This window comes from Neofelis nebulosa, chromosome 11 (assembly GCF_028018385.1).
Source record: "Neofelis nebulosa isolate mNeoNeb1 chromosome 11, mNeoNeb1.pri, whole genome shotgun sequence".
Lineage (NCBI taxonomy): Eukaryota > Metazoa > Chordata > Mammalia > Carnivora > Felidae > Neofelis > Neofelis nebulosa.
In genome coordinates, this window is record NC_080792.1 from 78,264,520 (window position 1) to 78,385,744 (window position 121,225).

The 121,225-nt window shown below is 53.8% G+C and overlaps 1 protein-coding gene across 6 annotated transcripts; it reads right to left on the reverse strand.

Annotated features, from left to right (window-relative positions):
* Window positions 1-3,349: 3,349 nt before the first annotated feature.
* Window positions 3,350-119,766, reverse strand: WSCD2 (WSC domain containing 2). Of its 6 annotated transcripts, XM_058691068.1 has the most exons (10): window positions 119,489-119,766; window positions 63,932-64,085; window positions 57,729-58,637; window positions 46,367-46,481; window positions 41,724-41,908; window positions 27,533-27,654; window positions 24,892-25,066; window positions 18,638-18,802; window positions 11,544-11,744; window positions 3,350-5,420 (listed from the first exon to the last, which is right to left on the reverse strand). In XM_058691068.1, exons 3-10 carry the CDS (start codon window positions 58,105-58,107, stop codon window positions 5,068-5,070), a joined length of 1,695 nt encoding a protein of 564 aa, XP_058547051.1. In that variant the 5' UTR covers window positions 58,108-58,637; window positions 63,932-64,085; window positions 119,489-119,766; the 3' UTR covers window positions 3,350-5,067. The 6 variants fall into 6 exon arrangements, with proteins under 6 accessions (XP_058547051.1, XP_058547049.1, XP_058547050.1 ...); XM_058691066.1 differs by lacking the exon at window positions 63,932-64,085; XM_058691067.1 differs by lacking the exons at window positions 63,932-64,085; window positions 119,489-119,766 and adding an exon at window positions 117,492-117,612.
* Window positions 119,767-121,225: the final 1,459 nt, after the last annotated feature.

A 121,225-nucleotide genomic window follows, 5' to 3' on the forward strand; every position in this document is an offset into this window, starting at 1 on the left:
CTCAGGCCTGGGCATTCCGAGTTTGGGAAGCCCAGGTAACTGGTTAGAGGTTGGGCGCTAACTTGGGTCACAGAAGAGAATTTGGTCCCGGAATTGCCGCCCCACCCCCTCCCTGTTTAGAACACCCCCAAGTGTGGTCCCCACCAAGATGGACCTTCTCTCTCGCTTCCGGCCGACCGTTCGTTCCCCATAATTATTTAGCACATGACTCCAGAAGACCCCCCCGGAAATCATTTTGTTACACCACATTCCATTCTATAACGACTGTTCGTTTCAATTAGCCGTCAGAGGCCTGAGGCAGAGACGCTCGGCCCTGCTCGGATACATCACCACCTTTGTTTGAAATTGGATTTAAGGCAGCCGGGGCGTGGGGGGTGGAGTGGGGGGATAAATATTTTATCATTTCTTCCTCCCCGATGTTCTGCCGGTTCTCATTTCCATGTTTCTCCCCCTGCACGGCAGCAGATTGCCGACTATAAATTTGAAGGGAAATAGTAAACGTGCGAACATGATAAATAAACATGTTGCTTTTGCGGGGACGGATATTATCATCCAGATTTATGGCTCTCCTCGCCTGCCCGTTTTATTGCATTTGGGGAAAAGCCGAGCGAGGTTTCTGTGTTCCATTGATCAACTATCTGCCCTTTGCCCTCGTCACCCCCCACCCCCCACCCCCCCTGAGTCACTGAAATATCAACCTGGACCGGGGACACAATTTCTCTCCCAGGAAGTGAATGCATCTTGACAGGTGTTTCCTTTGGGGACAGATATTTATAGCTGCAACCACGACTGCACCGCTGGGCACTATTGTCTACACCCACCCTTTCCTCAGTTCTCAAAAATTGAACACATTTTTGTTCTCCTGGTGGGAAAAAGTGGCAAATCAATGATTTAAATCTCCGTTCCTCTGTTTCTCTCTTTCTGCCTCTTTCTCTGCCTCTCCCTAGTCTTCCACCTTCTGGACGGTCTCTGGATCATTCCCAGGTTCGAATCCCAGCGTTGCCCCCGATTTTTGTGTCACCCGAGCAAATGACTGACCTTCTCTGAGCCTCTCGCCCCCGGGGCCACGCCTTTTCTCTGGTGTTCCATTGGTGTCACCAATTTACAGGGAGAAATTCGGGAATTATTTCTATGCTCGTCTCCACCTTCCCTCCCCGGTCTCACCCAACTCGCTTGGGGACGAGGGGCTACGTCAGCTTGCCTTCTTTTCTCCCTCCCGCACTTGCTCCTCTGCCCCATGTTCTCCGTCTGTCACCGGACCTCCACCCAGGACCTGCCCCGGCAGAACCTTGGTGGCCCCTTTGCCTTCTTGGCTGCTGCCTCTCCCCACTTCCAGTCTGTCACCAAGTCCTGCGGATTCCTCCGTGTGCCTCTCTCTGCACCCCTCCCCAGCCCTCCACCTCTATTTTTGAGTATCCCCAAAGTGACAGGCATTGAGCGGGTCTGGACCACAGTCCCGTCTCAAGAGGATCACTCCAGCGGGGTCTCTGCCCCGCCCCCCTCTCCCGGCTTGCTGCGCCCCACCCCCACCCCGTACTTACTGTAACAGCTAAGGGACACCCCGTGGAACCCAGGCCTGCAGTTCTGTTGCTAAGGAAACCACTTCCTTGGTTACCGGCCTGGGTAGCATGTTGCCTCACTGTGTCTGCCTCCAGCAGCGTGGCCCCCTCTCTCCCCGGGAAGATGAGGAGGCGGCAGGAGAGGACAGCAGGGGTGGGGGGTGGTGAGCAAGAGACAGGCAGAGAGACAGAGATCGAGAGATGGAGAGATGCTTGCACAGAGCAGAAATCAAGAAGGCGCTCCGGAAGAAACGGAGGCGAGGCGAGGGGAGGGGAAGGGCGGTGAGGGCAAGACAAAAGAAGTTTAATGAGCAGCTGGAGGAAATAAAAGCACAAAGAGGAAAATGGAGCGCCGGAGGGCATGTAAAGACAAATAGCCAGAACGAAATCGATGCGAGAGCGAGAGCGATGGGGTCTGGGGCTCCCCTGGGGCTCCCCGTGGGCCCTGCCCCCCAGCATCCCCTCGGCCTCCCCATCCTTCTCCCCCTCCCACATTGTGCCCCAGAAGCACGTTTGCAGCCACCTCCTGGGTTACTGGAAAATTCGGGAAATCCCAGCCGTCAGCAGACGCCGGGTGCTGCCTGGTCTCTAGAGGTGACAGCAGGATGAGCCAGGGGTCCTGGCTTCCCGGCTGGGCATGCCCACTGCGCTGGGCATCCACTGGAACCCCCGGCTTTCCTTCCTCCGATGCGCTGGTGCCGTCACTCTGGATGTGGAGAGGGACTTTTCGGGGAAGGCCCTGACTGGCCAGTTTCTGCCATCACCTCTGTGGGACGTGGGCCAGTTCTGGCTAGTGACTGGGCATCAGCACGCAACGCCCCAGTCCACTGGGGTTGAGAATACCCTCCTGGGGTCAGTCACAAGCCACCTAGGGACTTTCCTTCTTTGCCCCATCCCCCTCCTTAAAAGCTTTCCGATTACTTACAAGTATCTGCTGGGTACTTGGTAAAATGTAAACTGCGGGGACCAGGATTTTTGTCTTTTTTGTCCCTTTTTAAGCCTCTAGAAGCTAGAGGAGTGCCTGGCCCACCGTAGATGCCCAGTAAAATATTTGTTGAAGAAACGAGGGAATGAGTGAATGTTGCCTTGGTTCCTTCTGGGTCTGACCTACAGATTTGATTCAAGAGGACTGCTGAAGTGTGATACAAATGGGCAGAAATTGGCCAGAGAGGAGGTTGCCTAACTGGCCATCTTGCCCCGGCCTAAAGGGGTGGGAAACCCCCTTGCCCCCTGCCCTGCAGTGATCTGTGGTGGGAGAATATGGCAGAGAATCTGTGAGATCTGAGGAGGAGAGTCCAGGAAAGCGTGGGGCTGCAGGTTCCATGGCTTCCCTCCCTTCTGGTCAGGGAGGAACAGATCATAGAAAGGGGAAAGGAGATTGGCATATGGCTTCAGGGCTCAGCTTGGGACCAGAGTCAAGGCTCTGTCTGAGGTCAGATGAGGGCCCAGCCAGCGTTCAAGGTCAGGGCCCAGAGTGACCAAGCAAAAGACCCACCCAGGACTAGGTCTGGGGCTCAGTCTGTGGCCACAATCAAAGCAGTGGGCAGATTCACGCTCGGTCTGGATATAACATCAGCACCCATTTTGGAGGCGGGCCAGGGTTTAGCCTATGACCCAGGTGGAGTGCTGTCGGTGACTTGGGTCAAGACTCCGTGGACACTTCTATCCCTCCCTCCCTCCCTCCCTCTCTCTCTCTCACTCACACACACACACACACACACACACACACACACACAAACACACGCCCATTTGTGAAATCGCCTTACACAACACTCCATGACAAGGTAGAATACTCAACAAAACTCGCTTTTTAATGATGGTGTTGACCTGAGGAATCTTCGGACTGAGGCTTGTGGCCTGAGTGGCCACCAGCAGAGCTGGCCCAGGTCTTGGACCAAGAGTCACCCCAGAGAGCGCTGATCTCTAAGTGGGAGGGGAGGCCACGCCCTCGACTGCTTCTCAAAAGACTAGAAATTAGCCTGGGTGGGGGGTGGGGGAAGAAACATGGTATAAAATACATTCAGGGCCCCCTGGCTGGGCCCTGCGGTGGCCCGAATCCCACAGCTGAGGGAATCAGGGAAGAGAAACACAGGCTCAATCCCTAAGCCCTTCTCTTCAAGTGGCCAAGTGCCAAGGGGCAGAACGTATTAGTTCTATTCCTCTTAAAAAAATATATCTCTTTACACGCTCCTTCTCCCTCGTCTCTTGGGTATTTGGGAACGAGCATTTTTACCTGTCCCGCGAGCCTTCGAAGGGGCTGACTGGGGGGGCTGCTCCAGACAGAATAGCAAAGATCTGTGACCTATGGCTTTTGCATCTACGTGGTAGGGAATGAGACAGGTGCACGGGTATGGGCTGGATGTGAAGCCACTGGTATCCGAGGCGGGGGAAAGATGGGTCCTGAATCGATGCTTTCAAAGACAGATAATTAGCAACCCAGGTCCTTGAGAAGAATCCTTTGGTTTGAGGTCTTAACCACCAAGGGGGCAGTGCTTGTATGGAAATGAAGAACCATTCCCATTCTGAGGGAGGCCAGCCCCATTGGACTATGACCAAGGGGAGGTCAATGGGCTGAGAAGGTAGTAGGGTCATGGTCCCACCTGATTTGGAGCACTTTGCTCTCTCATCTGGATAGCAAAGGACCCCCTGGTAGGGGTCAGAGGGCAGTGTAGGATCAATGTGTTGGGCGCCACAACAGAGAGCTGTGTTACTCAAGATTCTGCATGTGGCCATCCTGGTGGGGTGACTGTTGGCACCTGAGAACCCCCAGAAGGGAGATCAAAGATCCCAAGGTCACCTTCTGGCTACAGCAGGGGAAGAAAAGGGCAGAATTCCGGCCCTAGAGGTGGCCAACCAACCCGATGGCTTCTCAGGAGCACTGTGGCGAGAGGTGGGCTCATGACAACAGCAGCCCCACGCGGTGGTGCCCGTTAACGTCCTGTGAGCATCATGGCCTCCGCACCCCACCCGGGCTGTCTGAGACCCTTCTTCAAACAGAAGCGGCCTGGATAAGTGTTGGTGCCTGTGATTCCGGGGGTGGAGGGGAGAAGGTGGGGTGGAGGCCGTGAATGTTCAGCCCAGAAGGGAAGAGAGTCTGGGCCCACTTTCTCCTGCTACAGTCCCTTCCACTCTGGCATCGAGGTCCTTGACATCTGCAGTGGGACACCCATGTCCTGGGGCCACTGTGAGCCCTCCCTCCCACAGGTGGGGCCCAGAGTGGCGGGGGGGGGGAGGGGGCGGCAGGGGCAGAGGAGACAGAAAAGGGTCCACGTGGCTAGAACGTCTCCAAACCAGGGGCCCCCTGCGCCTCCAAGGGTGGGGAGCACCCAGTCTCTTCCCTCGAGCCTTCTTGGTCATGCAGGAACGTCACTGAAGGCCGACAGCGGCCAAGGGGATTGTCCCCAAGCCAGAGAGAGAGGACAGATGGGTTAGGGTGGGGGGGGGCGTCCCCAGGAGTCTCGAGACCCCTGCTCGGGCGGGACTCCCGGCCCCTTCCCCGCCTGATGCATCATCTGGGGTAGTAGTCGTCGGGAACGCCGGTGAGGTTCCTCCCCTTCAGGGCCGCGTCCACCATCTTGATGTAGGCAGAGATGACCTTCTGCATGTCGGCCGTGTAGGGGTCGTACTCGAGCTTCCGGAGCCCCGAGCGCTTGAAGTTGCCGTCCTTCTGGCTCTCCACGCACAGCAGCCGGTCCTCCCTGACGGCCACGCCCAGCAGGCTGACCATGCGGCCCAGCTGGACGAACAGGTCCCGCTTCAGGTCCTCGAAGTGCACCACCAGCACCTTCTTGCCGAACTTGAGCCAGTCCAGCGTGTGAGTGGCCCACCACGGGGCGTAGTTCCGCACAAACTCCGGCCACTCTGGAGAGAGGAGGCAGGGCCGGATCAGGGGGAGGAGGGGCTCTGGGGACAAGGGTCAGGTGGCAGCGGACGCAGTGACTGACAGCGACACCCTTACCCAGTCCTTTGGATCCCCAAACTGGCCTGATTCCTGCCCCCTCCGTGCCGCCGCTTCCGCCTGGAAGGTTCTTCACCTCGTCTTTGGGGATAACACCACCACTCGTTTGGTGCTCACTGTAGGCCCGGCACAGACTTATCCATAAATACGTGTATTTACTGTACCTTCTATATGCATTTGTATTCGTGTACAACAAGCGTATGAATAGAGCTACTCGTTCACTTATTCCTCACGATTCTGTGCGACAGGTACGCTCGTTTTCATTAAACAGGAAAAAAAAAAAAAAAGAGGCACAGAGAGGTTAAGTCAGGTGCTCTTGGACACACAGCTAATCATCGGTAGAGCCAGGATGGGACACCAGTCTGGCTTCAAAGTCTAGGCTTTTCACCATCAAGTTACCCTGTGTAGCAGCAATTCTCCTCTTTGGTAACGGTTATCTACTCCCAGGTCCTACGATAGTAGGACCTTTGTATACGCAAGCGGATTAAAGCATAGGAGGTTTTGAGCATGGGGGCCCCAGGCCCAGGAAGTGCTCAATAGATGTTGACTCAATACTCTTCCTGTCATTATCCTGAGATGAGATCTTGCCTTCCCCGGCTCTCCTGGCTCTGGGCTCTACAACCCCCTGTGAACCCCCCCCCCCCCCCCCCCCCCCCCCGCGTATGTGGTCTCTGATGGACTGGGCTGGGGGTAGAGTTGAAGTCAGATGCTCTATATCGGCATCTTTGCCTTCGTGTTGTTTCTCTACTTTTTATCATCCTACACTATGTTTTGTTTTGTGGTGTGTTACCTGGCCATGGGAAAATGGCAGGGCGGATTGTCACCAGCAACGGGAAGGTGTTTGGGGATGGTCTGACTCGAAAGGCAGGCTCCAGGAGAATGTGAGTGACGGCTTGGGGAAACCCTAGAGAGGACCTCAAGGAGACACCAGCCCGCCCTGGAACTGCTGAAACTGACAGGACGAGAATCTGGGTAACTGTGGAAGGAGATCACAGAGGACGCTGGGAGGGCAGAAGGGGATTCCAAACCCCCGCTAGGACAATCAGAGGGGGCAGGCGCCCCAAAACGCCGAAGCCAGACCCTCTGCTGCTCACAGAAGCACCACCGCCCTGCCCCCTCCAGAGGGATTTGTTTATTGAACGACAGTCTGGTGAGTTTTCCAAGCTGGCTTGGGGGAGCCCAACTGGTTCTTAATAACTAAATCCTCAACCTTTGCTGGGTGATGGGTGCCCATGATCTCATTTAATCCTAAAAACTACCCTGCAAGGAAAGGGCTACTGTTCACTTGTATCACCAGTGAGGAAACTGAGGCTCAGAGAGGGTAAGTGACTGGCCCGAGGTCACACAGCCCCAGGCAGCACCCTCCAGACCAGGCCTGTCTGATCCCAGGTCCTAATCCTTCCCAGGCACCAGGAGCCTCACCCCCACTGCCTTACACCCAGCAGGGGCTCAATAAATGCTTGTTGAACTAAATTGAAATTCCCAACCGCCAAACTGTGACGTGATAAAGGGCTCCTCTTTCTTTGCAGAACACATCAAGACCTGTGGAGAGGCTCCGGCTCTCCCAGTGGCCCCCCCGGAACACCACCGCTGCTTGGGAAGTCTGGATCCTGGTGACAAGGATATATTTTATCCTGACGATAAATTATTTACAATGTATCTGGCTAATTGGGCCTACACTGTTGTAATGGGTTAAGACCAGATGTATGAGTGATTAAAAGAACATATAGCATGTGTATAGTTTTTTGTTTTTTTTTTTTTCTTTTTAAGAATCTCTCCACTCCTGAGTCACCTCATGGCGTCCCGGATGGTTCAGGACACCTGCTGCTCTGATGGCAGAGGCCCAGGTGGACGGAGATGGTACTCAGTCACCTAGTAACACGCAGATCGGATTTCTAGGCTTGGCCGCTTCTGACCATCTCAAATATTTGCTGGAGGGGGTGCTGCATGGTGGTCGTCGAGGAGAAGGAAGGACCCGCCTGCACGGTGGTCAGAGTCCTGCAAATGGGGCGCCTGGCCTTCAATGCAGGTGGGCGGAGACAGCATGGCATCCTTGGAGATCACCGGGGGATGGGACCGTATGTTGCCTGAGCAGCTACTATGTGTCGGCCACCTCCCCTTTTCCCAAGAAGCCTGGAGAGTGAGACTTGGGCCCATTTTACACACAGGAAAAAGGAGGCTCAGAGACACGAAGCCAGTGGCTCAAGGCCACACAGTAATCACCCAAGACAGGATTTGAACCCTGACTGAGCCCGGTGCCTGCCCTCCTAGGAAACCCTTTGGGATCAGCTCCTAGTTTACCACGAATCACTTCACCTTCGGCTGTTGTTCTACGACTCGGGGTCTGTTCACGGACAACTTGGGAGTCAGACGGACAGCGTTCGCAACCCCTTTCCTCCCTAGAGTAGCTGAGGGGCTCGGTCGGTCTCCCGGTGGCTCAGTTTACCCATCGGCAGAACAACTGCGCAAAGACCTCTGTCCTGGGCATGCTGGGTGGAGGGAATGGAGTAAGCGCAGCAAAGACCCTGGCACCCGGCCTGGGATCCAGCAGGTGCTCCGTAAGTGCTGGCTACGGTCACGATCATCCTTGATGCTGGTGCCCCGGCGTCACTGAGGTGCCCCAGGTGCCCCACCTGTCGCATCAGAGCTTCCGGGCAACACCAGAGCTGCCTCAGCAACAGCTGTGTGCCTACCCCAAAGATGGCCATCCTGGCTGTTCCTAACCTACTTCATCAGAAAGAAGGATAAAAGGTGAAGACAGAAGCCCCGATTAGCACAGGATTCCCGGTAACTGATCGCTGCCTTCAAAGCGGGTAATAAAGGCAAGCCGAGCCACGGACCGTTGGTCACCAGTGCTGGTTCCACCGGAACGGTCCCACACGTGCGCCTGGCAGGGCCCCTCGGGCCCCTCTTTGCTCCCTCTTGTCGAGAAGAACCGGGGCCTGATTAATAGCTTAACTGCACTTAATTCCCCACGGAATCATCAAACACAGTCTGTTTCATTAGACAGATCAGGACGATTCACCTTGTGTAATCATATCACATAAAACTTTGCTTTGGACCCACTCCAGGGAGATTGTAAAATTAATGTTATGGAACCCAAAATGGGGGGGGGGGGCGCGGGGAGGGTTGCAAGGGCCTTGACCCAGCTCTAAAGGGGAAGGGGGCAGAGGCAGGGTGGGACAGATGTGCTCAGCAGCTAGGGGAGCTCTGCTCTTAGGGAGGTGACCGTCACCTGCGAGGGGAGGGCATTCTAAGCCAGGCGTTCTCAAACTTGCAAGTGCCTAGGAAGCTTCCCAGAGAATCTGGTTAAAATGCAGATTCCCATTCAGGGACCCTGGCAGGGGGTGGGGGAGGCCTGAGATGTGCTTTTTGAGAAAAGCTTTTTAGAAGCTTCCAGGTGATGGACACCACTGATCCACAGGCCACACTCTGAGCTGCAAGGTTTTTATGAAGGCAGTGGTTCTCACGTTGGGGCATCAATGTGTATCAAACATCTGGAGGGATGGGTAAGACCCAGATTTGCCAGGCGCCTGCCAGGAATGTGACTCCGCAGGTCTGTGGTGGGGGCCGCAGAATGTTTTTCTAACCAGTTCCCAAGTGATACTGATGTTGCTGATGCAGGGACCCTAAAAGCAAGGGTCTCAAGTCCCTCCAAGGGCCAGGCGTTAAAGCAGAGAGAGAAATGGTTCTTTGGGGGAAGGCTCTCAGAGCACTTAAGACCAGGGTCAGGCCTGCCTGGGAGGTGATGCAGTGGAGAAGCCCCCGGCTCCCATCCTGGACTCAGCTTGGGACCCCAGACCCCCAACAGGAGATAGATTTGCTGGAATCTCTTCTCTCCCATCCCCTGCAGCCTCGTGGTTGGGCCTGTCCTGACACCTCCCTTATCTTTGGTTTTCAAGCTCCCAGCTGCCTTGATCAGGAAAGAGGCAAGGGGCTCCTGGGAACTGGAACTGTCTGAATCCGAGACCAGGCGCTAAACCAGGAAAGAAGCAGTGAACTCATCAGGAGGTCAGAGACCCCTCAAGGTAAGAGAGCCCGGTAGCTAACGCCTGGGGTTGAACCCCAGCTCTGCCAAACCCTGGGGCCTTGGCCAGTGAGGTGAATAAGCCTTCCTGGGATGGTGTCCTCGCCTGTGCAATGGAATGCCACCTTGACCACAAAAGCCTTTCTTCCCTCTTCCGGGAATTAGAAGGGTTAAATGCCATGAAGCATGCAAAGTGCCTGGCCCCATGCGAGCCTCCCAAGTGAGTCCCCTCCCTTGTCCCTGGGGACATCAGGATACCTGGGAGCCAGAGAGCTGGATTCTACTCCTGCCCTAATGACCTTGGCAGGTCCCTGCCTCTCTCTGGGCCTCAGTTTCCCCATTAATAAATAGACAATCAGTGGTTCTCAGTCCTGCCTATATCCTGGACGCTTTAAAAAGTACCGATGCCTGGGATCCACCACAGCAATGGTCCGGGTGCAGTCTGGGCACTGGGACTTCCCCACACTCCTCCAGGGATGTTGACGTGCAGTGGGGGCCGGGGACCCCTGGGCTGGGTCAGCCCCAGGTCCTTTCCAGCTGGACCAGCAAAGTCTGTGCTCAGGACAGGCCCTCTGTCCTGGGCGCCTGCAGACTTCTCAGCCTGGCCCTGAGTGGTGTTCATTTTCGATTGTTCTGTAAGTAAATCGGAGGACCTTTCAGGGAACAAGGGCACAAATGTCACTGCCTACGCTTCCACCCTCTGGGGGGGGGGGGGGGGGTGGTGAGGCAAGGGAAGGCACAGAGGAACCCCTTGACTGAACTGGGAAGCCAGGGCACGGCTGGCCAGACAGGCACAAGAGTCTTAATGAACGAGGTCACTGCTGTGGGTCTAACTGCCGGATTGCTCAGTGCACACCATCCCGTCAAGTTCCGGTCCTCTCTGGGGAGGGGCCAGGGCTGGAGAGCAGTTTTGGGGAGTCGGCGGGGGGGGATGTGGAAAGCACCCCTCAGTGTTGAGGCTGGAGCAGGCTGGGTAAGGTAGAGAGAGCTCACATTTACAGAGCACCTACTGGCCTGCGAATCCCACCGTTCCATTGACATTTTGCCCCATCCGTTACCACTGTGGTGGTGAAGGGCCGGGGCTCAGGAGCAAGACTTTCTGGGGTCAAACCCCAGCCCTCCCGCATCCTGGAGAAGCCTCTTCACCTCCCTGAGCTTAGCTTGTCCCAGCTGTAAAAGCAGGGTTAAACGAATGGCGTTTCAAGACTCTCGTTACCGCGACGGCGATGCGGGTGGAAGCCGATAGGGGATTCTGAGAGCCAGAGGGATTAAAGATACTCAAGAGGACAGAGCTTGGGTCTGACGGTAAAGCTCTCTCCATTATCGTGGGCCACCTCCCTGTGAGACATTCATCCACACAGCTGTCATCTAAGTACCAGAGGTGAATGTCAAAGGCAGATCATATTAAGATTCACTGCTCGGGGGCGGGTAGGGGGGTCAACGCGGTCACCTCCCAGCTGTGTGACCGGGCACAGGTCACTTAACCTCTTGGAGCCTCACAACCCGGAGTTGTTAGGGGTGGTTCACCGCAGTGCTGCTCTGCGAGTCCTTAGGAGCTCATAAGTGACCTCATGGCCACCAGCCACCGACCCGGGGCTGAATTCAGGTCTCCTGACTCCCAGGGGAAAGGGCTCCTGAAACGGTTTCAATCCAACCCATATCAATCATGTGAGGGTTTCTATCTCCACAAGGAGTCACACTTACAGAGTGGTTTTAAAGGGTTAAATTCTTAGAGCCTCACGATGCTTACCCCTGTTTTATAGATGGGACAAACTTAAGTCCAGGGGAGGGAAGTGGCGGAGATGGGCATTGAACCCAGGGAGTTGCTCCTGGGCCCAAGCCGAGGCCCTTGCCCGCTGCCCTAGGGCATCACACTGGCTCTCAGCAGGGGACGCTGGGGGCGGGGGGAACGCGGCGGGGGGGGGGGGGCCTGCCCGGATCCCTCGCGCCGCTCACCCCAACCTGCCGCACCCCCGCCTCGCAACCCCTCCCCCCGTACCTTTGCCCTTCCAGTGGGCATGTGCAGCGAAGCCGATGTGGCCGCCGTACTTGCGATTGAACTCTGCCATGAGGGCCTTGTAGGGGTTACGGATGAGCAGGATGGCGGCATCGAAGGCCTCGATCTCCTTCTGGCCGCTCTCGTGCGTCTTGATGCAGATGGTCCTGCCGCTGCGCCAGTGGTCCCGCTCACCTTTGAACCCTTCCCACGGGCAGGGGAGGGGGGTACAGGGCCGTGAGCGGGGGAGGCGAGGCGTCCCGCCACACCCTGCCCACCCAGGCTGCCTCTGTTATCCTCCCACGTTCATTCATGCTCCCATTCCTTTCTTCCTGTATTTACTGAGCACCTACTACGTGCCAGGCATTGTGCTGGGAGGTGGGGATAGACTCTGCAAAAAGACCCATGCGTCTCGCTGTCGTTGGGAGCCGGATTCTGTAAACCGTGACCGAAATAAACGTGACGAACCACAGCGCTGCCGAAGAGGCATGGGATGCTCGCTGAGGCACGACAAGAGGCACCTGACGGTGACACACTGGGGGAGCCCTCTTTGGGTGGACTCCCCATCCCCAGGCATGGCCGGTGAGTCGCTCTGGCCGCTGGGATGAGGACAGAAGCGGGTCTCCGTCAAAGCTCCCAGGTGCCCCACATGCTTGTTTACTCTTCTATGCTCCTCCATCACTGCGAGAGGGACGTGCACTAGCAGGCTGTTGGTCCCAGATGGTGAGAGACTCAGGGAACAGACACGGATATAACCCACGGTCTGGAGCTGCGCAGCCCAGCCCGCCTAGCCAAGATCGCGGACCTAGTCAGGCGGCATCCGGCAAAGTTTCCTGGAGGAAGAGGTGCTTAGGCTGACATGTGAAAGCCAAGGAGGAATCTACTAGCCCGACAGAGGAAGGGAAAGGTGGTGGGAACAGCGGATGCAAAGGCCCGGGGGTGGGTCGGAAGGAAGGTGCCACATGAGTGACTGCTGAGAGCAGAAAGAGGGGAGTGCAAAGCCAGACAGGACGGTAGGGGCTGTGACCAAGAGTTCAGCACAAGACCACAAACATTAGGCAGCCCTTGAAAGGATTTAAGCAAAAGAGAAAGGGACATGATCAGATTTTCATTTCAAAAAATGGGGATGGGGCGCCTGGGTGGCTCAGCTGATGAAGCCTCTGACTCTTGATTTCAGCTCGGGTCACGATCTCGAAGTCTGCGAGTTCGACAGAGATGGGCGCCTGAAGGTACGGAGCCTGCTCGAGAGTCTCTCTCCCTCTTGCTACCCCTCCCCTGCTTTCTCTTAAAATAAACTTGGGGGGGGAAAAAGCTGGGGAAATGGGAGAGATTTTATAGATGAGGAAACAGGCAGAGAGAGAGATCAAAGAACGTGCTTTGGCTATACAGGCAGCGAGAGGCAGGGTCAACATTCAAACCCAACTCATCCAGGCTCCTGAGACCGAGTTCTCCAAGTCACTTAGATGACATCTTGCAAGCCGCATAGAAATGGTATCATACCGGCACCTTCAGGATACCGGCTGTGTTTCCAAACTCAATGTTATTTCTTTGGCCTCCGTGTCCTCATCCATAAAATGGCACCATGCACCTTTTCTTTCACAGGGCTGCTGTGAGAAACCACTGAGGCACACAGTTGTACGTGTTTCGATAAACAGCAGCTCAAAGAGAACAAGTCTAGGGGTGAAGTCACGGACTGAGGAGCCACCCTGCCTCCTCACACCTCAGAGTTCATTTTTTTCTCTCCTGGCCCACGCACGAAGGTTTCTGAGGCTCTGCCTTTGGCTTTTAAGGTGGATTAACATGAGGCCGGCATGGGACCTACTTCTGTTCCTGGAGATCAGGCTTCAGAAAGGTCTGGCACCCCCCCACCCCCACCCCGGGGTCACAAGGTAACAACGCCAGGAATGGAATGTCATGTCCTGAGCCAGATTCCGGCCTGGGACTTGCCCAGGGAAGCTGTAGGAATTAGTCCAGCCTTGCACATCGGCGCTGGCCCGTGCCCACAAGGAAACATGAACCCACAGCCTTTGAGGCCCACGGGCAGCACAGTGTCATGGGCCACTGAGGAATGGGGTCTGGGAGCTCGAGCACGAGCCCGGGACACAGGATTTCACGGCGTGCAGTCACACATGACATCGGTAAAGCCCCTCAGGACGCGGACGAGGGGCTACCCGACTATGATTTCATTCTCTCTCTGCCAAAATCTATGTCACCACCGGCACAGCAACACAAACACAGACGCAGGGGTTGCACAAGAGCGCATACGGGTTCTCAGAGAAGAAAAACTACAGCGTGGCAGAGGGCGGAGACTAGTTTAAATCAGCCCCCGGGGGTTGCTGGGACCCTCAGTCACATTTCACTTTGCTACGGGATGGAGTCAACCTGGCACAATATTTGTCAAGATACAAAAAAACTAAACACCAGAGAAGACCTGCTTTGGTCTCGGGTTGCCTGAGAAGTTAGGCTGCAGGGTACCCTGGAAAAGTAGGGAGGTGGAGAAAATTCCACTTAGCACAGTGCCTCCCAGAGAGAGGAGTTCTGCGTCTAGGAAGGTGCCTTTGAGAAGCCACATGGGATCCGCATGCCCGAGGACCTAGCTCAGCTGTCCGCCAGGGAGGGACCTGTAGGTAATGACAGAGCAATCACGCGTGCAAGCCTGGGGCCAGAGCGGAATTGCGGAACTCTACCACCAGGGGGCACCCTCTGGCGCCCTGTGGGACACAGGACCCAGCAATCCACTGCATCAGTGTGAAATACTATTACAGTTGTGGGTACATTTTGCAGTGAAGGAAACTGAGGCACAGAGAAGGGCAGAGACTCCACCCACATTCCTGCAGGCCCCGAAGTTTACTGGGGCAGGAAAGACCTACTCCTGGCTCTGGACACGGACACCCTGGAGGCTGGCAGTCCTCCAGGGATGATGGGGTTTATTTTGAGGCACTTCTCAGAAAACTGGTCCTGTGTCAGCAGGGCCAAGAGGCTGCCTCCCCAATGCCCTGCCCCACCTGTGGGCCCCCAGGGGCAGAGAAGGGCCCTGCCCAATCTGGGCAGTCACCCAGCCCCTCCCACCTCTAGGTTCTGACAGGCCACAGAGCAGGAGCCTGCACTTGGGGCTGTGGGGTCCCTGAGATAGGAAGGGGGACGGAAGCGGGGGGCGGAGAAGAAGGAGAGAAACAGACATCAAAATAAGGAGACAAAGATCAGAGGGAGACAAAGACCAAGCAAGAGAAGGACACAGAGAAAATCATAGTTTGCAAATGGCCAACCTCCCTGGGTAAGAGGAAGAGAAGGCAGAACTCAAGGAGTATAGACATGTGGATTCTGGGTGGGGAGAATCCATCTACCAGTCAGTCAGTCATTCTCTCCCTCCATCCCTCTTCTATTCAACAGTCCCTCGCGGGGGCAGACTGTTACCAGGATGAAGGAAGACGAGGTTGCCGAGAAAGTGAAGGACAGAGAAAATTCCAGGCAGCCCATCAGAAGTGGGAGGGCCCTGGGGGTCCCCCACCCCACACGAGTTTGTTCCAGAGGAGGAAATCGAAGGTTCAAGGGGGCAGGGGACAGACCCCCAGTTATCCAGCTAGTTAGAGGCAGGGAGGAAGGAGGAAACTCCAAAAGTTGCCAACCAGCAAGAGTCCGTGGAGGCTCCATTCGTCATACAGAAACCACCCACTCTGGGCCCATCCCTTCTAATCAACGGCCTCTTAAATGTCCCTTCCACTGTGCCCTTCTCCCCACCACTGTCTCTGCAGCCGAAACGTCCCATCCAAACTCTGTGGCCAGAGAGGTATTTCACACATGCACATCTTAGCACAGACCCCCCCTGCCCTAGAACCCCTCTTCACCCCACTCCCTGCATGAGCCTGTGGCCCCAGGATAATGTGCACTGTCCTCAGAGGGCTTGCACGGGCTTTGCCTGTCCGGTCCCGGCTGTCCTTCCTGCGCCCCCCCCCCCCCGACCCTCCCCCCTTCCAGCACCACCAGACTATTTGATTCACCAATCACACGGTCTCCTCTTCCGGCTGTTCCTCACATGTCCGCCCACCCCCGTGGCATCTGCCCAGGACTCCCTCCTCTCCTTTCAGGTGAGTCTTGTCCACCTTCTGCACATACAACCCCCCACCCAAGACTGAATCACAAACTCTGCAAGCACGCATCCCAGAGCCGGGCCCATAATGATCAGCATTATTAACAGTGACATGACATTTACAACAATAAGGGCCCCGCTACAAGGAAGGAGAGCGCTGGATACAAGGGAGAAAAGCAGGAAGACGGGAAGTCGGCCAGAGACGCTGCAAAGGGGGATGTGACCCGCAGCTTGGGGAGCAGGTTTCCAGGCAGAAGAGCTAGGAAGGGGGTGGGGCCCGAGGTCCCAGGGAGAGGAAACCCGCGTGCAAATGGCTGGTGTGTTTTCCACCTGCGAACTCATCATACCTGGGGTTGGACGTGTGAAAGGGGCAGCACACTGGCCCCCCAGTGGGGGCAAATCCACTCCCCCCCTCCTGCCCCCCCACTCCAGGACCCTCCAGCTCTGAGGACTTCCTTATGCTGTGGTGGTGGCAGGAACGTGGGGTTAGCAGAACCGACTGATGCTATGGGGGGGGGGGTCCTCTATGCACCTGCCCCCCACTGCCAGCCCCCAACTCCCAGGGCCAACTCACTGTTCCCTGCAAGGGCTCAGGATACAGGACGCATTTTGAAGCCCCTCACGAAAGGGGAGCTGCTCAAAAAGCTTCAGCTGCCCCTCTCAGAGGGACCTAAGGAAATGTGCACACGGTGTGAGCCTGAGGAACGGCCAGGGAGGATGTATGTTCTCCCTCTCTCTCTTTTCCTTTTTAAAATTTTAATACACACCTCGCCCCCTAATTACCAACTCTTGATATTCCCCCAAGACTCGAGTGTAAAATACACGGTATTTTTTTTAAGTTTATTTACTTATTTTGAGAGAGAATGAGAGAACAAATGGCAGGGGAGGGGAGGGGAGGGAACAGAGGATGTGAAGTGGGGTCTATGCTGACAGCAGACAGACCGAGGTGGGGCTTGAACTCATGAACCGACCTGAGCCGAAGTTGGATGCTTAACCGACTGAGCCACCCAAGTGCCCCTAAAATACACAGTATTTTTTGAATGCTGTGGGTTCAGAGGTGAGAATACTGGGCTCCCGGTCTAGGAGCCAGGGGCCTCACTTGGTGCCCGAATCACCTGGAGAGGTTTTAAAAAACTGACACCCTGTTCCCCTCGTAGGATCCTGATGGAAATGGTCTCAGGTGCAGCCTGGGCATCAAGACTTGAAAAGCTCCCCGGGTGATTCTCATGTGTCTTCAGAGGCCAAGCCCTTTCCTTTGCCTAATAGTTGACTGTCCCAGTTACAGGTCGCTTAAAAAATAATGTATACTTTACAACATAGCCTCACACACACGATCTCGTTATATTTCTTTCAAAACCGCTAGGAATTCAGTGTGGACATCCCTACAGTATAAATGAGGAGACTGAGGCTCAGAGAGGCAAAGAAATGTTGCCCAAGGTCTTGTACCTGGTAAGAGTTCGGTCTGAAAATTCAATCCCCTGACTCCATTTTAAGATTGTTTCCTGTGGTCCAAAGTTAGGTTGAATTAGACCAGAGGTGGTAAATACCTGGCAGGTGGCCACACTGTTCCCCCTCCTACACCGTCAACAGACATCACTACTAGATTAAGGCACTTTGGTTTCTGAAAGAGAACAGAACCTCAGAATCCTTCTTAACACACGGATTCACTGGAATGGACGCATGAGGTGATACCACTTTGCATCCCTGGACTAAATGCTCCTGAAGGACCCTTCTATCCGTAACGTTCTAGAATTCCAGAAATAGGCTTGCTGCTGCAGCCACAGGAAGGTTAGAATGTGAGTCAGCCACGGGATGCTTTCGGAGTCGGCTTTCCCCCTGCCGCTCCCCAGGGCAAACCGGAGAGAGTCCCGTCTGTCCCTGGGTTCCTCCCAGCAGCTCCCATAAAGGCAGCTCAACTTAGTGGTTAGGAGCAGAGATACTGTTGAAAGCCAGGCCTGGGTTCAAATCCTGGTATAAGCAAGCGAGACACCCAGCTTGGAGCCTCATACGTATTAAGTGCTCAATAAATGATCACTTATGCAAAACTAAAGCCTGATCGATATACAGAAAGTCGGGATTCTAAGGCCGACCCCCTACCTGCTGCTAAGCCCATCCTTCAACCCATCCCTTGTCATCCTTCTTGTCTTTCTTTCCTCCTGCTTCTTACCCTCAGACAGATGCCCCCTGGCTCTCCCGGAGCTGGGACTGAAGGATGGCTCTCTGTCAACACCAAGCTGCATCCGGCCAGTGCCTGGACCATAGTATTCACAGCCTCCATTTACTGAACACTTACTCTGTGCTAAGCCTGTTACACATACCAACTCACTAACCTTCACAATGACCTCACCAAGTACATACTGTTAGCTCTGATTTGCGCATGATGACACAGGACCAGAGAGGCACAGAAGCTGGCTCAAAGTCACACAGCCAGGAAGTGGTCTTCCTCTGGTTTACAGACATAAAGACCCACAGCCAAGGGCTGCCCCACATACGTCCCCTGATATTCCCCTGGCCATGTCTGGGAGGGGGCTTCACGACCCATGGGTATTTCATCCAAGACATTCAGTTCCCCAGTGCGAGCCCCCAGGGCTTTCTGGCCTATGACGGAGAGGTAAGGATGTGGGCTCTGAAATGCAGACAAGACGCCTGACCAACAGCAGGTGCTCCATAGGCACCCCCAGAACGAACCTAGTTTTGTACCTCTGTATACAGCACAGGACTGCTGGTCAATAAAGGTCTGTGGTGAGGAACCTGCACCTAGTAGGTGCTCAAGGAGTGTTTGTGGCGACCTCAACGGAGGGAAGGTACCACATGCGCGCAGTAGGTGCCTGATGGCACAGAAGCTGCTCAGGCGATGTCAGTGGGCTCTAAGCAAAGGGAGGGGGGGCCAAGTGCACAGTAGGTCTTGGCGAACGTGCCCGGGTGAGTGGAGTGGCGCACAGTAGGTGCTCAGGAAGGGTATTCCCATGCCCTCCCGGTGGGTCCTCTCTGCTCCCCTCTGCCTCCTCACCTTTGTTGTAGAGAGAGCCGTCAAAATAGTAGCTGCCCGTATAGAAGCCAGTGGCCAGCTCGATGAGGTGGCGAGCCCACGTGTTGCCAGCGCCTGGGAAGCTGGCCAGAGCGATGAGCTGCTTGGACTTGGCTGGGAGGAACCTTCTGTCCATGCAGCGGTTGTCTGCAAAAGGCAGGGCATGGTCAGGGGCGGACAGCGCCCGTCCGGAAGGGACCAGGGCCTTGAGCCCCATCCCGGCCCGCTTCCCAGCCATACGACCCAGTGCACAAGACAGAACTCCTTCTGGGCCTGCCTCCCCATCTTTAAAAGGAGAAAATGGTCCCTCATCACAGGATTGACGTGAGGGTTACATCAGCTCATGGATGAAAAGGGTTGATCACATAGCAGGGATTCAACGAACATCAGCTACAAGGAAGCGTCTTCTCTCCTGCCTCAGTTTCCCCCCGGAACAGCGAGTCGCTCTCTCACACCGCCCCCAACTCCACCGTCCTTCCCTCTAGATGCAAACCCTCATATGGCATCCACCTGCATGGGATCCAGTCCAAGGTTCTGATCTCGGCCTCCAAGTCCCGGGTGGCCTGGCTCCTTCGTCCTCCGGGGCTCATCCCACCCCCCCACCCCCGCCTGCCGGCCCTTGGGGTCTCCGCACTTCCTATCTGTGCCCTGCTCCTTCCTGACTCGGCACCTTGGGTGGGAGCCTTCGCTGCCCTCCCACCTGCCTTTGCCAGGCAGACTGCTGCTTTCCTTCCACTCCGCTGAATCAGCACCGCCTGCCTTCCCTACTCCCTGGGCTATCATTCTCAAACACTGTCCGTCTCCCCCATATGGCTCATCTCAACTGTTACTCGAACGACTATTTGTTTAGTTGGAGACCCTGCCTACATTGCTTTCTGCTGCCTCCCCAGCACTTTCCGTATCATTTGGCATAGAGTAGGGACGATACCATTGTCTTAAACGGATGGATGGACAGACACATAGATGGGCAGGTAGAAGGATGGATATCACGGCGGATGGATGGGTAACAATATTTACTTTGCAGGCATCTTGTACGGGCTGACATGATACATGTAATATGTTAACGCGCCAAAGTGCTCGAAGGGGGTAGTTGGTTTTTTTTAGCCTTCAGCTTCCTCATCTGTACATGGGTTGGGGCAGGTGGGTACCATTCTGATTCTCTGGCTTTCCAGAGTCCTCCCAACGCTCCTGTTGTCAGAGCCTCAACACCTCCCACTGCAGCCCGCCCCGGAGCTGAGAAGGCACCGCGGTGGTTTCTTTTGGCCCCTACGGATGTAAGGGAAGCTGAGGGAAGGCCAGCACAGGGGACCAGATCTGCAGTGGAAGGGGAGAGGAGAGAATCCTAGAGTTGGGGCTCCAGCCCTGCTCTGCACTCTGGGCCAACGACCTCAATCCTCAGTTCGGGTTGTGGACAACCCCCTCTCCCCTGCCCGAGCTCACCACACTGCTCCACATCCTACTCCTACCCTCTCATCCTTCCCTCCCACTCCTGGGGAGGGGCAGAGAGAGAGAGAGAGAGAGAGAGACCCAAGGAGGCTCCTCACCCAGGACTAAGCCCAGTGTGGGCCTCCATCCCACGACCACGAAGTCATGACCGGAGCCGAAATCAAGAATCAGACACCCAACCGACTGAGCCACCCAGGTGCCCCCAGATCACTCCAGGATTAAACACTTCTGTTTCGAGGAGCCACTCCCTGTCCTCACCCCGTTTCCACCCCACTGCTGGCAGACCTGTCCACACTCTCCAATCCACTTCCTCCTACTGTTCCCAGCAGCGCCATTCCGGGCTCCAACCCGCTGCTGCAGGGAGCCTGTCCCGCCCGAGGCACCGGTGACCCCCCCCCCCCCCTGCTCAGCATCTGATACCGCCCTCCATCCCGTCCTTCCCAGAATTCCTCCCGAGGTTCCACATGGTCTTTCCTGTTCTGCCAGACCTGCCATTACTGAAATCTATGAGCCACACTGATGTCTCGTAATGGCCCCTCGAGGGAAAAGTTTGAAGTCCTGAACTGAAATTCCAATTCCTCCAGCGACTTGCTGGGTGACCTGGGGAAAATGATGGATCTGAGCCTCAGTTTCGTCACCAATAAAATGGGACTATTGACAACCATGGTGTCCTCGGGCGGGTCAAATGAGGGTGTGTGCCGTTAGCACAGGGCTCTCCCACATAGGGGTACCAATCAACTGTGACTCCCACTAGTCCGAGGGCCGGCTCCCCTCCCCCACTGCCCAGGTTGAATCTGTGCAGAGCACAGCCGACTTTGGAAAAGAAGAATCCGGTCTTTGTTGAAGCCAAGGGGGTATCTGGGAATGGTTTTCGTGGAAACATACTGCAAAACAGCCTAGGTGTATAACTTTCCGGAGTATGGGAAGGCCTTCTATTTTGTTTTAATAAACATTTATTCATTTTTGAGAGACAGCGTGAGCTGGAGAGGGGCACCGAGGATCCAAAGTGGCCTCTGCACCAACAGCAGTGAGCCAGACGCGGGGCTCGAACCCACAAACTGTGAAATCATGACCCAAGCTGAGGTCACAGGCTCGAGTGACTGAGCCACCCAGGCGGCCCAGGTCTTGCGTTTTGAAAGGGGCGTGAATTATCCACTTGTCACTGAATAGCCCATTTAAAATGTGTGCATTCTACGCTATGCAAAGGTCACTTCAAAAACCGTAAGCAAATATTGAATTAAAATTAAGGATACGGACCCTGAAGTGTCACAGTGTTTGCAACTGAACAGCTGACCCTCAAACAGCATGGGTTTGACCTGTGAAGGTCCACTCACCTGCAGATTTTTTAATAAACACAATAGGCTACTGTAAATGTGTTTTCCTGAAGATTTTCTTAACGCTTTTTTTTCTCTAGCGTATTTACTGTGACACAGCATACGATACATGGAGCATTGAGGCTTGCAATCAAGAGCAAGCCGTTGGTAGTTAAGTTTTGGGGGGAGTCAGAAGTGACATGTGGATTTTCGGCTGTGCAGGGTGTCAGCACCACCCCAACCCCTGACTTGTTCAAGGGTCAACCGGACCTTGAAATGCATGACGAAGACAAGGACCAAGGATGGCAAAATGGGGGGTGGAGGATAAATGTAACAGAATGTTGACAAATGTGAAATCTATGGGACACATTATGGGTGTTTACGGTAGGATTCCTTTTTTTTTTTTTTTTTTTTTTTTTTTTTAAATTTCCTGGAGGCTGGACATTTTTCCATCATAAAATGCTGGGAGGGAGGAAAAAAAAAATCTGGCCCCTCAATTTCTCCAGAAAACAGAATGCTCCATTCATATACTTGAATGGGAGGCCAAGACCCTCCCTGAGGTATAAAGGCTGTTGTTTTCAGCCCTAAAAAGAAAGTTTGTTTGGTGCTTAAGCTCCGTCAATCAAACAAATGCTGGAGGCAATACTGTAGAGAACTCTGGAATCAGACAGACCTGGGCTTTAGTCTAGGGCTGGTAAGGGGGAGCTGTGTGATACTGAACGAGTCTCTTCCCCTCTCTGGGCCTGTTTCCTTACCTGTAAAATGCGGCTAGTCACCTTACAGGATTAAATGGATAAGATGTGTGAAGTATTTCCAATATATGCTGAGAAGCTGTGGTTAAGAGTGGAGCCTCAGGGGGCGCCCGGGTGGCTGTCGGTTAAGCGTCTGACTTCGGCTCAGGTCATGATCTCACGGTTTGTGAGTTCGAGCCCTGCGTCGGGCTGTGTGCTGACAGCTCACAACCTGGAGCCTGCTTCGGATTCTGTGTCTCCCTCTCTCTCCGCCCCTCCCCCACTAGTGCTCTGTCTCTGTCTCTCAAAATAAACAAATGTCAAAAATAAAAAATAAATTTAAAAGAAAACATTAAAAAAAAAAAAAGAGTGGAGCCTCAGGACCCAGACCGCCTGGGTTTGACTCCCAGCTCTGCCCTGTCCTAGCTGTGTGACTCTGGCCAAGCTACCCAACCTCTCTGTGCCAGGTTGCATCAACTGTAAAACAGTAATGATAGCAATGCCTCGGTCATTGGACTATTGTGGAGGATTAGAGGAGTTAATTCGGTGTAAGTGGCTTAGACCATATCTGGCACTCAGGTGTTCAGTGACCATCTAGTTCCTGGCAGGAACATGAGTGTTTAGCACATAGTAGATGCTCAATAAATGGCAGCCGAGCTGGACCAGGCTTTTGGCAGCCCTAATAAGCCACAGGCCTCTCAAACCTCGCCAGCGTGAGGAGCTGCAAGCCTGACGTGGAAAAACTGGAGACCAGTAATGGCCTGGGGACGCGGCACAGGGAAGGAGCAAAGTCATCAATGAGGGGCTCTTTATCTGCTATTGAAAAGGCTCCAGGGGTGCCTGGGTGGCTCAGTCGGTTGAGCGTCTGACTTCAGCTCAGGTCACGATCTCACGGTTCGTGAGTTCGAGTCCCACGTCGGGCTCTGGGCTGATGGCTCAGAGCCTGGAGCCTGTTTCAGATTCTGTGTCTCCCTCTCTCTCTGCCCCTCCCCCATTCATGCTCTGTCTCTCTCCGTCTCAAAAATAAACAAACATTAAAAAAAATTTTTTTTTAAAAAAAGAAAAGGCTCCAATGTCTGTTCCCCGTCCCCATCAAAGCCATTCGCGGTCATGGAATGATTAATCTATGTAGAACTCTCTGCTAGGCTAGGGGACACAGTTCTGCACAGACTGACAGACACTTCCTGCAGGCGAACAAAGGCTCGTCCCCCTCACGGGAGTGTAAACAAAGCCAAGAGCCACACTTGCTAAACTGATTCCCGCTCCCTGGGCTCTTAGCAGGACCTCAGGTGCCACGGAAGCAGCCACCGATGGCCACCCCTGGTAACCCCACGGGACCGAAAAGGGGACAAGATTTTGCTGGGGCTGCCACTAGCTTTTGGCACCTCTGTGCACATCAGGAAAAGGTGCTCTCTCCTTCCTCTGGGCAGAGAGAGGCACCTCCATCCAGAGGGCAGAGCACGGGCTGGTTTTCAGGCACCACCTTCCCTGTAGGTTGTGCCTGTGCAGTGCCCAACCTGCCCAACCATACGGGGTGGCCCGGTTCCGGGGAGATGAAGAGGAGTCTAGCCCAATGGTGTTCTATCGGGTCTCCAGGCTTCAGGGGGTATGGGGAGTGTTCTTTACACTGGGGCTAGGGCTTTCTAGCAGGGGCTCTGGAGTCAGAAACATGAAAACAAACCACTCTTGTAGATGTACAATTGTGGCCAGTTCTCACCTCCCAGGTCTTGCTTCTCCTACCTGGAAAATGGGGATGATATTGCCCTGGTCATAGACTCACTGCAGGCTTTACATCATGAAATGAGCTAAGGCTTCGCACAGGACCAGCGCATAGCAGGTGGTCGGCATATTCAGACATCGGGGTAACCCTTCACGGGGCTCCCTTGGGCCGAGTGTCCTGTCATGGCACCTCTCCAAGAGCCACCCACCTGTCGTGATGCCTCGGTCAGGGGGTATGGTTTTCATCTAGAAGTTTTCTCAGTGGCATGACCTCAGGCAAGGCCCTGAACTGTTCTGAGTCTCAGTTTCCCTACCGTCAAGGGGCGGTGATGATTATTCCCGCCTCCCAGGAGAGCTGAGGGGATTCAGAGAGAAAGCGTGAACTAAGGACTCAACACGGACTCTGGTGCAAAGAATGTCCCGGAGACGCGTCCTCAGCACCGCGGCCACGGGCTGGCAGCCACAAGGGGTGGAAGGGGAGCTGAACAGGAAGTGGGGGTCCCACCAGCAAAGGGAGGGAGGGGGGCAGAAGTGGAACGTGTGAGACGGAGAAAGAAGAATTTATACCTCAACAGACTCCTAGAATTCAAAGGGCTCTTGCAAGTCCACGTTCTATAACTTCATTTTACCGATGGGGAAACTGAGGCCCGGAAAGGGGAAGTGGCTTGCTCAGGATCCTTCGGCGGCTCTGTGTTGGTCCCCCAGGTCCCCCACGCCCAGCCCTGGGGACGTCACACTCAAGCTCACTGCCTCCACTGCAGGAGAAGAGCCACCAAAGCGGGGGGCTTCAGTATGCGGGACAGAGATGAGGGTCTGCAGACCGCCGCCCCCCCCCCCCTCACCTGAGGCCCTCCTTCCGTTGCCCGTCAGGGTCGCTAAAGCCAAGTTCCCCAGCCCCTCCCCCCCCCCCCCCCCCCCCCCCCGGTCTGAGCAGCACCAGCGGCATGAAAGGGGCTGACCGGGGCACCTCCGGGGAGGGAAGCCCCTGGACAGCATCCGGGGGTCAGCTGGCGGAGCCCAGGCTTACCTTGGACCTGCGTCTGGTACACGATGAAGTAACGGGGGGTCCCGCAGCTCTCGAACTCCTCCGCGCTGCACTTCTGGGCGCAGAGCTGCTCGTCCTCCCGCTCGTGAAGCGGGAAGCGCGTGGTGGGGAACCCGCAGTGGCAGGCGGTGCCCGCAAGGGCCGCCAGCGGGTACTCCTGGAGCGGGACACGGGGAGGAAGGTGGTCACCAAACCGCGGGACCGACCGGGCTCGCAATGCAGAGGAGGGCTGGCGTTCCCAGCGTCCCCTTCGCGGCCAACTTCACTCTTACAACTCTGCCCCGCCCTGCGCGCCTCCTACGCGGCTTTATTAAGGGGTAACTGACAAATAAAACCAGCACCGGCGTCCGCGTCCGCGTCCACGCCGTAGCTGCCAACACTAGAGAAGGAAAACCGTGTGATTCAATTGCATCGAGGCCCTGAGCCGGGTGGGCTCCGCTTTTCCTGCAAAGGCGGAGACTAGCGGAAGGCGGAAAGTACTGGAGACACCTGAGCTCCAAGAGGAAGCTTTCTCCGGGAGGACCGGAAGGAAAACTTACCAGGAAATGTTCTTCTCACCGTCGCCCGCCCTGCCACCGTTAAGTCCCCCGGGCCGAGGGGGGACACGAAGCCCACGCCTTGGGAGAGGCTGTGTGAGCCCGTTCTTTCACGACAAACAGGATACTGACAGCCACGTGCAGCCACGATTTCGTGGCGACAGCGGCTCCCAATTGCTTCATTTGTCCCGAGGAGCGGCAAAGCGGGGGAGGGGGGGGGAACTTGGATTCGGAGGGGACTGGGCTGCCCCTTGCCAGACTGGCCTCTGCTCCAGATCCGCAGCCCTGAATCCTCCCCGATAGCGGGTCCCAGGAATAATCTAGTAACAAACCAATTCAGCAAGCGTGGCACCATAGGATCGGTTTCTTTCTAACAGACATTGAATAGGGACTTCACCTCTTAGCAGAGACAGAGAGAAAGACAGGGAGGGAGAGACAAAGACGCTGGTACGCAGGTGGGTCTGCGTGGGCCGTGACTGATGGCATTTTCTAACAGGTGATACGCAGCGAGCCTCCCCCGATATCCTAGATCTCCTCCACCCGTGGCGCGGGCAGTGCTGTACCCTCAGTCACTTAATACCCGGGATTTTTTTTCCTGTGACCCCCTTAAGGAGATCAGAAGAAACTGGAAGAGGGAGGTTTGCAGGGGGGGGGCTTCCTATCCACCCACATACCCTCAATTCCCAATCCCACGTGCAGTCTGACCCTTTGTTACATGCTGCTTTGCCCTGGGACCTCATTGTCTCACTGTTGGTGTCCCACCTGCAGGCTCCAGGGCCCTCGGGGACCGAGGACTGTCCACCTGGAGGGGATGCCATGGAAGAGGGGCATCCATGCCCACCCGAGAGAGAGAAAGCTGGATCAAAAGCTGGTCAAACCTCCTAAGCCTATGAACTTGGCCCCTGATTTGCCAGGAAGTCTCTTAGGAGCAGAGCAAGCACTCAGGAAATGCTTGGTGACTTGAAGTTGCCTGCCTGGAGGTTCTGGAAGCCTCTCTGGGGAGGGGGAGGGGAGGTCTCTAGGGTAGCTCAGAAATTCAGAGCGTAGGTGTGGCAGGGGCCTTCCCCTGTGTGGGCCTTGGTTTTTGTCATCCGTGAAATGGGGGTGAAAATTCTCGAGTTTAAGCCTTGACGTGAGAGGTGAAGCGTGAGATCCGTGCTCGGTGAGTGGCAGCCCTCTGCGTTCCTTCGAGGTGTGCCTCATGGATTAGGGGGATTAGGGGCCCCCATGAGGGCTGGGCCAAGCAGGACAATTCAGTGCAGGTGGGGCGTTCGGGAGTTGGGGTCCAGGCTGGAGCACCCAGCAAGAGCCACGAGGCAGGCCCCCCCACAACCGCCAGCCGTCTTTGAGGACAGACACGCCATCTTGGTGACCGTGCATCCCCAGCACCGAGCACGGGGCCTGGCACAAAGTAGGTTCTCGGCATGGGCAACCACCTTTCTGTGGTGGGGGAGGGGCGCTTCTGCTCGTGCAATGAGCTCACCTTGAAAGAAGGACAGAGTTCCTCAGACATCACTGAGTGCCAGTGTTGTGCCCAGCTCTGCTCTGGGTATCGGGTGGGGGGGGCATCAGTGTTCAAGGCACAGCCCCTACCCTTGTGGAGTTCACTCTCTGGTCAGGGAGGGAGGATCTCGGGCTGAGAAAGGACCCACAGATCATCTAGTCCAACTTCAATCCAACGCCCAACGTTCTGGATGCCACACCTGCCCTGACTCGACGTGCTTGCCTCCGGTGATGGGGAGCTCACTCTGTCCCAGAGTGGGGCTGCCCTTGCCTTTCCCTGACAATCATCTACTCATGCCTGTAGGCCCAGTTAGGAGGTCAGCCTCAGGCCTGAGCACTCCCCATGATTAGAACAAACCCGCTTCCTCAGGGGGAAAGAAATCGACCTCCTGTAACTTCCACCCCTTAGATCCACAGGAAACTGTTGCATTTCTCTCCCGTGTCACACATCAGAGGGATGACCCCCTCATCCTGCCCGAGCTGCGGCTTCTCCAGCAAGAACCCCCTTTCCTCCAGCTGTTCCACACTGCCCCCCCCCCCGCACCCCACCCCCCAGAGCTTTGTGAACAGGACCCCGGGCTCACCTTCTCAGTGCAGAGATCCACGCACTTGTCCACGGACATGTTCGGCATGGCGGCTGTCACGGGCAAGGCCAGGGAGAGGTTGTCGGGCCTGCGGAAGCAGCCTCGGAAGACAGCGCTTCCATCTGGAGGGCCAGAGGGGAAAGCAGTGATCAGATCTCAGCTTGGCAAACCACTTTCTAAAGAAAAGTGCTTTTATGTATTTTTTAATGTTTTCTTATTTTGAGAGTGAGAGAGCATGTGCCTGTGAGCGAGGGAGGGGCACAGAGACAGGGAGAGAGAGAATCCCAAGCAGGCTCCGTGCTGTCAGCTCACAGTCCCAACTTGGGGCTCGAGCTCATGAACTGTGAGATCACGATGGAGCCCAGATCATGGGTCAGACACTTAACTGACTGAGCCAGCCAGGTGCCCCGAAAAGTGCTTTTAAATCGAAGCCCAGAGGAGGCAAGAGTCTTGCCCAAGGTCACACAGTGTACCAGAGCGGAGACGGATCGGCTACATAATTCAAAGTCTTCTCAACCCTGGCATCTTTGTCAACGGTCCCGCAATGTTCCTGTGGGGCCCTATTGTCCCCTTTTGTCAGCGTTCCTGTGCCTTATTCATCCTCCACAATGGTCACCCCCCCATTCAGGGGGATGATACACGCCATGGAGGATTTTCGTGATCCCCTCAGGAGACGGCTGCTCGAGGATCGAGGGAAGCAAAGTACCCAGGGCTGTCTTCTCCCTCGCATCATCCTCTGCCCACCCAGTGCTGAGCACCTACAGGTTACAAGGGACTGACCTGCTGGAGGGACCGCCTTTAAGATAACCTGATCAGGCACGTAACAAGAAGTTCGGAGGCCGCACAGTCACCCCAAAGCAACAGGCAGCGATGATGCCTGAGGCCCGGTTTGCCACGAGCAGGACCTGAGACAGTGTTTTCTTGAGGTGTGCTCTCAGGAGAGGGGGGCGGGGGAGAAGCAGGGCAGGAACCGAGCAAGGATGTCGCCTCGGCTGGGTCCCACCCAAGCACGGATGACAAGCCGTGCCACAGCCGGTCCCACTGCAAGGAAAGGGGCCCGGCCTTGGCCGTGTGTCCCCCCTTCCCCGCCGTGCGTCAGATATTGGCCGCAGGACACAACGTCCTGGGAGAGGCCGCTCCTCTGGGGCCAAGGTTTATTTTCGCACAAGTGGGCACCAGACGTGAACCACTGGCTGCTGGCAGTCACTGCAGGGAAAGGGGACGTGGGCGGGCCCCTGTGGCACCCACTGTGGGGGGCACACAGATGTATAAATAAGGACGTTCCCCACCGCACTCACTCGCATTAACACATGGAAGACTGGGAACAGCCGGGTGTCCAACGACGAAGCACGGGGCAATAAAATACAGACCACCACCACAATGGGACTCCATGCCCCCGCCAATAATGGCAACGGCATTCAAGGCTCCTTTAGAGAGCTAAAGATGCGTTCAAGATGCTAAATATAAGCAGAGACTATCAAGCTGCCCATATGACCAAATACCAATTTTGTACAAAAGTGATCTCTCAGGGGCGCCTGGGTGGCTCAGGCGGTTAAGCGTCTGGGTCTTGACTTCGGCTCAGCTCACGATCTCAAGATTCTGAGACTGAGCCCCACGTCGGGCTCTACCCTGACAGCACAGAGCCTGCTTGGGATTCTCTCGCTCTCTCAAAATAAACAAACATTTTAAAAAGGCTCATTTATTTATTTATTTTTAACGTTTATTTATGTTTGAGAGAGAGAGAGACAGTGCGGGAGGGGGAAAGAGACAGGGAGGGAGACACAGAGTCCGAAGCAGACTCCAGGCTCTGAGCTGTCAGCACAGAGCCCGACGCGGGGCTCGAACCCACAAACCATGAGACCATGACCTGAGCTGAAGTTGGAGGCTTAACCGACTGAGCCACCCAGGCACCCCCATAAAAAAAGGTGCTTTTTTTTAATAAAAAAATGAACCCTCAACATTAATCTCTAGAGGGACCTACGCAAACATGTTGACAGCCACAGTCATCTCTGAACGGCAAGCATGATGGTCGTTTTATGTCAACTTGGCGAGGCTATGACGCCCCAGTGTTTGATCAAACATACGTCCAGGTGCTGCTGGGAAGGTCCTTTGTAGATGTGGCTAACATTTATAACGAGTTCACTTTGGGAAGACTTACAGGAGAGTTTCCTTGAGCACAAGGGTGGGCCTCACCCAATCAGTTGAAGGCCTTAAAAGCAAAACCTGAGGTTTCCCAGAGAAGGAATTCTGCCTCAAGGCTGTGGCATTAACTGCTGAGTTTCCAGCCTGCTGGTCTGCCCTAAAAATGTCGGGCTTGCCAGCTTCCACAACTGCATGAGCCAATGCCTTAAATAAGTCTCCTAACGTATATACAAATAAAACTCCTACAGGTTCTGTTTCCCTGGAGAACGCTGACGAATGGAGTAGCAGCATAGGCAATTTTTATTTCCATCTTTTTAAAACCCTTTTCTTTTTCTACAGTGAATATGTATTTTTTCAATGTCATTAAGACAAATCTAAAAGTTTTTAAATGCCCCTGTCAAATTTCCCAAAAGGTTCATGATGCCCATTTAATTTTTTGCTGTTGTTTGTTTATTTTTGAGAGCGAGAGAGAGCGAACATGAGTTGAGGAGGGGGAGAGAGAGAGGGAGACACAGAATCCGAAGCAGGCTCCGGGCTCTGAGCTGTCAGCACACAGCCCGACCCGGGGCTCAAACCCACGGACCGTGAGATCATGACCTGGGCCGAAGTTGGACGCTTAACCGACTGAGCCACCCGGGCGCCCCCATGATGCCCATTTAAAATTGAGGTCAGCCGTGCTCATGTTTGAGTTATGTGAACCTTTCCAGAACACGGCTTTCACGTAAAACCAAGGACACCGTTCCCACAGTGCAGATCAAAACCAGGAGCTCAAAAATAGACGTCAGTTACCGAGTGCCTACCACGTGTGAGCTGCTGTGCTGGGAACTTCACAAACATCACCTCACTGCACCTTGGGGAAAACTCTGGAAGGCGGGGAGCAAACTCTCATTTTGCAGCTGACAGTGGCAGGACTTAGACCAAGAGGTCATGGGACCAACCTAAGGCCCCCACCGTTGGCAAAAACTTACTATGGATCGCCGTCAGCAACAAAATGTCAGCCCTTCGGAAAAAGGGAAGCAAGTTAAAGTTGCAAACACATATATGCCCCCACTCTATAGTCTGTCTCTGGGTCTCTCCGGGGTGTCAGCCCGCCCCGTTGGCATATAAACATCTATTCACGTTCACATGCAGGGAAAGGGCTACGGAATCGCTCCCCAGGCAGAAAGACGGTGGATGAGGGGGAGGGAGGGAGTTCAGGAATGATCGGCTTAAATGTCAGCTGTCACCCTAGTGATTCCTTCTACCACCTGGCACCCAGTAGCTCGAAGTCATTCCTCGCGGAGGCAAATCTAGCAAACGGAGAAGACATCTGGAATCTGGTTATATGGCTAATTTCCAGAGCGCGCCGCAGGCTCGCACCATCCAGTTCTCTCTTCCCTGCTTTCCTGGAGCCCTCGATCCTGCTCCAGGCTGGGGAGGGAGGTGGCGGGGGCTGTGGAGGCTGGGGGTGGCCAGGATGCTGCTGACTCGCCCTGTGGTCCTCCAGGCCTCGGTTTCCCCCCTTATGCATGGCAGGGTGGGGGACAGACTATGCAGATTGCTCTTCTGGACAGGACAGCCCTCCAGCCCCCAAATGAGGAACTGCTACCCCCCACAGGCCACCAGTGTCCTGTGTGGGGAACACGCGACAGTCTCCCATCCCATGGCCCAGGATGCTCAGAGGGAAGCCCCATAAACTCATGAGTCATCCCGAGGAAGATTCGATCACGCTCAGAGAATGTGCTACCCAAGGGGAGGTCAGGGAGGGGAGCCAGGCATTTGAGCCAAAGACTCGCAGCAGTGAGGTGGGAAGCCCAAAGCAGGTGCACGGACCCTCGCTTACCCAGAAAACTCAGTTAGCTGTCAGCCCACTCGGGTCACAGGGCAGAGAGACACCGCCTTGCTTTTAGAAACAAGGGAGTTCGCCTTCTCTCTTCAACTCTGCTACCATTCACTGAGTCCCCACTGATGCCAGGCTCCCTGCTGGGTGCCTGGGATCCACTTAACCCTCACAGCACCCAGATGGGGTAGATGCTGGGGCCTCTCCCGTTTCACAGACGAGGCGCCTGAGGCTCAAGGAAGCTGCCTTCCCGTGGCACAGAGCGATCAAATGACGGAGTGAAATGGAAGCCAGGTTTCTCTGTCTCCCAAGTCCATGCTCCTTCCAATAATAACGATGCTGTTATGATAATGAGATGCTTATAGTAATGTCAGAGTATCCCCGTTACGATTGTGGCTCCTGAATTATCAGTCGCGTGCTATCCTCCGGGAACCAGGCTGAGCGCTCCCAGGCGTGGCCTTGTTGAACACGCACATCGGCCTGTGATCTCAGGATCCCCATTTTGACAGATGAAGAAACGAGGCTCAGAGGGCTGAAACCACTCGACCCAAGTCAGCTGTGCCACCTGAAGAGGCAGAGCGGATACTGGAATCTAAGTGACACGTCTCCTCCACTCTGGAGGGTATTATCGGAGGCTGTGTACCAGGCAATGTCTAAACACTTGATATACTTAAAAGAAGTTTTAGTGTTTACTTATTTTGAGAGAGAGGGAGAGCGTGTGCACGCAAGCAGGGGAGGAGCAGAGAGAGGGGGAGAGAGAGAATCCCAAGCAGGCTCCACGCTGTCAGTACAGAGCCCAACGCGGGGCTCGATCTCACAAACTGGGAGGTCATGGCCTGAGCTGATATTAAGAGTTGGGCTCTTACCCCACGCACCCTAACACTTGATATACTTGGTCCTCTATTCCCTACAAGGAAGGTCTCTTTCTCCCCATTATACAGAAGGGGAAAGTGAGGCTCAGAGGGGGACAGTGACTTGCCCAAGGCCACACAGATGACAAGTAGCAGCTTCTGGATTCCAACCCAGGAATGTCTGAGCTCAGAGTTCTCACACTCTCTGGGCTGTCTCTCTTTAAGAAGCCACCCCCGGGCCTTGAATCGGCATTTTCAAAACACTGGGCCATTTATTTTGCCCCAGGATCCTGCCCTTCACACTCGCTCCACTTAATCATTCACAAAGTCAAAGCTGTCGCCCTGGGACATCTGGACACTGGAGTCGGATTTCTTGGAGCGCCAAAAAATGCCCAGGTCTTGACTCTGAGTCTCTAAAACCATATTCAAATTAACCTTCCTCTTTCCCACCAGGACGCGAATCAACAGACCATCTCCCCCGGGTCATGGCTGAGGCCGCGAAGGTTGCTACGGGAATCAGTTTTGGGGTGGAGGCTAAGGGTGGCCCCTTTGGGACTGGGGCAGTCCTGGGTACACTGTAGGGATCCGAAGCCCACGATCTCTTGCCCTCTAGGGTGCTTCCTTCATGGATCCCCACCCCCACCCTTCTGAGACTGTGCTGAGGAAAAGAGTTGTGTCAGAAGCAGGGGGTGGGGGGGGCGGTGTATGGACACCCGTGGGGTGAGTGCATCCGTCTGCCCATCAGCGGGGCGGGAGGGGCTGACCGTGAGATTAGCCGTGGGCCTGGTTGTAGTGAGGGTGTGTCTGGGAGGTGGGACGTGTGTGCATAATGTGTGTGACAAGGAGGCAGTGTGTGCATCTTGTGGACACGTGCGGTAACGTGAGAACCGATCTGTTTGGGCATGTGAATGCTGAGCACCGAGCCCAACAATGTGGCCACGTGGCTCTGTCTCGGTGGGAATGTAGGACCCTGAGGGTGTAGGCTGTCTCCTGACGGTGGGCATCTGTACGTGACCGTGTGGTTGTGCGTGGGACCTCTACCACGGGGCAGAGATGCAATCCTCGGTGATCTCTCTGGGTTGCCTGGCAACCATGTAGCTTGGGTGGAGAAGGGCTCTCTCTCTCTCCTAGCGGAGGGCCGGGCTAAGCCGCAGCCAACTTCCCCCCCCCCCCCAGACAGGCTCAATGCCACCAGGGTTTGGGCATTTGTCAAAAATTCCCTGAACAGCCAGGACCTCAGATCCTGCAAGCATGTCTGTTTCCCCAGTGCGAGGCCACTTCATGCTTGTACCATACAAGAGACAAGATCACAAGGATCTCCCCGGGATGCTGAGAGCACGGGGACCCCCATGCCTGGAGCGCGCAGCTGGGGCACTGCCGGGATCTGTTTCGGTCCTGTGTAACCCTGAACCTGATGTGAGTCTCTGCATAGGAGTGTGTCTGCCCATGGGCACGTGACAGCTGGCGCCCCGCCCAAGGTGGTCTTTGGGTCACCACTGCTAGGAGTCACCCCTACATCCTCTTGCAGATATGACCTTGCATAGCTGAGGTCACTGGGGCATCACTCAAGGTCCCGTGAGCCCACACGCGTGCATCTGGACCCCCCCCGGCCAAACACCCTGCCTTCAACACCCCCAGCTGGGGGGGCCTGGCTCTTGGGCTCTGGCTGATGGGGCTACATCAGCATGCGTCTGCAGGTGGCCTTGAGGGGGTCGGCCCTGACCCAGGGGCTCCAGAAGAGGCACCAGTCTGGCACCACACCAAAAGGCCATAGCACTTTCCTGGAACTGACAGGCTCGGGACGAGCCGCCTAGCTAAGGAGCGGAAGCCTAGCGGCCAGGAGACACGAGCTCTGGTGCCACCTCTACTTCTCTTCCCTGGACCTCGGAGTCTGTGCCTGTCACGCAGACAGCTCTTCCCATAGTGCCCGTTGGCGGCTACCCCCTTCCTCGGTGTTCGCCCTTGGGCAAGTTTCCCCTCCTTTTGGAGCCTCGATGTTCTCATCTTTAAAATGGAGGTGCGAATACTGGGTGGCTCACTCTGAGACGGATACGCCTGACTCTGGTGAGCCCGAAGTAGAGTGGAAGGGGCAGGGGAAGGTCGGTGGACCGGTCTCCTTGCCTCCTGCCCTAAGACTTAACCCGAAAAGCAGTGGGAAGGGGGCAGGAACCTCTTCCCTGCCATCTCTCCATGTGATCTCCTCCTTTTGGCCTGGACGCCTGGACAAAGGCCATCTGCAGGCCGCCAGACTGAGAGAGTGGGAAGGCGGAAGGAAGACCGTAAGCCCAGTTCCACGGAGGTTGTCTCCCTTTGACATTTAAGCATCTGCTAATGAGTCCCTGACCCTACCAGCTTAGAGAAGAGGGCTGAGTTGAATGCCCTGAATACCAAATAAGGTGAGGTTTCAAGGAGCCAGAGTGGGATCAGGAGGCATTGCTTCGAGTCTCTTTGGGCCGTGTGTGTCCAAGGGTGTGGTAAGGAGGGGACCAGGTGCGGGAAGGCAGTTCCAGGAGCAGTTGGCCTGTTGGATGTGGGGTTTTCCTACAGTCCTGCCCATTCCGCTTTTGGGGGGGAAACCGCAGGGTCACAGAGGGCTTCCTGATGTCCGGCAGGAAGCTGGGGTTCTCAGGGATCGGGGGAGCACTCTGCAGTCCATTTCTCTCTGCAGGTTGCTCTCTATTATGGCTTGGTGGTCAGAACATGGAGAAGACATTTAATTCTCCCACACCCCTCCTTTCCTCCATCTGTAAAATGGACAAGTGGTCCTCCCCATCAGCGGTGAGGCCTTTTCATTACTTGGGTCTGCAAAGGAAGGAGAGGTGGCCAGTCAGGATCCCTTGACCTTCCTAACACTCTTCTGTGATAGAATTTTGCACTCCCACAGCATGAACAGATGCCTTCCCGTTTGCAGAAAGCTCTGGTGCCCAGCAGAAAGAGAACTGGTTTTAAATTCAAACGGGGGCACCTGGGTGGCTCCATCAGTTAAGCGTCCGACTCTCGATTTTGGCTCAGGTCATGATCTCGTGGTTCGGAAGTCTGAGCCCCTGCCATCGGGGCTCCAGGCAGGCAGTGAGGAGCCCACTTGGGATTCTCTCTCTCTCCCTCTCTCCCCACCCCTCCCCCAATCGCATGCACTCTCTCTCTCTCTCTCTCTCTCTCAAAACTAACTAAATAAATAACTAACTACATAAATAAATTCAGACAGACCTGGGTCAGATACTTACTAAGCTGAGTGTCCTTTTGGGCAGGTGTCTTCACCTCCTAAGCCTCGGTTTCCTCATCTGTAAATAGGGATCACATCTGCGCTGCACGGTGAGAGTGGAGGTCCCATGTGATGGCATTTAACGTGCCCAAGACCTAACCAGGACTCAGTAGCCCTCCCTGCTCCTTTCTCCTCCGCTTGTCCATGATGCGTGAAGGGTGGCTAGACTTTACAGAGCAGACGCTCTCAATGCCCCGGTGTCAGGGCCCCTGGCGCTCCCTGTCCAGATACAGATGGACAGCAACCCACAATATATACCCAGGACTCTGCCTTAGGGCTGGTGAAAACAGGCTGGGCCAAGTCCCCAGGGGCCACCCTCAGCCAATGGTGGGGGTGTGAGCGAGGGTAAACGCTGCAGCTTCCTGCCCCTCCAGGGGGACACCTCTGAAGCACGTTCACCGCCGTCTCCCCGAGCTCCCCAGTGGGATTAACTTCGGCTGTCCTCAGCGTGCCCTGCCCTGTAGCGGACCTTGTTTCGGCTCTTTCCCTTCCTTGTCTCACTTCTCCATCCCTCCCAGAGATGCATCCTGGGGTCACTTCCCAAGCAAACCAAGGTTCCCATCCTTGCCTCTGGGGGAGCCCAACTTAAAATATCTTTGGATCTCGGAGCACTTATAACCCCCCAGGGAAACCCCACGTGGAGTTCAGGGCCACTGCTCTTCACAGCCCAGACTCTGTGAGAATGGTCCCCCTGGACAACAGCAGCAGCCCTGGGTCATGTCTTCCTCGTGGCCAATGTTACTACACACTCACGATGGTAATCACATCAGCTGTGCTACATCTTGTACACACTATCTCAATTAATCCTTGCAGCAGCCTGTGAGGTGGACCATACTATTATCCTGTTTTGCAGGTGGAGGCCTCGGAGATGTAACGAGATTCAGCTGCTTTTTCCAGGTCACACAGCCAGCGGGGAGCAGAGTTGGGATGTGACCCCAATCCTATCCGACACCCCATTTTGGTTTCCCACCCCTCTGCCATTCTGTGGGAAGCCTGCCCAATCCTAACACGGTCGGGGTTTCCAGAGACCCCATACCAGCCACCTGAATTTCCCAGAAACCCTCTCTGGGCCCGCAGCAGGGGCCCCAGCGTCACAAAAGCCCATGCCCCACATTCTGGTAATGTCAGCTCCTCATTGCCAGGCCAGCTGGGATGGTGCATGACCTCGGCAGCTTGAGGCTTTTACTAGCAAGAGGTGAACAGAGCAACTGTTCATCAACTCTCTTTGCTGGGGGCAGATGAAGAACAGCCTGGAACCAGCTGCAAGTATCTCTGAAGTCCTATCATCTCTTTGTTCCGGGGCTTCACAAAAATGAGGTAAATGTCACCAGGCATCAGCTTAAAGGCAGGCGTGGAAGAGTTCCCCTTGGTTTGAAAGAGGCCACCACCCCCTGGGTAATTAGGCCAGGCTCTACTGCATTAAAGATGCCAGCAAGGAGGAAAGGCAGTGAGCTGGGAGCTGCAAACGGCCACCTATAATCAGAGAGAGATTGAATTACACAAAGAGCCTAACTGTCCGAGAAGAATTCAAACCAGCTATTTTTAGGCAGCACCAAAGGCTCCTGAGGGCTGTTGCAAATTCAAACGGCTTGAATTGGGTGCTACGTGGAGCACGCTAAGGAGTTTTCATTCTAGGAAGGAAGGGGCATCACAACGGCTATGTGCTCTCTCGATTTTATCTCACTTGGTGGTCACAGCAATCTTTAAAGGTTGGAACTGTCCCCATTTTACAGATGAGGCGCTTGAGGCTCAGAGAGGAAACAACGTGGCCAGAGTCAACACGGCAAGTAAGTGAGAAAGCTGGGATAGAAGCGATGTCTGCCTGATTTCAAAACCTACGCTGCCCCCCTAGCCTTTGTGGACTCTGCTTAGGGGCGAAGAGCAAACCAATTCTCCCCCCTCAGGATGCAGAAGGAGGAAATTTTTCTAGCTGTCATCTCCTCGACCCTACACAGCAGAACTCATGAAGATTCATATAAATTATAAAATTCAGGGGTCCCGGGCACCTATTAAAGTGAAGGAGAGACCCCCAGAACTGGCAAAGGAGGAGCTAGGCATGGTCCATCCATCCAGTGTGACTTTCCACGAACATCTGAGGCTCCCTTTGGCAGAAGCCACCAGAATGGAGGATCAGTGAGCACAACACGAGTACTGCACGAAATTCCCCTTCTAACTTTCAAAGACAAAAAACTGCCAAGACTAACAGTACACAAAATACACTGTGTAAAGTGTGAGCCATAAGTCAAGGATCTATTTTTCCATGGTACTGTAAGCTTCATAATACTTCCACCAAGACAGAAAACAAACAAACAAGCAAGCAAGCAAGACGAAAAGGTGCTGAATCCTGGGAGAATCTGGCCTGCTTGCAGTTTTGGGGGCTTTAGGCTGCACGAAAGGATGGTCAGCACCATGGACAGCCACCCAATGGGCCCAACGTGTATCTAACACATTCAATGTAGTTCTAAGGAATCTTCTAACAGATCTTGCAAGAATCTTTCAAGCAAATGAAATTTCTTGCAACATCCTGTAAAGCCGTAACGTTCTCAAATCGCTGGCAGGTCTCTGCCCCTGGGAGGAGAGCTACACTTGCTGACACATTTAGCAAACTGCTGTGAAAAATGTAATCCAACCAAGAAGGAAGTCCATTTCTCGGTTCTTTTGTAACAAGGGCAAAGAGTCCACGTGCCTGAGAGTCTGTGTCAAGGAAGAATAGCAGGGTGCCTGCAGACATTTGCTCTGCTAACCTTTTAATGCTCTCACTACTTACTGTAAGAGCATTCCATCACCTCGGAAACATGTAGGCTGCCTCCCTATGCAAGGTGTATGCCCCACCAGTGGTGCTTGGGAGACAAGAAGCCTCCTTTGGATCTTTCTAATCATTAAGAATTCTGTGCCACTGCTCAGGGAAACGCAGTTAGGATACATTGTTGGTATCAACTAATGACTCTACAAACGGAATCCGGTTTCCACCATACCTGTTACCTGGTGTGTTTACTCATTTCCCTGCCTGGTATAATACTCACTACTATCGTGTGCCAGTACCTCGGAAGGCCTCCCTTTCTGATTTGCTTGTGTATAAATCGTGTCCAGGAATGGGAAGCCAAAGGTGCCACTGGGTTCTGACCCAGTCACAAGGACACTGGCAATTCTGTTTTGCTTCGAGTCCGCAAATGGGGCAAAAGGAGAGATCAGAGGTCAGGGAAAGAAGGAGGTAAGCTAGATCCAAGGAGTTCTCCCAAAAGAGAGGAGATGAGGTCCAGAATCCCTTACAAGAGGTCAAGGTGTCTACAGCACTGTAGGGAGTGAGCACCCAAACTAGCAGTCAGGGAGCTGGGTTCCAGCCCAAGCTCAGTCCCTAAGAAGCACTGCGGCCTTGGAAAAATCATGCCTTCCCATCATTTCCTAAAGCTACCTTTAGGCTTTTGCACACCCCATTCCCTTTGCCTAGACTTCCCTCCCACCCCTTGGCAACTTCAGTCTGGATATCCTCCTCTTCCACACCAGGAAAAAATCCCATGCATCTTTCAAGGCCCTAATCAAATAGCCTTCTTCTGTGCAGAGTTTCAGTTTCTAAAGCTGTAAAACGGGACATCAGCATATAGGAAGGTGCTTCCAATAGGGCACTCAACACATGACCTTTGCTGACCCTGGACTTTTTGTTCATGGCTGGAATATATGGCTCTCCCTCTCATCCAGAAGTCTCCTTAAAATGGGATCCCACCCAAATGTCGCTCCCTCGGCTCCTGAAGACAGAGCCCCTGCCATTCCCCCATATATACACCCCCATGCTTGAACAGACCCCATTGGTGCCAGATCTGTTTCTCCACTAGACCATGACCTCCCCAACCGTGGAGACTGTGCTTTATTCTCCACTCATCCTCTCCATGCCTAATCCCCGTGGATGCTCATCAAGTGTTTTGGTTCAATGAATGGTCCCCATGTTCTCTCCAGACACCATGGTATCAACTGGGCACCCACCAAGAGTCTCAATTTGGCACATCGTCAACCATCCATCTCCTTATCCAAGCCACTTCCGTTCTTATCTCAGCCATAGCAGCCTTGAGGTTAATAAGGCTTCAATTTTCTTCTGGAATCTCCAGCTGAAGGTGCCCAGCTTCAAATCTTGTACAGTGATGATTCGGGACAACTGTGATGGACTTGGAGAAGCCTAGACTCCACCCTCAGTAGACATGACTACGTTCCCCTCTTGTACATAAATATAAAAGACTCCTTTCTCAGAGGGAACAAAACACCATCCTGGGTAACTTTTCTGCTGCCGAGGTGGGCAAGCGGAGGGGTGCAGGAACATCCCCGCCAGCCTCAGGGGCTACTCTGCAGCACCCACGCAGGCCCCCCACTGCTACAAGGGCAAGACACACCCCCTTGTACAGAATCTACTGTCTTTGTGTGCCGAGGCTTGTATATTTGAACGGACTGAACATCTTCGATGGCCTGTGACAGTGTGCGGTTAAGCGTCCAACTTCAGCTCAGGTCATGAGCTCACGGTCCGTGAGTTCGAGCCCCGCGTCGGGCTCTGTGCTGACAGCTCAGAGCCTGGAGCCTGTTTCAGATTCTGGGTCTCCCTCTCTCTCTGCCCCTCCCCTGTTCATGCTCTGTCTCTCTCTGTCTCAAAAATAAATAAAAAACGTTAAAAAAAATTTAAAAAAAAAAAAACAAACCTCGTTACGCTAGCGGCCAAACGAGGGACTCGCTGTGTGGCCATTCTCCCACCTGGGTTTCACACGCCACCTCGGCCAGCCAGGACTCCAGCCCCGGGGGTGAACCGAGGCCCCCGTGGGGAGGCAGACGGTGCTTCCGCCGGCAGCAACCCGCACCTCTGCAAACTGGCAACACGCGCCACCCTACTGCGCGGCAAAAGCCCGAGTGGGGCTTCGAACACACGGGATTTGGGAAACGGAACACATGGCCAAGCAGACCCACCACGAATTTTTATCAACAATGGCATTCCCATGGGAAAAGCCTGTCTCTACGTTCCGCCAAACCCACCTGTGTCCTGGGCAGGCAGCGTCACCTCTGCTGAGGTCTGAGGCCTTATTATTCAAAGTGTGGCCCCTAGCCCAGCAGCCTAGCATCACCTGGGAGCTCCTCAGAAATGCAAACTCTCACCCTGACCGGCCGAACCCGAACGTGCTCCGTAACAACATCTCCATAGGGTTCACGGGCACATTCAAATGTGAAACGCTGGCCCAGGGGTCAGAGGTGTGGCTGCGGGTTCCTGTCCCTGCCTCAGGGACTGCATCAGAAGGGTAATCGGGAGAAACCCAGCCCTCCATCTCCTGTCAAGGTCATCAGCAATCTTCATAGGTTTGCGGATCACCTTTAAATACACTGTGTGGCCTCGGGCAGGTTTACTTAAACTCGATAAGCCTCAGTTTCCTCGGTGCAAAATGGGAATGATTAACACTGGTAACCACTTACGGAGGCTGTAAGGAAGAGAGATGCAATTGGGCCTGTCGTGGGCTTGGGACAGTGCCTGGCACAGAGCAGATTCCCGCTAGACAGACATTACCTGTTCCAGAAGGGGGACCGAGGGACTGTGTCTGCGGAAGAGGGTCCATGCTCACTCCCCTCCCTCCCTCCGTGTGGAAACTGGACGTCACGTCCAATAAGACCGAAGCAGAGCATGAGAGACGTGAGCCCTCTGCTGCTTATGTGACACTGACCCTCAGTTTCCTTTACTGTAAACTGGGAGTTAGAGAATAATAGAGCCCGTTTCCAGGGTCACCGTGAGGATGTGCTACTCCACATAAGGCACTGAGGAAAGGACCAAGTGTCTGCTTTTATCATTATCTCTGTCTGCATCATTAGAGACAATATGCTTTCAGAAAATCAGGAAGGCAGGCCGAGCTCAGGCTCCAGCTCACTCTGTCAAGGAGGAAGACAGGGGAGGAGGCGGGAAGACAGGAGGCCGCTCTGGGTGGGAGGGAGGGGACACAGCTCACAGAAACATCCGAATTCCACGGATCGAAGCGTTCGGCAAGGGCCGCGGTGGAAGGTGGGGCGGGCGCAGGGCTGCGGGGAGTGCTGGGGAGCCCCAGCAGGCGCAGGGCAGGGAGCAGGCGGCCTTGCGGAGAGGGGCGGGGCCAACTCACGTACACCTGCGCGCAGACTCCTGGGCCAGCTGCAGCCGGAAGACGGACAGGCGGTTGGCGCCGCCGCACACGCTGCCGCGCTCGCCCTTGCACTCCATGTCGCACTCGGCCTCGCTCACGTTTGTCGCCTGGATCTTGTGGCCGCAGTAGCACTCCGCGCCGAACTCCAGCCCGGCATACAGGTAACCCCTGGGGAAGGCTGCTGTCAGTCCAGGGCAGCTACCACCGTGCAGACCCCGGGGACACGGAGGCTCACCCAGCAAAGTGGAGACCTGGGGCAACTGGAGGGCTCTGGGGACAAGGACCCCCAGGGACCGCCCCCCCATAGCCACACCGTGTCCTACTGACACCCACCTTATACACTTCCACACGTGGCACACTTCACACACACGCGCACACACACACACCCCCTCCAAGCCCAGGGTCCTTCTGTCCCAACCCACTCCCTTGCTCCTCCCTGCCTAGAGCCGTGCTCCAGAGTCCAGCCCCTTTATTGCAGGAAACATCCCCCAAAATGATGCCTCCATGTCCCTTGAGAAAAGCTGGAAGGAAGGGAGGAGGCAGGGACTCTCGTATCCCCTTGGAAGACGGCAAAACCAAGGTCACATATGCAGCCAAGGAAAAAAATTCCTTTTCCTAAAACTAAACAAAACTCCAGGCACTGCAAGGTTTTTGACTTATTTTCCCCTTGGCCTTGGGATCGTTTCCTAAAAAGGACTCTGTGGACACTCGTTCTGTAAACAGATGAGACGCCACGGCCTGTCTTGGCTGTAGCGGGTAGGGGCGAAGGGAGAGGATTAGGACAACCCCTCATCAGCCCCTCTCGCCTCGGAGGTGGAACCAGGAAGGCTCCTCCGGCAGCAGCCTGCAGAATGCTGGCCACATAAGGCTGGCCGGAGGGGAACGGTCAGCTCAGGTCGTGACTCTGGACACCTGCGGGCAGCTGGAGAGACAGACCCGCCCAGACTCGTGCCCCCACACGCCTCAGCGACTCCGGGTGGCACCTGCCCTTGCCTGCTGCACACACCCGCCTGGCCGGGTGCAGGGAGAGCAGCTTAAACCAAACGGGTGTCTCGGTGCCTGAACCCCACCGAAATCCTGGGGCTCGACCAGCCTGCTTCCACCCGTCTTAGTCTTCCCATCTCTCTGAAGCCTTTGCTCTGGGGTACCCCGGACCCCTCTCATGTAACTGGACCCACTAACAGAAGGAACAATTTCCAAGGGAAAAGAAAAAAAAACCACTTCCAGTGGGTGTTATAACTCCAGAGCCGGTGGGAGCTTCCTCCTCGCCCCTCCCTTGGACAGGAGACACCTGCCACGTCAGGACGCACAAGCGGGCCCCAAGGACACGTCCGTGTGGTGAGGACCCGAGGCCTCAGGCCACCAGCCAGGTGCGTACCTGTCTCCGCAAGGGATTCTCCAGCCCTGTCCAAGCCCTCAGAGGCCGCAGGTCTCCGCAGTCCCTTGAGAGCAAGCCCATGGGGACACTGAGGCAGAATCATCTGGCTAATCCCACTCCCGGGCCATTATTTCCTGACACCCAAAAATGGTGTGAGATGATAAACGTTTGTTGGTTTAAGACACTACATCTGGGGATCATTGGTTGCCCAGCAACAGATAACTAATTTGGGAAGGGAAACGGAGTGAGCCTTGCCATCCTTCAGGCCACTGGGATGTCCCTGGGAGCGCCCCAGACTACTGATCCCGATAAACCTCCTGTTGCCCTTGCCGGGAGGATCTTTCCAGAATTAAAACCGATCATACCTCTCCACTCTCTAAACCAGCCCCCGCCCCCCGGGGCCTCCACCGCAGGCAAATAAGCTTCCAGATGGCTTGGCTCAGCCTACCGACCCTCCTATCTGGGGTTCTTTAACATGGACGGCCATTAGGATCACCCAGGGAGCATTTTTTAAATGCCACACCTGGCTCCCATTTCGAGACAGTCTAATTTAATTGGCACTGTGACCCTAACGTGCAGCTGAGTGTGAAAATCGGCGCAGCGATGCTCTAACCATGGTCCCAGGACCCGCAGAGCCTGGACAGTCTTGGAACTCGTGAAAAATGCAAATTCTTGGGCTGTACCCCAAGCCCGCTGAATCAGAAAGTGAGAACGGGGCCCAGCAATCTGTTTTGGCAAGACTCTGGGTGATGTTCGTGTTCACTCCGGGCTGAGGACCCTGCCCTAGATCCACCCTCCCTGCCCCTCCCCTCCCCCGCCCTGCTACCTACTGCCTCATTCTCAATGCCTGGCATCGGGTAAATGTTAAATAAGTATTTGCCGAATGAATGGACACCACTCTCCTGATGAACGCCTTCCAGCGGTTCCCCCCTTGCCTGTGGCCAAGCCAGATGCTTCGGGTGGCATTCAAGGTCTCCGTGTCAGCAGGCTTCAGCCAGCCTTGCCGCTTCCCCTCTAGACAACTCCCCTTGGACCTTCTGTGCACCCCGTCCCCACTGCCTGTGCAAGGATGCTGTCTATTTAGGATGTTTCAGGAGTTCTGATCTTTGAGTGTGCTGTGATTTCTGTCCTCCTAGGACTACCTAGAGAACTCCTGTTCATCCTTCAAAACCTGGCTTAAGATCTCACCTCTGTAACTCTTCCTGAGCCCTCCATTCCCTCAACCTTCACGGGCCCCCTGTACTTTAAACGGCACCCTCAGCCCAGCACCCATCACGCTTGAGGTCTCCATACCCTGGTTTCCTCGATCCGTGCAATGTGGATCACAACATTCCTGCCTCTTGGGGTCTCGTGGTGGATGAGAGTTGATAATATCTGTAAAGTGCCGAGAACAGTGCCTGGCACAGGGAAATGCCCACCACGTGTAAGCTGTTGGTTTTCTACTGCCCAAGCCTGCTCATGCCTCTGTCTTCCCAACTAGCTGGGGAGCCCCCCCCCCCCCCAGGGCAGGGCTATGGCGGACTCATCTCTGCACCTCCAGCACCTCATACACACGTGGGCAGCGATAAACATTTGCTGAACTGAAGGGGATTAAATGAGTTCATCTGACTCGTCCTTTTTTTTTTTTTTTTTAATTTTTTTTTTTTAATGTTTATTTATTTTTGAGACAGAGAGAGACAGAGCATGAACAGGGGAGGGGCAGAGAGAGAGGGAGACACAGAATCTGAAACAGGCTCCAGGCTCTGAGCTGTCAGCACAGAGCCCGACGCAGGGCTCAAACTCATGGACCGTGAGATCGTGACCTGAGCCGAAGTCGGCCGCTTAACCGACTGAGCCACCCGGGCGCCCCCATCTGACTCATCCTTTGATGCTTGGCTGTCACCTCCTGGGACTCCTTCCTGACACCCCAGGCGGGCTGGGGGCCCTCTTCTGCATTTCTCATCTGCGATTCATTCCATCTGAACCCTCACCCCGCCCTCCTGCCCTTCTCTGTTCACATGTCTGTCTCCCCATCAAGGCTGTGACTCCATGGGGCCATGGACGCTGTGGAATTCACCTGGGTCTCCCCACGGTCTGACAGATAAATTAATGAATCGATACCATCAAGGGCTCAGAGACCTTCCCAAGCTGGAGACAGCCCTGGGCTCAGGCAGATGATTATAAAGGGGATAGTGTTTCCTCATGAAGGACACAGGGAGGAGTCCCTCGGCCACCCACTTGCTCATTTCCACGACAGCCATGTAGCTGAGGTCCTCCAGAGTTGGTGACCTCAGGGCCAGCCGGCTAGAGTCTGAAAGTGAGCATGGCAGCAGCCTCTTCAAAGCTATTCCAGGTCCGGGGCACTTGGGTGGCTCAGTGGGTGGAGCGGCCGACTTCGGCTCAGGTCATGATCTCGCGGTCCGTGAGTTCGAGCCCCGTGTCAGGCTCTGGGCTGACGGCTCGGAGCCTGGAGCCTGCTTCCGATTCTGTGTCTCCCTCTCTCTCTGACCCTCCCCTGTTCATGCTCTCTCTCTGTCCCAAAAATAAATAAATGTTAAAAAAAAAAATTAAAAAAAAAAAAAAAGCTATTCCAGGTCCAAGGCGGCAATGCTGGGGCCCGGGCTTGGACTGAGGGTCCCATCGCCACCTGCCAGTCTTCTGGGGCCTCATCCACCCTTGGAAAGTCAGCTCCCTCCCCCAGTGAGTGTTCTCCTCAAGAACATCATTTTCTTCTTCAATTGGGAAACGCTGTGTTTCTCCCTGGGGGAAGAACAAGGGATTATGCACCCCTGAGCCCCAGGCTCCCACCTCACCCTTCCCGTGGGCATCTTACAAGCCGCCCACTCAGATTCACACCTGTGGGCTTTTCCCACACACAAGCTCAAGTCCGGACCCTCGCACACACATTCACAAAGTCTCCTGCACACACAGCTGCTAGTGTTTAAAGACCATTCCGTGTGTGCACTAAGCTTACAAACATGACCCGCTGACTCTGCACGCTGTACATACAAACTCCCACCCAGGCCACAGCGTCCCACGGCTCCACGATCACAAACTCCCACAAACCACCTCCCGAACAGTCCTGCTCATCTGCATGCGTGCATGCGCACGTACACTCACACGTGAACGTGCACACACACACACCCTCGTATCACTCTTTCCACGGGGCCACGGGCTCATCCTCCACTGTGCCCTTCCACGGGAAAGGAAAGAACACCACGGAAGGAAGGGGTCTGAAATGAATGGAGCCTGGGACGTCGGAGCCCTACCGTTCTGCACAGTTGTCCTGGCAACGGAAGATGGTCATCTTTTTGTAGTCGAAAAAGGACACGCCTCGCAGGGCCCGGCTCTGGGTGTCATCCAGGTAACAGCCGATGTACTTGGCTTTGGGGAGAGGAGAAAAGTCAGGTCTGGCTGGGGACAAAGCAGAAAGGGTTTCGCAAACCAGGGGCAACCAGCGTCCCTCCGGTTATGTGGCTTTCTTGACCTTTTGGTACCAGCCGCTCCCTCTGAGCAGAAAAGCAGAAACGAGAGACTAAAAGTCATGTGTGCTGGCTGACCCTGATTCATAAGGGCAGCGCAGGCCAGCAGAGGAGGAAGGGACTCTTCTGGGTAGCCAGGGTTATGACCAAGCCCCTGGGCTCTACTGGTGACAACAAAGCAGGCGGGAAGCCAAGCCAAGGTCATTCCCTAAGCGCCACGCAGATGAGACCCATAGTAAGACAGCTCTGAAGAGCTTGACATGGCCGAGAGCATGTTGTCATTTCTACAAGCTGCCTTAAAATGTCTGTTTTTCCCTGGACACATGGACTGGGATATCTCAAAGGCACCGGGTTAGAGAATACTAACCCAGTAAGGTCAAAATGGAAGGATCTGCGTAAATGTTTCTACCACAGCGTCTGACACACGATAGGCACAAAGGTACGATGAGTGGAACAAGAAACCGGCCATTCGCTGTGTCGTGCCGTGCTTCGTAGTTTGCCAACACGCGGGCCAACGTGAGTGCTTTCATCCAAAGAAAGACTTTACATGATGTAAAACCACCAGTAAGAAACCACACACAACAGGGGCGCCTGGGCGGCTCGGTCGGTAAAGCGTCCGACTTCGGCTCAGGTCATGGCCTCACGATGCGTGGGTCTGAGCCCCGCGTCGGGCTCTGTGCTGACAGCTCGGAGCCCGGAGCCTGTTTCGGATTCTGTGTCTCCTTCTCTCTCCGCCCCTCCCCTGCTCGCTCTCTGTCTCTCAAAAGTGAATAAACATTAAAAAAAAAAAAAAAATTAAATAGAAACTATACACAACGTTTTCTTAAAGTAGTAACTGGGTTCCTGTACTTCATGGTAAACAGTAATTCTCACATGAAGACCACACTTCACAGTTTATACAAGTCTTTCCCCATGTGTTCTTATAATTATTATGACCTAGACGTGTGCTTTGCTAAGTGGTTTCTACTTACTGTCTCACTGAATCCTTACAGTGATCCTCCTCCAAGGTAAGTACTGCTATTCCCACTCTGTACAGAAGAGGAAACTGAGGCCCAGGGAGGTGAAGTCACTTGCCCACGGAAGCACAGCTGGCGGTGCCCACGCAGAGCCAGGGTGGACCTGGGCGATCGGGCTGCAGAACCGATGTTCTGAACCACTGCTCCCATCTTCTGAAATCCAAAGACCCTGGCGAGGACTCACACGGACAGTGGGGAGGACTGCCACGTTCATGCTCTTGGACAACTGAACTGAGGCCCTGAAAAGTCTGGGGGGGGGGGGCGGGCTCGCTCCTGGGCAGTCGTGCCCCCCAGCGCGGCCCTGCTAAGTGCAGAATTTGTCAGCCCCGCTGGAGATGGGCCTCGTCCTGATCACTCTGGATTTCTTCTCTAAGACAGAGGTGATATGGTTGACTGAAAAACAGTCCCTCTTTAAGAGAAAGCTCGCCTCCCTGGAGTGGGGACGTCAGACGGTGACAGCTCTGGAGAAGCCCACGTCTTGTCCCTGCGCTTGTTCAAGAACGTATGTCCCTGCCGTCACAGATGGGAATCCCAGCCCCTGGACTGGGGCGTGGGTGCTGTTCACACCTGAGCTGGGAGGCAGCCCCTCTCGTGAGCGTGTCACACTAACTTTAGGTCAATAATTCACTGAAGGGCAGAGTGTCCCATGTATGTAGAAGGGGTGGGGGCAGGGAAGAGATTGGGGGAGGGAGAGAAAAGATAAAAGAGGGAAGGAAGGAGGAAGGGACAGGAGAGAGGGAGGGCGAGGGAGGGAGAGGAGGAGGAGGAAAAAGGTTTTTTGGGAGCATGAGGTCTTTATTGTCAGATCAAAAGATGGTGTGTGTGTGGGTGGAGCATGTATTGAGCACCTACTATATTCTCTCTACTAGGGGCCATTCCTCATTTTTAATTTTTAAACGTTTTTAAAAATTTAATTCCAGTTCAGTTAGCCTACAATGTTACAGGAGTTTTGGGTGTACAATACAGTGATTCAACAATTTTTTTTAAAGAATTTTTTTAATTTTTTTTTTAACGTTTATTTGTTTTTGAGACAGAGATAGAGCATGAACGGGGGAGGGTCAGAGAGAGAGAGGGAGACACAGAATCCGAAATAGGCTCCAGGCTCTGAGCCGTCAGCCCAGAGCCCGACGCGGGGCTCGAACTCACAGACCGTGAGATCGTGACCTGAGCCGAAGTCGGACGCTCAACCGACTGAGCCACCCAGGCGCCCCTAAAGAATTTTTTTTTTAAGTTTACTTATTTGTTTTGAGAGAGAGAGAGAGAGCACGCGAGTGGAGAGGAGCAGAGAGAGGGGGAGAGTGAGAATCCCAAGCAGGCTCTGTGCTGTCCACAAAGAGCCCAACATGGGGCTTGGCCTCAAGAACCGTGAGGGCATGACCTGAGCAGAAATTAAGTCAGACACTTAACCGACTGAGCCACCCGGGTGGCGTTCCCCACCCCCTTTTTTAAAAGTAGGCTTTATGCCCAGTGGGGAGCCCAACACAGGACTTGAACCCACAACCCTAAGATCAAGACCTACGCCGAGATTAAGAGTTGGACGCTTAACGGACTGAGCCACCCAGGTGCCCCTGATTCAACAAATCTGTACATATACTCACTGCTCATCGTGACAAGTGTCCTCTTGGTCCCCAATCCCCTATTTCGCCCATCCCTCTACCCACTCCCCTCTGGTACGATCCGTTTATTCTCTGTAGTTAAGACTCGGTTTCTTGGTTTGCTTCTGTCTCCTTTTTTTTCCCTTTGACCTTTCGTTTCTCAAATGCCACGTATGAGTGAAATCATATGGTGTCTTTCTCTGACTACCTTACTTCGCTTAGCACTATCTTTTAAAATTAATATTGTCACACACTTGTGAACTCATTTTCTAGATGAGGAAACTAATTCCAATGACCGTCACACCTGCCTGCCTTTGAAGCGAGTCTGGAGTTTTGGCACATGGGGTATGTTCTGACTGCTCGCCATTGACGTTACTTCTGTTCCTCCTCTTTGCTCAGTAGAATTAGAAGCTATGGAATCTGCCCAGGTGCTGACACCCTGTAAGGGTCTCGCTTGAAATTTAAGCCCGGGTCTCTTCTCCAGCCCTTTCACACGGGGGGAGGGTCCACTTCCTTTTGGCCCAAGATCGCTAAAAGCCACACTGAGGGCTGACTCAGAGAAATGCTAGAGCCCCAGATAGGCCGGGCTTGAAGCTGGATGTGCTGTGGCTAAGGGTGGTCTCACCTAAGGGCGAGGGCAGGGGCGTTTGGCTGTATGTGGGGCGGTGGATCGTGCTAGATGAAATTTTTATAATCAGTCACACCAGTGAGCGTGTATACGCGCAGGTACAGGCGCGTGTCCACTCTGGAGTGTAACGATACTGTCTGCATCTTCAAAGGGCCCCCTCTTCCTGGTTTTCTATTAATAGACCTTACCCGCCAATTACATTGTCCCTCCCACCAGCCAGTGACTGATCGATTGCTCCGGGAAAGGGCACGCGGCCCACACTTTGGATTCTCACAGATCAAAGACAGGAGAGAGCAATCTGTTTCCCCTGGGTTATGTCGTCGGCAGCCCGTAAGCCCAGAGCTACGAAGCCACGGTCCCTGGCACCAAAGCCTGTCTGTTTGGGGAGGTGCAGCGAAGGCAGAGGCAAGTGGAGATGAAAAGTCAGAGAGAGAGAAAGGGCACAAATCGCTCCTTTGAAACTCCAGTCCCTTCTGCAGCTGGTTGACAAGACACAATGCGTGTCCTTCTTTAGCTTCAGCTGGTTCAGGACGGGTTTTTGGCCCTCGCCACCAGTGTAGCACTCACGTATCAATACTCCAGCTAAGGTGCCCGAATCCACCTACGCCCATGCCTGTCTGTGCCAAAGCCGCCCCTTCCCATGTGCCACAGCAAGTCTCGGCTTGGGAGGAGGACGCTTCTGTCCCCACCAGAGAGAGCGCCCAGGGGAGGGTGGGAGAGAGAGGGTCCCTCGGAAGCCGGCTGGGATCTGACCTGAGGGCCATCTGCCTCAAAGCGTGGGATTTTAAATGCTGTACCACCCGCTCTCTGTCCTCCCCTCCAGGCCAGACATCAGTGTTCGATGTCTCGCACAACAGGGGCTCAAAGCCTTTTTAGAGGAACAGACAATCCTCCGTTTCCTCATCTGTCAACAGGAAGTGGGGGAAAGAGACACAGTCTCTCCTTAACGTCCTGGAGAAACACAGGCGTGTCACACGCTGTGACCTGATGAACTGGCTGAGCTCCACGGGTCAGGAAATGGACACTGAATCAGTTTCCTTCCCGTCCTTGGCAAGGGCTCGTTCCTCCTTCCCCCACAGACCCTTCGGCACAGGCTGTGGCCAACACAACGGCCATCCCCACCCCTGGCATCTGTCACCCTGCTGACCTCATCAGTGCACTTGTCGCCAACCTGCTTCAGCCAGCACCTTGCCTTCAAATCCTGCTGTGGCGGCAGAATCTCCCCCGAGATGTGGGGGGAGGTTAGGTATGCAAAACAGGGAGAAAATCACAGGCCACTCGAGGGGGGATAAATGACTGAGTTCACACAATCTATCAACTCATCTCCGCAGCTATCCAAATATCGCTGAAATGGCAGAGTCGTCCCCAGCTGTCCCATTTATCTCCAGCACAGGAACCAGTGAGGGGTGAGCCCGGGAGAGCACAGGCATCTGGAAAAGAGCACTCCCGACTGTGGGGTTTTTCTTTTCCTTCCCTTCCCTTTCCCTTCCCTTTCCCTTCCTTCCCTTCCCCTTCCCCTTTCTTTTCGTTTTCTTTCTTTTGCTTCAATTTATCTGCCCTTTCAGGAAATTTTGCTCTCTTCAACAAAAGTAATCTGTTAGAAGGATAACTAAACATACACTGCTTTGTATTTCTCTGATTTACTGTTTGTGAGTAGATTCACAAACAGGAGGCATTACGCTGTGCTAGAAGACAGCCAGCCCTCGAGTCAACCAGATGGGGGTTCCAATCCTGACACTGCGGTGGCCTTGCGGTGTGACTCAAGCTCTTGGAGGTACCGTTCTCTTGCCTGGGAAGTGGGAATAAGAAAGAGGTGATCTGGGTTGAACTGTGTCCCCCTCCCCCCACCTGCCGCCACCAACCAAAAATCAGTAGATTAAAAGACAGGTTGAAGTCCTAAGCTCAGAAGCTCAGTGTGCGACCTTATTTGGAAATAGGGTCACTGCGGATGCGATCTGTTAAGGTATGAGGGCATGTCGGAGTGGGGGCAGGGCAATCACTGTGACTGGTGTCTTTATAAAAAGATGGCCATCTGAAGACAGAGCCACAAGGAGGATGCATGTGAAAATAGAGACAGAGGCTGGAGTTTTGCTGAAGCAAGCCAAGGAATGGCCACAGTTGCTGGTGACGCCAGAAGCCAGGGGAAAGGCATGGAACGGGTTCTCCCTTGGTGTCTTCGAGAGTGCACGCCCCTGCTGCCATCTCGATTTTGAACTTCTGGCCCCCAGAACTGCGAGAGAACACATTTCTGTTGCTCTGAGGTACTCTGTTACCACAGCCCTGGGACACTAATACAAGGGATACTGTTAAAACGGACTATAAACAGGATTAATCTATTCACGGAGCCTTAGCACCAGGATCGGCAAGAAACTCAAGAAACTCAAGGAAGAGTTCTTTTCTCCACCATCCTGGATTCTCCATCCTTCAAGATGACCCACTCCAGTGCTTTCTGGGTTTCCTGGCGCAGATAATGAAATTTTCTGCTCGTACGTGGGCTTCTGTGGGGCAGAAGGGATGCATCTTTCACTTTGGTCAAAGCATACAGATACTACAGACTCAGCTCCATAATCTCCTCCTCCAGGAAGGCAGCCATGATACACCCCCATGGCTGAATGGGATCCCTCCCTTGGGATCCCAGATGCCCTGTCCCACCCTACCACAACGCTTTTGTAAACCATTTTCCAGGTACTGGAAAATTTACTTTTTCAAATTAGAAAAAACTTAGACTTATCGTAGAACTTTTAACACAATGAAAAGGTGCTGTCATGGGGGGAAGGCAAGATACGACGCTATATATATGTAGAAACAAAATATGTGCTTTGGAAATACGCACATGAAAGAAAGAGACAGAGGGGCGCCTGGGTGGCTCAGTCGGTTAGGTGTCCGACTTCAGCTCAGGTCATGATCTCGCAGTTTGTGGGTTTGAGCCCCACATCGGGCTCTGTGCTGACAGCTCGGAGCCTGGAACCTGCTTCGGATTCTGTGTGTGTCTCTCTCTTTCTGCCCCTCCCCCACTCTCTCTCTCTCTCTCTCTCTCTCTCAAAAATAAACATTTAAAAAAAAGAGAGAGACAGGAAGGTAAGACACCAACAGTGTTGATTGTGCTGCTGGTAGATGAGGCTCTGGGCCATTTTTATTTTGATCTCTTTCTATACATTTTCATTCTTCTACAATGAACATGGATGATTTTGAGAATTAGGAAAAATTATTTTTTGAACATACAACTTATGGTTTTACTTGCCTGTCTTCCCCCAGGGGCTGTGAATGTTCCTTAGAGGGGAAAGCCGTGTTGGATCATTCCTGTGTCTCCACCTCCTAGCACTGGGCAGGGCACATAGTAGGCATGTGATAAATAACAGGATGGATGGATGGATTGACGGAGTTAGAGATTATATAGCTCAGTGGCTAAGAATAAGAGCTTTTGGGGCCCCTGGGTGGCTCAGTCGGTTAAGCGTCCGACTTCAGCTCAGGTCGTGAACCTGTGGTTCATGAGTTCGAGCCCCGCCTCAGGCTCTGTGCTGACAGCTCGGAGCCTGGAGCCTGCTTCAGATTCTGTGTCTCCCTCTCTCTCTCTCTGCTCCTCCCCCGCTCGCACTCTGTCTCTCTCAAAAACAAATAAAGATTTTAAAATTTTTTTAAAAAAAGAGTAAGAGCTTTAGACTCAGACAGAATTGGGCTGGAGTCTGCTCTGCCTCTTAGCAGCTGTGTGACACTGACTGAATCACTTAACCTCTCTGAGTTTCTGTTGAGCCCCATCTGTGAACGGGGCTCAAATTCCTGCTTGATGTGAAGCTGAGGATCTGGATGCACAGTCCCTGACGTAGACCAGACCCTCGACACCTGCAGCAAGAGCATCTTCAGCTGGAGAAGATGGGGAGCGAGTGCCCGGACGTTCCTTCCAAGAATACGGACTGACCCTCCCCCAAGTCCTTCATGTTCGGACTTCAAAATCAAACTGGATTTGGCTTCTGGCTCTGCCTGTGACTGGCTGTGTCACCTCAGGCAGGCCACATCACCTGTATGCTTCTGCATTTTCTTCTGCAGAATTACGATATTGATGACAACAGCTGGCACGTATTAAGTGCTTACTGTGTGCCAGCCTCTGAGCCGAGCGCTTCCTGTGCCCCGAGAAGTGAGGTGATATGATGGTTAAGGTTCAGGTGTAAGACTCAAACCACCAGGGTTCAATTAGTAGTTTGCCCCCTCCTCCAGCTTGAACAACCTTGGGCAAGTTACTTAACCTCTCTGTGCCTCAGTTTCCTCCCTACAAGATGGAGTTAATAATAGTGACCTCACTGGGTTGCTATGAAAATTATGTGATATAAGAGATGCAAAGGACTTGGGAGAGTGCCTGGCACTTAGCACATGATCGATTTGTCTTATACAATCATCACGACAGCCATCTACTCATGGACTTATCCCCAAGAGGAAACTGAGGCTCAGAGAGGTGAAGTGACCTGCCCAAAGCTGCACAGTCAGCAAGCTGCAGAATTGGAAGGTGCACCCTGATTTGGCTGCTTAAAGCACAGGCTCTCCCAAGGCCGGGGGAGGTCAAGGACCCAGCAAGGTGCATGGCACATAGTAGGTGTCGCTCCACCTCAGAGTGGACTTCCCACCCAGCCCCAGCCCCACCTCTAGCCCGGAGGCAGCTCCTCCCGCCCCTCCTGGCCCGTGATGGGCTCTGAATCGTTTACAGCTGAAGTCCCGCATCACTGCATCAAGCAGAGCCCTTGCCAGCTTCAGAGAAAAACCAAATGTGTTCAGCGTCAGGTCAGAGAAGCGTTCGTTTTTATTAGAGTTAATCTAATACGTTGTCTTTCCTCGCTGAACTCTGAATAAGTTAATCAAGGACAGGCTGGATTTGTGTTTTCTTAATAACGCCGCCTGATTCCGAAGGCTGCCTGCTGTGAGCTCTAGGCTGCGGGCATCTTTCTTATTTTCTCTTGCTTCTCTCTTTACATTTTATAAAAATACATAAGATTTCCAGGGGCAGAGGGGTGAGCGTGGCATAGGAGGCGGCCTGCAAGCTTTGGAATTAAATGAATCTTGTTTCAGATCTCAGTTCCTCACTTCTACCCGGGTAGCCTGCGTTTCTGAGTTTAAGATTTTCCTATTTGTGAAAGAAAATAACAATAGTGTCTAACTCTCTGAGTTGGGTGGTAATTAAAGCAATGAAGGTCTTACAACAAACATGGTCCAGCCCATAATGATCACTCAATAGACAGTAGCTATTATTACTTCTACTGATAGTAACTCACTACCAGGTCACTATTAAGTGACCTAGAATCATGAACCAGGAGATGCGATAAGCATTTTCCATAGATCCTTCCATTCAAATACGTGAAGAGCAAAAAGGACAGCGGCTGGCGTAGAGTAGGTGTTCAAGAAATGGCAGTCATTTCTGGTAGAAGTGGCTGTGACAGTTTATTCTCACAACAAACGGGAGGTGTTGTGAGTGTTGTTGGTTATCGACGCACCACTCCAACCCCACTCCATCCGGGACCTCAAAAGCACAGGTGATCACCATTCACCTAATGGCCCTGATAGGGACCATACTAGGTGGGGGGTCAGGGACAATTTCCAGGAGGCGAGCTAAGCTGAGAGCAGAAGGAAGAGTGGCGTTGACCCTTGGAGGCACTCCAGACAGAGGAAGGGTCATTCATTCATGTGTCCATCCCATCATTCCTTCATTCCGCAAGTATTGAGACGAGTATTTATTGAGCACTGGCTCTGTGCCGGGTGCTGTCCCTGGTGCTGAATGAAGAGACTGGGGGAAATAGGAGAGGCAACGTTTCTGCCCTCATGGCACTGACAGTCTGGTAGGGGAGGCGGACTACAAACAAGGAAGAAACAGGTAAACAAGACGCTTTCAGATGATGGTAAGGTCTGTGACAAAAATAAAACCAGGAAATATGGTTGTGACCAGGTACAAAGTGGGGCTGTTTTAGTTAGTTAGGAAGGCCTCTCTCAGAAGGTGAGGTTTGACTGGGGACCCAAAGGAAGGGAGGAAGGGAGCCATGCAAGGATACGGAAGAAGAGCATCCCAGATAGAAGAAACTGGTTATACAAAGACCCTATGGTAGGAACAGGCTTGGCACATTCAGCGAATGGCAAGAAGGACAGTGGGGCAGGGTGTGGTGGTGCGGGTGGCAGGGGGGGTGGGGTGGCATGCAGAGCCCTACAAGATAAGTTTGGAGCGGTGGCCATAACAGGGGGCTCTGGAATTTATCCTAGGTGGGGTAAGAGCATATCCTAAGGTGCAGGCTTGTGACGAACTTTGGGATTTGTAAACTACTAGGAGTTCAGAGTGGCTAGGGAGAGATACAGCTGGGTGGGTGAAGAGAAGCCACTTCACAATTTCTCCATTCTGTGTAGCACCTCGTACCTCACCTGGACCAAGAAGATGGGGTCCCTCCCGCCAGCAGATCCACGAGGACTTCCTGATCACCTCTAAGACCCACAACGTGCCAAGCACTGTGCTGGGTACTTTCCTAACCAGTGTCCCAGTGAGCTCTCAGGAGACGCCCAGAAGGGAGGGGTCGTTATCCCCATTTTACAAACAGCAAAACTGAGTCATGAGAAAGTGAAACTATTTGCCTGGGCCACATGGCTGGTTGGGACAGAAGTGGAACATGAATCCAAGTCCCCCAATCTGTTCTGCCACGTCCCACACTCTCTTCCACCTCCCTGTGAACGCCGGGTTCTTAAAGAAGCAGAATTCTAGGAGATCCCCGAGCGTGGGAAGGTGGGGTCCCCTGGATGGCTCCTGAGCCCAGTACAGGGTGGGACTGAAGCCGGGGAACGAGGTGCTCCCCTGTGTGAGTCCGTGCCACTAATCCCGCTTCCCTCCATGGCGGAAGAAGGGGTTTTCCATGAGCTGAATCACAGCAGAAGTGTGATATATGGCAGGGAACACAAAGGCTGGGGAGGTTTTCCTTCTGTCCTGATTGGTGCTGGATCCTCCCAAACCATCTGGCCTGGATTCCCAAAACATGCCATGTGTGTTCATCTCAGGAACTGCAGGGTTGCGGGCTCCTCCCCCGCATGCTGGTCAGTCGGGCGGACATCGGCAGACTCTGGAAGACGGTCCAGGGGCCAAGCGTTCAGGCCAGATGTGCCTCTCTCCAGCTGTACGGCCCTGGGCAAGTGTCTCCCTTCACCAAGCCTCAGTTTCCACATCTGTTACCTGGGTGGAGGGTCACACCCCTTGTTCATGAGGTATAGTGGAAACCGAGTAAGGTAACGCGCTCACAGAAGAAAGCCTTTTTCGACTGAAAGGCTAAGAAAATGCGAGGAAATACCTCCAGGGCAACGATGCCCTCCAACTGCCATCACCAAGAGATCGGTCAAGATGGGCCGACAGGCAACACGGTACAGCAGAGCCACGGCATGCCGTGGAAGCCACAGCTCACAGAGTTCCTGAGCCTTCTCACGGGCAATGCCACTGACTAGCTATGTCACCGTGGGCTCTTGGTGCCTCGGTTTCCTCATCCTTAAAATGGGAATAACAGCACCTTCTACAGAGTTGTGGTAACAATTCGATACACATTAAAGTGCTTAAGTACCTGGCACATCGTAAGTGCTCAGCAGATGCTGTTTCAATGTCCATGTGTATTTATTTAACAAGACTAAAAAAGGCTGCGAGGAAATGTCAGACTTTGAACTCTGGCAGATGTAGGTGTTCAAGTCCACGCCTGGCTGTTTACAAGCTGTGTGACCTTGGGCAGGCTATTTCTCTGGGCTTCAAATTTCTCCTCTGAAACGGGGATGAGAGCGAACCCCCGGGCACGTCTACAGCCGTGACTATATGGCAGCTGGTTCCTATTCAACGCTGAAACCTGGTGGCGGTTACTGTATTCTTCTCACCCCCTCCCTTCCCCTTGGCCACCTTCCCTGTCTGCCCCTCTTACCTCGCTCCTCCTCCTTCTCCCGGACGATCCTCCCCTTGAGGGCTCGGCTCCAGGCTCCACCGTAGTCACCCAGCTTGGCCCTCTCGCTCCCGTCCTTGCCCTTGAACCAGGGTCCGTACCTGCGGGCAATGTTCGAGGCTTCACCCGTGTCCCGGAAGCCTCTGCCCAGATGCAGGTCACCCAAGAAGGGCAGCTCAGCGCCTTCAGCCTGGACCCCCGCGGCGGGGCTGGCCTGGCTCTGGGAGATGGCGGGCTGGCCCACGAAGCCAGAGTGAAGGAAGACCAGGCTCCCGGCCGTCAGGTAGAGCACCAGGAAGGTAAAGAAACGCACAGGCTTCCTGCGGAAGTACCGCTGGAATTTGAACCAGAGCTTGGCCATAGCAGGATCATTCCGGACTGGCTCGCTGGGGCTTGGCTGGTGGGGGGGGGGGGGGGGGGGGGAGGGGGGGGGGGGTTTCAGGAAGGGGATGGAGGGGGGCTGCGTTCCCGAAACTTCCCTTCGGGATGGAATCCCTGGGGGTCTGCAGTCTTATTCCTTCCGCAAAGGTGATGCTTGGCTGATGCCAAGAGAATGGAGCCCTCCTGAGGTCAAGGTGAGCTTCCCGGAGCCACAGAAGGGACCCCACACCCAGGAGTCAGTCCCATTTTCCTACATCTTGTTCCTCACGTCAGAAAGCTCCCAAAGAACTTGGATAATGGCAGTCGCAGGAGGATTCTGTCGGTCACCAGCACTGCAGCTCACTCTGCGCCTTTTCTTGGCTCTTCCGGCCTGTCAGGGCTGGATTCTTTCACCGAGGGCCATTTTCTGGCCCCTTTCCCAGCTGGGGGCCACGATCAGTGTATCCACCTCGTGGAAACAGAGGCTGCCGGGTTTCCATCTGCTCACGCATTAGGGCTCAGGACTGCCACCTGCAAAACAGCACGGACACGGGCTTAAGAAGCCACCTCACGGAGGCCAGAGCTCAAAGCGTTCTTAAGCCTTCTCACCACGAATGCAGAGCCCCCAGGAAGGGAGGGAACCAATGGCCTGAAGCACCCAGCAAGTGCTTGGATGGAGGCCCAGTCCCGGGTCTTCTAGAACACCTGCCTTTTTCTGTAAGCCAAAGTGGGAATTTGGGGGCCTGTCTCCTCCTGGGCCCTCATTTTCGGACACACTTTACCTCGGACAAGCGCAAGTTCTTAGGGCCCACGTTTCCTATATATTTGTCAAACGTACACTGATATGTGAATTATTTTAAGCCTAAAAAGTACTTCCTAGGGTCCCTGCCGAATTGCCTGCTGGACCTGGCTGATTCGGAACCAGATCAAATTCATTCTTTTTTGTTGCTGTTGTTCCAGCAAATGCTTAGCGAGCCCCACTATGTAGCAGGTACTGTCCTAAGCGCCGGACATAAAGCCATGAAGCAGAGAGACCAAGTCCCTTCCTTCACGGGGCTCACATTCCAGTGGGAGAGATCAAAGCCACAGCCCCTCTCCTCTACCCAAGGAAGAAAAGGAAAAGAAATCTGATTTAGCGACATAGCCATCACTCGGCATTTATTTAGCACCTACAGTCCGCCCAGCTCTGTGCCGAGCCCCCTACATGCGTTAGCTCACATGGTCTTCCCAGGGTTCCTAGGGGAGGAACAATTTCCCCACTTCACAGATGAGGAACCTGAGGCCGCACAGCCAGTGAGCGGTCGACTTGGGAATTGAACCCAGGACAGTCCAAATGCAAAACCACAGCTCTTAACCACTGCGTTTTTGACCCGGCTTTTGTCCTACACGGACTAGATGTCACTTGGGGATTCAGAAATAGGCCCGGAAGCAGCAACCCACATCCACAGCCTCCCAGGGACACTGCTCACTGTCTGACAGGGCCCCTCAGGGTGTGGCCCACGGAGCATCTGATGCATGATCACCTGAGAACCTGGTTAACTACAAAGATTCTGGACCTCTCCAGCCCAGATTTCTGGTAGAAGGGGAAGTCTACAGGTGTAACAAGGTGCCCTCCGGTCATGGTGATGGGCACGGAGGGCCGAGGGCACCGCTTTATGAGTAAACGTTAAGGATCATCAGCCAGGAGGAAAACAGAATACAAATTAGAAAACCGAATGCTCCTGGTGCGATTTCATGTTATCACCAGCAGGGGGCCTCGTGACAGTCTTGGCCAATGTACAGGACTAACTGGCAGCCAATGGCTGATCTGAATGGTAACAGCCCCTCCGGAATGCAGTGGCATGGGAGTTTAACTGTGGTTCAGGGAAGATGCCATCAGTAGTCCATACGCCATCCCATTCATTCAGGTACTAAGTGCTAAGTACCTACTATGCAGTTATTGTGCTAGGCACTTGGAATAGATAAGTGGAAAAAAAAAAAAACTCCAAATTTTTGTGGGTTTCTCCATCGCTCCGTCTATCTGTCCACCGCTTTAACCCATCCATCAGTTCACCTGCCCACCCATCAAGTCACAATCTCTCCATCCACCCACTGTCCATTCCTTCATCCATCCATCAATCCACCTGCCCGTCCATCCATCCATCCACCATGAGTCTGTTCATTAATCCACCCGTTCACCTACCCATCCATCCAGACCGCTGCAGCCCATGCAACCATACCGCTCTCACCCACCCATCCACCTACCCATTCTTCCATCCATCCAAAATTGTGCATTGCTTGCCTACTGTGTGTGCTTGGGATACCGAAATAAATAATCCAGAGTCCCCCTTTCAGAGAATTCAGAGTCTGCTGAGGGAGACAGCAACTTTAAACCACCACTGTACGAAATCACTGCACTAGATCGTGCTAAATCCTGTAGGAGATGTACGTAGAAGATACAGAACAGCAATTAATAGCTAATGTTTACTGAGCACTTCACAGAGCCGACATTGCTCTGAACACATACATACTCTGAATCCTTGCAACATTTCTATGAGGGAGATCTGTAACCATTTTACACAGGAGAGAAACGAGGCTCAGAGAGATTAAGTAATTTACCCAGAGCCACATAGTTGGTGGCGGCGGGGGGGGGGGGGGGGGACTTGAATGCCAAGTCCAGGAGTCTGGACTATGTTCTATCTGTGTGCATGCGGAAGCACTGAAGTTTCAAGGTCACACTGATACTTTAAACCAGGCAGTGGGTGGTGACCCATGGTATTCCGTGGAGATCACACACACGCCAGATGTTTCTGCAGCTGGGCCAGGATGAGAAAAAGCCAGCAGCCATCGTGGGGATGGGCAGAAGGACACCAGCCCTTCCAGAAGCAGACGAGGGCATGGGCTTTGGAGGTGGACTGACCTGGGTTCAGATCCCGCCTCTTCCACCCGCCTGCTTGTGGGACTGGGTCAAGACACCTGTTCTCATGAAGATCCTCACCTGTAACATGGGTGTAAGAATCAAGACACCTCCCCCCAAATATATTTGCTGGGAGGTCTGCACTTAAAAATGTAGGGAGAGTGCCTGGCACACAGTAGGTGCTCAAGAAAAGCACCCCCTAACCCCACTCCTCTCAAGGGCACATGTGAGCAGCCTTCAAAGGCATTTGCCGCAGCAGCTCATTTGCTGCCGTGGAGACGGCAGAGATTCTGGCTGTTGTGTTCCCTGTGGCTTTTTGTCTCTCTGAGGATATTTCTGGGTCTAGTCCTTTTTTGTTGTTCCCTTCTTGTTCTTTTCTATTTCAACACATCTTTTCTCTAAGTGGGTGCCAAATGGGTTTTAAGAGGATAATGAGCTCATTAGAAGCTGGCAGGGAACAGAAAGAGACAGAGACATTGGTGGTGTGGGGAGTGAAGGGACTGTGGGGAGGGGGGCTCCTCCAGGGGACAGGGGGGCGGTGCTGACTTGAGCCACCCACGCCACCTGCCAGTGCTGGGAGGGAGGGCACCCGGAGGGAGAACACCCTGGAACCTGGGCAACATGGGCGTGGGGGCGTCCAGTTTGTTCTCTCTCCGTGTTAGCCCCAGCATCTGGCACACAGCAGGTCCTCAAGAGGTGCAGGAAATGAGTGAGAAGAGTCAGGGGACTGACCTCCCCTGGGGGCTTAAACCTAAACCCTGTCACCAGAACACTGGAGAATGACACTCAGGGCTCTGTGAAGGGAGTGCCTTTCGTTTCACAGCTCTGGGTGGTCCTGGAGTTCAGGGGGCCCCGATGAGCCACAGCCCCCCCTCCCCAAGGGAACCCCAAAGACTTCTCTGCTTCTCACCACCCTCTGTCATCCTCTCCCCATCCCCAAGCCTCTCTCTGTCTCTTTCTCTCTCTCTAGACAGAAATCCTAACCCCAAAGCGAATGCGGAAATGAAATGAAAGGCCATTTATTGAACACCTACTATATGCCGGATGCTGCATTCAAAGACTTTACAAACACGTTCTCACAAACTCCTCCCTCCCAGCAACCCGTGAGAGCAATGGCTCTCCCCAGCCCACAGATGGCACATGGACAATGCCCCCGGGGAAGGGGGCACGTGTTGGCCTCCACCTCCCCGTCTCCACTTGCCTGTTACACGTTGGAAGCCATAATCCTGTCAGCATCCTGTCCCCTGTCCTGTCACTTACAGGAAGCCTTACAGAAATCCATGAGCCTGAGCAGGGGGCCCGCCCTCCCTCTCTCTTCAGCCGGGCAGGGGCCCGCGCCTCTGTGAGCTCCACTCTTCTCTTGTGAGCCGACCACAGTCTTCCTGCTGGGGCCCTGGGAGGGTCCGGTGAGATGCCCAACCCAGAGGCCTGGAGTTGGTGCTATGAGCGATCAGTCTCCATCCGTCTCCATTTTGCATGACAACCCCCTGAGCCTCAGTTTCCCCATCTACTCAATGTGGCGGATGACCCGATCCCTCCCCTGCCTCCCTCCCAGGGCTGGCAGGGGTTCCCACCGCCGTGAGGGCAAGACGTCCCCCCTCTGCAGGAATGGCAGCATTTGGTTACTGCGGTTCGTGTTTCCAGCCGGAGCCTCGCAGCGTCTAAACACAGCCTATTTTTAGCACCAGAATGAACTTCTGGTGTTGAGCTGCCAAGAAAATAACTGGTGGGGCAGAGCTACCCTGTGGGAAGGGAAAATAGGAGGTGAGCCGACCCCGTGGCCCCCGGGTCCCCTGGGAGGGGACCCGCCCTCCCTCTCTCTTCAGCCCCCTGAACTTGACTTGAGGGCCTCAGTTGACCCCGGTGACCATCCAAGCCTCTCCAAGAAATAGCTCCCCGGAAACCAGGTTTGTCAAGTTTGGGTATCTCCACACTTCTGGGCAGGGGACACACCTGGGGATCTTCAAGCAACTGGGAGCCCAGACCAGAGACGAAATTTTAGCGCTGGCCTAATGGGGACATCGGAAATCAGCAGTGTCTGTTGAGCGTTTACTATGTGCCAGGCACCGTGCCATTTAATCCCCTCTAGAACCCTGTGAGCTGCTTACTAACCTCTCTGTGCCTCAGTCTCCCCATCCGTAGAATGGGGAAACAGTCCTACTTGTCTCGTAGGGTTCGTGTGGGGACTACGCGCGTTTCACCGAAGCGTTACCTCTTAACGGTAATAACGCATAGGGAACGTGTATGGTTTTGTGTGCCCAGCGCCCATTTTGTTTTACTGGTAGAGGGACCCTATTTGCCTTCACAGGGCTTCTCCGTCATCGGTTCTTAGCCTGTATGGCTGGGGTAGAATGAGTTCCCCTCCCCAGCTGCTGCCACACTCAACCCTGTCGTCTCCTGACGCCTGTGTAGAAGGGACGCAGGGTGCACCTATACCCAGGAGTGGTGTTCCTAGGGCCTGCTGTGTGAACATCTCACGACTGCCCTAAGAAATGCTGGTGTGTTTTCCAAAGGGCTGCAGTGACCAACTCCCCCCAGTAGCCTACGGGCGTTCCTGTTCTTCCAAATCGGCACCGTGGCTCAACACTGTCAGCCTTTTTTGGTTTTGCCAATCGTTGGGTAGATCTTTCAAAGATTTTGTATGCGCCCCACCCACAGACTCAACTCCCAGACGCTACCTGGAAGCAACAATGGGAGTTGGGGGGGTAACCGCCCCGGGCCCCCTCGCCCCTGCGACCGGAGAAATGAAATGTCAGGCCGTGTGGATGCAGGTTCCCTCACTCTCCCCGGAGGGATTCAGCCTCAGTCACTCTCAGTGGTAGCGGACTGGAACACCCCTGTATTGGCTTCTTCCCTGCCCCGTCTCTCTTCCCCACTCAGGGAAGGAAAGGAGTCAGTATGCCCTCCGCCTCGGAAATAAACTACTTACCAATGATTAGTGTGTGTGTCAACTACTTGGAATATATTGTGATTCATCCAAGCTTTTCCTTGTCGGTAGGCCTATGAAATATTTCCAGTTTTCCTCCCTCATAAATAAGTAATGCTACGATGAACCTCCTGTAGGTAGATCTTTGTCCAGATTCCTGGAAAGCAATACAGGACCGCTCAATAATGATGAGACGTAGTTACGATCACACCCATTTTGCAGATGAGGCGGCCACGGCTCACAGAGATGAAGGGACTGGTCCAAGCACACGGCTTGCAAGACAAGAGCAGGGATTCAAGGGCAAGACTGTCGAAATCTCAATGTTGTGATGCAGTGGCCCACACCGTGTGGACCCCCTGAACAGCTAGAGCCCCTTACCCACTCCGCCTCTCAGCTGAATCCCAGCCCCGATGGAAGGATCCTTCCCGAGCTTGGGGACGTGGAAAACCATCCCTCAAACACTTCTTCTCCAGGTAGTTTACTCAAAGTTCAACTCCTTTAATCAAACTTCCTTCTCATCCTTCTTGCTCCAGGACCAGCCCCTTGGCAAGTGAAAGAAGTTACAAAACAGCCCAAGAAATACCATTATAAATGACGACCTTGTGGTCACGGTCTTTAGGAATCTAGAATTTTATTAACCCAACTAACCCCGGGGAAGAACTTCACACCCCTGCATGGTGTGTGGACCCCCTCTGGGACACACCCGTCCCTTCACCGGTGTCCAGAGTATAATGACACCATTGCGTCCGTGATGGACCCTCGGTGTCTTTCTCCCCATTGCCTGGCCCGCCCTGTGCAAAGGTGTGACGGGTACTTCAGTCAGTACATACAGAGTTGCTCTGGGGGCCAAAAAAGTGGGATTATCGTGTCCAAGACTCTGCACATCTGTGTGTGCGCCCTCAGGGGAAACCTTGCTCCGGCCTCCTAAAACCCAAGCATGTGCTGCCTTCCGCACACTCACCCGGCCGCCAGGAGGAGCCCCAGAGCCCCCACACTTCCTTCCTTCCGGTCCGAGGACCGGGACTCACCCGCCACCACCCGGCATCCACAGCTCACCATCCGTGTCCATTATCATTCATCTTTCCCCAAATTCAAGAAAAATAAACGAGAAGGCAAAGTGCCATTAGCTTAATGGCCTTTAACACCCAGCCATCTGCCATGATGTAATTAAATAAAAAAATCAAAAGGAGCATATGGGGCCCATTAAAAATAAATATTAAAATTTCGTTTCCCCGGGTAATGACTCCAATGCCTCCTGTTCCACGGGCAAACTTTATGGCCACCTTCACTTGTTGCAGAGAAACCAGGCTGCGCCACAGTGAAGAGAAACCACCAGGGAAGAGCCACAGGAGGGGGTCAGACCGAGGGTCGGTCATTTCTGGTTTGAACCTGCCCCAGCGACACGGCGGCTGGGATCTTCGGCAAGTGGCTTCTCCGAGACTCAGTTCCCTCATCTGCAAAATACGACCAATCTCCCCCCGCTGGCTAGAAAGGTCGGAGGGTTATATGAGCTAATGTGTGTAAAATACACAGCACCATAATAATAGCACATGCCGGTATGTACTAAGCACCTACTGTGTGTCAGGCACTGTTCTAGACACAATTTGTTTCATCCTTATAACCTAAAAGAAAGGTCTCCTTCGTCAGCCCCCGATTACAGATGAGAAAACGGAGGTTTAGGAAGGTTAAGGTGCCTGTGGTGAGGTCACACAGCCAGAAAGCGGCGGAACAAAGTGCACACCCGGGCAGTCCGGCTCCAGAGCCTCCATTCTGCGGAGACTCCTAACAATTTCTCAACAGATGGTGATACTCTACCCCCCAACTCTGGCCAGCTCAACAAACCATCCGCCACCCCTTCTCACGACAATCCATTTGCCCAGATTTCGTCTCAGAAAAGGATGAAGGTTCAGGGACTTGGCTGTGGTGCATCTTGACCACCCAAGGTAGGCGTGAAGGACACATTTTGGGGGGGCCCGTCTAGTGAGTGGCCTCTACCCCCTGCTCACGGAGGCAGCCCCAGGGGCCATGTTTGTACCACACAACGTGCCCACAGGCACTGCTGGTGACCACAGGGGAACTCAGATATAAAGTTCTGAGTTTATATCCATCAATACATCCATCAATACATCCTCCCCCCGCCCCGGAACATGGAGTTGGGATTTGAAACATGACTATCTCTGCCTGTCACTTAGGCTAGAAGCCGTCATCACACGGCCAAAGAAAGAGCAAAGAGAGGAAAACAGATGAGCACAGAGACCGAGGCAGAGGAGCTGAGACAGTCTGGAGTTCCTGACCCACGGAGGGCCAAGGGCCGGCCTCCCAGGGTCAAGCGTCTCTGAATGAGACTGAGATGTCACTGAATGACAAAACTTGAGTACTTTTCTTACTACGGTGCTGGGTATACAGCAGGGACTCAATAAGAGCTGAAGGTAGTCTTCAAAGGGCAACCATACAAAACTAAACATACTCCTACCAACTTACCATACGATCCAACCATCATGCTCTTGGAATCTACCCAAAGGAGTTGAACCCTTAGGTCCACACAAAAACCTGCACACAGTGGCTTACAGCAGCTTTGCTCATTAATTGCCCAAACATGGAATCAACCAAGATGTCCTCCCGGAGGTAAATGGAGGAATAAACTGCAGTACACGTGGACAACGGAGTATTATTTGGTGCTACAAATCGAGCCGCCAAGCCATGAAAAAACACGGAGGAACCTTACGCGCAGATTACTCAAGTGAAAGATGCCACCCTGAAGAGGCTATATCCTTCAGGATTCCAGCTACAGGACATTCTGGAAAAGGCAAGACTACAGAGACAGTAAAAAGATGACTGGCTGCCAAGGGTTGGGGTGGGGGAAGGATGGAGAGGGGGAGCACAGGATTTTCAGGGCAGGGGAATATCCTGCACGATACCGTAATGGTGGAGACACGTCACTGTGAATGTGCCCAGACTCCAAGCATGTCCACCACCAGGAGGGAACCCACATGTCAACGATGGACTTCGGGTGATAATGACGTGTCGGTGTAGGTCCACCAACGCCCCCGCTCTGGTGCGGACGCTGACGGTGTGGGGGTGGCTGTGCAGGGGCGGGGAAGGGGGGTTTATGGGAAATCCCTCGACTTTCCGCTCCATTTTGCTGTGAACCTAAAACTGCTTTAAAAAGTCTATTAAAAAGGGGGGTCGCAGTCATACACCTGAAAAGGCGGGACCCAGAAGAGCAGATGTCAAGGAGCCATTAAAACTCCGGGCTGGGGGAACGAGCTGAGCTGCAGGAAGGGACAGAGTTGGGGAGGAGGGGTAAGAGGTGAAATGACAGCTCTTCTCGTCCAATGGTTTGATGAAAGGAGCCTGATCCCCTGGCCTCCCCATCAGACAGACAGCTGGCAGGCCCTCTCGGAGCCCAGATCGGAGCCCAGATCGCTTTCCTCCCCAAGAGGGACTTCTAAAGAAAGGCCCTAAATTCCTATCATTAAGCCATCTGGAGTCATCCTTCTTCTCCAGGAGATGCTCTGTCGCAGGTCAATTAGCGCACATTTGCATAGAGTTCCTTAATAGGTTGCTAATTGTCTGGGGGAGATAATGGATGGCTCTGGTGGTTCTGGGCAGAATGTTTACCCACAGGGGCAGACCTACAGGGGGTATCAGAGAATAGGGAGAAAGAAGGGGAGGGAAGGGGAGGGAAGGGAAGGCATGGAGGGAACAGAGTGAACCCTTACTGACTCACATGCAGTGAAGGAGACGTGTTATTTTGTGAACCCTTGGGTTCAGGTGTGTGTGTGCATGCTGGATCCTAGCGGAAAGTGCCTTTCTCTCTGTAGGTTCGTTGGAATTACTGGAAAGCCCCAGTGATGGAGAAAAGCATGGGGGCGGGGGGCAACTTTGGATACGGTGGGTGCAGACGGACCCACTGGGAAGGCGGCTTTGAAGCACAGAACTGAAAAAACCAGAAAGGGGGCAGCCACGGGAAGATCTGGGGCAAGACGGTCACAGGCAGAGAGGACACGGTGCAAGGCAGGAGGTCGTACAGGGACCAGCACATCCCAGAAGGGGGAGGGAGGCAGGGGCTAGGGAGTGTGTGGACCCCACCCCACAGGGGCCTTTCTGAATTACACTGTGACCCACGCCTGTTTCACCCGCTGGACCAGCGAGGAGGTGGAGGAGGAGGCCTCTAAGGACCCTCCTGTCCCAGGGCGCTACGGCCAATGACTCAGTGGCTCTCCAAGGCTGAGCCACAGTCAAGGAGTGTTTGTTGACTAGCAGAGCTGAGAGCAGGCCGAGGTCCTGGCCCTCAGCGGGGATCGGTGGTGGCTCTAGAATTTCCTTCTAGGTGGGGCTCAGGGGAAAACTCTGACCAGAAGGGCAGGCTCAGGGCTTGACCTGACACCATACAGGATGGCAATCACTTGGATGAGGTGAGAACATTCGTCACTATCAGAGGTTGGCAAACTCTGACCTTGGCCAAACTGGCTCCTGGCCTGTTTTTGTCAGCCCTAGAGTGAAGAACGGCTTTTATATTTTAAAGGGTCACGAAGAGGAAGAAAGACAAGCAGCAGCAGCCAGCATGCGACCCCCAAAGTCTATAATATTTACGGTCTAGCTCTTTACAGAAAGGTCTGTCAACCTTGATCTTTATCGGCAATGGAGTGAGACGGTGGAGATCACAGGGGAGAAAGGCTCAGGCCCGTCCTCAAAGCTCGAAGAAGAGGTGACAACGGGTTGGAAGGAAGTCTGGAGATCCTCGGCCTAGCCAACAGTCTCCTTTTCCAGAAGGGGAAACTGAGGCCCAAAGAAATTCAAATGAAATGACCCCCATCCGTGTGCAATGCCTCCCGTGGCCCTGAACCCAAGTGAAGGTTCTAGAAGTTTCAGCTCTTACTACTATTACTAGTATTGTCATTATGTTCCCATAGTAGAGGTCAAAGGATCCTCAGAAGCCAGTTACTGCTAGTCTGACAGTTTACAGATGAGGAACCGGAGGCTCAGAGAGGTTGAAGGGTGGCCCCGGGGTCACACAGCCAGGCGAGGGCCACACCGGTTCCCAGCCCACACCTGCTGGCCTGCAGCTCTCTTCCCCATGCACACACCTCTCTCTCCCTGCTGCCCCCTCCCCACCCCCATCCCCACCATGAGCCAATCGACACTTGCTGGCTCCACACTGGCCAAGGCAGAATTAAACTCTAATTTAGGAACCTTGACAGCTTCCGTTAGCAACTCTTCCCGAGAGGAATTTTTCACCAGGGTTTCCCCGGCAAGAACCCTGGCTCTCACCCCCAAATCCTCCAGCCCAGTCTTTCTTCCCAAGCCAGTGTGTGTGTGTGTGTGTGTGTGTGTGTGTGTGTGTGCACACATGTCAGTGTGTGCATGCCTGTGGCTGTGCAGGTGCGTATGTGTGTGTATGTCTGTATAGGTGTGTAGATGTATGTGTGCAGGTGTGTGCATGTTTGTAAGTCTGTGTCTCTGTATGTATGTATGTGTGTATGTGCATGCAGGCGTGTATGTAGATGTGTCTGTGTGTCTGTGTGTCCGTGGGGGGGGGGGGGGTCTCTGAGCCCCCAGCCCCAAGCTCTCTTCCCTCGCAGAGCACCTACCCCCTAGTCCTCAGAGCAGAATTAAAATGGGGGCTCACAGTCCATCAGAGCTGGAGGGAAGACCCTTCACAATCCCCAGGCCACTTTCCTCATTGACAGATAGGGAAACTGAGGCCCAAAGGGGGCGGTGGAGTCAACCGCTGACTCTTCCCAGACCCAGGCCTCCTGAACCCCGGCCATGAGCCTTGACGCCCTCCCTGGGAAAGAAGGAAAATGGACAAATTACTACTTACGGTGCACCTACTGTGTGCCGGGCCCTCCCAACGACCCCGTGTCACTGAGCCTCCCCAGCGGCTCTCTGGCAGGCTGGCTTTCTTCTCACTTTACAGATGAGGCCATCAAGGTGGGGGAGGGGGTCAGTCAACCGGCCGGAAAGCAGAGGGGTGAGTGGCACGGTAAGACTCGACCCCGGGCCTGTCCAACTCCAGAACCTTAGTCATACTATCCACATGTCAGTGCCTCTGGCCACAGGACCACCCTCTGACCTCTGCAGGCTGGAGTGTCCAGAAGGCTTTTCTCTGCAGAGTCTGCTCAGCAAGCTGGTGCCCCCTCAGCTGGGAATGAGGGCAATGAGCCCCTTCTAGAAGCCACAGGGGTCCTCAGACCCCAGTGGTATCTTCACCATGTCCTTCAGTGACCCAAGGACACTGCTGGCATCCATCAGAGAGACGTCCCCTCCCACGAGGGTAACTGCTGCCAGAAACTGACGAATACTTCAGCCCCCTGGTTCACCCCCTGGATACCATCCAGAGGCGGCATGGGAGCACACACATCACCAGAGACGCACGCGTGCGTGAACACGTACGTCCCCACGCCCGTCACCTGCCCTCACGGCCCACGCACATATGCACACACCCCTATTTCTCCATCCCCATTCACGGCACATGGCAGGGACGCTTCAACCCAACTCACGGACGAGAAACAGCAGACACTACGAGACCTGCCCAGACACGTTTCGGGTTGCAGCTAAAGCCAGAAACCAAAGCTTCTCATCCTGACCAAACCTGGTTTCTTATCCCCTGGGATTGCCAAAAGAACAGAGGAGTGGACCAGAACACCACCCCTGGACCCCTCGGACTCCAGATTTACAGAGTGTAGTCTCTGGTTCCGGAGCTCAATTCTAAGATTTTACCCCAGTGTCGTAAGATTGACTATAAGGTTCCCTGCCAGGATCCCCCGCGCCCCCTGCACCTGACATCCTGTGCTGGGATACGAGGGTCGGCTTCAACGTTGGTAGGTTCTCAGATTCTGAAATTCCCTTCTGAGCCCCAAAGACCCCATCTCCTCCTCCCGTGCCAAGGTTGAAATTCTCCCCGGGAGACAGCCATGCCTCGCTGCCTTCCAGTGACCAGGATGAAAGATGTGCGCATGAATTATACATTTCCAGGCATCTCTAAATTGCTCGGCGATTACAGAACACCAAAGGTCAGCTTGCCTGGGGCAAGAATGTTCCCTTCGGCAGAGAAAAACAGCTGGATGGAAACTCACCAATGTACATAAAGACATTACCTCTTGCAGAGTAGGTGTAGGAGTGATTGATTGTGTGTGTGTGTGTGTGTGTGTGTGTGTGTGTGTGTGTGTGTGATTTTGCCTGTCTTCTCTTTCTCCACTACTGGCCGTGGTTTAAAGACACAGACGGAGGGTGCAGGAGTTTTGAGGTCACCGAGACTTGACTTGGTATCTTGGCTTTATCACGAGCTCTGAGAAGGGGAGGAAGCCACTTATGTCTCTTAAACTGTAGGCTCCTCATCCATAAACTGGGATGACAATGGTGGATCCCCGCTGCATGGACTGTTTGAAGGATTCTTCCAAGTAACACACGTAAAATGCTTAGGCCAGGGCCAGGCACACCGCTGGATCTCAACAGGATCGCAACTACTGTTAACTTCGCGTTTGAATCAACATAGGCAGCCAAGGCTCGCCGGAGGGTGCATGGGTTCTGGAACATACTGGAGTCACTGAAACCCTCCTCGTCAGTTCATAACTCAAGACCACGGCAGGGCAGGCCCCTCTCTGAACCTCTGTCTTCCCAATCTATAAAATGCACAACTATGCCACTTCTCAGGGTCCCCCATGGGCATCTGGCACCAGAAGACAGCTTCACTATTGTTATTATTCTTCCAGCTAGTTAGCATACAGTGTTAACATTAGTTTCAGGTGTGTGATACAGTGATTCGACAATTCCATACATCCCGCAGCCAGCGCTCTTCAGGCCAAGTGCACGCCTTCACCCCCGGCCCCTATTATTACCCTCAGCTGCCAGGGGACTGGCAGGCAAGGAGCTGGGCGAGGCGCACCTGGGGCGCAGAAGTTAGAACCGGAGGCGGCTCCTGCTGTCAACTTATTCGTGATTCTTCTAAAGGAGAGACCTCACCAGTCTCAACATTAATAGGCTGTTGCTGTCATGATGTCTTTAAATTTAGACAAACACCCCCCCCTCAAACACGCATCCACCCACGCACCCCCAGGAATAAATCTTCCCTGGGGAGGAGGGAGGAAGGTCTGTCTCCTTACATCCTGGGAGGGAGAAGGAGGCAGGGGAGCTGGCTGTGTGCTCAAGGCTGCAGCAGCCAGGCGCCCGGGGGGCAGGGAAGCTCCTCTCCTCCCTGCCCAGAGCGCTGGACTGCACGTCAGGGCACTCAGGTGCTCAGCCCTGGGGGCTCAGGGGCAAGGCTGGCACACTCAGCGAATGAAGCTGATGACCACTGAAGCCCGTGGGTTCGAATCTGGACACCGGAAGACAGGCGTGGTGTCCTGGATGAAATGGGCAGCCTGTCTGAGCTGGGGTTTCCTTGCCTGTAAATGACGTGGTCACAGGGCCCTTTCCCTGGGTGTGCTACCTGTGGGGTCCCGTGGGGGACCCCGCACTTGGTTTAATGCTCTGCTGCCGAGGTCTTGGAATTCGTAACAATTACCGAACAGGGAAGCATCTGCACTTTGCATGAGGCCCTGCAAATGACAGGGCTGCTCCCGGGGGGCTGTGAAGGGTGGAGGGAGCTTGTGTCTGAAACTCCTAGCCTGGTGCAGGCACGAGGAAAAGATTCATGTCTGTCTCTCGTTCCCTTTCCTATTCCTGTTCCAACCCGTCAAGTTCGTTCTATGACTGTGTGTCCCAAGGCAAGCGGTTTACCCTCTCTGTGCCTTCAGTTTCTCCCTTGGAAAGCACAAAAACAAAAACTGCCCAAAATGTCTTTTGGCTCCTCCTTACTGATGACCGCCTCCCCCACCCCCATTCAAACTACAATTCACTCACTCATTCCCTCAACAAGCACTCACTGCGCGCCAGCCACCTGCCAAGCCAAGATGTGCCCCGCAGGCCTGACCTGAACCCGGGGATCCCTCTAAGGTGAGAGTCTATCCTGCAGAAAGTTCACAGATGCATCATCTCCGGGGGAAAACTTCTCCTTCATCACCTCAAACCACCTCTGCTCTGATCCACGGGAGCCCGATAGTCTCCCCCAGACCCCTGTGGCGGGGGGGGAGGGTGGTTTTATTTCTCCATTCGGCAAACATTTATTGCGTATCTATTGCGTGCCAGGTGCTGTGGACCCACCCCTGAAGAAGAGGCGGCCTCTGCCGTCAGGAAGAGGACAGACGACCTTATTTTTTAGCTTTTAAAGTCTTGGGGGCGGGGGGAGGGGGGAAACAGGCGAGGCACAGAGGGATTTTGAGGGGTGACGGATGCCTGTATATCTCGGTTCTGCAGGTGGTTCCACGGCCGAGTGCACTTGTTGAAACGTACAGAACCATACACTGGGTGAATTTTACTGTAGGTAAATTATACTCAAAAACCTGCTTTTTTCCTGCTATGCCGGCCGAGCGACGAAGGAAGGGATGCTTCCAAGAAAACCAACACCTGCTCTCTTCTCATCCCCGGCTCCTGGGTGCTCACCTGGAGGGAGGGGGTGGCTCAGGCGGGGCAGGGACAGCTCCCATGAGCACCTGGGTCCCCACGTGACCCTCCTCTCCTGGCCTGCTGGGCTCCAAGAGCAGGAATAGTCAGGGTTATTTTTGCTCTGAGAAGGAGCAGCCATAGGGTACTTTCTCCCCAGGCTGCCGCCACCCCCTGCTGTGTTTACATAAAAACACATTTGCCCAGGGCTTTGTTTCTGCATTTGCTCCACGGAGGACCGGATCCTATGAAACGTGGGGAGGTCTGATTATCTGGCTGGAAGCCGCTGATGGGTGAGGGCAGGCTGAAGGAGGGTGGTTCAAGCACGTGCTTCCTCCGGGTCCCGCGGAGCCCTAGGGTCTCTGCGCAGGGGTGACAGGAGTGCTCACCGCGCTCACTGGTGCACACACCTGCGTTTCTCAACCTTGGCGTTACTGACATCCGGGGCTGGGATGATTCGCTGTTGAGGGGGGCTACCCCATGCACTGCAGGATATTTACAAGCACCCTGGCAGACTTCTGCCTACGAGCAACCCCCCCCCCCCCATCAGTCATGACAATCAAAACGGTCTCCTGGGGGCGCCCGGGTGGCTCGGTCGGTCAAGCGTCCAACTTCAGCTCCCGCCATGAACTCACAGTTCATGGGTTTCAGCCCCGTTTCGGGCTCTCTGCTGTCGGTGGGGAGCCTGCTTCGGATCCTCAGTCCCCCCTCTCTCTCTGCCCTTTCCCCACTCGCTCGCTCTCCCTCTCTCAAAAATAAAAATAAACTTAAAAAATGTCTCCACTGTCAAATGTCTCCACGCAACGATTCACACACGCAAGCCCAGCTCAGTATCCCTCTACCTTCCAAGAGCCACCTGAAGACAGAATTGACTCTATCTTTCTCACCTCTGTATCCCTGACTCTTTCCACAGTGCCCGACGCATTGGTATTTTCTGTTTATTTTGGAGAGAGAGAGACAGAGTGCCAGTGGGGGAGGGGCAGAGAGAGAGGGAGACACAGAATCCGAAGCAGGCTCTCAGGTCAGCACAGAGCCCGATGCGGGGCTGAAACCCACGAGCTGGGAGATCACGACCTGAGCCGAAGCCAGACGCTTAACTGACTGAACCCCCCAGGCGCCCCTCGACATAGTCGCGTTTTAGAGGCTCAAAGCCATCAGCGGGATGGGCTGACCGTGGCAGAAAGAGTGACGTTGATAGTCCCCAGGTGCCTTGGTTTGGAGGACGCTGTCCGGTAATCAGATTCCAGCCACCGCGTGTGGATTTGAACCTTGTGCCAGGCTGTTCCCACATCACCGCACCCAGCCCCAGGACGGAGGTCTGTGACGGTCTCCATTTTACAGGTATGGAAACTGAGGCACTCAGCTAGCGGCTGGGAGAGCCAGGGTTTGAGCCTAGACATGTCTGACACCAGAGCCCAACGTCTTAATTATCCAACTCTACTTAAGGCAGCTGCAGCCTTCATTGTTTTTTTAAGGACAAGACGGGGAATAAATAGTGACAAAGATTCTCTGCTTAGCGAAGCTCTACTCAGCCTTCCCTGAACTTGTCTTCAAGTGGGCATCTCTGCATTGTCCAATTTTAGCAAGAATCCTGTCAAGTGAGTTGAGCAGAATCCCCAGCCCCCATATCTGATCACCTTCAATGCCGGCTCCCCCCCCCCCCCCCGCCCCCATCCCCCAGGTAACGTCTGATCACCTGACCCGCCTTCAGCACGAATCCTGTTGGGTCAGGTTAGCCAGAATCCTGCCTTGTTCCCGATGTTTCCTAGTCTTCCATCCACTGACCACCCCCCGACCCTGGGCTCAGCTGTATGTCCCTGCTCGCCCTGCCGTTTTCGGGGTGGGGCTGCGCCATCCCACGGTCTCTCTCCCCCTTGTTGCCACGGTCTTGAATCAAATCTGCTTTTTTATCCCTCAAACTCAGCTCAGTGGTCAAAACTCAGAGACCCTCCCAAGATGAATACGGTCAGGAGCGTGGACTTGGGTGTAAGACAGACCAGCATCTGAACGTTGCTTGGCCACTTACCAGCTCTGTGAGCTGGGGCAAGAGACCAAGCCTTGATTTCATCATCTGTAAAATGGGGACAATGACAATAATGCAGCCCAGGGTTTCTGTAATGATTAAATGAGACAATGCTGTAAAGGGCCTTTCCTGGAGTCTGGAAAACAGCCCGTGCACAATAAATATTGGTGGGATGGGTGTGCAAATAGGCTTAGGGGAGAATGGCCCCAGCTAAGGTGGAAACCAGAGATAGAGGGGAGTTTGCATCAGATCAACCAACAGGGCAAGCGTGTTCAAATCCCAGACAGTCCCCACCACACACACACACACACACACACACACACACACACACACAGTGAGCCAGCAGCCAGCTACTCCTCAATGGCCTCCTGCCCATTTGACCGCATCAAATGAAGGTCCGCTGTGTGTGCTGACCAATGACAGGCTGCCGCGTTGGGTAAGAGGCCCCTCAGGCCCCTCTGAATAGGCGTCAGAAGCCAGCTGACCCCCTGGAAACTACATCGCCTAATTCAGCATCCCCTGGCCCCTTCCAAACAGACACACCGAACACAGGCAACTCTGACCTGGTCTCAGCTGAAACCGCTTTTCTGGGAACCACGGAGAGGCCCCACCGTCCCTCCCAAGCCTGACCAAGGGCCAGGACAAAGGGGGCGGGGGGTCCAGGCCATCCGTCATAGAAGGTTCCGCTTCTCCTCGTTAATTCAAGAGCATCCACGGCTCCTGCTGAGCAGCTGAAGAGCTCTCTGGAACCTCTTTTCAACTGAAAACAGTAATTTGCAAGAGCTCACAATGCAAGCAGCAGACGGGATGCACAGTTGAACCACAGCCACAGCGGCCTTTCTCATAGCCCGCAGCCTGAGGCTCTGAGGCTGGGCAGCTGCCACGGGCCACCAGGAGGGTCCGCGGACAGGAGGAGGGCACATGCTGACAGCTCCCTGGAACCAGCTGGGGTTTTCAATGTGAAGGGGCGGCAAGCCTATTGCGTCTGGAATATTTTCCAAATAAGAAATTAGCAAACTAGGGGGCTTAATACAACAGAAACGTATCTTCTCATAGATCTGGGGGCCAGAAGTCCACAATCAAGCTGTCAGAAGGGCTGGTTCCTTCCGGAGGTTCTGAGGGAGCATCCGTTCCGTGCCTGTCTCCTAACTTCTGGTGGGTTCTGGCAATCTCTGGCGTTCGTGGGCTCACAGACGCATCAATCGAATGTCTCTGTCTCCACCTTCACGTGTGTTCCCTCTGGGTGTCTGTCTCTGTTTTCTCATAAGGGCACCGGTCACTGGGTTGGGACCCACCCGATTCCGGTAGGACTGCACCTCAACTCATGACACCTATTTCCACAAAAGGCTCAATTCTGAGGTTCCTGATGGATGTGAATTTGTGGGGGGGGGGGGTATCATTTCTGCCACTTGCTGCTAGACAAGTGACTTAGCCTCTCTGATCCTGTTTCCTCATCTTTAAATAGGAATAATTTTAAGACTGTTGGGATGACTAGGTGCCATAATGCACTATAGCAAGTGGTCACGAGCAAAGACCGCAGCCAGATGACCTCTGCCACCGACTTGCTGTGTGGAGTCGGGCAGGGTGCCTAACCTCTCTGGTCATCCGTTCCCCTATCTGTAAAATGAGGAGATTAACACAGATCATGGTCCTCCTCCCCCTCCCACTGTCCCAAACTCTTAAAGGTGCCTGAAGGCACCACAGGGGTCCATGGGACGTCTTAGGATTTTTAAAACCCTAGAAATTACACACTAATCCTCAACAGTGGTACAACTCTGTGTTTGGGGGCTGGAATTGGATTAACTCAGTGCTATAGACCATCCCTCCTCAAGACAAGCAGAATTTCTCGAGAATTATTAGTGTCTCTGACAGATTTTTTTTTTTTAATTTAGTGGGAAAAAATCTTACAATCATAGAATTTGTTTAAGGAACAAAAATCCTGGGGTGCCTGGTTGAGCGTCCAACTCCTGATCTTGGGTTAGGTCATGATCTCACGGTTCATGAGATCAAGCCCCGTGTAAGGCTCCACACTGACAGCACAGAGCCTGCTTGGGATATTCTCTCTCTCTCTCTCTCTCTCTCTCCCCTCCTGTCCATATGCTCCTCTCTCTCGGTCACTCTCAAATAAATAACTAAAAAAAAAAAAAAAAAGAAAGAAAGAAAAATCTTTCCAGTCACAAAAGGGAAAATAATACAAAGACCATTCTCGGGGCTGGAGGGGTTTGGACTCCACAGGGTTGGTGCAGATCAACTCATTTAAATTTTTTTTTTAATGTTTATTTATTTTTGAGACAGAGAGAGACAGAGCATGAATGGGGGAGGGGCAGAGAGAGAGGGAGACACAGAATCGGAAGCAGGCTCCAGGCTCTGAGCTGTCAGCACAGAGCCCGACGCGGGGCTTGAACTCAGGGACCGCGAGATCGTGACCTGAGCCGAAGTCGGACGCTCTACCGACTGAGCCACCCAGGCGCCCCAGATCAGCTCATTTAAATGACAACAACACCTCTCAGTTACAGACTGCTCACTCAACGCCAGACATTATTTTCACCACCGTCCACCTCGCCTCTCATTCACCCACAAAACAACCCTAGGAGGTAGGTATTAGTACCTTCGTTTTCCAGTTGAGGAAACAAAGGCCCAGAGAGGGGCGGTGAGTTGCCCAAGGGCACACAGCTGGTTAGGGGCTAGCTGGAGATCTGAATTCAGGTCTGAAACCCTCAAACAAGCTGTTCGATTGTTAAACTGTGAAATCTCACTTCACTGTAAGCTCTAGAACAGAGAACGGCGCGACGTGAGCCGTATGCATCACCTAAGATGTTCAAGCAGCCACATGACAAAGGAAAAAACAGGTGAAACCAGCCTTTATCATGTACTTTAACCCAAAAATCTAAAATATTGTCATTGCAACATGAAATAAAACGTGATTAACGACACCTTCTATATTCTTTGCTTCACACGAAGACCTCAGGCTCTGGGGGGTGTCTTATACCGATGCACATCTCAGATCACCCCATCCACACCTTGATGGCTTGGTAGACGCACGGAGCCGGCAGCCCCGCAGAGGAAGGTGTGGCTCGGAAGATCTGGCTGTTCGTGGATTTGCAGAGCCGGGAAAAACGCTCTAGACGCATCCCACTCCAAGTTAAGACGCGTCACGGCTGCCGCTCCACTGGCCTCCTCAGGTGGGAGGCGAGGGAACCGGCGAACTGTGTCTCTGGCATCCCAGCTCTCCAGGTACCAGGCGACTCACCCCATGTGCCCCAACCTCCAGCTCTCCTGCGTTCCCCACCCCAACCCTGTGGTCGGTCCCGGGGCCGCTCGGCTGAGGGCCCGCCGGGGGGCTGACTGAGCCCAGCCGGCTCTGGGGCCAATCTGGGCTCACGTGGTCTCAGCCCGGGGACCCCAGGGATCCGACCGAAGGAGCTTCTGGCGGCCAGCGCGACTGGCACGGCGGCCCACGCCCAGCTTTGAACCCAGCTCAGCTGCTCCTACCCGGCAGAGCTTGCCCCGGCCCTGTCCCGGAGGACTGGGGTCCTCATAAACCTCCTCCTTCACAGGCTTGACGGGAGGGCCTGATCAACAGCCGTGAGGATCGCCTTCGTCTCTCGAACATTTACGTCAAACGCTGAGCATGTGCCAGAGATGTGCTATTTTTATCCCATTTTACAGATGGGGAAACCAAGACTCTGGGAGATGAGATCACTTGCCCAGCATTGCACGGCCAGCAGATGATGGATTCTGTGACAACAGACCCTTGTTCACAGGGAAGTGGTGGGGATTAAAGAAGTTAGTAAATTAAATGAAATCATTCAGAAGAGTGCTGTGTATCTAGCGTGCTCAGTGGATTTTGCTCCCGTCACCATCACCCCATCCCCATTTCCATCATCCCCATCATCCCCATCCCCATTTCCATCATCCCCATCATCCCCATCATCCCCATCATCCCCATTTCCATCATCCCCATCACCCCATCCCCATTTCCATCATCCCCATCATCCCCATCCCCATTTCCATCATCCCCATCATCCCCATCATCCCCATCATCCCCATTTCCATCATCCCCATCACCCCATCCCCATTTCCATCATCCCCATCATCCCCATCCCCATTTCCATCATCCCCATCATCCCCATCCCCATTTCCATCATCCCCATCACCCCATCCCCATTTCCATCATCTCCATCATCCCCATCCCCATTTCCATCATCCCCATCATCCCCATCATCCCCATCCCCATTTCCATCATCCCCATCACCCCATCCCCATTTCCATCATCCCCATCACCCCATCCCCATTTCCATCATCCCCATCCCCATTTCCATCATCCCCATCAGCCCATCCCCATTTCCATCATCCCCATCATCCCCATCACCCCATCCCCATTTCCATCATCCCCATCACCCCATCCCCATTTCCATCATCCCCATCATCCCCATCCCCATTTCCATCATCCCCATCCCCATTTCCATCATCCCCATCACCCCATCCCCATTTCCATCATCCCCATCATCCCCATCCCCATTTCCATCATCCCCATCATCCCCATCATCCCCATCCCCATTTCCATCATCCCCATCATCCCCATCCCCATTTCCATCATCCCCATCACCCCATCCCCATTTCCATCATCCCCATCATCCCCATCCCCATTTCCATCATCCCCATCATCCCCATCCCCATCATCCCCATCATCATCATCACTGCCATTGTTTCATTCATCACGGTCACCATCACCACTGACGTTATTCCCATCAGCCTCATCCTCGCCTTCTGCCTCCCCACAGGTGCTGTGACCACAAAGCAACACGGGGCACAGAGTGGCAGGGCTCACCTGGAGAAAGTAATAAAGTGACTTAAATCCAATCAATAGCACACAAAAACAAAGGTCAGGCTGAACGATGGTTCTGGTCTGGGACACACACACACACACACACACACACACACACACACACACGCCCTACACCCAGGACATCCGGTTTGGCCAAAGAACACTGCCAGCACACAGCGTTGAGCACGCCTCAGGGAGGGGAGACAAATAAGCCAGCCGCCACGGGTCCCGTGTCATTTATTTTTCCCTTCCCAGTACAAGAAGGCTCGAGGAGCCCAGCCTCCATCTTTGGGCTTCTCGGCCACCCCTGGGGGAAGCTGCCAAGTGAAATAACCTCCCTCGGGTCCTTAATGGTCTGCTCAGCAGAGGGGGCCTTGTTTGGGGGGTTCTAGTTATTTATTGTTAACCAGTGTTGCCAACCAAGTTTATATAAAGTCGCTGCAGGTCAAGCTCTGGGCAGAACCAAAGACGCCCCCTCCGGCTGACTTTGCTCTCAGCCAGGGAGGTGCCCGCTCGGTGTCTCCTTCCTCCCTCTATCCCTGACCTTGCAGAATTTACCAGGCCAGTGGCCTACCCCCCACAACACGCTGTTCTTCTAATGAGCTCTTTAAAGCCAGTGACACCATGGTCATCATGGATTCACATGCAGATATTTGCGCGTCAGCAAGGCCTTCCTGAACTTCAAGGACCTGGAGCCCTCATGCGAGTTACTTACCCGCCTTCCTGAACTTCAAGGCTCTGGGTGGGGAGGGGCTGGAAGGAGCAAATCGTGGAATTGAAGAGACGGGAAAGGATTTTAGCAATGCTCCAATTATTATGCACAAGCCTCCCACTCCCAGTTTCGCACCAGCCTTTCAATGGCGGCATTGCTGGTGAGGACCTGTGGACAAACCCAGCTGCACAATTTGGGGCTCTCAGCAGAGCTAGGGGAGTTCCCTAGAACATCAGACCTGGGCCATTTAGGCCACAAGTTTTATTGAGCACGTACTACATGCTAGGAAATACGTGAGTAATGACAGAGAGGAGAGAACGCTATGAAGCCCCAGTTCCATGGGTCTTACGTGACAGGGGACTAGACGCTTGATTTCATTAGCTCAATATTCCACTGAATGTCAGAACCATCTCGATTTTAAACTAGCATTTACTGAGCCCAGTTCCTGTGTTAAGTGCTTACTTAAGTTACACAGTGTAATGAACTGCAACAACCCCATGAGACAGGCACTACTCCCGTTATCCCCATTTGACAGATGAGACAACTGAGGCACAGCGAGGGTGACAGACTCGCCCCAACTCATTCGTTGAGAAATTGGGAGAAACGGGACTCATACCTGGAAGCCTAAAGCTACAGAAGCACACGGAGGGACATTCAACCCAGTCTTGGGATGAGAAATCAGGCTGTGACCCGAGACGTGTAGCAGTGACTAGCGAAGGAGGCGGGGACAGAAGGAAAGAACGTGAAGATACTGGCCCAGGGAGGGTAAGTAACATGAGGGCTCCAGGTCGAAAGTGGCAGAACAGGAGGAGCAGGCCCCAAGACTTCGGCCTCCAGTCCCATGTTTCCGGCTCCCTTTTTATACCCTTGACCTCATGAGCCCTGCTCTCTAACCAGCTAAGCTAAACCAGGGCTCAGCAAGGGCCCAAAATAGCTACAGCTCCCAGGCAAAATTAGTGCCGAGTCAATCTTGCCCCATTCATCACTCTGACTCCAACCTTGTTATTTTCAGGCCACACGGCACTGGGAACAAGGGGGAGAGAGGGGCGGGGAGGGAGGGAGGGAGGGAGAGAGGGGGGGGGTGCTGCTCCTTCAATCCTACTGCGCTGCTAGGTCTCTGATGGAAAATCCGTCACTTCTTTGTCTCAGAAAGGCGTCAGGACACTTTGACTGCAATCCCAGCATCCTTTTACCCCTCGCTCCCTTCTTCCAGCATCAGTTCCCTACAGAATCCACACCTCCTCCCCCCGGTGTGGTTTGAGTAGGGCTAACCCCAGATCCAGCTCCAAAAATGGGTCCTGACTGGCCCAAGCCAATCGACACAGCCCATCTCCCTTTCTCACTGCTGGCTGGTTTGGGAATGGGCAGGTAATCTAATTAGAACCAACAAGACTGGCTGACAGAGGTCCTGGTCTCCAGTGGATGAGGGCATCCAGGAGAAGTGATCTCGGGTTCCTGGGAGTACCTTGCCACTATAGGAGAGCCAAGGACTAGGGAAAGGTAGAGATGCAGACAAGCCAAGATCTGATGGTCTCTGAGCCTGGATCAAGCCACACCTGAAGCAAGAAACATACTTGTGGATTTTAGTATCTGTGAGCCAAAATAAATTACTCTCTTGTTAGAAAGTACATTTGAGTTGTGTTTTTGCTACTTTCTACATAAGGAAGTTTTACCTATGGCCGTAGCTGTTGCAGGATTTCCACACAGGATTTGTGAAAATCTGTGGTCTAGGCTGTGGGAAACAGAAATCTAAGACAGAATTACAGTTGGGAGGGAAGAGTTTTCTTTTTTTTGGTTTGGTTTTTTTTTAAGTTTATTTATTTATTTTGAGAGAGACAGAGAGAGAACATGAGCAGCGAGGGGCAGAGAGGGAGGGAGAGGGAGATCATCCCAAGCAGGCTGCACACTGTCAGCACAGAGCCCGATGCGGGCCTCGAACTCACCAACCATGAGATCGTGACCTGAGCCGAAACCAAGAGTCGGACGCTTAACCGACCGAGCCACTCAGGCACCCCGACAGCTTTCTGAAACAAAGATTTGGGATGATCAGGAATCCAAGAGGCAGAATGGGCTCTGCAGAGATTTTTTTTTTTTTTTAACTTTTTTTCAACGTTTTTTATTTATTTTTCGACAGAGAGAGACAGAGCATGAACGGGGGAGGGGCAGAGAGAGAGGGAGACACAGAATCGGAAACAGGCTCCAGGCTCTGAGCCATAAGCCCAGAGCCTGACGCGGGGCTCGAACTCACGGACCGCGAGATCGTGACCTGGCTGAAGTCGGACGCTTAACCGACTGCGCCACCCAGGCGCCCCTAGGCTCTGCAGAGATTTTAAATGCAGCCCATGGCTTCCTCAACAAAGAATAATTATAAGCATTTTTGTCTATTGAACGTCTGGCTCTTGCATTTTGTGCATTATCTAATCCGGTCGTTCTTATGTCTTGAGGAGGCAGGGGTGAACATTCCCATTTACAGACAAGCAAACTGAGACCCAGAGAGATGTAGCATACCCAAGGCACAGGGTGAGTAGACCGTGGCACTAGGCTTGGAACCCAGAGGGGTCTGACAGGGACACCCCCCTCCCCACATCACAGTCTCCCTGACAGCAGGTGCATGGGGAGCTCCTGTTACCCTCCAGTGGATGAGATTTAACGTCTGGGCCTGTGAACAAATGACAAAGTGTGAATTTCACCAGGACCATATTCTCCACTTAACCTTGGCAGGATCCCAAGGGCAATAAACACTCCCCCAGAATGGCAGAGGGCTTTGCTGAAGCTAACAGATGACTTTGCTTAGGAGTAAGAACCCTAACAGAATTGCAATGCAGGAATATCCTGGGTGTTCGTTCCCGCTAACAGCCACAAGATTCATGAGATGTCCCCATCATGGTAATACCAAGGTCAGGGTCATTCAGTGGGAACGCCAGAGGCCTCTGAAGCAGGTGCCATGATGAGCCCCTTGTACCAGTGAGGAAGTTGAGGCTCAGAGAAGTGAAGTCACTGATGCAATATTACAGAGCTAGTGTAGGATTCAAACAAAGGTGACTTTTTAGGACTCCAGTGTTTTGCAAGGCGTGGACCTGACCTTGGCATGACAGAAGATTCCAACATTAACTGATATTCAATCGCAAAGTGAGAAAGTTATTCCTTTTTAATTTTCTTTCAGTGTCTCTGATGACATCTTGGGAAAGTCTTTGGGACGCCCGGATGGCTCAGTCAGTTAAGCGTCCAATTCTTGATTTCAGCTCAGGTCATGATCTCACAGTTGGGACAGAACCCTGTATCGAGCTCCTCGCTGACAGCACAGGGCCCGCTTGGGTTTCTCTCTTTCTCTTTCTCTCTCTCTCTCTCCCCCTCCCCCACCTCCTGCTCTAGCTCGCCCCACCCCCAAAATAAATACACTTAAAAAAAGAAAAAAGAAAGTCTCCCTTTGGTGCTAATAGTTCTTTAACGCATCCCCAAAACTTGCCAATCTGCCATGAAGACAGCAAAAAGCGTCAGGGGCGTAGCCCCTGGCTGGTGACAGTATCTGGCTAGAGCTGATCAACTTGGTTTTCCTTTCGTAAGTGTTTATCATGATTAACCTCTACTTAGGGAAAGTCTTATTGATTTCATATTTGCAGGTAAGTTAACTCCTTCAATGAGTAGTTTTTAGCAAAAAAGTAAGTCAATTCAAAGAAAAGCATGTAAATGTGGCAAAAATCTCAAAGGGAGTGTGCTAAGTTTGGAAGAAATCACCAGACTCAGCTGAACCCAAACTTATGTCTTACCAACTCAGCAAGATGGGGGAGGGGGCCAACATAGAAAGAACGAGTCCCGAGTGAAAAGCAGAGTGTCCCCCGCCCCCTTCTCCATTTGTACCCACATCCCACCTGCTCTAAACCACCAGGTCAGATGATGCTCTCCTGGGCTGGGAGGGAGGGACCCTCGCACCTCCTTGTCTCATAATCCCGGTTACCAGCGCAGCACAGCGATAGGGAATGGAACTTCTGCAAAGAAAGCTGATGTGGGGCCACAGAAGGCTAATCCTAAGATTAGCTGCAGGCCAGAGACCCGGGGGATCTACTGAAACTAAATACCCATCTGCCCCATGATTCTGCAACGCCACTCCAGGCATACACCTACGAGAAACGAGGGCTTCTACCTACCACAGGACTCGTACAAGAACATTCCTAGCAGCTCTGTTCATGACGGCCTCAAGCCGGAGAAACAAGCCACACGTCCTTCAACAGGAGAGCGGATGAACTTGAACGGCTGATACGTGTAACAGCATGGGTACATCTCACAGACATAACGTGGAGCTAAGGAAGCGTGCACAAAAGAAAAGACGCTCTTTATGTGAAGTTCAAGGACAGGCAAACTAATCCTTGGTGACAGAAATCAGAATGGCGGGTTACCCCTGAGGGGTATCAATCAGGAAGGGGTGCAAAGGAACTTGCTGGGTGAGGAAAGATATTCTAGATCTTGACCTTGGCGATGGTGACATGAAGTCTATAGGTTTGTAAAATGTACCAATATTTGATTTTACCGTATGTAGGTTGTACCTTCATAAAAAAAAATTCTTCAATCCCCCTTCCCTGAAGGTCTGGGGTTTAACTAAATGAAAGATGGGGTGCCTGGGTGGCTCAGTCTGTTAAGCGTCCGACTTTTGATCTCAGGGTCATGAGTTCAAGCCCTGTTCACTGGGCACGAAGCCCAGTTCAAAAATAGTATAAATAAAATAAATTAAAATAAATTCATGAAGACTACTAGATCACAATGACAATGCCAAGTACTCCCTCCCAGGGTCCAGGGCTGGGATAAGACTGGAACCCCACTGGAATGTCACCCAGGTCAGCATTAATGTCATTATCATTCACTCATTCAACGTGGCTGGGAAACCTCTCTTACGCTGACGAGCTCTCAAGACATTCTTTAATCTTTTAGTTGAGCGCCTTTTATTTCTTCTCTATGCACAGTGAATTCATTTGCTGTGGCTGGGGTAACAGACACAGCAGCTTAAAACAATACAGATTTCTTCTATTAGACCTTCCACAGGGCTGGCTCCTGGAGATTCTCTCGGAGAATCTACTTCCTTGAGGCTCCCTGGGGGCCACCTACATTCCCTGGCTTGTGGCCCCCTCCTGGTGTCTGTCTGACCTCTTGTAACCGTCTTCACATCTCCCCTGACTCTGACCCTCCTGCCTCCTTTCTATAAGGACTCTTGAGACAACTCTGGGCCCTCCCAGGACAACATCCCCATTTTGACTCGAGATCCTTACCCTAACTATATCTGCAAAGTCCCCCTGACCACGTTCATGAGCTCAAGGGACTAGAACACGGACAGTGTTGGTGGGGTAGGGGGCTTACTCAGCGGACCTCACTTACAACAGCCTGGACTTTTTATTTACTTTTAATTTTTTTAATGTTTACTTACTTTTGAGAGAGAGAGACAGAGAGACAGAGAGACAGCACCTGAGCAGGGGAGGGGCAGAGAGAGAGGGAGACATAGAATCCGAAGCAGGATCCAGGCTCCAAGCTGTCGGCACAGAGCCCAACGTGGGGCTTGAACTCACGGACTATGAGACCAGGACCTGAGCCAAAGTCGGATGCTTAACTGAGCCACCCAGGTGCCCCAGCCTAGACTTTTAAAAAGAGCACAGATTTTGGAATCAGGTCAGACCCATCTGGGTTCAGATACCCATCCTACCACTATGAGCTTTGCGTCCTTGGGGGCGTCGCTCAGTCTCTCTTGAAGTCATTTCCCTGCCTATCCAGTGGGGGTATCACTACCCTCCCCCTGGGGTGCTGGAGGACAGGTGATGTGCGAGACAGCTGGCATGGATCCTGGCTCCCTGGAAATGCTTTTGGTGAAGAGCCCGTACCTTCGGTGACGTTCAATGAATGATTTCTTTTCTCTCAATACTTCCCGCGGTGAGTGGTCGGTCACCACCTGCCATCATCTAACGGTCTTACAGGATTGGTGACTGTATCCCCTGTGCTGTACTTTCCATCCTGTGACTTCTTTTAGTTCATAACTGCAAGCTTGTACCTCTTAGTTCCCTTTACCTACTTCACTCCTCTCCCCGCCCCCACCCGCCTCGCCTCCGGCAAACCACCAGTCTGTTGTCTGTATTTATGAGTCTGTTTCTGCTTTTTTGTTTGATCGTTCGTCTGGTCTTTTAAACTCCACATGTAAGTGAAATCACATGGTACTTGTCTTTCTCTGACTTATTTCACTTGGCCTAATTCTAAGGCTAAGGCCCTTCCAGGTCCATCCGTGTTGTCATGGATGGCCAAGATTTCATTCTTTCTTTTTTTTTTTTTTTTTTTTTTTTTTAAATTTTTTTTTTTTTTTTTCAACGTTTATTTATTTTTGGGACAGAGAGAGACAGAGCATGAACGGGGGAGGGACAGAGAGAGGGAGACACAGAATCGGAAACAGGCTCCAGGCTCTGAGCCATCAGCCCAGAGCCTGACGCGGGGCTCGAACTCACGGACCGTGAGATCGTGACCTGGCTGAAGCCGGACGCTTAACCGACTGCGCCACCCAGGCGCCCCAAGATTTCATTCTTTCTTAACAGCTGAGTAGTATTCCACTGTGTGTGTGTGTGTGTGTGTGTGTGTGTGTGTGTGTGTGTGTGTTTCTTGTGTGGGTGTATCACATCTTCTTTATCCATTCATCTACTGATACACACTTAAGTTGCTTCCATATCTTGGCTATTTTAAATATGCTGCAATACAAACAGAGGGGTGTATATATCTTACCGAACGATTTGTTTTTGTTTTCTTTGGGTAAATACCCGGCAGTGGCATTACTGGATGATATGGTATCTCGGGCTTTAATTTTTTTTAAGGAACCTCCAGACTGTTTCCCGCCATGGCTGCACCAGTTTACGTTCCCACCGACAGTGCACAAAGGTTTCTTTTTCCCTACATCCTCACCAACACTTGTTAGCTCTTGTTTTCTTGATACTCGCCATTCTGACTGGCGTGAGGTGACCGCATTACGGTTTTGATTTGCACTTCCCTGATGATGAGTGATGTTGAGCATCTTTTCATGTGTCTGGTGGCCACCTGGGTGACTTCTTTCGTGGAATGTCCATTCAGGGCCTCTGCTCATTTTTTTCATCGGTTTTTGTTGTTGTTGTTGTTGTTGTTGTTGTTTTTGGTGTTGAGTTGTGTATGTTCTTTACATATCGTGGGTATTAACCCCTTACTAGATATGCCATTGGCAATTATATTCTCCCATTCAGTAGGCTGCCTTTTTGTTTTGTTGATGGTTTCTACTGTGCAGTGAATGAGTGATATTGACAGGGGGAAAAAGGCACCTACTAAGTCCTGGGTGCTTCTACTCAGTCTGTCTGACCCTAAAATCCTTCAGAAATGTTCCTGTAAGCCCCCAGGACTGGGCAGAGCTGATCTGGAGATGAGAAAGGGAAGGACCAAGCCCCCAGGCCTTCCAGAAAATGGAGGGAACGTCTTCTTCAGAATGCTGGGGGAGGGCAAGAGCCGAGACCCTCCCCTAACAGGGAATACATAGGCATCTTAGCTTTTCTGGAGGCTGCCTATTGTTTATCAGAGGTGGGATTTCCTTGGCACTTTGAGGAAAGCACATGCCCAGATGCAGAACAAAACAGCTTTTTTTTTTTTCTTTTCTTTCCCCAAAAAGCAGAACGTGGCTCATACATGTGAAGTTGGAATGATGGCTTGGTGAGCCCTGGGGACCAAAGACGTCGTTTTTATCTATGCATGAAGCAGGTTAGAGGCACTAACGTACCTCCTCTCCCCAACCCCAAATCCCTTTGCCAAAGTGCATGCAGACAATTATTCCACTTGTGAATCTGAAGCAGGATCTGTGACCCCTCCTCCCCCACCTTATCTTCCCCAGTGAATGGGCAGGACTCCCAAGAGCCTGGGGAGTGACGGGAGCTACAAGGTAAAAACACTGGATAAGCCCAAAGGAGGAAATGACAGCAATATGGCCAATCCCATCTTCACACCCGGAGGGAATCTGAGACCACCCTCTCTTTTTCCACCCTCACCAGAGCTCTGTGGCCAATGGCCTTAGCGTGGACGGTCTTGCGTTTGACCCCATGTCTGCCACTCAGCCTCAGTATGACCTTGGGCGGGTAACTTCTTCCGTCTGTGAGCCTCAGCGTCCTCATCTGTCAAATGGGGACGACGGCAAGTCAGGGAAGAGAGGGCACAGTGGAAGGGGAAGTGATCTCTACACACAAGGGGTCCCATTATTCTCATCACACAGAGTGTCCACATTACAAATTAGGGAACCGAGAGGCCCAGAGAGGGAAAGTGATTTACCCAAGTCACACGGCCTCACCAGTAAGGGGACGGCTCCTAGCTCTGGCCAGCTCCTGACCCAGCACGAGCAACACAGGAATGGCAGGACATACCAGGGACAGCAATCACGACGGGCACCACGCAGCGGGCTCTCTGCGCCCGGCTCCGTGCTGAGCCCGGCTCCGTGCTGAGCCCCTGCGTCCGTTTCTAGGGTTGCTGACAAAGTGCCACAGGCCGGTGGCTTCCACAACATGAATTTATTCTCTCCCTGTTCCGGAAGCTGCAAGCCCAAGATCTGAGTTGGCTCCTTCCGAGGTTGTGAGGGCAAACCTGTTCCACGCCTCTTGTCCGGCTTCTGGCGGGTTGCTGGCAATCGCCGGTGGCCCCTGGAGTATCTCAGAAGCCCCGCCCTGATCTCTGCTTTCTCGTCCCCATGGCGTTCTGCCTGTGTGTGCCCGTGTCAAAATTTCCCCTTTTTATATGCACACCAGTCATATCGGATGAGGACCGCCCCCCACCCCCCGCCCACTCCAATAGGACCTCATCCTCATTTAATGAACTTTAACTACAATGACCCCATTTCCAGTTAAGGTCACGCTCGGAGGTACCGGAGGGTTAAGATTTCAACCTACGAATTCTAGGCGGGGGACACCATTCAACCCCTAACGGCCCCTAAGTGCCCGATGACGTTTTCCCGCGACAGCTCTACGAGGTGGTTAGAGCTAGTAATTCTACCTTACAGATGGGGAAACTGAGGCTCGGAGAGCAAGGCTGAGGGCCGCAAACTTGGGAGGTAGATGCCTGGGTTCAGATCCTAGCTCATCGGGGGCAGAGCTGGGATCTGAACCCAGGCATCTACCTCCCAAGTTTGTGTGCCCGATCATCCTGCCGCTCTGTTTCTGTGGACTCCTGTGTTTATTACATGGTACAGTGTAGGTAATAAAATATAATATAGATAGTATAGTATGCGATAGACAGCATAGTATGGATGGCTTAATATGCACCGTTAGTATAGAGAGTATAAATAATGCAGCACAGACAGGAGAGCACAGATAGCACAGCACAGATAATACAGCGTAGCATAGAATACTCTAGTATATATCATATCACATCTAGCTACACCATAACCGGGAGAGGATTTAAAGCAAGCCGTGCGCACCCCAGGCCTCGGGCTCTGAGATGAGTCCTTACAGCAGCCTTCCCTCTGCTGCCTGTCCTACCTGCCACCCTCCTGCAGGACCCACATTGATCTTCACCTGGGGTCTCGAAAAGAACCTCACGGCAGCCTCCAAAGACCCGGCAGCCCTCACGTCTGGTCCAGCACGCTCCTAAATTAACTAGAAGGCCGTAATGAGCTGCGGTCCCCGTGTCCCCACATCGGCATCTAATATCTCCAGGAAGGCTCCGGCAGGGCCTCGGCCGAGCAAATCCCGTGCCTCCGTGCCGGGGTGACCTCTGGAGTCCTTGCAGGCAGAAATCCCCACAGCGATATCGAACCCTTGGACTCCACTCCCCACCGCAGCCGGTCTCTACTGGAAAATAGTCAACACTGACAAAAACAAATGATGGCAAGGACCTTCCTCCCACACCCACATTTCCTGGTGAGAGAGGCCTCGGCGGCTGCCAGGACCCCCCTGGGGCAGGGAGACTGGATTCCTCCCTTGGCTGAACCAACTCATCGTCCAACTGGAATAATAAGAACCTCTTACGATCAGACAGTCCGGAGCAATTCAAGTAGGGCTTGGACCACGATGAGCTCACTGATTTCATAAGACAGTCATTCATCATGTAGTGAGAGTCTGTCGAGCACCTACTATGAGCCAGGTCCTGTGTGCTGCAGATGCAGAGACAAGCAAGACACGGTCCCTGCTCCAGGGGACTCATGATGGGAGTGGCCAGAGGCAACTATAATACCGCAGAGCCCCAGCAGAGCCACTCTCCTCTCTGTGCCTTGGTTCCTTCGTCTGTAAAATGGGCACAGAGTCAAATACACAGAAAGCGCGGCGTGTCTCTTGGCTATTATTCCCATCAGGGCTGTGCTGGGGACACAGACAGGGCTAAGGAGGGCTGGCTGGACAATGAGGTGGCAAGAGTGACACCTGAAAAGAAGACGATGTCACATGAAGAACAGGAAACCAGGGAGAGGGAACAGCCGGGGCAAACATTCAGGGGCAAAAGGGGCTCCATCAGTCTCGGACAGAAAGGAGGCTAAGGCGGCTGGTGCGTGGTGAGTTTCCATTTTACGCTTGGGGCAGCAGGGGGCCCTGGATTCATCAGATCTGTGATTCAGGAAGAACTCTGGCTGCAGAATGGAGGGTGTTCCAGGAATCCAGGGAAGAGAGTGAGGTGGTGGCCTGGATCAGGGTAGCTGGAGGTTGAGTATAAAGACACAGGGAAGGTCCCAAGTGGGATACTGGTTCCCCCAGGGCAGGGACAGGGTCCATCTTATTCACCACGGCGTCTCTGGTGTCTAGGACAGTGGTGGGCACATTGCAGGTGCTCGGTAAGTACTTGTAGACTGAGTCAATATGGAGAGCGAGGGAGACAGAGGATTTGAGTAGGACGACCTGGACAGGGACAGAATGTCGGTGCTCTGAGGACGGATGCAGGGCTGGGGGGAGACACAGAGAGGACCCCCTGGGATACGAGAACCCCACTCGTGCTCCTGTAGGACCTTACTGCCACCTTCCTCTTTTCCATCCGGAGATGGAAATGGAGACTCAGACAGACAAAGCAACTTGCCTAAGATCACACAGCACAAAGGGGACAGACACTGGGCTCTACATCAAGTGTTCTTTTGACCACTCCTCAGCCCGTCCCGGAGGCCCTGAGCATAAGGACCGCAGAGGGGCTTGTGGGGCGGGAAGAAGGGAGCATGCTCGCATCATGCCAGCTCGTGTTTCACTGCTTAGAGATGCAGGGTTTCCTCCGAAGTAAAACCTTGCAGCCAAGTTAAAGCACCGCCTTCGGTCTTGGCTGTGTCTCAGCGACGCTCCGGCCTTGAACCTCCCAGAGTCTCCCCGTGCACCCGCCTCCTCCACTCCAGGGGCAATGTAATCTCTGGGTGTCCGGTTCCCCGCCACACTCCGGGAAGGAGGTCAGTAGGGTGAATTGCAGCATTCGCATAAATAATTGACCCGAAGCGGCAGCAGCCACTGAAGGACTTTGTGCCCAGCCCACGCCAGGGTCCGTGGCCTCAGACAGCCGGTAGCTTCAGGTTGTATAGAGAACACAGGAAGAAAAACAAAAATCTGCTGAGTGGAGGATGTTGGCGGACTTCGTCCTAGCCTCAGATGGCCCTGCAGCTGGCTGTTTGCATGGCTTCGGGGGAGCCTCCCACAGCTTACAAGATGATTTCCAGGGGTGGGGAACGAATTTGCGTTTGCTCTCCCAGGTTTCGGTCTTCCCCATTTCAAGCAGGCGTCCGGGCTCGTTGTGAGACCTGGCCTCGGGAATGTATTTGCAGGGCAGGAAACAGAAGCAGACCACAAACCAGAGGCTGTTCTGGCTCCGTGGGAGGCCAGAGCAGGGCTGCAAACTCAAATGCCTAGAGGGGCCAACGAACAGAGAGGGGGCCCGCACGCACAAGGTCTGGGGGAAAGGACGGGAGGGCGGTGCCTTGTACTCAGCTCCGGCCTGACTGAGGTTAGCGGGGACATCACACTTCTTCAAGAGATACCGGACATCTGGGTTTTTACATAAAATATTCCACTTGTTTTTTTTTGTTTTTTTTTTTTTTTATTTCTGGAAGCTAAACTAATTTCAAAAACACAGAAAAGGCAAACCTATGGAAAGATTTAAAAGATCAGTGGTTGCTGGGGGTGGCGGGAGGGAGGGGACCCAGGAGTTTCAGGGCATGAAGCCATTCCCTCTGATACTCTGATGGTGGGTGTAGGTCATTACACGCTGGCCAAAGCCCACAGAACGTGTAACACAGAGTCAACTCCCAACTCTAGGACTCTAGGTAATGACGACGTCTCGGGCACATCAGCTGTAACAAAGGAGCTAACAGAAGGCATGAATCACAGAGGAAGGCAGGGTGGGGGTGGGGCCGAGTTGAAAGACTACTTCCTGAACTCGGCACTTCCTGTTCAATTTCTCTAGAAGCCTAGAAATGCCCACTCCCAAATAAAGCCTATGAACTACACAAACTAACAAGCCCGGCAAGCAACAGTGAAACATCTGGGGGGGCTCCTCCAACCCCAACAAGCACCCATCTGCAAGGTCTTGGCAATGCTGGAGGCGAGTCGGAAAACCCCAGAGCCAGAAATGCCAGTCTGGACACAGGTTGGCTCCCTCCCACTCCCAGCTTGGCCCAGAATGAGCTGAGTTTCCAGACCTGGAGGAAACACGCAGGCTGAGGGCATCGTTTGATGGTGCAGGTGGATGTCCCTGGGGATGTCCCAGGGTCAGTCCCTGGGGATGTCTACCCATCCAGGGTGAGGGAGCCCCAGCAACGAGGAGACTTCTTGCAACCCAGTGGAGACTCCGCATCGGATTTAAGGTTACTTACAGAGATTTCAGAAAGTTAGAATGTCTGGCAAACCCGAATTTGTTGGCTTAAATAGATTCCTCGATACCCACCGCCCACACCTGTCCTCTACGGAATGTAGCAGTCTGTCAAACCAGATTCCTAAGTGTGCTGGTTCCTGAAATGGTTCAACCCATTCTTGGAAAGGCACTGCTCAAATCCAACCAAACTTCATCCGCAGACCCCTCTGCTACTGGGTCCGGTCCACAAGGAAACCAACCCGTGGGTAGCTGGCTGTCGAAAGACCAACTGACGGATAGAAGAAACGGCCGTGACGGTCCCAAGAGGGCAACGCCTACCCAAAAGCCCCCCCTGGAACCGGAAGCGCCCCGAAAATTCAGCGGTGAACACACGGGCTCTGTGAATCGGACAGACCTGGGATCAAATCCCACAGCCGGCACTTCGGAACTGCCTACCTCGTCAGCCACTTCGCCAGAATGGTCTTAAACACCTTCTAACGGCTCCTGCTGGTTGGGTCAACTGGGCACTGAGCTGGCCCGGCTGGTTACCCTGGGAGTGACCCACGGCATAGAGGAGGCAACAGTTCAGAGACCCTAGGGGGCCGTTCTGAGGTCACCTGGTCGTAAGCAGCAGAGCAAGGGGTGTAGCCAGCACACGCTCTTTCTCCCCCTCTTGGTGAGGAACCGAACCCACTGCCTTCATCAATCTATTCGCGTCACGCAAAGCCAATTAGCAATGATAGTTTTCGTGCACGTGGGGTTTTTAGTTTTGGCAGGCATTTAAGAACCATCTTAAAAATAGTTTCGGAATATTACATCTGAGCACTATCTGAACCACCCCAGAGAGCTTGCTGGTGCAGAACCGTAGGGGAGTCAATGTGCGTTTCAGAGACCCTCCCCCCCCACCACCACACACACACACACACACACACACACACACACACGCCTCCTATACGTAGGGTCTCCAAAAGTTCCCCACGGGCCCTGCATGGCCCTGGAGAGGCACAGGCTCTTATCTGATCATCTACATCTTCCCCAGACAACGTGGATGGCAAGGTAATGATAACAGCAGTTCCCGTTTAAGTTTATTTATTTATTCTGGGGGGGTGGGGAGGAGCAGAGAGAGAGAGAGAGAGAGAGAGAGAGAGAGATTCCTAAGTAGGCTCTGAGCTGTCAGCGCAGAGCCCAACACGGGGCTCGAATTCACGAACCGCGAGATCATGCCCTGAGCCGAAAAGCAAGAGCTGCACGCTTAACCCACTGAGCCACCCAGGCGCCCCAGAAACTCACTTTTCTTAGTATCCCCTTTGTCCACCCGAACACTGAGGCTCAGACAGGTGGCGTAATCCACCCAAGGTCATGCAGCTCCTAGGTGGTGGCTCTGGGATTTGAACCCAGGTCTATCTGATTCACAGAACCCCCATGCTCACCACTGAGTTTTCGGGGAAGGGGAGGTTCTAGTCCCAGGAGGGGCTTCTCAGCAAGCTCTGACCTCTGGGGACTGTCACGCCTTTTCTTCTCTCAGTCAGCTGGTCCTTCAACAACTAGATAACGTGTTGAATCCTTATTCCGGGTCAGGCGTGATGGCTACAAGGCTGGATAAAGCTTGGTCTCCCCTACTAAGAGCCACGATGGATACGTGCATGTGGTGCGAGGTGAGGCCCAGGGAGAACACGTAAAGCTGGTCCTGGGGTGGGGTGGACCCCCCCACGGTGCCCCTGACAGCATTGCATAGGCTAACCATCCACGTCAAAGCTTTCCAGTCTCGTTACTGATGCACCAAGGGGCTAAAAGCAAAAGCTCCACATGTCTGAGAACCCAAGGAATGGTCCCCATCACACAGACTAGGAAACTGATGCCCCCGGACAGAATGACCTGCCCAACGTTACAGAGCAGACCCAGAACCCCAGTCCCTTTGCTCCTTCCTCGGAGTTCATCCCACAACGGCACCGTCATGGCTAATGTTATGTGCCAACTTGACCAGGCCGTAGGATGCCCAGACATTTGGTCAAACATTACTCTGGGGGTGTCTGTGGGGGGTGTTTCTGGATAAGATAAACATTTGAATCAGTAGAGGGAGAAAAGCAGACTGCCCTCCCCAGGGTGGGTGGCCTCAGCCGATCCTTTGGACGCATCAGTAGAATAAAATGGCAGAATACGGGCGCATTTGCTCTCCCCTCCCCACCAGCCCCCCCACCCCCACCCCATTTCCTTCTGTCTTCAGACTCAGACTTACACCGGAACCCACACCATCGGCTCCCCTAGGTCTCCAGCTTGCCGACCACAGATTAGGGGACTTCTCCACCTCATAACTGTGTGAGCCAATTTCTTGTAACAAATCTGTCTCTCCCAGACTCTGTCTTATACATATACGCACACGTACTCGTAGTATTCTGCAAAGCACTTTTAGGTGGTGCATGTATCAGCTTCTCTTAAAATGTCACTGGTTATGTAATTGTTTTGATGGGAACAGTGAGAAAAATTACGCGAGAAAAATCACAAATGAACATCAAGCCTTGGTTTTACATGTATTGTCGCTTACAATGACGCTGAGTAAAACAGTGAGATGATGTGAGAGCCATTTAATGGCACATATGCAGATCTGGGGAAATTTTTTTTTTTAATGTTTATTTATTAATTTTCGAGAGATAGGGAGGGAGAGAGTGTGGAAGCCGGGGAGGGGCAGAGAGAGGGAGACACAGAATCTGAAGCAGGCTCTAGGCTCTGTCGGCACAGAGCCCGACACGGGGCTCAAACTCACGAACTGTGAGATCGTGACCTGAGCCGAAGTCGGACGCTTAACCGACTGAGCCACCCAGGCGCCCCAGATCTGGGAAAATTCTTGAGGCCAAATCAATTAGTGCTGGGGTCTGGGAACACGATTAATCCAAAAAAGAGACATTAATAGAGGGGATTTTAGATTTCTGGGCATGGTGGTAGGAATACATTTTTCCCTCTGAGAAGATTCTAGAATGCTTTAGTAGTGGACAGAACTGGCAGAATTGTGGTTCCAAAGATGTCCAGGTCCTAATCCCCAGGACCTGTGACTCTGTCACCTCACATGTTAAAGGGACTTTGCACATGGATTGAACTAAGGTCCTGAGGTCAGGGAGATTATCCTAAATTATCCAATGGGCCCAATGTCATCAGAAAGGTCCTTGTAAAGAAGAAGCAAATAAGGCAGAGTCAGAGAAGGAGACAACGACAACAGAAGTGGAGACCAGAGTGGCACGACTGATTAAGATGGAAGGGGGTATGAGCTAAGGAATGCGGGCAGCTTCTAGAAGCCGGAAAAGGCCAGGACCTCTAGACCTCCCCCTGGAGTCGCCCAAAGGAACTTGCCCTCCCAACACCTTGATTTTAACCCCGTGAGACCCATTTTGGCTTCCGCCCTTCAGAACTGTAAGAGAATAAATGTATGCTGTTGCCACCCATCAAGTTGGTGTTGATCTGTTACAGCCGCAACAGGAAGTTTCCAACAGCTTCCAACACCCGGGGTGGGGGGCTGAGCCCTCCCTTGCAGCGCATCTGCCTTCCCTCCCTCATTAATGACGACAATACCTTCACCCTCTGGCTCCCACTGGGTAGGCGTGCGGCCTCACGCTTCACCGAGACTAAGGAAAGCCTTCCAGAACTGAGGCTGGTGGGGACATCGCCTGTCTCCCCTCTTCTCCGCCACACTCTCTGCCTGGGCGGTGGTCCACACGGACCCCATCAACAGGCTCTCTGGGTCTCTGGCTTCCACCAGTAGCACAGCAGGAGGTGAGAAGGTGGGTAGTGAGCGGTCAGGGCACGCCTTTCCCCAGAGCCGCTCTCTCTGCGGGACCCCCAGGGTTGGCTGGGCCCCTCTACTGGACGAGGCTGGCTGAACCCCAGCTCCTGGAGGTGGTCCTTTCTACACAGCTATTTCCTACCTCCGTTCCGAACCGGCACAGGGAACAGCTTCCTCTGTTACTCACCCTGGGGTGCTGTCCCATCCCTTGTGATTTCCCCACATCGCCCCACATGAAACTCTCATCCTCTGCCCAACGTGAGGGATCCCTTCCCGCCAGCCTCCCGACTGATACCCCAGACAACGCAAACGTGACGCAGGCAAGTTGAGTCGCTCGTCCGAGCTCCAGAACCAGGCCATGGGAGAGCCGGCGCTGGAGCCTGGGTCTGCCCAAAACTCTCCGCCAGAAGTCGGCCCGGGGTGGCCCACAGGCTGTAGGCTACAGACAGCCAGGAGACGACCCGTATTTACCTATTTTTCTATTTGAATTCATTGCCCACCTTAACGGACCTGCAGCTCTTGAATACAAACCCAGAGCTCCTGCTTCTCTTAAAAGAGAAAATCAACCAGCACCGTGCTAAGAGCTTTTGTGGGTTAACGGTTTAACCCTCACAACAGCCCTATCAGGGAAGTGCTGGCACTAACCCAGGTGTCCAGAGGGGGGAAACTGAGGCACAAGGTTACACCGCTTGGGTGAGGTCACTCAGCTAGCAGGGGGAGGAGCTCGCATCTGAAGCTAGCTCCCCGATCAGCGATCAGCGGTGGTGACTGGAGCGGTCGGAGGTGGCACGGGCTCCCTACCTCGCCACATCTGTGACAAACCTGCCTGGCCCCTGAGGGCGTGAGTCTGCAACCCCTTCCCTGGGCTCTTCCCCGTCTCCCTCTCCTGGAGGCGGTGAGGGAAGAACACCCAAGCCCTCCCCTCAGGGCCCTGGGATGGACCGGGCTCGTTCCTGGAGTCACCTTTATCCCAGGGCAGGCCCGGCCACAGACGGGCGGAATCCCCTCACGCCACAGCCGGCTCGCTGTGCAAACCCTGCTCACGGCTAGATCACACTGCTGCCGCCCAACCCCGACTTCTCCAGCCACATCATGGATTTCTGGTTGCGTCCAGCGCCGGGCTGGAGCCGGGGAGCATGTGCTGCCCAGCCCTGTGCCCAGAAACACAGAGCCCTTGTTCTCCTGGCCCCCACGCTGCCCCGCTCGGGCTGGACCCTTGCCTCGGCCTGTCTGAATGAGGCCTCTGACTTTGTCCTTCCTTGGGCACCATCCCCTATCAGCCCGCCCGCCCATGGGCAGAGGCACTTCCTAAAAAAAAACAAAAAACAAAATCCCTGAAATCTGAGCTGGCAGGACCTCCTTCTCTTAGCGCGCACAGCCTTCGGAATGGGCAGTTTTGCTGGGTTTTGTTTCCTCTCCTTCTCCTCCTGGCTATTCCTCCAGTTGCTGCCTCTGAGGGTCCCAGGAGAGGAGAGGCCGGCTAAATGCCCTCATTGTGAGAGAGACCGAAGCACCCAGACGCCTTGAGACAGGTCCAGGAGGGCAGGGCCGCCCGCGAAAGGGGATCAGCGGCCCTCTTATCACTGAGCAGCTCCCCCAGTCTGGCCCAGGTGTGGGCAGGGGGAGGGCGGGGACAGAGAGAAGGGAACTACCAGAACGAGCTGGTCGGACCTCAGGGGAGGTGAGCGCAATTTCTAGAAAGAAAAAAACCAAAATGATCAGAAGTGTTATCTGGCCGAAGAGAGCGATGAATTGGGCCATTAGGCTGTGGAGTAGGTTTTCATCTTCCAAACTCCCAGGGATTAGAAATGGAACTGGATTAGTCCCAGGGAGCACCTCGGTGGAGTCCCCGGCAGGCGTGTGGTCACTCAGTATTTGTGTGGTGCCCTCTCATGCAAGGCATTCTGGGAGGTGCCTGGAGAGAGCGCCACACGGAAGGGGGCACCAGGAAGAGTGAGGCCTGGATGCCAACCCTTGAATATGATTCTAACTGGTTACGTACCTGGGCAAGCCCCTCCCAACGGAGAGGGTAGGTCAGATGATCATAGCTCATCCACGTGCAAACAAGAAAAGAGTTCTGGAGGTAGATGGTGGTGATGGGAGCCCAACATTAGGTACAGCTGACCCCTGCGAACAACACGATTCGGGCTACGTGGGTCCATTTACACACAGACTGTTTTCAACATACACAATACGGTATGTGAGCGTATTTTCTCTTCCCGATGATTTCCTTAGTGATGATTTCTTTGCTCTGGCTTACTTGAAGATTATAGTATATAATACACATATATATAGTATATATATAGTATGATACACATACAGTATATAATACACATATATAATACACGTATATTTTACATAACACGTAAAATACTGTGTTAATCGACTATTTCTGTTATCGATAAGACTTCCAGTCAACAGTAGGCTATGAGCAGTTAAGTTTTGGGGGAGTCAAGTTACACACAGATTTTCAATTGCAAGGGGGGGGATGTCAGCACTCCTTAACCCCAGAGCCATTCAAGGTCAACTGTTTTAATACCACTGAACTGTATGCTTAAAAATGGTTCACATGGCAAATTTTATGTTACGTGTGCAGCTGACCCTTAAACTCAGGTCAAAGGAGGGACCGAGGGCCACGTCGTCCCTTCCAGCGGCTACGCTGGGAGGCTGGTTCGTGGCTCCGAACAAAGGGGCTTTTCTTCCAGAGCTCACGGAGGTCCACCCAGAGTACGTGCCCAGACTGGCCATGCTAGGCCACGGTCGCCACCCACGTAAAGTGCTGAGGACAGTGCCGGCACATTTAGGTGACTAGTAAGTACTTGCTCACTAAATTTCCATGTGAGGAGTATACAGCCTAACAGGGAGGCTCCATAATGTTCACATGGTCTGGCTGGGGCTCCACAAAGAGGTACTTAGGATGCTTGGGATTCCAGGGGCTCCTGGGTGGCCCAGCCAGTTAAGTGACTCTTGACTGTGGCTCAGGTCATGAGCTCATGGTTCGTGGGATCAAGCCCTGCGTCGGCCTCTGTTCTGGGTGGGGAGCCTGCTTAGGATTCTCTCTCTCCCTCCCTCTCTCTGTCTGCCCCTTGCTTGTGCACGAGCGCTCGCTCTCTCAAAATAAATAAGTAAACATTAAAAAAAAAAAAAAAGAAGTGAGAGAGCTCCCCTCCGTCTCTCGGGAAGGCTGGTCTCAGCTCCCTCATCCGTCCAGCAGGCTGTGCACACGGCTTGGGGGCTGGCTGGGAAATCTTAGGCGGTGCTGGCGTCTATTAAATGCTTCCGCTCCAGGCTCACTGGGAAAGATTTCACACGGAGGGCGGGAGGAGAAGAGAAAATGTGGGGGAATTAAAACAATCCAAACCAAACCAAAAGTGCAAAGCGACTGCTGCAGCCCGCTTCCATCCCAGCGCTGAAGGGAGCTAGAGTGGAGTCCTACTGTCTTTGGCTGAAAAAAAATAAAATCCCCTCCATTGGCTCAGGGGTGCGCTGACCTCACCTCCCAGGCAGGTGGGCTGTGACGCCCCGGCCCCATTCGGCCCAGTCCCCTGCCCCTGGCTCTGGTTGAGATCAAGGTTGAGGCGGCAGAGGTTTCTCTGGCCAGGGGGCCTTGTGAATTTCACAGGCAGGACGCTGGGAACTGCAGCCTTGATAATTAACGTGTCGGTGGGAATTTTTGATCACTTGTCCTCAGCAGACAAAAGGGAAAGGTAAGACTCTTCGGGGTGATGCCATTATCTGGAGTGGGCTGCGGGGGATGGGGCGGGGGGGTGGGGGGAGCTTGTACTTGCTTACAAGTCGGCCTCAGACTCCAGAGTCACACAGGCCCATCCCCGGCTGTACGGTCGGGGCAGCTCACTCCACCCCTCTGAACCTCAGAGTCCCCACTGATAAAGATGGAATGATGCCAGTAATCTCATGACGTCGTCGGGGCCTTCCATAACACGATCCATCCTGGGGGCGCCTGGGTGGTTCAGTCTCAAGCGTCTGACTCTCGGTTTCGGCTCGGGTCACGATCTCACGGCTTCGCGAGTTCGAGCCCCGCGGCGAAGTCTGTGCTGCAGTACAAGGCCTGCTTGCGATTCTCTCTTCCTCTCTCTCTGCCCCTCCCCCACTCGCGCCGTCTCTGTCTCCCTCGAAATCAATAAATAAGCTTAAAAAAATGTTTTTAAAAATCAGGCGATCCGTCCCAACCACAGTGGCTGGCAGGCAGCAAGTGCTCCGTAAATGACAGTCATTACGATGTGAGGGTGTCTGACGCTTGAAAAAACACTCTGAATTTGGTTTCTAAAGACCCAGGGTCTAGCCTGGTTCCACCACCCACTCCTGTGAGGTTTTTCCTCACATCACTTAACCCCTCCAACCCTTCTCTGCCATACCACGAAAGAAGTACAAGCAGTGGAGAGGATTACGACGAGGACCGGGATTATCACTGTGACAAACACAATGGCAGCTGTAGTTATCGATCAAGCCTACCGCTTAACTACTTCCCAAATCCTTCCCTTCCGTGTGGGCTCAGGCCGCTACTCCCACTCATTCATTCAACCAACAACTGTTCAGGAGGCACCACTGAGTCAGGCTTCACATTCCAGGCGCTGGGGGGAGACGACGGCAAAGGACCCCAACGGGAAACCAACGTTCCAGCACGATGGGGTTTTTTTTTAATATATTTTGTAATGTTTTATTTATTTTTGAGAGAGAGAGAGAGAGAGAGAGAGACAGTGCGTGAGCGGGGGAGGGGCAGGGAGAGAGGGAGACACAGAATCCGAAGCAGGCTCTGGGCTCTGAACTGTCAGCACAGAGCCGGACGCGGGGCTCGAACGCATGAACTGTGAGATCGTGACCTGAGCCGAAGTCGGAGGCTTAACCGACCAAGCCACTCCAGGCGCCCCTCAGTGCAACAGTTCTTAACTGGGAGTGATTCCGTCCCCTTCCCCTCCTAGGGACACCTGCCCACGTCTGGAGATGTGTCTTCAGCTGTCAGTGCCTGGGGGAGGGGACGCTACTGGCATCCAGCAGGTAGAGGCCAGGGATACCCCTCAACATCCAACAATGCACAGTGAGCCCCGTCCAACAGAGAATTACCAGGTCCCAAACATCAACAGCCTCGAGGCTGAGAAACGCCATTCTCTGGGAAAGCAGCAGAGAGTAAACAAAGTCAGTCAGTCAACCAAAGGGGAGACTGGAAGGTGGGAAGGGCTGTGGAGGAAGAGCCAAGCTGGGCCAGGATGCCAGGATGCCAATGGAGGAGGTGAGAAGCGGCCAGATTTACTGAAGGTCCTTTGGGGGGCAGGAGACGAAGCAAGAAGTCAGAGGTGAAGCTTCGAGCCTGAGCATCTGGAAGGATGAGGAAGTGGTCCCTTTACATCCACTCTTACCTGCCCCCTCCCCCTGTCAGTCTCCTCCTTTGTCCGCATGGCAGCCAGGACCGTCTTTAATTAGAAACTTGGTGCCTCCGGTCCCCTGCTCTGTTCCCTCGCAAGGTTCCCAGACGCCTGGTGGGTGCCCACCCTGACCCAAAAGGTCTACCGTCACGTGCCCCTTTTGGTTCTTGCTTCCCCTCCAGCCCTACTCACCTCCACCTTCCAGCCACAGAGCACCTGACTCACCTCCTCACCACACCAGGCTCTGTCTGGCCTCTCTCACCTGTCAGGAACCCCACCTCCCTCCCCCCCCCCCCCGCCCTGACCCTTCACTCCTGCCTGACCCTATTCCTCCCGAAAGCCTCAGTTTAGATGCCACCTCCTCCAGGAAGTCTTCCTGGACCCCCTCTGCTGGGTGAGAGGTCTCTTCCAGGCAGGCTTTCACACCACCCGGTGCTTTCTCCCCTGAAGTGCTGATCTCCTGGTTTGGATCTCCCTGCCTCCTCTGCCAGGCTGTGAGTTCTGTGAGAGTGGGCACCAGAAGCATCTAGCTCACCGTGGGCCAGCCATCCAGGTTTGCCTGGGACCCAGAGGTCCCCGGGATGCTTAGACTTAGTGGGAAAACAGAAAATCCCAGGGACACCTGGGTGACACAGTCGATTAAACATCCGACTTTGGCTCAGGGCGTGATCTCGCGGTTTGTGAGTTCAAGTCCCGCGTCGGGTGAGCTCGAGACCTGCTTCACGTGAGCCCCGCTCCTTTCTCTCTCTCTGCCCCTCATGGGATTCTGTCTCTCTCTTGCACCCTCTCTCTCTCTCTCAAAGCAAAACCAAACTAAACAGAAAATCTCAGACAAACCAAACCCAGTGGATCGCCCCAACTGTATCCCTGATGCTTTGCAGAGTCTAGTCCGAGGTAAGATCAATTCACGTTTGTTGACAGAATGGCGAGCAGGAGATTTACGTATGTTTCCTAAATGGATGGATGAAGTTCGTCATCAAGGAGTTAATAATCCAAACCATGAGCCAGACTTGCAGAAGCCTCTGGAAGCCCTTGACCCCATTCCATTCTGGCCCAAGCTCCAAGGTCCGGTAACAATCATAGCGTTCCTGCTCTCCGGCCAGGGCCCAGATTCAAGATCAGGATCCAGGCCCACCCTCCTGTCTGCACAGAAAGGGAGGTCAAGGCCGTGGGCGAACAGCCAGGACAGCAAGTCCAAAGACCTAATTCTTCTGGACCTCTAGGCCAGCCCACCCTGGGCAGCACTCAGCTGCCCCACCTCGGGGCCCCACGTCCTGATTCTTATCCCGTCCCAGCCCTGTTATCTGACCCCTCCATCCAGGACAGCGTATCTCCCTCTTTTGGTAGCCTACAGAACCAGAAACTCGAAAATGCTTCTCGGGTTTTATTTTTCTCCTTCTTTCATATTTTCTTTGTCTACTTTTTCTGGGCCAATCAACCCTCCAACCTTATCACGTTCTGAAAAAAGGGGCTAATCGTGTCCTCTGGCCAGGTGGAATGGTTTAAACTCGGTGTGCAGGCACCCCTCAAACACTAAAGTCAGGCTTCTATTTCAAGCCTGTTGTAATGATCATCCGGGAGCGTCTTGTTTGCCTGGCATTGCTCTTCTGTGATCCACCCTTTCGTGGCAGGTAGCCGGACCGTGTTCCTTTTTACTGCCGTGTGTTATTCCACGGTACGACGGAACTTCCCGTCACGTGGCTCTCTTACCGTAAAGCACATCTGGCTACATTTCGGCTTTTTCACTCTAATGGTGTTATTATATGAGCATACGCATATCCTCACATACCTATCGTGACAGATTCACCAGGAAGTAGAGAATATACACATACACCCTGATTTTTGTGGAGTCTATCATCCCAAAGTGGAAAAGAAGATTAGAGGCGGTCTCATGCCACTTCGGCAAACACTGCCAAGTGGTCTTCCAAAGCGGCCGAGCTAATTCACGCTCCTGCCGGCAGTGTATGAGGGTCCTCGGCCCCCCTTTTGTTTATTTTTTTTTTAAGTTTTACTTACTTTGAGAGAGAGCGCGCGAGGAGAGGAGGGGCAGAAGGACAGAGAGAGAATCCCAAGCAGGCTCCACGCTGTCCGCACAGAGCCCGATGCGGGGCTCGAACTCCCAGACGGTGAGACCGTGACCTGAGCCGAAACCAAGCGTCGGATGCTTAACTGGCTGAGCCGCCCAGGCGCCCTCAGCCCTCCTTTTAAATTTCAGGGAATAACCACACCCTTTTGCTGCACCGTGTGGCAGGTCTGGAGTGTGAGCCTGGCAGGGGGGGCTCGGGGGTGTTGTGACCCTCACCCAGAGCAGACAGTCCGGTAGAGGCAACACAGGGCAGTTTACATCATCATTCAGCGCTAGAATCACAGACCCTGAAGGGCTGATCCAGAGTTTGGAGAGCTCATGGCAGGGGAGATCTGACCCGGTCTAAGGGAGCCCCAGAGGAATTCTCAGAAGCAATGCTTCAGCCAAGACGCAAAGCAGGAGCTGCAATTAACCAGGTGAAGAAGGGTAGCGATGGGGAGGGAAGCATGCCGGCCAGATGACACAGCGTGTGCAAAGGCCCCGAGGTGGCAGAAGGGAACGAGGTCTTTTCAGGAGCGAGGGAAAAGAGGGCCAGGGAGGTGAAGAAATTTTCCTGAGGTGACACAGCATGTTAGCAGCAGAGCTGGGTCTAGACTCCGCAGCTAAGGGGTCCTTACACCCATCGGTTTGGTGTATATGCCCAACTGATTCCCTAAGGAGGTAGGCCCCTCTCCGAAAAGCCACGACCTCTGGATGCACACAGGCTGGAGTTCAAATTCAGCTCTGCGTGCCCTCACTCTGTGACCTTGGCAAATCCTCTCACTGCTCAGAGCCTCAGTTTCCACACCCGTACAAAAGGTGACCGTGATGGTAAAGCCGCTAGCCTCAGGCTGCTGTGAGCAGAAAAGGGCGTCTGTGCTGGGAAAGGGCCTGGTATGTAGTATGTAGAAGGAGCAGAACCAGCTCCCAGGAGAAGCTGAGCTTTGCTGAGTACCTACTCTGCGCCTGACCCCTCCTTAGGAGGCAGGAGCTCCGAGGATCCCCGTTACCGAAGAGAACACAGAGACTCAGAGAGGCAAAGTGACCTGCCCTCAGTCACACAGCAGAGAGTGGGAGCCAGGATTGAATCCTGCCTCACCTGAAGGGACGGCGGTTGAATTACCTTCTCAGCCTCTGCAGGGAAAGGTTTATACCAGGATATCAACAGTGTGAAGCAGGAAATCAGAGAGAACATTAATAATCTCGGGCAGCAAAATGAACCGCGTCTAAGCGGCTGTTCTCACAGAATTCCATCCACAGAGCCTGTTACAAACGGTGCAGCTCACAGTGTAAAGGTCCCCCTGTGACCATCCAAGAGGATGCTGAACGTGCATGACCCCGGTTTCCAGAACACCGAGCCGGGTGTGTCTTCTGAGGTCATCCACAACACAAGCTCTCTACGGTTCAGGCAGGACAGGCTCCGTGTCCCCTTCGCTGGGGACACCTGACTTTACAGCACTGATCCAAATACACCCACGGACATGCTTGTTTGGTCTGTCCTGTGTGTTACAATCAGTATTTCCCACTATATGAAGGGACCATGAATTTCACTAAAAACCTGTATGTTTCTAATAACTTTACAAATAGCATTTTAAAATCTAGGACAGTAACTGTGCTTTTTTTTTTTAATTTTTTTAAATGTTTATATATTTTTGAGAGACAGAGCACAAGCGGGGGAGGGGCACAGAGATGGGGAGACACAGAATCCAAGCGGGGGGGTGGGGCAGGAAGCTTCTTTGTTTGCATATACTAATAAACATGAAAATTATGTTTAAAAAAAAAAACAAAAAATAAAATAAAATAGAAACATCTGAATTTGGTGGCCAACATTTACAACTGGGTGAATTTTGCGTAAAGCCTCGGAATCCTCTGGGCGCCTGGGTGGCTCAGTCGGTAAAGCATCTGACTCTTGATTTTGGCTCGGGTCATGACCTCACGGTTCATGGGTTCAAGCCCCACATCGGGCTCTGCGCTGACAGTGTGGAGCCTGCTTGGGATTCTCTCTCTCCCTCTCCTTCTCTCTGCCCCTCCTCTGCTCTCTCTCTCTCTCTCTCTCTCTCTCTCTCTCTCAAAAAGTAAACAAACTTAAACAAACACAAACCTTGGAATTCTCTTGGAAAAAACAGTGGAGACAGGTGGTCACCCAGGGCTCCGCACTCCCCTGCGACAGTGGGCTGGGACTAGAAGCAAGAGCCTCCGATGACGAGGCAGCTGTCTCTGCTTCACTACTGTCCCTCTGCTCTGTCTCCTTCCCATGGGACCCGCCCGCCCCTGTAGGGGTCTGCATATGCGACCCCTCCCCACCTCCCCTGAGCCATCACAGCTTTTGGCTGGTCAAGTGACACAAGAGGGGAACCTGTTAGGGACAGTGGCTTTCAGAGACCAGAGCTGGAAGGGCAGGGACAGGTCCAAGGCTCGCAGCGGTCAAGGGGACGTCCAGGCCGAGTCTCCCGGGCAGGGGTGTCCCCATCACCCTAACTACTTGGAGAGCGCCCCCACCGCCCCCACCCCACAGCTTCTAGAATCCCGTGCTGGTGGCAATCATCGCCATGGCAATACTAACGCGAGTCAGCACATACCGAGGACCTCGCGTGCTTGAACTCATTTCAGCATACCAGCAACTGGTGACAAGCTGTCTACCAAGAAGTCATTTTAGCCTGCCCAGCATTCACTTCCCCTTCTTCGGTTCCCCGGGTCCTGATTTCCCTTTGGGGACCCATCCCTCTCCCCCTGTCGGTCTTTGTGGCTTAGGAAGCAGCCAAGAGCATCCGCCCCACCCCCACAAGGCTCCAGGGGTCACGTGACTTAGATTGGGGCCAACTTACATGTCTCTGTTTCTTTGGCCATGGTGACTGGCCCCAGGAGGCCCCAGGGCTCAGTTCCAGCACTTGCTGGAACTGGGCTTGCAGCTGGCACCATGTAAACATGGAGACACTGATGGGCATTTGTGCCCAGAAGACAGCCAGAGCCTGCCTCAGTAGGAAGCGCACACAGAGAAAAGGAGAGCCAAAAAACCGTGAGGGAGGGAGGGAGGAGGAAGAGAGAGAGAGAGAGAGAGAGAGCAAGGGAGAGAGCTGTAACACAGTTGAGCCCCTGGACCCAGCCACACCTGAAGCTAACCTGCTAGTTACACGAGCCCAGATGTTCCCTTTCGTGCCTCAGGGTAAGAATGTAGTGACGTCGGGGCGCCTGGGTGGCGCAGTCGGTTAAGCGTCCGACTTCAGCCAGGTCACGATCTCACGGTCCGTGAGTTCGAGCCCCGCATCAGGCTCTGGGCTGATGGCTCGGAGCCTGGAGCCTGTTTCCGATTCTGTGTCTCCCTCTCTCTCTGCCCCTCCCCCGTTCGTGCTCTGTCTCTCTCTGTCCCAAAAATAAATAAAAAACGTTGAAAAAAAAAAAAAAAAAAAAAGAATGTAGTGACGTTTCAGTTGAATCTTCTGTCTCTTACGACCAAAAGAATCCTGGTAAGTATAAACACTAACGTTATTTCCATTTTACATGAGGGACCAATTGCAGGCTAAGGGGATTGACGTGAATTACCCAAGGCCACACAGCTGTGAACTGCTAACAATGAATTTGAGCAAGATTTTGCCCTAAACCTAAAGCACTTAGGTCAGAAATCTCACGGGTCTCTTACGGCCGTCCCTGCGCCGCTCGGAGCACCGAGTTAAGGATTTTAGGGACAGTGTATGCGCAGAGCTGCTGGGAAACTGTGGCGTGTTGGGAAGGCCAGGAAGGGAGGGGCGGTGGCAGCATGATGAAATATATAATTATTATTTAAATCAGTTCAGATGCCATAAGGAGGAAAATCAAAGCTTTCCGTGGCATTTCCCCAGTGCCATTTTTAATTCTATCTTATCAAGACACGGCTGGGATCTGTTTTTCAAAAAGAAAAAACTCCTTTAATTAAAAAAAAAAAACAAACAAATTCTCTAATAAAAGTTAAAATAGCCTATAGGCCATCAGGTGACAATGGAAGGAAGACGGGGCATTTCTGCAACTTAAAGCAGATTAAAAAACTAATTTGTTGACTCTTTCTTCCAAAGCTCACCTCTCCCTTGGAAGGCTGTGTGTTTTGCATAATGAGGCTGAAATCCTGAAATCACTGGTGTCCGCTCAGCTCCCTCTTTGTTGGGATTTCAATGGGCTCCCACCTCACATGGGGGTGCGGGGTTTTTCTTGCGGCTCTGACCAGGATTTAACGGAATCATTTCACACTCTGCGCTTAAAATCTTTACAAGGCTCTCCACTGCTAGAAGGATAAAGAACAAAACACACACGCAGTCCACAAGACCCTGAGAATTGTCCACTTACATTGTGTACCAGCTCCTCCCCACCCTAAAAGCCCCAGCGTCCATGTCCCAGGTTCACGCCACTCTCCTTCCTACCCCAGGACCTTTGCACATGCTGCTTCCTCTGTCTTCCCATCCTTCGCCTGGTTAATCCTGCTCAGCCTTCGGATCCCAGCTCATTTTTCTCTTTCTCAAGGCAGCCTTCCTTTCAAAGGCCCTCATCTGTGCCTTCCCGGTGTCAGGCACCTTGCCTCCTGACAGTTACTTTGAGTTGTAACCACATGCAGGACAGCGTCTTGTTTTTGTCTCCACTGCCTTCGCAGGGCTTGCATACAGCAAGTGCTCAAATAAAAACTTGCAGAGCAAACAAACGGGTGAACCCCGCCGGGGGTCGGCATGCCACGGATTCTCTCAACACCAGGACTTCCCTTTCCCGCGTCCACAGCCCCGACCCATGTCCTCCCAGCTTGTCTCAAAATCTGCTCGCACGTCCGCCTTTGGGTGTGCATGGCGCCCGAGGCAGGAGACCAGGCTGAGAAAGACTATGGGCTCTAGGGTTGGGTCCGCGTTCGAGTCCCGGTTCTGCCCCTCTAGCCTGTGCCTTGCTAGATTCGTTGTTGTTGGATGGTTTGCCAGTTGGAGTCACCTTCCAGGGCCTAGCACAGAACCGGGAAGCTCTCGTGTGAGGTAGGCACCCAATAAAGGAACGCCGCATAAATGAACGGATGCCCAAATGTGCTTTCGAATGGAAGAGGATGCTCAAGTTCAAAGAGAAAAACTTGCTGGCGATGCCCCAGCTGGTCTGAGGAAAACGCAGCAAATGGCAGCCTCCTCTCCCCCACGGGTCCTGAACAGAGGCCCAGGAGACACCTAAGCTACGCCCACGTGAGCAAACGACTTGTCTTCTGGCTTAGATGATCACACCGTGTACTTACTAGCCACCGGGCGTGATCTCGCTGAATCCCCGTAACAACTCATCCCAGCCGGCAGGGTCGTTCCCATTTCAAAGATGGGGAGGCGGAGGCACGGTGCGCTCAAGCAACTTGCCAAAGGTCGCCCAGCGGGTAAGTGGCAGAGCTGAGAACCGAACGCAAGCCTGTTCAACCGTGCAGACCAAGGTCTTGGTCCCTACTCCAAAATCAGACCGGAGTGAGGCAGGCTACAGGACACGGGTGTAGAAGGTGCTGCTGTCGTTCTCTGGGGCCGTGGCATCTGCTAGGCTGGCTCATCACCCAACTCCATCCCAGTGTCTTGTGCTGGAGGGCCTTTCTGCAGGCGAACCAGCGGACAGCCAGAACCCCGCCTCGTAGTGCCCCCGCCAGCCTGCTTTCTGCAGACGGCTGGCTCCCGAATGAGATACACGCGACGGAAGCAAACGTCCCAAGTCGGACGCCGAGCACAGACAGAGGTGCTCTGGTTTTTCAGCAGCAGCGTTAGCCCGTTTGCAGCTGCGCACGCCGCCCCCCCCCCTTTTACAGATGAGAACACTGAGGCCAGAGATGGAACCGCTCACTGGCTGTTGTTAAGAGACCGGCACTGGAACACCCAGATTTGCCTGGGTGTTTCAAAGAGTGTTTATTTCCTGAGCTCCCACCATGTGCCAGATACTCTTCTAGGTACGGGAAGATGTCACTCACTCAACACCGTAAGAAATGAAGAGTTCCGTCTCAGAGAATTTTCAGACACCTGAAGCATCGTACACAGAAACATTTATCAGTTAACCACGGGGACTGAAGTATTTTATACAATGAATGATTCTTCACCCTTCGCTCTGCCAACCGAATGGGGCTCACTGGTCCTTAACGCCATCACAGAAGCCAGCACCTTTGCTGTTCTCCGATAGGCCACACGGTGTGACACTGAGTGGGAGAGAAGAGGACAGAAGGGGACAGAGGATTCCAAGCAGGTTCCAGGCTCTGTGCTGACAGCAGCGAGCCTCACGCGAGGCTCGATCTCACAAACCGCGAGATCATGACCTGAGCCCAAGTCGGATGCTTAACGGACCAAGCCACCCTGGCGCCCCTTCATGCTCATTTTTATAATCTCTTCATCTGTACCTTGTTCTCAGGCTGCCAGCTGTCACTCCTGGCTGCGGTCACCATGTTTTCTCTACCCACCCACACATGTCCAATCTGCTCCCTCTAGAGGCTACAAGTCTGAGAAATCAGGTCACCGAGCTCGTCAGAATGGTGTGCAAAGTATGAGTAAATAGTCTCTGAGCGAGAAATGCTGGCTCTTTCCTGATAGAGACACTGTGGTGATTGAATGGGATGCCTTTCTTGTTCTATTTTTTGATATAGCAGAGTTTCCAGGAAATACGGCCGCAGTTATTACGGTGTTATGCTTAAAAGCTTTATGAGAATGAAAGCAAGTCCGATGGTTCCAGAGATTCTGGATTTTCTCTTTGTCCCACAGGATGGGCATTCAAACGACAAAGAACCCAGGCCATTCGCTCATCAATGGACACCTTGCAGGGAGACATCAGGGCCATCCCGGCACAGTAGGGCTCACCTTGGGGACAATCTAAGAGAAGGAGAAACACGAATGTTCTGCCATCTCCAGAAACTACATGGTTCATCATGGCAAACGTCGTGTGGCCCCAGCTTCCTGGAGGTCCAGGGGCTGTGAATCTGCCAATGCACACAGTCCTAGCACCTCAGGCCCATGTGAGTCAACTGCCCTTCAGTGTCCTGGGGGGGGGGGGTGACCCTCTGGCCATGCACGGTCACTCACTCCCACCCAGGCCACAGCCTTGCCCACAGACCTGCACTGGCCATCATCAGGCCTGTGAGAACGGAGCCCGGTCTGGCTCGTGACATGCCCACGTTAATAAATCACAGGGAAGAGAAAGCAGCCTGCCTCTGAGGGGTTCCTGAAATAGCTCATCGCCTCCACCTGGGAAAGCCAGTGGCCACACAGCAGAGGGGGGGACACAGGAGAGGCCGGGCACACAGGTTTTGGGGTCAGACAGACCTGGGCTCAAACCCCAGCTCTGCCCCTTACTGGCTGTGTGACCCTGCTAAGCGAACGAACCTCTCTGAGCCTCCGTGTTCTCACCTGAAGAGACAGGGGTCCTTTAACTCACAGGACTGACTGTCACAAGGACTCAGTCAGAGAACAGCAGTGAAGCTCTGATTCACCCTACAAACGGAGGCCAGGAGGATGATTCCCATTAGCATCACCATCATTATTCTCATCCTCAGGAGGGTCCGCAGAACAGGATCCTGCAGGACAACCCTGGAGCAGAGGCATAGCCCCTACGCCTACGAGAAAGAAAATGGGACCATCAAAGGCCTTACTGGTAAAGTCCTTAGCAATTACGTATCATTTCTCTCCCACTCTCCAGATGGAAAAACCGAGGCCCAGAAAGGGGAAGAGACTTGCTCAAGGCCACAAAGTCAAAGGGTGGCAGAGTGGGGACCCGGATCCTTCACTTCCCATCCGGAAGCCCTTCTCATCACCTGCACTCGCGGGGCTACACAGAGAATTTAAAGGAATCAGCAACCTTAACAATATACCTGGGAGCTGTGCTAGAAACTTGAACACCTGGACGTGAGAAGCACACGGGGCCGGGCCCTCCTGCCGCCTAGGACTCCAGGATGCATTTGTTGGAGTTGGAGGTGAGAAGAGCACCCAGCTATACTCCAGTCGCCAGGTATTAAGACCCTAGTCACCTGCTTCCCACTGGCTGGATGGCCCTGGAGTGTCTTCCCTTCTCTGGGTCTACATCTCCCCATCTAAGAATTCTCCAAGCTCATAAACCTCTGGAGGTGCTACCCTCTTCCTGAGCCCCTGGAGGCAAGCCCTATGTACCACCTGATCCACAGTGATTCAGCCAAGTGCACTGACTTCTTGCCTCCCCACTCCTGGCTGACGCCCAGGACACTGGCTGGGCTTTTTAGCTCGGAGGTCGGCAATTTTTTTTCCTGTAAGGATCTGATACTAAATATCTCAGGCTGTGCAAGCCATATGGACTCTGCCACAACTACTCAACTCGGCAGTTATCGCCAGAAAGCAGTTATAGACAATGTATTAATGAATGGCTCACCTGTGCCCCAATAAAACTTTATTTATAAAAGCAGTCGGTGGATTGGAGTTGGCCTGTGTTTACCAAGCTCTGTTCTAAATCGTTCCAAGTGGGGTCCAACACCTCCTCTAGGACTAAGGTAAGTAGCTTTTCCTGGTTTGCATGGGATTCTTCTGGTTTTGGCACTAAATCCCGCCTCCTGAAATACCTCACAGTTTCAGACAAAGACGGTTATTACCCGTGACCCCTGGTTTCGGCTACCTCGGCATTGCTCTGGCTATGACATTCAACTGTCTCCTCCATAAGAAAGAAGAGGAAGAACACGAGGAAGAAAAGATACCGTTTATTGGGGTTTCCCATGTGCCAAGCATAGTGTGAAGGACTTAGTCAACATGACGACCTTTGCTTTTTCAACAGCCAGGTGGGAGGGCTGAAGCTGCTCCCAGGAAGAGGTCAAGACTAGGCTGGATCCCAGTCTCTTCTGCCTCTTTCCTCCTCTCCAAACTGTAGGCGCCTGAGGACAGAACTGGGGTCTCTTACCTCTGTATCTTCTGTGCCCAGCACAGAACAGGACAGTTGTAAGATTCTGAGCCAATACGGATTATCAGCAATCACTGATGCTGAATGAATGAATGTGGGAATGAATGAATGAATGAACAAATCATTCCTCGATCCAGACAGACCCTTCCCACTTCGATGACATGATTCATTCCTGCCTATCCAACCTCCAGGTGCGTTAAACGGAAAAGGCCAAATGTATGCTATGCCGTCAGTCCTGTCGAAAATGCCTGCGGGCACTGGGGAGGCACTATGACATCATTGTCTTTAAACACGTGTCTCTGGGGGAGCCTGCTTGGCTTGGTCACTTAAGCGATCTGCTCTGAATGTCAGCTCCGGTCATGACCTCATGGTTCACAAGATCAAGCCCGGCATCGGGCCCTGCACTGACAGCACAGAGCCTGCTTAGGACTCTCTCTTTCCCTGTGTCTCTGCCCCTCCCCTGCTTGCGCTCTCGCTCCGTCTCAAAATAAATAAATACACATGAAAAAGATTTTTGAAAAAATGGTCTATGACGTCGGGGATCTGGGTGCAAATTCCCGGGATGCCTCTTCTGGGCTGTGAGATGGGGCAATCTGTGGTAGATTACAGGAGAAGACAGTAACAGAAAACTACCTCCCAGGGCATTGGGGCATGATGTCTGGTCAGCACTTCCCAAAACATCATGTGTCATCATCCTTATCACCGCTGAGGTTGAGATGAGCAGAAAGCAAGGTAGGAAGGGGGATATCCACGGTCGGAAGTACAGGTATTCATGACGCAGCGAAAGAGGAGGAAATACAGACTGCTGGTAACTGCATCGGTTAGCTACAACCACAGTAACGGTGCGTAACAAACAACCATAAAACCCCAGGAACGCGCAATAAGGAGCACTGACCTCGCTAACCCGCTTGTGGCCAGCAGGAAGGAGCTTGGCTGAGCGAGGCTCTTTATTGAGGTTTGGGCTCAGGGTGGTCGGACTTGTGTTCATTCTGGGGCCAGGCTGAGGGGCACCAGCGGCCTTGGGGGAGCTCTTCCCTTAGCCACGGCAGAAACGCACAAGGCCCCTCGAGACCTAAGCTTGGAACGGACCCGCAGTCACGTCCACCTCCCGCTAATGACCAAAGTCAGTCACGTGGCCAAACCCAAAGTGAAGGAGCACCCTGAGGGAGAAAAATGGCAGAGCCTCACAGCTAAGGGCAGGGGTACAGGCCAGTGATGCCTCTATATCCCAATCACCAAACACCAGCCAAAGCTCGGAAAGGGGGCCCGACGCCGGCCCTGCCCTCCTCACCGCCTTCCTGTCCTGCCCCTGCCTATCAGCATGTGGTCAAAATCTGGAAGAGACCCCAAGTGCTCAACACTTACAGTCCTTGGGGACCCCATCCCCATCTTCCCAACATCTGGACCTGCTCCGGGGAGCCATTAATCTCAGGCAATTTCTTTCCTCACTTGATTTGTTTATTTAAGGAAAACAAGTTGCTCCTAATTAGAAACACTGCTGTCGAGACGTTCAGTGCATCCTAGGCTGCCTATTTTCAGACCTTCTGCCTAAAATTATACCTGCGCTCTTAACATCTGTGAGTTTTTCAGCAACCGTCCTGAGCGCGGGCTTTGGGTGAGAGAGACCCGAGGTGCCGGGGGCGGGGGAGGGGGGGCGGTACAGGGACTTCAGAGCAGAGGCACTTGAAAAACTGCACACACAACGTCACGACAACCTGCTCGGAGCTGGCACAGATCACTGAAGCAACACCTGGTGGGTGTACAGCACAACACGGTCCCAACTTGAGGGGGGGGTGGGCAGGGCGAAGAGTGGTTTTATTGTTTTTTTATTGTTTTATTTCTTTTTGAGAGACAGAGTGTGAGCGGGGGAGGGGCAGAGAGAGAGGGAGACACAGAATCCGAAGCGGGCTCCAGGCTCCGAGCTGTCGGCCCAGAGCCCGACGCAGGGCTCGAACTTGTGGACCGTGAGATCACGACCTGAGCCGAAGTCAGACGCTTAGCTGACTGAGCCCCCCAGGCGCCCACAAAGGGCAGTTTCAAAGGTTCAGAGATGTTTTCTGTTGAGAAGCTCTTGGTAGTGCTTACACCCCCCACACACACCCTTGTGGACACTCAGACATACCTACAGAGACACACATGCTCAGAACACACACACACACACACACACACACACACACACACACACACACTATACACACAGAAATCCTACCACCCCCACAGACAGGAAAATACACCCCAGGCACACACACACTCAGAAACTCACTCATCCACAGCAGATGTGTGCAAAAGGTACACCGCAACCCCCCAAACACACGTTCAGCGACACCTGCACACGGACACACGCTCAAATGGACGCTGCAACGAACACACCAGTACCGACCCTCAGAAACACACACGTACACGCAGAGATACAATCAGGTGTGCAGTGCCCTCACACGCCCTCAGAGATACACGCATATACACAAGGGGATGCACAAAAAGTTTACCCTGCCACACACACAGGTAGACACCCACAGAAACACACACAGACACAGACAAGCTCACAGAGGTTGCACCCCAACAACCAGGTCCACACACGTACACAGAGTCGGGCAAGTGTGCAACGCTGTATACACACGTGCAAAGACACAAAGGCACGCTGGAAGACGTGCAGGCTCTAAGCGCGTACCACAAGTCCACACCACATCCTTGCACACGCGTGCAGGCGCTCACAAACACCCACACACACAGGTGCAGGCAGCTCGCACAGCTGCTAAAGCACGTCGCACCCAGGCAGACCCGCCTGGCCTCTCCGACACACGCATCGCCACACAGACCCGCCAGACCCGCGTGTGCAGCCGAGCGGCCGGGCACCTGCCCGGTCACAGACACACGTCCAACTCGTATACACCCAACGGCTGCATGCTCCCAAGTGTGCACACACACCCACGCTTGCTCTGACTCACGCAGGCACCCGTTCCCTCGCAGGCACATGCATGCACACACACACACACACACACACACACACTCGTAAATCCACGGACATGCAATCTCACAAGTACACACCCAGCCTGCACTATTCACATGCGCGCACACACGTAAGGTTTCTATGTAAGTCAGACTCCCGTGAGCCCATGTGCACAAACCTGCGTGAGAACGCACTCGTTTACACACGCGCTCACACACGGCATCGACACACACACACCCACGTCCTACTCCGCCAAGAAAACAAACTGCTCATTAGAGTCCTAAAAGTCAAGGCCACGGACTGAGCGAGCTCCCTGCAGAACTGCCTCTGCCCGAGTCCCTACCGCACGCCCATGAACTCACTCCGGGGCGGCCGACGTGAGGTCTGCCTTCCCCACCAGCGGGCTCAGCATGGACCCAGGGGAGCCCTAGCGTGGGGAAGGACACAGATGTCCCAAGCCTCGGAACCAACTCAGAGAGAAAGAAGACTGACCCATCTACTGCATTTCTCCGCAATCTCAGAAACCCTTCTCCCTTACCCCCCCCCACCCCCCACCCCCCCACACACAGCACTTTCCCTGGCGCAGCTGTTCCTGTAGGGAACAGCAGCTTCGCCTGTTCCAACAGCCTCAGCAGACCGGGTGCCTGACATCCAGACGCACTGAACTTCCTGGCCCCGGGTCCCTACACAGCCGCAAAGTTGAAGCCATGGAGACAGCTTACCTCCACCTTCTGTTGTCATGGCGACGCAGCAGCTGGGTGCAGGCATCCCTCCCAGACCTCCCCGAGCTCCCCTCTAGGAGATGCTGGCCCAGCAGAGCTCTTATGAGGAAGCAGTAAGGGGGTGGGGATTGCAGGTGTCAGCTGATTGGAGAGAACAAGGGCCCTGCCCCCCCCTCCCCCCAGTCGCCATCACCTGGCGCTCAGGTGGGACGGGGACAGCCTCCCAGGGGAAAACGGCACCCGCGTGCTCACACACGAGACCCGAAAACAGACAGCCCTGCTGCTGCCTGCCCGTGTCCGTGGAGCCCCAGTCCTCACCAGACTCTACAGTAAGCACTTTCCACGCACCATGTCGGTCCCCCACCCACACCCTTCCTAACAGGAACAGGGAACTCCCCGCCTTACAGAGACGCCCGAGGTTCGGAGGGCGAAGCGACTGGACGCACTCAGACGCCGCCTCTTACACACCGAACTACGTTACGGGGTTTTGAAAACCTCATCCCTGACGAGCGCTCAGGGCCGAAGAGCGTCTGCACTAGGACCTCCGAGGACACGTGAAATCTCTCCATCTTGCAGAGGCGGCAACCGGAGCCCAGGGAAGTCTAGCGATTTGCCCAAAGTCACACAGCAAATGGACTGCAGTCTGGCAGCTCTGTCTTCTGACCCACAGACGAGGCTGCCCTGGGCCAGCGAGCACCAGCCTCTGACCTCAGGTCTCCGCAGCCCAGGGAGGCAGCTCCTAGCAGGGTCCCAGGTCAGAATCCTAAGCAAGAACAGAAGGTCCTGAGACCCCTACCTCAAGAACAGTCCCAGCATCGCACAGCGATGCCATTCCCCGGAGGCAGAGGCCCAGCCCAAGCAGGACCAGCGAACTATTTCCACCCTTCAGGTCACAGTCAGAAGCACTTCCGTCCATCGAGATGACCCGAGCCCTAGGCTGTAGCCCGGCTAAGAAGCACGATGCATCTAGAAGGCTGTGACCACTGGGGTGGCTCCAAAATGATCCTCAGAGACCAGGTGGCCTCTGTAGACCATGCTTCTCATTAGGAGGAAGAATAATCTGGCCGAACTCATGAGCTATGTGCCGGTCTCGGCAGAGCCTCGAGGGATCTAGACTGTGGGGGGACTACCCACTTCCCCAGAGCCACAGATGACGATGCCAGGAGCCTCTACCCAGCTGTCCATTCCAGCCCCTTTTCCACACAAAGTTGGCCCCTCCCCAGGCTCTGAATGGTCTCATTGAGCGGCCCAGGTAACTTCCGCCAAGTCTTTTGCTCATCTAAGGAGCTGCAGTTAATGGGAGGTGATCCCCACCTCTCCTAGTGTATCCGCCAAGGAGATGAGTTTCTTCCTGGGATGACACTTGGGGCCGTGGGATTCTGACTGCGTGGGTCCCCCTGTCCCCAGTCCTCTCCTCGCCTCCTGACACACACAGGGCAGGAATGGACAGAAGCAAGCCTGCAAAGCCCTCACACAAAGCCCGTCCCCTGGGCAGCGCTGGATGCCGGCTCCAGACGCCAGGAAACCGCATGCACCCCAGCATCACCGCAACAAGCACCTCGTAAAGCCAAACTGGAAACATGACCAGCTCCTTCTCCCTCGGAACTCTGAACTGGCCGAGAAAGGGGGTCATTCGTGAATTAAATTAAAGGGGCCCACCGCCTTCCCCGTGGCCCAGCTGAGCCTGAGAAGCCTCGAGTGCCTGCCTGCCTGCCTTTGGGGACCCATCGGGATGCCCGCAGGAAGGCCGCCCGGAGGAGCCGGAATGTCCCACCCTCTGCCCGAGGAGAGAAAGTTTGTCATTTACCAACGCTGGGTTGTCACCACTCGCTCGGCTTTTCGCTACACACCTGACTCCGGGCGCCGAGCCCCCAGCCTGCGGGGAAGCGGCTGGACCTGGAAGCCCGGTCTGGGGGCGGCAGGAATCTTTCGCAGCAGCTCGGCGCCCCGCTCCCCTCTGGAGCCCTCCCGCCCGGTCGGGGCGCCTCAGCCCTTACCTGGGGTCGCGGCCACTTGCAAACTCTGCCAGCGGGTCCCAGCAGGCGCCGGGGTCTCCCTCCGCGGCTCGCGCGTCCCGCTCGGCGCGCCCGCTCCGTGGGCGCCTTCCCGGCTGCCAGCTGCTGCAGTGGCATCAGGGAAAGCCGAGTCCGGATTTCCTCGCCGGCCGCCGAGCCCGCTCCGGCCGGGGCCCCGGGGGGGTGGGGGGGGGGGACGGCTAGCTCTCCGGGGCCGGCGCGAGGGGCGTCCTGCGCGCCGCCAGCGGGAAAGTGGAAGAGTGTGCGTCCTGGATTGCAGCAGCGGCGACAGCGGCGGCCGGGGGACGAGGAGGCGGTGGCGACGCCAGCCGGCGAGCCGGGGAGGCGGGCGGGCGGCGGCGCGAAGTGGAAGCCGGGCTCCCGCGAGCCTGGCGCCCGGGCGGGCGGGCGGGCGGCACTGCGGGCGCCCCGCGCCGCGACGAGGCCCCGCGCGGTCACCCGGCCCGGGGAGGGCGAGCCCGGGGCGCGCCGGGCGCGGGCGGCGGCTGGGCGCGGGGCTCCGGCCGCCTCGCCTCCCGCTCGCCGCCTCGCGCGCTGCCTCGCTCGCCGCCCGGACTTCCCGTCTCCGGCCCGAGCTCCCCGCGCCGCCGCCGCCGCCGCCGCCGCCGCCGCCGCCGCCGCCAGCAGCGCGCCTCGACCGGGCGCGCTCCTCGCGCGGAGCCACAGCACCGCCGCCGCTTAACTCCTTGCGTGCCACCCGATCTTCCCGCAGCCGCCAGGCCTCCCGGCCTCGGTCTGCCCGCCTGTAAAATGGGCTCGCAGACCCGCTTCCGGGGTGGTTTGGAGAATTAACGGAGCCGATGAGGCGAAGGGCCAAGCTGCTGGCATTGAGGAAGCGCCAAATAGCTGGCAGAGGGTTTGCTCCTGCTGCTGCTGCTGCTGCTGCTGCTGCGTTCAGGAGGCTTCGCAGGTTACCTTGCAAATAGCAACTGCCACAAAGGGCAGTTGGGTCCGTTGGTACTTCGTCTCTTGTTTTTACAGGAAGTAGGCTTACGCTGTGTGACCTCGAGCTGATCACTTACCCTCTCTGAGCCTGTTGCAGAAGATTCCTTCTGAGCTCTGTGACCCTGGGTCTCAGCACCCCTCTGGGCCTCTGGATCGTCCTCTGTAAAGTGGGAGTGATAGAGATACTGCCCACCTTCAACGGAACTCCAGCAAATCTCCCGGAAGGGAGCTGCTGTCCTGGGAACCACCATGGAGAGAGAGCCTCCTAAATGCCAAGCACCTGGCCAATGTAGTTTCAAATACATCATCACCTTAAGTCATGGAAACCGCCCTAGGAGGAAGCTAGTTCCAAATCCAGTTTTTCAGATGAGAGATTTGATTCCCCCCACCCCACCCCAGGGGGTTAGCTCGGTGAGAAGGTGTCAGAGCTGGTCCCTGGACCTTCTGACTCCAAAACCAGTATCTGTTAAGCCTGGGACTGAAGGGGAAGCCCTACCATGGCCTACTGTTTGTTGGGAGTGGCAGCAGGAATTAGCGGCTGCATCACTTTAATCAGAGCACATTTTTTCCCAATTAGAAAATTAATTCTTGTCTGATGTAAGTATTTCAGAAAATAGCAAATCACATGAAGGAAAGGAAGTCAACTCCATTCCCACCATCCAGAGGTAATGATCAGTAAGATCTTGATGGAGCTCCTCGGATCTCGTTTCCATACCTGCACGCAAAGGCGGTTGGCGCAAAGGAAATCATCCC

What these genes read in the sequence shown, in the direction of transcription:
- WSCD2 (XM_058691066.1), bottom strand. Translation starts at nt 58,107, where the DNA reads ATGGCCAAGCTCTGGTTCAAATTCCAGCGGTACTTCCGCAGGAAGCCT. An exon ending in CCAGGAGTCTGCGCGCAGGT is followed by an intron (nt 27,655 to 41,723) that starts GTACGTGAGTTG and finishes CTGGCCCTCCAG; the next exon opens with ATGGAAGCGCTGTCTTCCGA. An exon ending in CGGCTCTCTCTACAACAAAG is followed by an intron (nt 11,745 to 18,637) that starts GTGAGGAGGCAG and finishes GCCCGTGGGAAG; the next exon opens with GGTTCAAAGGTGAGCGGGAC.